We start from the raw sequence: 144,179 nt of genomic DNA, 5'->3' as shown, positions 1-144,179 counted from the left end.
ATCCCACCGGCCCGCCAGCGGCAACTTAAAATACGCGTATCCGAAAATTTTTCGGCTTACTTGACCTCATTTTCAAAATTCGGCTTGCTTGCCTATCGGCTTGCTTGATCGCCACCTTGGTATACACAGTGCATAACAAAGTTTGGACAAACGCTGCTTGATCTTGAGACTCCTGTTTCACTTGTTCAGTTTCCTCGGCTCAAAAACTGCTAGATGTGCAAAGACAAGTTTTACTTCTGTTCATTGTTACGTAGGTCATAACCGAGCAATTAATCTAGAAGTTTTTTTCAGGTGGTGTAAAAGCTCTCAGTTTGTCAGTCTCTGTTTTTGTCTCAAAACCAGGATACCTTGATATTAGTGTCTCAAGCAAGAAAAATTTCGTTGGCGCAAAACAAGTTACCCGGACCCGTCTCACAGACAACGTCAGTAATGAATCAGAATCTTTTCATTCTTTGCTTCTGCTCGAGCGGGGGTGCTTAATCTAGGAATAGCGGATTTTAACCAAGGAATTCTCTGGTTTTTGACTGTTCTCTTAAAGTAACGTGCCCTTAGGCATTTTATCTGGTTGTTTGCCTGACCGCTCGACATGTTAATCCAATTTTATGATTTTCGAAATTTTCAATTTATCTATGATTTTACTCTGATCAGAAAAACAATAAACTAAGAATACGCAATGACAATTTTACTTTTTTTTACTATTTTGTAAAGAGTCCCTACACGATTTTACTTGGTTTTTGCCTGATCGTGCGATACGTATACTAAAATTTGCGATTTTCGAAAATTTCATTTTTACTATGATTTTACTCTGATCGGTAAAAAAACACTAACTAAGAATGCTCAGTGACGCTTCATGAAAAAAATATTCTGGGTTTTGTCTTCACATAATGCGAGATAAATTTACCCTTGGGTCACTCTGATTCAGGACTGATTTAAAGTTTTACCATTAGATTCTAATGAATCAGTACTGAAAGGCTCTGACACGAGGCTCCGGGAGCCAACAAATTTCAATTTCCTTCAATTTAAAGTTTGGTGGCTGTCATTTGATCAGTCTGATGAGGTTCGTACACAAACTTTGCGAGGTCTTGACCAATAGTGGTCGGTAAGTGTTTATGTTGCCTTGTAGTCCTTGATGGAAAATCGTGATAAGTTAGAATCAGAGGTGGGTTGAGCTATATGTGTTCATCTCATCAGAAAGCAGTGTTTTATGTACATGACTCTTCGCCAGTCATAAGTCATTGAGCGAGCGTGAATATAGGATGGCTTTTGCGTGTACCAAACAAATAGGATGACGGAATTGGTTAAATTTTGGCTTCTCAGAACAAAAAGCAGACTTATTTGGCTAAATTAACAAGGTGATCCCAAAATCCGCCAACGTGGCTGCAGTGGAAACTTGATTGTCTAATAGAAACATTGCTTTCGATAGCTGAGAACAAATGTATTTTCGTTGTCTGGCTAGTAGTTTTTGAAATTTTTGTTGTATACCAGAGCCTCGTTTCAGAGCATTTCACTACAGATTCCTTAGAATCCAGTGGTATAACGTTAAATCAGTACTGAATCAGAGTGGCCTAAGGTTAAATTTACCTCGCAATATGTGAAGACAAAACTCAGAGCCACTTTTTTCATGAAGCGTCACTGAGCATTCTTAGTTATTGTTTTTTTCTGATCAGAGTAAAATCATAGTAAAAATGAAATATTCGAAAATCGCAAATTTTGGTATACGTGTCGCACGATCAGGCAAAAACCAAGTAAAATCTTGCAGGGACTCGTTACAAAAAAGTAATAAAAGTAAAATTGTCACTGCGTATTCTTAGTTTATTGTTTTTCTGATCAGAGTAAAATCATTGAAAAAATGAAATTTTTCGAAAATCATAAAATTGGTTTAACGTGTCGCGCGATCAGGCAAACGACCAGATAAATATGAGTCAGGTCACGATCAGGCAAAAACCAAGTAAAATCGTGTAGGGAATCGTTACAAAATAGTAAAAAAGGACTGATAGTATAGTAATTGTAAATTGTACCGATCGAATTGTCCTGAAAGCAGATTCAGACAGTTGGGCAATAGTCAAATTTGGTTTTAAAACTGTGGATGATAAATCGTTGGTTATCATGATTACCAGCACCCCCTCCCCTATATCTTGATTTGAACCGCAATCCTACTTATCCCACTCTAATAACGTCTTTTTGAGTGAAAACCTCGGAGTTATTTTCAACTGCAAAAATTGTAAACCTCGGAGTTAACTGCAAAAATTGTAAAACGTGCTTTTTTGATGTTGATAAATCTTATCAATTCCACAAAGAAGGCCATGGCTCCAGTCACTTGGCCGCAATGATCCTCTTCGTCTTTGAAGAGTTTGTGACTAGCTTGTGTTGTTGTTCTTCAACTTGCGTTACACTGCTGTGTCTTACTTTGTAAAATTATGTGATATTGTGTATATTAAAGTTTGCAAGTGTTTAAGTGTGTTCAATTGTGTTGAACTTTGTTACCATATCGTTTTGACATCTTAACCCCAATTGTGTTTCCAAATGTTGTTTCCCCTTCTTGGCTTTTTTCTGCTCCTTGGATTTGTTTCAGAGGTATGGTTACCACACTGAGCAATTTGACGAAGACCCGAGTGTCTTTGCTCGTTTTCAGGAGTGTTTGACGGCAGGTGAGGATGAATCTGGTCGCCACTGGTCAGCTTTCCAGCTGTACAAAAAGGACTCAGACACCTCAAAACTTCACGGAATGTCCTCATGAGTCAGAATGACTTCATTCGCACGGCAAGAGACTGAAACTGTTGAAACTGAAACAGCTGAAGTCTGAAACTGCTGAAGTCTGAAACTGCTGAAGTCTGAAGCTGCTGAAGTCTGAAGCTGCTGAAGTCTGAAACGGCTGAAGTCTGAAACTGTTGCCAGAGTCTAAAACTGCTGAACATGAAAGCTGAAACTCAGGCTGAAAACAAGATTTTCTTTTGTTGAAGTTATGTATAACCTTGAATTTTGCTAAATTTGAAATCTTTTTTCATTATTTTTTTCAAATAGGTAGGCATCAATAGGCATTGTTCTGCTGTTCCTTCAAAGTTGACTTTTAATCATAATGCTGAGTAAAAAATCAGTGAAATTTTCATACTGCTGAGAGAAAATTCAGCGTATGAGTCTCAAAAATTTCACTCTGCTCAGAGAAAATTCAGAAAGTTTTTTCAAACTGTGAAGAATAATTTCAGAAAGAATGCTCTGAATTTAGCAGGATCAGTCCAAAAAGTGACAAGATCAGAACACTTAGCAGACAAAAACACAGATTGAAAAAATTCTGAAACAAGGCTGAAGTTGTCTGCGAGTGACATCCGGGCTCCACAAGATTGCACACCAAAAGATATTAGACCAATTGATTCAGTGGTCATTGCGCCCAAAAGCAGATATTTAAAACTTCACCTATGTTTTTTCTTTTTTCCTGGCGTGTTAATGTATGTACTGTCCCCCCCCAAACTTCATTAGAAGACAATGCAGTTCCATTCTGCTTAGCTCAAGATTTTGTGTATTTTTGAACTTATAGTACCAAAATCTACATTTTTTCTTTTGAGTATAACCTCACCGGCCCAACTCAATTGCTCTCAATTTTGCGGGCTTATGTCTGAATTGTGTAAGCTGAATTTTGTGAACAATCTATGGGAAGTATAGAGTAACTCAAAATAAATCTCAAAACACAGTTGCCTCTCGAAATCTGGGCTGACAAACAAGAAAAAAATAGCAAATACTTGACCTTGGAAAACATGAAAAATCGGTAACATTATGGAAATTTCATGATGTCACAAGCTATATCTTTAAAATCTTCTTGTTGCGAACTTAATTCTAACCAGTTTTTGCTTTTTCTCTCTTTTTCGGCAGCAAACAAAATTTTAGTTTCGAGTTAGTTTAATTTTTGGTCTGTGAAGTAATATTGTCATAGATTGAGCAAACGGGCTAACCTTCCACTTGATCTCTAAACCACGGGTCCGAGATCCACCTGGTTTTTGTACCTCGGGTATCCAACATACTTAAGTCCCAATCAGGGGGTAGCCAGGCTCAGTGGGGGGGGGGGGGGTAACGGAACAGATCCATTTTTGTGTTACCAAGGAAAACAGACATTACAACTATCTGTTTTTTTCCAGAGTGCATAAAAACATAAACAAAACCGTAAATTTCAATACCAAGTTATAAAGTTTTGTCTCAATCGTTTTTTGAGCTCTCTAATCAGCAGAAAAAACCATAAAAAATTTACCAACCATTTCTGCGCAAGAAATTTCAAATTTCTTTACTTTACTTTTATGGTGCCGTACTTACCATAAAACGCCATAAAAAATTTTTAAGGACCGTTTTGTGGCTACCAATTTTCCATTAAATAGGCGGTCACACAAAACATCCAGTTTTTTTCAGTTATTTTCCAAATCAGTTCCAAGGCCAAATTTTGAGGTCTTTAAACGTTCCTCCAACGGTCATCCAACCTTAATTACATGGGAAACACACACTTTGCAAGTTTTAAAATGCTTTCAATTTCAAAATTTTTCTCATGAGCTGTTGAAGCTCAAGCTTCAATATTTCGCAAGTTTCTTAATTTGACTTTTGCATGATTTGATTTCTAACTTTAGCCCATATGTTTCCATGCTAATTTACCGCTGAAGCCAAAGTTTGTGAGTTCACTATTGTCAAATCGATCTTATCAGCAAGTTGGTCAACATGAGCGTTTCAACTCGTCATTGTCAGGTTATTCTGATCTGTTTGTTGGTCATATTATCATCCAGTTCGCTTAGGAATGGCCACAGGATTAGATTCTAAAATACCTTGTTTATATATAACTATACCAAATTATAGTTTTTAGGGCCAGCGATAGGGTAAAGTAAAGAGCAGTACTAAAATTTTTCGTAGAATTGAATTCCATTGCATTGTTTATTTTGGCATTGGGTATTTTGGTGGCCGTCGTATTGTCCGACAAACAAAAAATGAGAAATTTACACGACAAATTACGGAAATTGCTCTATTAAATTAACACTGAAGCTCTAATTGGCTAATTTAAAATATCTCGTAAACAAAAGTCTATCCCTGGTTAAATTTCTTATTTTTTCCCTGTCGGCTAAACGCGCTCTGTCGGCTGATTTTCCTAGCACCGGGTATGTTTTCCTAACAACGTGCAGTACGAAAAATCAAACTTTAAATTTTGGCGGCGAGCCATGTTAACATGTTTTAGAGAATAGAGAGCTTCTAAAGGAGAAATTGCGCGAAAAATGTCGACCAAGTTTAGATCAGGAGCAGAATCGGCGTTCCAAGCCACGGGAGAGGACGCGCTCTTGTTCAACTCAGGTGACCTCACAGGAGTTGAGTGGTTTCTGGATTACTTTGGCTTTTTCTTCCAGGCCCAGTATACAAAAAACTGGACTGGTCTTACACAAGACCAGCAGGATAAATCCGTGAATTTGTACTTCACTCAGAGAGCTCAAAGTGTGGAAACAATTCCAGTTCAGTTATCACAACTGTTGATTGTTAGTAATCAAAACCTCCCTTGAAATGTTGTCACAAAAATTAATCAAAATAAATATACCAATTGTGACCGTTAGTTTTTAGGGCGAAACGGTCGACGCCATTATTAATTAGCACTCAAACATAGTTGTAGCAATTATATACACTATGGTACCAAAAAGCTACGTACAGCATAATTTCTGCTTTTAAAGCATGATTCGTGCTTCATAAGCATGATTTGAACCAAGAAATTTTGTTCTCATTCTCTCCACATAAACAGAAAACATGCAAAATAGCTTTGTTCTTTCACTGATTGCTGCGTTTGCTTTGTTCTTCCAAAATGTTACGCCCCAGGTTCAGGTCGCGCTCGAAATCGCCTCTGATCAGACCGTCCCAGACAAGCTGGACCTCTGATCAGACCGTCCCAGACCGAAGTGACCTCTGATCAGACAAGAATGCGCTCGAAGATCATTGTGCATTCGAAGTGCGCTCGAAGCCGCCTCTGATCAGGCGAGTTCCAGACCGAAGTGACCCCTGATCAGACAAGTTCCAGACCATTGTCCAGACGAGTTCCAGACCATTGTCCAGACTAAAGTGCTTTCGAAATAGTCTGATCAGAGAGTGATTTTAAACATGAACAAATCTCTCAATATCGTTATAATATATTCATTTCATATAACATTTTATCAATCTTATATTCAACTAACAAAAAACCAATCCTGAAAGTATTGTTAAGGAAAGTAAATCGAAAAAAATGATCAAAAAAATTACTGGGTATGCCATTTTTTTATGCTTTTAACTGAAAAAATGAACTTAGACAGCTCTGCATAAAAACGTCTTGATCTACTTTAAGTCAAAATCTTTTCTTGAGGGGACCGGCAGTTGTTATCAGCTGGACCCCTTGGTTCTGATCAAACCCATCAGATTTTCAGATGAAATTCCGATCAGAATGCTGTTTTATTGTTGTCTCTTACCCGAGACAACAAAAGTCAGAAAGAAAACAAAAAAAAAACTTGAAAAAAATGTCGCTCGAATTGGTCTCTGATCAGACTAGTGTGCGCTCGAATCGGCCTCTGATCAGACTTGTGTGCGCTTGAAACTGCCTCTGATCAGACCGTCCCAGACCAAAGTGACCTCTGATCAGACCGTCCCAGAACAAAGTGGCCTCTGATCAGGCAAGTTCCAGACCATTTTCCAGACAAAAGTGCGCTCGAAGCCTTTTCCAGACCATGTAATTCGAGCGCACCGGGAACATGTGTGCGCTCGAAATTCGTCTGATCAGGGGTCACTTCGGTCTGGCCACCTCGACCTGGGGCGACGAGTTGTCGGTTGTTCACGGAAAAAAAGGAAAACAACTCAACTTGAAATCAAGATCCAGGGAAAAGTATGCCTAGAAACGTTGCCTGAAAAATAGCACTTTCGGTACTACAAAAATTGAGCTGAAGACCCTCAAAATCGTCAAACAGATTCGAAAAAATTAAACAACGTTAACAGAACCCGAAGCCTCACAGGATTGTAATAGAATTGCCCATATTGCTTTCTTTGCTACGATACATTTTCCAGACGTACAGTTGGACAAATTATTTAAAAAATGTGGTGTTATTTTACGAGATATGCTGCATAAAAAGATAGTTTGGCGAAAAGAAGCCAGTATTTTCGTTGAAAATGTATTGTTCGAGCTCTCTAAGAAAATTATACAGGATTTCTTTCAAAAACCACAAAGCGATCCCGTATTGTTTGGGGATGCAATACAATCAGATGGACAGAAAAAGCTTTTTACGAGTCCAAACAAGCTGAACGCTGTCTATTATGTGGCAATTTTGAATGATTACGAAGAGAAGAAGCATTTTCAGGACCCTATTTTTCCAACAAAATTACGCTATTGTACATAAATCAAAGATCATGGGCATTCTTTACATGAAAAAGGGTGGAAATTAATGGAATGGCCAGCATACAGTCCAGATTTGAATCATATATAGATTTTTGGGCAATTTTGATGCAGCAATTACCAAAACGGACTGTTTTTTTGGCAAAATTATCATGAAAAATTATACGAAATTGGGAACGAAATTAACGATTATGCCTTGAGAATTTTGTATGAAAACTAAACATACAAACCATCTGCTAGACGATTAAGCTAAAGATGTATTGAAACGTTATTAGTGAACATAACTGAACTTAAGAAATGAGTTATTTGATTTTTGCATTGTTTTTTGAAAATTCTTCTCGTGTACGGAGCTTCTTGTTACCATTGTGTATTAGTTCAGAGTTCTTTTTGCAGTTTTGGCGTTGACCAATTTAACTTAGAACAGACACCTATGGCCATGAGGATATTGAGTCGCCGAACAATTCTCTTGGAACATGTTACAAGTCTACAAGTGTACAGTTCAGAAAACCTGTTATGAGTAGAGCACCTTGATATGAAGGGTGATTTTTTGGCCCTTACTGCAGCAGATGAAAATCAATTGTGTGGGTTCTTCACCAATCAAGGGTTGAATAGACACTATTCTCTTTTACCTAGAGCATGACATTTACTTTTAGTCTCTCAGATTTTTACACTTTTTGCATGTTTGTGACTCTGTGCGGTCCACTATGTGCGGTGTTGTATATTCTTACCACCGTAATAATTGAAATTTATCTTCAGTGATTTACTGAGCTGGCTAGTCATTCGGAGTTACTTAACTCCAATTCACGAGCAGAAATAGGTTAATCTAACACAGTATACAATGTCAGCCTTACCTGGTGGAGTCAGTGAGTTAATCATTTCCAGCCATGAAAAGAACTGATTGGAAAAAGACTTTCATAATTTCTGCTCTGATTTTCTATACAAAATTACGTTTAGCTACAGGAAAACACAATCATATTTACTTAATTCCTAGTAAAGAAAAGGCTTAGAAAAAACCGCATACAAAAAATGGAAACAAACCTACACCGCATACATTGCGGAAATTTTCTCCCTATTCAACAGGCGACTCAATACTCAATAAAATACATAAAACCGTTTTATATAATACCAATAACAAACAATCAAGAGCGCCAATTTTTAGTGAACACAACCTCAGAATTAAGATCACACTTTTTCAACGCATGAGTACATTTTTCCCTCAACTGATTTTGAAACTTCACGAATTGCTGGAACAGCATTTACAAAATACCTCATAGCAATTTTGCGCTTTATATTTACACAAGGAACTAGAACATTTATGCGCGATAATATGACTCGACTCCATTCTATAATATAAGATGCAATTTTTTTGCCACCGCTCAGATAGTCTACTTGATTTCTTAAAGGAAATTCATAGAGAAAATCACACAGTTGAAAACAAAAACGAACGCAAACAGTCGTCATTTGATTTTATAGAGTGAACAAAACTGTCACTAAAGTCAGACAGAGTTACTTCGCTAGCAAAACGTGTGCAAAAGAAATTGTTTGACAGGAAACAGAAAAGTTTAATCGCCTAATCAAATAATCACGGATACCTACTACCTGAATCAGATACAGTACAAGTTTCAATCATTTTTTCTTATTTCGTACATCACTTCCGGCGTAGCCTTGTAAGCCATATTCATAAAGCAATGGAACAAATTGCCCATAAAATGGGCAACAGATAACAAAACTTCCAGAAGCTTTAAAATATACCTATAAATCCAACTGGTTTCCGGAATATTATTTAACTTTAACGGAAGTCCCTTAAAAATTAATACCAAAATTTTCCATTAACAGAGGTGGAATCACACTAATCCTAGGACAAAAATAATCTTTTTAGAAAAAAAAAACAAAACCTAGACTCAATATTCCACACAAAACCATTGAATACAAAACCTCAGGATTCTGAATCTCCCGAATTTAACTCTACACTTTAAATTGACAGAACTATGTTTTCATCTCACACAAGAAACCCCATATCTTTTGGTGAAACAACATATGGCTACGAGAATCAATTTCACCCAATTAATTGAACAGAACCTCCCCAATTTTCAAACCAAAGCCCAAATTCTAGCCGCATTCATAAAAGTCAAAAAAGCGCAACCGTGATTAAAAAACGGAACTCCGTTCATTTTTATGTTCCACCAATCGTACTAAAAATATCACAAGAACCGCAAGAATTGGAAAACAACCAGCAAAAGATACAATTAAGCAGCCATCAACTCTAACTCCAACCAGTCAAATAACTCAACAAAACAATCAGGCAGTCACAAGTGGCGCAAGACCATTTTCATTTAAAAGCTGGTTCAACACCGACACCTTCTCTTGTAGTGAGTAAATGTAATCAAATGATGTACCCAAATTTAGGAGGCTCAGTTCCTATGCAACAGTCTTTATGACCATTTGGTGGTTAAAGACTCCATATACACCACAGAACTTTTTCAAAATGCTGTTGCATCAAATAAGTCAAGATCGCAGGCGCAGAACATAATGGTTCACCATTTCACGCAGCTTGAATTCTAAAACGGATCGCAAGGATCCAAACCGCACAACAATAGGAGGTTCAGCAAAACGATAGAAGTCTAACTTCTATTAGAACTAAAATAAAGCTGGGATGTGCTTTGCCCGGAATTCCGACAAACTTTTGACAACAATGACAAACGCAAACACAATTAATTGTGGAAAGTGTTACACGCACCTCGGAAGAACAAACTGAAACACTAACAATAAAAATGGACAAAATGGCTCGAAAAGCCTTCGTTAGAAAGACATCAGTTATGGGAAATACACAAATGAACAACGCTCCTGTCAAAGCTATAGATCCACAGTTGGCATGAATAGTAAAAAAAAATGAAACTCTTATATCAACAGCACCGGAAGCACAGATTCCATTCGCACAACTATCGGTACAAATGACAATGAATACATATCATGAACACATTTTGACCGACACACACATAGCTTAACCAATCTCAACAATTTCAGACACCGGTTAAAAATATAAATGTCGAAATAGTTAATCTCAGAGCAGAATATAGTAAAGCAAGGGAAAAACACTTTGAATGCGGTTTAGACATTGTTAGACGTAAGTACTCAAATATCACTGGTTTTAAAAGAAAACACATTTTTCTCAAATTTGCAAAACATGCTCACGATAAGGCCGCATTATCTCAACTGGTATTGATGGCAGAGAAACTCGTGAAGAAGATAAACAACACATTTCAAAATAGACTTTTGAACAAGCTGTGGGAGGAAACCTAAGCTTACCAAAAAAAGATCAATGAAAATTACGGTCAAATCGTTGCCATTTGCATATCATTCTCGATGCAATAGTAGAGAAGACAGACCCCATTTTGCCATTGATGTCATAACAGCACTAAAAACCAAAATAGCACAAACAACAATGTCATTTGGCAACTAAGTTGATCGGGTTCACCATACCTAACACCACAAAGTTATCGAAAACTATAGATCCTTTAAAACATATAATAATAGTATTCAAAACTCTAGACCAAAATCACGGAATTATCTAAGAGACGGATTATAGGTAGACCAAGAACTCTCGGATGACAGCACGATATGAACCAAACCGAAATGACTGAAACACAAAAATGACGGGGAACTTTCATTAGAACAAGAATTCAGTTATCAGCTCTTGGAACCCAACAAAGACACACGAGGGGAATATTTTAATTTTCAAGAAGAAGGTGTTCCCCACTGAAGAAAAAATCTTTTGTGTACTCCCACTAGCCCTTTATACACCACAAGATAATCGATATGAAGAAAATTTACCAGCGCCACGAATAGAAATTGCGTTTCTCTTTGTATCAGGAGCTAAATAAATGTTCACAATATAGTGGCTGACTTGGTGTAAAATGTAAGTTTATCAGGAATGCGAACCAGCAGCATTTAAGTTTTTTTCTCTCAGCAGCAAACAAAAACCAATACGATAAGAAGGTACAATCAAACTCGACGTTTATTCTGATTTTAGCGAACAAAAATATATTTTTTAAAACATTCACAATAATTGTTCACGCATCCAACTCTAAATATAAAATCCTTGGAACACCATTCCTGTACAAACTTGTTGACTTAATAAAATGCAAAAAAACTAAATGTCAGTTAGGCATTCTTTTAACTTTCAAAACATCACATAATATGATTTCTCAATAAAATCACAACACTATTACTCTCAAGTTTTCCCAGGCACAAAGAAAAATAGACTTCTTTTTCATCCTCAGGAACTTTGCATATTGGCATGTCCACGCACATCATACAAATGTGAAAAAGCCACAACCTAACAGACCTCAACTGTACACAACTGTTCTTTCTTTCATTACAATATACAGAATATTTTTTTCCATATTAAATTCGTCGATGGTGTATTCTTACAAGAAGATGAAAAACAATTAAATTTTGAGCACTAAAAATTATTACCACATACTGGAAACAGAAGATCTACCAACTGCTCCAGATAAAACATTTTGTTTTTAAAATCATTAAAGTTTCTTGAGCTGGGCCATTAAATTAAAAAAGACCATATCTGACCTCTAAAATCTATAATAGAAATTTTTTAAAACTCCAACCACCAAAAAAATCAAGAATTACGTCGTTTTTCTCATATTCATCTCAATAAATATTTAATCTGCCATCATTCCATTGATGGTATAGGCGCAGCTCTACTACTCTCATTTTGTCTACTTTTCCGTAAACTCACGTCTGCTCTTCAATGCCGAAATCAGATTATCAACCATCCTCATATAATGATCAGCAATTATTTGCGCAATTTCAGAAAATGAATTTTGTATACTAGGGTCAAAAGACGCCTTTACTCTCTGCACAGATCACATACAGATGTTTTTTTTTTCACAAAATTTGAACAAATTCATGATGTTTATAAATCTCAGTTAATTATCAAGAAATTTACAAATATTTACATTGTTTGGACAATAGGAAAACACTTCTTCTTCCACAACTTCTTAAAAACATCTCACATCTACTACACAAAACCAACACCATCTTAAGACAGAAGTAATACCAGAAACGACTTAGTTTCATTTGACACACAGTTAACACACTTATTTTTTCACCATGACACTATTATACCAGAGAAGAATATATCAACACTTAAACTGTAGAACCTGAACACTAGTCTCCGCATTTTCTCACTTATTTTAGAGTAAACGACAACTCTGTCTAGGTAAAATTTGAAAAATATTAATTTTTACCAGTATCCTATCAAGATTATAGTACAAAAGCACGATGAATGGAAACTTTGCAGAATCAGATAGCTAAAAATTCAATAACTCAAAACTCATATCCTATAGCATATCCTGTTATACAACACACAGATGTTACACTAAACACAAACAAAAATTAACGTCTCTCGAAAAATATTCCTACACCAGACGATGCAGATACAAGAAATACTATTAAATTCTCGCTCGCAGCAGCAGCAGAAGATTTGATACCTCATACACCTCAATTTTACAATCAATTCTATCCTGAAACAACGGAGGTAAATTAACAATTTCAACTTGAAACACAACAACAAGATCCAGTAATACGCCAATCTTTACACTGGATAAATTAAAAAAAACTGTTGAATTGCATCAACTTAAATAAATCACTCAACTAAAACCATCGCCCAACAATTACATTTTTTTATTAAATACATTAACTTAAAGCCAATTTTCATCTTTATGTTCAGTACTCTTTATTTGTTATACCAACACAATTTGTCATATTTGCCTTACAGTTCTATACCCATTGTTACATTTTTTTTTGTTTTGATTTAAATATTATGCTATTCAAAATAGTGTATTTTGTGCTATACTTAGTGTCTCCTATCCTTCGGTGGTCCCAATGCAATCATATACACGTTACTGTAGAGACTGTAGATTTGCAAATCACAAATCAGTACTATTCACAATCGCCCTATATAACCTCTTGGAGAAAATTTTCATATTTCCATCTGAAGTAACCAATCGACATTTGATAAACCAATGTATAGGCTAATTGAAGCAGTTATTTCGAAAATTACTAGTTCCACTATTAAATCAAATATGTACTATTTGCGACGTAATGTACAATTGGAATGCAAATTTTACAGGTAGCGGCAGCTTTCGTGTCGTTGGCGCTGAACGTATATTTAGTGGGTTGTTTTGTGTTCTCGCCCGACATTCGAGAGCTGAAGAACTATCCAATCTTTCTCCTGACTGTGATCGACCTCGTGGTAACTGGTCCTGGTTTTTGCGGACGATTTGTTTCCGAACAATTTATTCGTTATCACTCCTCGAATAAAGATCAACATGGCAGAACTATCTTTACCTCTCAAGGTTTTGGTTTCTACAATAATCTGCGGTCTGTTCTGCAAGGAACCCTGCAACCTGCCATTCTGGGCAAAGTGGACCCTTTCTGGTTTAGCTGCTTGCCAGATTTGCTGCTGGTCAGGCTGAACGAATACGGAAATGGCCCGTGTGCTCTGATTTTAGCTTATGAGAGGTTTGTTTTGGTGTGCAAACCTTTAAAAAAGTCAACTCTGCTGAGCTCTTTCAGACGAAAGTTGATGTACACCTTCGCCACAGCAGTAATCATGATATCGTTTTTAACTGACGCTATCTGTCGCTATGTCTTTGGTTCGTGGTACTGTGCTATGTTCAGGTTCAATGACAACACGAAAATTACATATGGGATGCCTTTACTGACTGGCTTTATCTATTCACTCGTTCCTGCTGTTTTATGCATTGGATGTTACTTCTCAGGAATCTTTTCGGTTTTCATTCAGTTCTAGGGTAAAGCTGCCAATGACTAGGAAGAAAACCCCAAAAAAAGATCCCTAAAAGCCAAATATGTGAGCAAAAATAGCCGTTACAAAAATTGTGATTTAAAAAATGTTGATATTTTTGTTTAAAAATCAAAATTAAATGACGTTAAAAAGCTTAGTATATACTCTCAATCATTTAAACAATTATTTAAATCTAGACAAATTCATAATCAAGTTGGGCTGTTTTCTTGCAAAAATTTTATTTTTTTGCAGTGAATTGTTGCCAAAAAGCAAATGTTGAAATGCAAATTTGATTTTCTCCCATACTTTTTTTTCGTAAAAAAGAAAACTTGAAAACTTCATTATAATAAAAATAACAAAAGATTTAATGGTAGTAATTTTGATGATAAAAATATCAGAGGGGAGTTGTTAGTTATAAGTTTGATGACCATACAAATTTAAAATCAATATGAGCATCAAATCGTGTTGCATGTCATAAGAAATTCAGTTTTTGAAAAGCAGAAAGGTGAATTAAAATTTACGTAAAAACAAGTGAAAGATGACAATTTCTCTTTTTCCGGCTTTCTTTTTTGTGTTTGAATAAAACTGGCGTGACATTGTTCAATCATCATGTTTAGTTTTGGCAAAACATTCACTAAAAGATCAACGAAAGTTTTTTGTTTTTTCCCCTCTGTTTTATGTGCCCTCTGATCTCATTTTTTGACGGATTATTGATTTGATAATCAGAGCTTCAATTTTTCATCGGAGGAAGTGCAAGTGAGGGGAAAGATATAGAATTAGATTAGATAAATTAAAAAAGTTTTTGATTTTTTAAAAGAAGTTGATTTCAAAAAACTCCCCAAAAATAGAGAAAAATATAAACCTTTAAAAAAACACTGCACGATTGCTTCATTTCAAAACAGTACAAGCCAAATAGTGTGAGAATCACAATTTTGTTAAAACAGTTTTTTAAACCTTACAGAACATTGACTAATGGACCAGTAATACTTGGCGAGAAAATCCTGAAACTTCAATCCAGCTAGCCGGTTGTCAACGTCTTATGTTTATAGTTTTAGCTGTGTCAACGTCCCGGGTCGAATGTCTCTAAAATCCTCCCATTTTGTTGTAAGAGTGGGGGGGGGGGGTAATTTGTCTATGGGGGGTTAAATTGATGTAAGAGTGTGGGGGTAATTTGTTCAAATGGGGTAAAATGATGTATGAGTTGGGCTGCAATAGGAGGAATTTTGTGCAATTACCCCCTGACTGAAATTGCCATGTAAGAGTGGGCTGCAATGGGCTGCAATGGGAGGACTTTTCAGGAATTGACCCCCTGACTGAAACTGCCATGTAAGAGTGGGCTGCAATGGTCTGCAATGGGAGGAATTTTGACTAAAATTGCCATGTAAGATTAGGCTGCATTGGGCTGCATTGAGAGGACTTTTCAGGAATTACCCACCCCCCTGACAAAAATTGCCATGTAAGAGTGGGCTGCAATGGGCTGCAATGGGAAGATTTTTCAGGAATTACCTCCCTGACTAAAATTGCTATGTAAGAATGGGCTGCAATGGGTAAAATGGCGTAAGAGTGAGGGGGTAATTGTTCAAAGGGGTAAAATGATGTGAGAGTTGGGAGCCAAGTTGGGGGGGGGGGGGTAAAATGGTGTAAGAGTGAGGGGGTAAATTGTCCAGAGGGGGTAAAATGAGGTAAGAGTTGGGCTGCCAAGAGTATAAAATGGTGTAAAAGTGAGGGGGTAATTTGTTCAGAGGGGGTAAAAAGATGTAAGAGTTGGGCTGCCAACGGGGTTAAAACGGTGTAAGAGTGAGGGAGTAATTTGTTCAGAGGGGGTAAAGTGATGTAAGAGATGGGCTGCCAAGGGCGTAAAATAATGCAAGAGTGGGAGGATAATTTGTCCAGAGGAGTGAAATGAGGTAAGAGTTGGGCTGCAAAGGGGGGTTAAATTGTGTAAGAGTGAGGGGGTAATTTGTCCAGAGGGGGTAAAATTAGGTAAGTCTTGGGCTGCCAAGGGGGGTAAAATGGTGAAAGAGTGAGGGGATAAAATGTACAGAGGGGGTAAAATGATCTCAGAGTTGAGCTGCCAAGGTGGGGAGGTATAATGGTGTAAGAGTGAGGAGGTAATTTGTCCAGAGGTGGTAAAATGAGGTAAGAGTTGGGCTGCCAAGGGGGTTAAATTGATGTAAGGGTGAGGGGGTAATTTTTTCAGAGGGGGTAAAGTGATGTAAGAATTGGGCTGCCAAGGGCGGTAAAATGATTTAAAAGTGAGGGAGTATTTTGTCCAAAGGGGGGTAAAACGATCTAAAATTTGAGCTTCCAAGGGGGAAAAAAGCTGTAAGAGTGAGAGGGTAATTTGTTCAGGGGGGGGGGGGTTGGGGGGGTAAATGATGTAAGAGTTGGGCTGCCAGGGGGGGGGGGTAAATTGGTGTAATAATGACGGGGTGATTTGTTCAGAGCGGGTAAAAAGATGTAAGAGTTGGGCTGCCAACGGGGTTAAAATGGTGTAAGAGTGAGGGGGTAATTTGTTCAGAGGGGGTAAAGTGATGTAAGAGAGGGGCTGCCAAGGGCGTAAAATAATGCAAGAGTGGGAGGATAATTTGTCCAGAGGGAGTGACTTGAGGTAAGAGTTGGGTTGCAAAGGGGAGGTAAAATGGTGAAGGAGTGAGGGGATAGAATGTCCAGAAGGGGTAAAATGATCTCAGAGTTGAGCTGCCAAGGTGGGGGGGTATAATGGTGTAAGAGTGAGGAGGTAATTTGCCCAGAGGTAGTAAAATGAGGTATGAGTTGGACTGCCAAGGGTGGTAAATTGGTGTAAGGGTGAGGGGTTAATTTTTTCAGAGGGGGTAAAATGATGTAAGAATTGGGCTGCCAAGGGCGGTAAAATGATGTAAGAGTGAGAGAGTATTTTGTCCAAAGGGGGCTAAAACGAGCTAAAATTTGAGCTTCCAAGGGGGAAAAATGCTGTAAGAGTGAGGGGGTAATTTGTTCAGGGGGGTGGGGGGTAAATGATGTAAGAGTTGGGCTGCCAAGGGGGGTAGAATGTTGTAAGAGTGAGGGGATAATTTGTTGAGAGAGGGTAAAATGAGGTAAGAGTTTGGCTGCCAAGGGGTGTAAATTGGTGTAATAATGACGGGGTAATTTGTTCAGAGCGGGTAAAATGATGTAAGAGTTTGGCTGCCAAGGGGGTATAATGGTGTAAGAGTGAGGAGGTAATTTGTCCAGAGGTAGTAAAATGAGGTATGAGTTGGACTGCCAAGGGTGGTAAATTGGTGTAAGAATGAGGGGGTAATTCGTCCAGAGGGGGATAGAACGAGCTAAGAGTTGAGCTGCCAAGAAGATAAAATGGTGTAAGAGTAAGGGGGTTATTTGTTCCGAGGGGGTAAAATGAAGTAAGAGTTGGGCTGCCAAGGTGGGGGGGGGTTAAAATGATGTAATAGTGAGGGGGTAATTTGTTCAGAGGGGGTAAAATGATGTATGAGTTGGTCAAAAGGGTAAAGTGGTGCCAAAAGGGTAAAGTGTAAGAGTGAGGTGGTAGTTTGTTCAGAGGGGGTAAATGATGTAAGAGTTGGGCTGCCAATGGGGGTACATTGAAGTAGGAGTTGGGCTGCCAAGGGGGTAAAATTGTGTAAGAGTGAGGAGGTTATTTGTTCAGAGGAGGTAAAATGAGGTAAGAGTTGAGCTGCCAAGGGGGGGATACAATGGTGTAAGAGTGAGGAGGTAGTTTGTCCAGAGGTGGTAAAATGAGGTAAGAGTTGGGCTGCCAAGGGGGGTAAATTGGTGTAAGGGTGAGGGGGTAATTTTATCAGAGGGGGTAAAATGATGTAAGAATTGGGCTGCCAAGGGCGGTAAAATGATGTAAGAGTGAGGGAGTATTCTGTCCAAAGGGGGGTAAAACGAGCTAAAATTTGAGCTTCCAAGGGGAAAAAATGCTGTAAGAGTGAGGGGGTAATTTGTTCAGGGGGGTGGGGGGTAAATGATGTAAGAGTTGGGCTGCCAAGGGGGGTAGAATGTTGTAAGAGTGAGGGGATAATTTGTTGAGAGAGGGTAAAATGAGGTAAGAGTTTGGCTGCCAAGGGGTGTAAATTGGTGTAATAATGACGGGGTAATTTGTTCAGAGCGGGTAAAATGATGTAAGAGTTTGGCTGCCAAGGGGGTAAATTGGTGTAAGGGTGAGGGGGTAATTTTTTCAGAGGGGTAAACTGATGTAAGAATTGGGCTGCCAAGGGCGGTAAAATGATGTAAGAGTGAGGGGGTAATTTTTGCAAAGGGGGTAAAATGATGTAAGAGTTGGGCTGGCAAGGGGGGTAGAATGTTGTAAGAGTGAGGGGATAATTTGTTCGGAGAGGGTAAAATGAGGTAAGAGTTTGGCTGCCAAGGGGGGTAAATTGGTGTAAGGGTGAGGGGGTAATTTTTTCAGAGGGGTAAACTGATGTAAGAATTGGGCTGCCAAGGGCGGTAAAATGATGTAAGAGTGAGGGGGTATTTTGTCCAAAGGGGGGTAAAACGAGCTAAAATTTGAGCTGCCAAGGGGAAAAATGCTGTAAGAGTGAGGGGATAATTTGTTCAGAGGGGGTAAATGATGTAAGAGTTGGGCTATCAAGGGGGGTAAAGTCGTGTCAGGGTGAGGGGGTAATTCGTCCAGAGGTGGATAAAACGAGCTAAGAGTTGAGCTGCCAAGGGGATAAAATTGCGTAATAGTAAGGGGGTTATTTGTTCCGAGAGGGTAAAATGAAGTAAGAGTTGGGCTGCCAGGGGGGGTTAAAATGGTGTAATAATGACGGGGTAATTTGTTCAGAGAGGGTAAAATGATGTAAGAGTTTAGATGCCAAGGGGGTAAATTGGTGTAACAGTGAGGGGGTAATTTTTTTCAGAGGGGGTAAAATGATGTAAGAGTTGGGCTGCAAGGAGGGTAGAATATTTTAAGAGTGAGGGGATAATTTGTTCAGCGAGTGTAAAATGATGTAAGAGTTGGGCTATCAAGGGGGGTAAAGTGGTGTAAGAGTGAGGGGATAATTCGTCCAAAGGGGGATAGAACGAGCTAAGAGTTGAGCTGCCAAGAAGATAAAATGGTGTAATAGTAAGGGGGTTATTAGTTCCGAGGGGGTAAAATGAAGTAAGGGTTGGGCTGCCAAGAGGCGGGGGGGGGGGTTAAAATGGTGTAATAGTGAGGGGGTAATTTGTTCAGAGGGGGTAAAATGATGTATGAGTTGGTCAAAAGGGTAAAGTGGTGCCAAAAGGGTAAAGTGGTGTAAGAGTGAGGTGGTAGTTTGTTCAAAGGGAGTAAATGATGGAAGAGTTGGGCTGCCAGGGGGGGTACATTGAAGTAGGAGTTGGGCTGCCAAGGGGCTAAAATTGTGTAAGAGTGAGGAGTTAATTTGTTCAGAGGGGGTAAAATGAGGTAAGAGTTGGGCTGCCAAGGGGGGTAAAATGGTGTAAGGTTGAGGGGTAATTTTATTCAGAGGGGGTAATATTATGTAAGAATTGGGCTGCCAAGGGGGATAAAGTGGTGTAAGAGTGAGGGGTTAATTCGTCCAGAGGGGGTAAAATGATGTAAGAGTTGGGTTGCCAAGGGGGGTAAAATGGTGTTAGAGTGAGGGGGTATTTTGTTCAGAGGGGGTAAAATGATGTAAGAGTTGGTCTGCAAGGAGGGTAGAATATTGTAAGAGTGAGGGGATAATTTGTTCAGAGAGTGTAAAATGATGTAAGAGTTGGGCTATCAAGGAGGGTAAAGTGGTGTAAGAGTGAGGGGGTAATTCGTCCGAAGGGGGATAGAACGAGCTAAGAGTTGAGCTGCCAAGAAGATAAAATGGTGTAATAGTAAGGGGGTTATTAGTTCCGAGGGGGTAAAATGAAGTAAGAGTTGGGCTGCCAAGAGGCGGGGGGGGGGGGGTTAAAATGGTGTAATAGTGAGCTGGTAGTTTGTTCAGAGGGAGTAAATGATGTAAGAGTTGGGCTGCCAAGGGGGGTACATTGAAGTAGGAGTTGGGCTGCCAAGGGGCTAAAATTGTGTAAGAGTGAGGAGGTAATTTGTTCAGAGGGGGTAAAATGAGGTAAGAGTTGGGCTGCCAAGGGGGGTAAAATGGTGTAAGGCTGAGGGGGTAATTTTATTCAGAGGGTGTAAAAGTATGTAAGAATTGGGCTGCCAAGGGGGGTAAAGTGGTGTAAGAGTGAGGGGTTAATTCGTCCAGAGGGGGATAAAATATGCTAAGAGATGAGCTGCCAAGGGGGTAAATTGGTGTAAGAGTAAGGGGGTGATTTGTTCCGAGGGGGTAAAATGATGTAAGAGTTGGGTTGCCAAGGGGGGTAAAATGGTGTTAGAGTGAGGGGGTAATTTTTTCAGAGGGGGTAAAATGATGTAAGAGTTGGTCTGCCAAGGGTGTAAAATGGGGTAAGAGTGAGGGGGTAGTTTGTTCGGAGGGGGTTAATAATGTAAGACTTGGGCTGCCAAGGGGGGTAAAATGCTGTAAGAGTGATGGGGTAATTTGTTCAGGGGGGGTAAAATGACTTAAGAGTTGTGCTATCAAGGGGGGTAAAGTGGTGTAAGGGTGAGGGGGTAATTCGTCCAGAGGTGGATAAAACGAGCTAAGAGTTGAGCTGCCAAGAGGATAAAATGGTGTAAGAGTAAGGGGGTTCTTTGTTCCGAGGGGTTAAAATGAAGTAAGAGTTGGGCTGCCAAGGGGGGGGGGGGGTTAAAATGGTGTAATAATGACAGGGTAATTTGTTCAGAGGGGGTAAAATGATGTAAGAGTTTAGCTGCCAGGGGGTAAATTGGTGCAAGAGTGAGGGGGTAATTTTTTCAGAGGGGGTAAAATGACCTAAGAGTTGGGCTGCCAAGGGGGTAAAATGGTGTAAGAGTGAGGGGATAATTTGTTCAGAGGGGGTAAAACGATGTAAGAGTTTGGCTATCAAGGGAGGTAAAGTGGTGTAAGAATGAGGGGGTAATTCGTCCAGAGGGGGATAGAACGAGCTAAGAATTGAGCTGCCAAGAAGATAAAATGGTGTAAGAGTAAGGGGGTTATTTGTTCCGAGGGGGTAAATGATGTAAGAGTTGGGCTGCCAAGGGGGGTACATTGAAGTAGGAGTTGGGCTGCCAAGGGGGTAAAATTGTGTTTGAGTGAGGAGGTAATTTGTTCAGAGGAGGTAAAATGAGGTAAGAGTTGGGCTGCCAAGGGGGGTAAAATGGTGTAAGGTTGAGGGGGTAATTTTTTCAGAGGGGGTAAAATGATGTAAGATTTGGGATGCCAAGGGGGTAAAGTGGTGTAAGAGTGAGGGGTTAATTCGTCCAGAGGGGGATAAAATAAGCTAAGAGTTGAGCTGCCAAGGGGGTAAATTGGTGTAAAAGTGAGGGGGTAATTTTTTCAGAGGGGGTAAAATGATGTAAGCGTTGGGCTGCTAAGGAGGGTAGAATATTGTAAGAGTGAGGGGATAATTTGTTCAGAGAGGGTAAAATGAGGTAAGAGTTGGGCTTCCAAGGGGGTTTAATGGTGTAAGAGTGAGGGGATAATTTGTTCAGAGGGGGTAAAATGATGTAAGAGTTGGGCTATCAAGGGGGGTAAAGTGGTGTAAGAGTGAGGGGGTAATTCGTCCAAAGGGGGATAGAACGAGCTAAGAGTTGAGCTGCCAAGGGGGTAAATTGGTGTAAGAGTAAGGGGGTTCTTTGTTCCGAGGGGTTAAAATGAAGTAAGAGTTGGGCTGCCAAGGGGGGGGGGGGTTAAAATGGTGTAATAATGACGGGGTAATTTGTTCAGAGCGGGTAAAATGATGTAAGAGTTTAGCTGCCAAGGGGGTAAATTGGTGTAAGAGTGAGGGGGTAATTTTTTCAGAGGGGGTAAAATGACGTAAGAGTTGGGCTGCCAAGGAAGGTAGAATATTGTAAGAGTGAGGGGATAATTTGTTCAGAGAGGGTAAAATGAGGTAAGAGTTGGGCTGCCAAGGGGGTAAAATGGTGTAAGAGTGAGGGGATAATTTGTTCAGAGGGGGTAAAATGATGTAAGAGTTTGGCTATCAAGGGAGGTAAAGTGGTGTAAGAATGAGGGGGTAATTCGTCCAGAGGGGGATAGAACGAGCTAAGAGTTGAGCTGCCAAGAAGATAAAATGGTGTAAGAGTAAGGGGGTTATTTGTTCCGAGGGGGTAAAATGAAGTAAGAGTTGGGCTGCCAAGGTGGGGGGGGGGGGCTAAAATGGTGTAATAGTGAGGGGGTAATTTGTTCAGAGGGGGTAAAATGATGTATGAGTTGGTCAAAAGGGTAAAGTGGTGCCAAAAGGGTAAAGTGTAAGAGTGAGGTGGTAGTTTGTTCAGAGGGGGTAAATGATGTAAGAGTTGGGCTGCCAATGGGGGTACATTGAAGTAGGAGTTGGGCTGCCAAGGGGGTAAAATTGTGTAAGAGTGAGGAGGTTATTTGTTCAGAGGAGGTAAAATGAGGTAAGAGTTGGGCTGCCAAGGGGGGTAAAATGGTGTAAGGTTGAGGGGGTAATTTTTTCAGAGGGGGTAAAATGATGTAAGAGTTGGGCTATCAAGGGGGGTAAAGTGGTGTAAGAGTGAGGGGGTAATTCGTCCAAAGTGGGATAGAACGAGCTAAGAGTTGATCTGCCAAGGGGGTAAATTGGTGTAAGAGTGAGGGGTAATTTTTTCAGAGGGGGTAAAATGATGTAAGAGTTGGGCTGCTAAGGAGGGTAGAATATTGTAAGAGTGAGTGGATAATTTGTTCAGAGAGGGTAAAATGAGGTAAGAGTTGAGCTGCCAAGAAGATAAAATGGTGTAAGAGTAAGGGGGTTATTTGTTCCGAGGTGGTAAAATGAAGTAAGAGTTTGTTCGGAGGGGGTTAATAATGTAAGACTTGGGCTGCCAAGGAGGGTAAAATGGTGTAAGAGTGATGGGGTAATTTGTTCAGAGGGGGTAAAATGATTTAAGAGTTGTGCTGTTAAGGGGGGTAAAGTGGTGTAAGGGTGAGGGGGTAATTCGTCCAGAGGTGGATAAAACGAGCTAAGAGTTGAGCTGCCAAGAGGATAAAATGGTGTAACAGTAAGGGGGTTCTTTGTTCAGAGGGGTTAAAATGAAGTAAGAGTTGGGCTGCCAAGGGGGGGGGGGGTTAAAATGGTGTAATAATGACGGGTTAATTTGTTCAGAGGGGGTAAAATGATGTAAGAGTTTAGCTGCCAAGGGGGTAAATTGGTGTAAGAGTGAGGGGGTAATTTTTCAGAGGGGGTAAAATGATTTAAGAGTTGTGCTGTTAAGGGGGGTAAAGTGGTGTAAGGGTGAGGGGGTAATTCGTCCAGAGGTGGATAAAACGAGCTAAGAGTTGAGCTGCCAAGAGGATAAAATGGTGTAACAGTAAGGGGGTTCTTTGTTCAGAGGGGTTAAAATGAAGTAAGAGTTGGGCTGCCAAGGGGGGGGGGGGGGTTAAAATGGTGTAATAATGACGGGTTAATTTGTTCAGAGGGGGTAAAATGATGTAAGAGTTTAGCTGCCAAGAGGATAAAATGGTGTAACAGTAAGGGGGTTCTTTGTTCAGAGGGGTTAAAATGAAGTAAGAGTTGGGCTGCCAAGGGGGGGGGGGGGTTAAAATGGTGTAATAATGACGGGTTAATTTGTTCAGAGGGGGTAAAATGATGTAAGAGTTTAGCTGCCAAGGGGGTAAATTGGTGTAAGAGTGATGGGGTAATTTGTTCAGAGGGGGTAAAATGATTTAAGAGTTGTGCTGTTAAGGGGGGTAAAGTGGTGTAAGGGTGAGGGGGTAATTCGTCCAGAGGTGGATAAAACGAGCTAAGAGTTGAGCTGCCAAGAGGATAAAATGGTGTAACAGTAAGGGGGTTCTTTGTTCAGAGGGGTTAAAATGAAGTAAGAGTTGGGCTGCCAAGGGGGGGGGGGTTAAAATGGTGTAATAATGACGGGATAATTTGTTCAGAGAGGGTAAAATGAGGTAAGAGTTGGGCTGCCAAGGGGGTAAAGTGGTGTAAGAGTGAGGGGATAATTTGTTCAGAGGGGGTAAAATGATGTAAGAGTTTGGCTGCCAAGGGGGGTAAAATGGTGTAAGAGTGATGGGGTAATTTGTTCAGAGGGGGTAAAATGATTTAAGAGTTGTGCTGTTAAGGGGGGTAAAGTGCTGTAAGGGTGAGGGGGTAATTCGTCCAGAGGTGGATAAAACGAGCTAAGAGTTGAGCTGCCAAGAGGATAAAATGGGGTAACAGTAAGGGGGTTCTTTGTTCAGAGGGCTAAAATGAAGTAAGAGTTGGGCTGCCAAGGGGGGGGGGGTTAAAATGGTGTAATAAAGACGGGGTAATTTGTTCAGAGGGGGTAAAATGATGTAAGAGTTTAGCTGCCAAGGGGGTAAATTGGTGTAAGAGTGAGGGGGTAATTTTTCAGAGGGGGTAAAATGACGTAAGAGTTGGGCTGCCAAGGAAGGTAGAATATTGTAAGAGTGAGGGGATAATTTGTTCAGAGAGGGTAAAATGAGGTAAGAGTTGGGCTTCCAAGGGGGTAAAGTGGTGTAAGAGTGAGGGGATAATTTGTTCAGAGGGGGTAAAATGATGTAAGAGTTTGGCTATCAAGGGAGGTAAAGTGGTGTAAGAATGAGGGGGTAATTCGTCCAGAGGGGGATAGAACGAGCTAAGAGTTGAGCTGCCAAGAAGATAAAATGGTGTAAGAGTAAGGGGGTTAATTGTTCCGAGGGGGTAAAATGAAGTAAGAGTTGGGCTGCCAAGGTGGGGGGGGGGTTAAAATGATGTAATAGTGAGGGGGTAATTTGTTCAGAGGGGGTAAAATGATGTATGAGTTGGTCAAAAGGGTAAAGTGGTGCCAAAAGGGAAAAATGTAAGAGTGAGGTGGTAGTTTGTTCAGAGGGGGTAAATGATGTAAGAGTTGGGCTGCCAATGGGGGTACATTGAAGTAGGAGTTGGGCTGCCAAGGGGGTAAAATTGTGTAAGAGTGAGGAGGTAATATGTTCAGAGGAGGTAAAATGAGCTAAGAGTTGGGCTGCCAAGGGGGGTAAAATGGTGTAAGGTTGAGGGGGTAATTTTTTCAGAGGGGGTAAAATGATGTAAGAGTTGGGCTATCAAGGGGGGTAAAGTGGTGTAAGAGTGAGGGGGTAATTCGTCCAAAGTGGGATAGAACGAGCTAAGAGTTGATCTGCCAAGGGGGTAAATTGGTGTAAGAGTGAGGGGTAATTTTTTCAGAGGGGGTAAAATGATGTAAGAGTTGGGCTGCTAAGGAGGGTAGAATATTGTAAGAGTGAGCGGATAATTTGTTCAGAGAGGGTAAAATGAGGTAAGAGTTGAGCTGCCAAGAAGATAAAATGGTGTAAGAGTAAGGGGGTTATTTGTTCCGAGGTGGTAAAATGAAGTAAGAGTTGGGCTGCCAATGGGGGGGGGGGGTTAAAATGGTGTAATAGTGGGGGGGGGGGTAATTTGTTCAGAGGGGGTAAAACGATGTATGAGTTGGTCAAAAGCGTAAAGTGGTGCCAAAATGGTAAAGTGTGTAAGAGTGAGGTGGTAGTTTGTTCAGAGGGGGTAAATGATGTAAGAGTTGGGCTGCCAGGGGGGTACATTGAAGTAGGAGTTGGACTGCCAAGGGGGATGAAATGGTGTAAAAGTGGGGAGATGATTTGTTCAGAGGGGTTAAAATATTGTAAGAGTTGGGCTGCCAAGGGGGTAAAACGGTATAAGATTGAGGGGGTAATTTGATCCGAGGGGGTAAAATAATGTAAGAGTTGGGCTGCCAAGGGGGGTAAAATGGTGTTAGAGTGAGGGGGTAATTTGTTCAGAGTGGTAAAATGATGTAAGAGTTGGTCTGCCAAGGGTGTAAAATGGTGTAAGAGTGAGGGGGTAGTTTGTTCGGATGGGGTAAATAATGTAAGACTTGGGCTGCCAAGCGAGTAAAATGGTGTAAGAGTGAGGGGGTAATTTGCTCCGAGGGGGTAAAATGATGTAAGAGTTGGGCTGCCAAGGGGGGGGGGGGTAAAATGCTGTAAGAGTGATGGGGTAATTTGCTCAGAGGTGGTAAAATGATTTAAGAGTTGGTCTGCCAAGGGGGTAAAAGGGTGTAAGAGTGAGGGGATAATTTGTCCAAAAGGGGTAAAATGAGGTAAGAGTTGGCTGCCAAGGGGGGTACATTGAGGTAGGAGTTGGACTGCCCAGGGGGATGAAATGGTGTAAGAGTGGGGAGTTGATTTGTTCAGAGGGGTTAAAATATTGTAAGAGTTGGGCTGCCAAGGGGGTAAAACGGTATAAGAGTAAGGGGGTAATTTGTTCCGAGGGAGTAAAATGATGTAAGAGTTGGTCTGCCAAGGGGGGTAAAATGGTGTAAGAGTGAGGAGGTAATTGGTTCAGAGGGGGTAAAATGATGTAGGAGTTTAACTGCCAAGGGGGTAAATTGGTGTAAGAGTGAGGGGGTAATTTTTTCAGAGGGGATAAAATGATGTAAGAGTTGGGCTGCCAAGGGGGGTAAAATGGTGTAAGAGTGAGGAGGTAATTTGTTCAGAGGGGGTAAAATGGTGCAAGAGTTGGGCTGCCAAGGGGGCTAAAATGGTGTAAGAGTGAGGAGGTAATTTGTTCAGAGGGGGTAAAATGGTGCAAGAGTGAGGAGGTAATTTGTTCAGAGGGGGTAAAATGGTGCAAGAGTTGGGCTGCCAAGCGAGTAAAATGGTGTAAGAGTGAGGGGGTAATTTGCTCCGACGGGGTAAAATGATGTAAGAGTTGGGCTGCCAAGGGGGGGGGGGTAAAATGCTGTAAGAGTGATGGGGTAATTTGTTCAGAGGTGGTAAAATGATTTAAGAGTTGGTCTGCCAAGGGGGTAAAAGGGTGTAAGAGTGAGGGGATAATTTGTCCAAAAGGGGTAAAATGAGGTAAGAATTGGCTGCCAAGGGGGCTACATTGAGGTATGAGTTGGACTGCCCAGGGGGATGAAATGGTGTAAGAGTAGGGAGTTGATTTGTTCAGAGGGGTTAAAATATTGTAAGAGTTGGGCTGCCAAGGGGGTAAAACGGTATAAGAGTAAGGGGGTAATTTGTTCCGAGGGAGTAAAATGATGTAAGAATTGGTCTGCCAAGGGGGGTAAAATGGTGTAAGAGTGAGGAGGTAATTGGTTCAGAGGGGGTAAAATGATGTAGGAGTTTAGCTGCCAAGGGGGTAAATTGGTGTAAGAGTGAGGGGGTAATTTTTTCAGAGGGGATAAAATGATGTAAGAGTTGGGCTGCCAAGGGGGGCAAAATGGGTGTAAAAGTGGGGCGGTAATTTGCTCTGAGGGGGTTAATCGATATAAGAGTGAGGGGATTTTTTGTTGAGAGGGGGCAATTCTTACAAAAATGTTTCTTACATATAGACCGTCAAGAGTTGGACAAGCATTGATGGTCTGGAAGTTAAGGCGACGGAGCTGAGGGTACAGAGGTTGTGTGTTCAAGACTGGCAGTCTTCAGGTATGGGGGCTTAAAAAAATTAAGATTGAAGGGTAAAATGATGTAAGAGTTTGGCTGCCAAGGGCCAAGGGGGTAAATTGGTGTAGGAGTGAGGGGGTAAAATACCAATTAACCCCCCACTGTTACATCTTTTTGGTCTGTCGGGAATAATTTCTCCATTACCCCCGAACTTTTACCTTACATCGTTTTACCCCATTGACAGACCAAAAAGATGTAAGAGTGGGTGATTAATTTGTCTTTTACCCCCTCACTCTTACATTATTTTACCCCCCGTTGGAAGCCAATGCAGCTTAAAAAAACTTAAGAGTTTTGAGCTGCTTTTTCCTAAAAAATTCCCATTGCAGCCCCACTCTTACGTCATTTTGGGCGGAAAAATTCAAACCCGGTTAACGGTCTTTTACAGGAACAGTTCCAAGCAACTTTATGCTAACAAAATAAATACGGAGGCTTGGTAATGGTTCGACCCCGTTCATCCTCATTTTTGACCTAATTATCTGCCGAATGATTATATTAAAAGAGATATGCAAAAAAAGATGTTTGAGTAAAAAAATTGTCGCAGAGCCAAACTACTAACTGAATTATGTAATTCCATGCCGCATACGAAAACTAATGATTTCCGCCAATAATAAGCCTACAAGATTTTATGAACAGCAAATTGCACAAAAACAAATCTCTTTATGAGAAAAATTGAAAAACTTGAAAGCACATTTTAACTATAAAAATACCACCAGACAATACCTTAAATACACAAATTCAATTGTATTCAACTACAAAGCATATGCAACCTGTCCATAATAGGACTACATAACTAATCGACAAAAAGAGAAAAAAAAAGCGCAGTTCAAAAAAGTTTCGAAGTTTTTGAAAAAAAATTACGTTAAAGTTCATAAAAAACAATAGACTTCAAAGAAAACTTTCAAGATAATTTTACTTATAAATCCTCATAAAAGCAATGGGCACTTCCCCTGGTGAGACAAAGCCGTAGAACAGGACTAAAAAATAACTGCAAGTACAGAATTAGAGAAAAACTTGCAAAGAATTTACGAAAGCACAAACCATTGAAGCCATTAAAATCATCAGTTGCTATCTGAATATTATACGCTAATATTTCAATCAAAAATTGTGTTATTTCAGTCACTTTATAATTGAAAGAATATTTATGTTCGATCGGGTTCCATCTGAAAATCAGTCGGACTGGTTATTAACTCGCCTATTTTGAAGGACAGCAAATAAAAGCACAAAAATTGATCATTTACAAAATTTGTAACAAAACGCAGAGTGTTCAAGAAGGAAAAGATCCATTGTAACATGAAACCAAAAGAACAATTCAAACTTGAATCATAAGAAGTGCTTGAGACCTATCATTAAATACAATTCGTTTGATGTTTCCAAAAGAAGAATGAAATTTTAAAAATGAAAGCAATTAGCTATCAACTGGTGGCATTGAATAAAACTCAGTAACCCCTTAAAAACCAGCTATTACTCAAAAATCTAAGCCATATAGAATAAAATAAATACAGGCAAGCAGAGAAATTTAAGAAATTGCAAGAGGGAACTCCCGAAACTAATTAAAAAACAACAAAGGATAGTTAACTCAAATAATTAATTTTTGAAGACAACTCGTAGCGTTTTAAACTAATAGTTATCAATGGATCGCATTAAATAGGTCACTTTATAACTCAATTGGAAGCCAACAAGATCATTCATTAAGAAAATACAAGATCATTCATTACGAAAACAGGCAAAAATTGAGTCTTCATTAGAAAACTGCAAGAAGAAATTGTGGAAGCCATTAAAAACAAAAACATTTTGCTGATAATTTTTTTAACGTTCAACTTAGACTCCTGTCGAAATCTCTTTAACTGTTCTTCTTCAGTGGCAACTTTTGATATTTGAGAACGAGACTTCAATATAAGCACAAAATCTTTGAACATAAATCAAATTAAAATTTTTAAGAACACGTAGCGTCTAGGACACAAAACGTAAAATTGGATATAAATATAAAAGTAAAAAAAAACTAATTTATCATTCATTGGTAAGAATACGGACCTTTCTTTTTTTGGTACCGAACCGCAAGTTCATAAGGGAATTCGAAAAGCACTTAGCTTTCGTTTTTTTAAAGCAGTTTAGTTATATAGTAAAAATAGGTATACACTCAATGCTTTAGATAGATTCATTTATTCCTTTTTAGGAAATCAATTGCTATTTTTATTAACTAAACCAAGCTTTAGGTTTACAAAAAAATAACAACTACAGGCAAAACGAAAAAATTCATTAAACTTGTGAAAACGCTGTATCAAAGTTATAAATATTATGAGCGATGATTCCTCGGAGACAAAAGAAAATGTTCAGTGGGCCTCATTTGATGGTAAATAGAGTTTAATATCAAGGTAAACTTGATAGGATGAGTGACATTTCTCTGAATAACATGAGAAAAAAAAAACATAAAATTGTGGGAAGAATTGAAAAAAACATCCCCAATAGAATTCGAATTCTTTAGATTGTGAACGTTTTGAAGAGACCAAAATTATTTTTTTTTCGCTGCTAGTCTTTTAGGATCACCCACTCAGTACAAATTTCTTCGTCGAAAACAATTAACGTTTCGAATAAAAACTACTACAATAACGAGCAGAAATAACGATAAAAATGAATAAACCACACCCCAATATAAAGTGTTCAAAATTTTTTTTCCTCAATAACTTCCCGAATAAAACAAAATTTAAAAAGAAATGTTAATTCAAAATTAAAGGTCAAAAAACACTGGACTTCAACAAAAAAAGTTAAGATAATTTTACTTATAAGTCCTCGCAGAAGCAAGAGGCTTTTCCTCTGGTAAGACTAAGCCGTAGAACAGGCCTAAGAAATAACTGCAGTTACAGAATTAGAGAAAAATTTACAAAGAACATACGAAAAAAGAAACTATTGAAGCCATTAGAATCATAAGTTGTTATCTGAAAATTATACGTTATTTTTTCCATCATAAAAATTGTTATTCCAGTTACTTTATATGTGAAAGATTATTTATGTTCGTTCGGGTTTGATTTGGAAATCAATGCGACTGGTTATTAACTGGATTACTTTAAAGGACAACAAATAAATGCACAAAAATTTATCACTTACAAATTTTGTAAGAAAACGAAGAGTGTTCAAGATGTAAAAGATCGGTTGTAACAAAACCAATGGAAGAATTCACACTTAAATGACAAGAAGTGCGTGAGACCTCTCACTGATAAGAATTCGTATGATATTTTAAAAAGAACAAAATGAAAGTGTTCAAAAGAACAAAAATTGAAAGCAATTAGCTATCAACTGCTGGCATTGAAAAAATTTAATAATCCCGTAAAAGCAAGTTATTATTCAATAATTAGGAAAAATCTAAGCCACATAGAAAAAAAACTACAGGCGAAACACAGATGTTTAAGCAGCTGCAGAAGGGAATTGTCGAAACTAATTAAAAAACAACAATTGTAACTAACACAAATCACTCTTTTTGAAGATAACTCGTAGCTCTTAAAAAACTTTCGGTTTCGATGAATCGCATTCAAAATGTTGCTTTATAACTCAATTTCAAGCCAACGAGATCATTCATCAATCAAATACATCCTAAAACTACAAAAACGAAAACAAAAACAGGCAAAAATTGAGGTTTCAATAGAAAACTGCTAGAAAAAATTGCGGAAGCCATTAAAACCAAAAACTATTCGCTCATAATCTCCCCTATGTTCAGCTTATACTCCCGACAAATCTCTGGCACTGTTCTTCTTCAGTGGGAATTTTCAATATTTGAGAAAGCAACAAGACTTCAAAAAGCACGAAATTTTGAAAAAATTTCAAAAACGAACTATTGAAGCCATTAGAATCATCAATTGTTATCTGAAAACTATACGTTATTTTTTCCATCATAAAAATTGTTATTGCAGTTACTTTGTATTTGAAAGATTATTTATGTTCGTTCGGGTTTGATTTGAAAATCAATGCGACTGGTTATTAACTCTATTACTTTAAAGGACAATAAATATAAGCACAAAAATTTATCACCTAAAAATTTGTAAGAAAACGAGGAGTGTTCAAGATGAAAAACATCAGTTGTAAAATAAAACCAATAGAAGAGTTCACACCTAAATAACAAGAAGTTCGTGAGACCTCTCACTGATGAGAATTCGTTTGATGTTTTCATAAAAACAAAATAAAAGTGTTCAAAAAACTGAAAGCAATTAGCCATCAGCAGGTGGCATTGAAAAAATTTAATAATCCCGTAAAAGCAAGTTATTGTTCACCAATCAGGAAAAATCTAAGCCACATACCGAAAAACAACTACAGGCGAAACACAGATGTTTAAGCAGCTGCAGAAGGGAATTGTCGAAACTAATTAAAAAACAACAAATGTAACTAACACAAATCACTCTTTTTGAAGATAACTCGTAGCTTTTAAAAAACTTTCGGCTTCGATGAATCGCATTCAAAATGTTACTTTATAACTCAATTTCAAGCCAACGAGATCATTCACCAAGCAAATACATCCTAAAACTACAAAAACGACAACAAAAACAGGCAAAAATTGAGGTTTCAATAGAAAACTGCTAGAAAAAATTGCGGAAGCCATTAAAACCAAAAGCTATTCGCTCATAATCTCCCCTATTTTCAGCTTATACTCCCGACAAACCTCTGGCACTGTTCTTTTTCAGTGGGAATTTTCAATATTTGAGAAAGCAACAAGACTTCAAAAAGCACGAAATTTTGAAAAAATATCGAAAACGAACTATTGAAGCCATTAGAATCATCAATTGTTATCTGAAAACTATACGTTATTTTTTCCATCATAAAAATTGTTATTGCAGTTACTTTGTATTTGAAAGATTATTTATGTTCGTTCGGGTTTGATTTGAAAATCAATGCGACTGGTTATTAACTCTATTACTTTAAAGGACAATAAATAGAAGCATAAAAATTTATCACCTAAAAATTTGTAAGAAAACGAGGAGTGTTCAAGATGAAAAACATCAGTTGTACAATTAAAACCAATAGAAGAGTTCACACCTAAATAACAAGAAGTTTTGAGACCTCTCGCTGATGAGAATTCGTTTGATGTTTTCAAAAGAACAAAATGAAAATGATCAAAAAACTAAAAGCAATTAACTATCAACAGGTGGCATTGAAAAAAATAATAATCCCGTCAAAGCAAGTTATTATTCGATAATCAGGAAAAATCTGATCCACTTAGAGAAAAATAACTACAGGCGAAACACAGAAGTTTAAGGAAGTGCAGGAGGGAATTGTCGAAACTAATTAAAAACAAATGTTAACTTGCATAAATCACTGATTTTTGAAGATAAGTCGTAGCTTTTAAAAACAATAGTCATCGATTGATCGCTTTAAATACGTTATTTTATAACTCAATTGGAAGCCCGCAAGATCATTCATCAACAAAATACGTCCTAAAACTTCTTAAATGACAACAAAAACATGCAGAAAGCGAGGTTTCAATAGAAAACTGCTAGAAAAAATTTGTGGAAGCCATTAAAACAAAAACTCTTCGCTGATAACCTCCCCTATTTCAGCTTAGACTCCCGACAAAAATTCTTGAACTGTTCTTCTTCAGTGGCAATTTTCAAAATTTGAGAACGCGACAAGACTTCAAAAAGCAAGAAATTTTGAAAAAAAAATTGAGAACAAACTATTGAAGCCATTAGAATCATCAGTTGTTATCTGAAAATTATACGTTTTGTTGCATCATAAAAATTGTTATTCCAGTTAATTTAAAAATGACAGATTATTTATGTTTGTGCGGATTTGATTTGAAAATCAATGTGACTGGTTATTAACTCGATTAATTTAAAGTACAACAGACAGAAGCACAAATATTTATCACTTACAAATTTTGTAAGAAAAGGAAGAGTGTTCGAGATGTAAAAGATCAGTTATAACAAAAATCAACAGAAGAATTTAGACTTAAACCACAAGAAAAGCGTCAGACCTCTCACTGATGAGAATTCGTTTGATATTTTCAAAAGAACAAAATGAAAGTGTTCAAAAAACTGAAAGCAATTAGCCATCAGCAGGTGGCATTGAAAAAATTTAATAATCCCGTAAAAGCAAGTTATTGTTCACCAATCAGGAAAAATCTAAGCCACACACCGAAAAACAACTACAGGCGAAACACAGATGTTTAAGCAGCTGCAGAAGGGAATTGTCGAAACTAATTAAAAAACAACAAATATAAACTAACACAAATCACTCATTTTTTAAGATAACTCGTAGATTTTAGAAACTATAGTATTCGATTTATCGCATTAAATACGTTATTTTATAACTCAATTGGAAGCCAATGAGATCCTTTTTCAATAAAATAAATCCTAAGACTACTAAAACGATAACAAAAACAGGCAAAAAACAAGTTTCAAAAGAAAACTGCTAGAAAAAAATTGTGGAACCCATTAAAAACAGAAACTCTCCGCTGCTAACCTCCTTTATATTCAGCTTAGACTGCCGACAAAAATTTCTGAACTCTTCTCTTTCAGTCGCAACATTCAAAATTTGAGAACGCGACAAGACATCAAAAGGCACGAAAATTTTGAACAGTAATCAAAATAAAAATTTTGATAAGAATCTATTGAAGCCATTAGAATCATCAGTTGTTATCTGAATATTATACCTTAATTTTTCAATCATAAGATGTGTTTTTTTAGTTATTTTATAAAAGAAAGATTATTTATTTTCGTTCGGGTTGGATTTGAAAATCAATGCGACTAGTTTTTATCTCGATTACTTAAAGCACAATAAATAGAAGCACAAAAATTTATTACTAAAAAATTTGTAAGAAAACGAAGAGTGTTCAAGATATAAAACATCGGTTGTAACATAAAACCAATAGAAGAATTCAAACTTAAATCACAAGAAGGGCGTGAGACCTCTCATTGATGACAATTCGTTTGATGTTTTAAAAAGAACCAATTGAAAACTTTTAAAAAAATGAAAGCAATTAGCTATAAATTGGTGGCATTGAAAAAATTAATAACACCGTAAAAGTAAACCAATATTCGTTAATCAGAAAAAATCTAAGCCAGATAGAGAAAAATAATTACAGCCAAAGCAGAATTTTAAGAAAGTACAGGAGGCACTATACAAGTTAATTGAAAAACAACAAATGTCATCTAACACAAATCACTAATTTTTGAAGAAAACTTATTTAAAGCATTTAGAAACAATAATTTTTAGTGGATCGCATTAATTACGTTACTTTATAAATCAATTGGAAGCCAACAAGATCATTTTTTAATAAAATACGTCCTAAGAATACTAAATCGATAACAAAAACAGGCAAAAATCAAGTTTCAAAAGAAAACTGCTAGAAAAAAATTGTGGAACCCATTAAAACCAAAAACTCTTTGCTGATAACCTTCTTTATGTTCAGCTTAGACTGCCGACAAAAATTTCTGAACTCTTCTCTTTCAGTCGCAACATTCAAAATTTGAGAACGCGACAAGACATCAAAAGGCACGAAAATTTTGAACAGTAATCAAAATAAAAATTTTGATAAGAATCTATTGAAGCCATTAGAATCATCAGTTGTTATCTGAATATTATACCTTAATTTTTCAATCATAAGATGTGTTTTTTTAGTTATTTTATAAAAGAAAGATTATTTATTTTCGTTCGGGTTGGATTTGAAAATCAATGCGACTAGTTTTTATCTCGATTACTTAAAGCACAATAAATAGAAGCACAAAAATTTATTACTAAAAAATTTGTAAGAAAACGAAGAGTGTTCGAGATATAAAACATCGGTTGTAACATAAAACCAATAGAAGAATTCAAACTTAAATCACAAGAAGGGCGTGAGACCTCTCATTGATGACAATTCGTTTGATGTTTTAAAAAGAACCAATTGAAAACATTTAAAAAAATGAAAGCAATTAGCTATAAATTGGTGGCATTGAAAAAATTAATAACACCGTAAAAGTAAACCAATATTCGTTAATCAGAAAAAATCTAAGCCAGATAGAGAAAAATAATACAGCCAAAGCAGAATTTTAAGAAAGTACAGGAGGCACTATACAAGTTAATTGAAAAACAACAAATGTCATCTAACACAAATCACTAATTTTTGAAGAAAACTTATTTAAAGCATTTAGAAAAAATAATTTTTAGTGGATCGCATTAATTACGTTACTTTATAAATCAATTGGAAGCCAACAAGATCATTTTTTAATAAAATACGTCCTAAGAATACTAAATCGATAACAAAAACAGGCAAAAATCAAGTTTCAAAAGAAAATTGCTAGAAAAAAATTGTGGAACCCATTAAAACCAAAAACTCTTTGCTGATAACCTTCTTTATGTTCAGCTTAGACTGCCGACAAAAATTTATGAACTTTTCTTCTTCAGTGGCAACATTCAAAATTTGAGAACGCAGCAAGACTTCAAAAGGCACGAAAATTTTGAACAGAAATCAAAATAAAACTTTTGATAAGAATCTATTGAAGCCATTAGAATCATCAGTTGTTATCTGAATATTATATCTTAATTTTTCAATCATAGGTTGTGTTATTTTAGTTACTTTATAAAAGAAAGATTATTTATTTTCGTTCGGGTTTGCTTTGAAAATCAATGCGACTATTTTTTAACTCGATTATTTAAAGGACAATAAATAGAAGCACAAAAATTTATCACTCAAAAATTTGTACGAAAACGAACAGTGTTCAAGATGTAAAACATCGGTTGTAACATAAAACCAATAGAAGAATTCAAACTTAAATCACAAGAAGGGCGTGAGACCTCTCACTGATGACAATTCGTTTGATGTTTTAAAAAACCAAATGAAAATATTTTAAAAAATGAAAGCAATTAGCTATCTATTGGTGGCATTGAAAAAATTAATAAGACCGTAAGAGCAAACCAATATTCATTAATCAGGAGAAATCTAAGCCAGATGGAGAAAAGTAATTACAGGGAAAACAGAATTTCAAGAAAGTACAGGAGGCGCCATAGAAATTAATTGAAAAATAACAAATGTCATCTAACACAAATCACTAAGTTCTGAAGAACACTCACTTAAAGCATTGAGAAACAAAAATTTTTAGAAGATCGCATTAATTACGTTACTTTATAAATCAATTGGAAGACAAAGAGATTGGTTTTTAATAAAACATGTCCAAAGACTACTAAAACGACAACAAAAACAGGCAAAAATCGAGTTTCAATAGAAAACTGCTGGAAAAAAATTGTGGACGCCATTAAAACCAAAAACTCTTTGCTGATAACTTCCCCTTTGTTCAGTTTAGACTCCCGACAAAATTTCTTGAACTGTTTTTCTTCAGTAGCAACTTTCAACTTTTGAGAGCGCGGCAAGACTTCAAAATAAGCACAAAATTTTTGAACAGAAATCAAAACAAAATTTGGAAAACTCGTTGCGTCTAAATCTTAAACCCAAAATTGGAAAAAAGTCACTAACCAGACTAATTTTGTGGTTCAAAATTAAGAATATTGACCATTCCTTTACCGACACACAAGTACCTAAAGGAACTTAAAAAGCAGTTAGCATTCGTTTTTTCTTAGGTAGTTTAGGTATTCAGTGAAAATAGGCATGCACCCAACTCTTTAGATAGATTCCCTTACTCCTTTTCAAGAAACCAATTGCTATTTTTATCAACTAAACAAGGCCATTACAATTACAGGTGAAACACAAAAATTCATTGATTTTGTGAAAATGCAGTGTCAAAGTTATAAAAACTAAGAGCGATGATTCCTCGGAGACAAAAAAAAATGTTCAATGGGCCTCATTTGATTGTAAATAGAGTTTGTCATCAAGTTAAACTGGATAGGATTAGTGACATGTCTCTGAATGGCATGAGAAAAAAAACATGAAATTGTTAGAAGAATTGAAAAAAAGCGTCTCCAATACAGTTCGAGTTTTTTAGATTGTGAACGTCCCGAGGAGACCAAAATTTCTTTTTTATCCCTGCTAGTTTTTTAGGAGCACCCAATCGGTACAAACTTCTTCATCAAAAAACAAAAACCATTTTGAAAAAAAACTTGTAAAGTTGAGCAAAAATAACGATGAAAGTGAAAAAAAACCACAACCGAACAAGAAGTGTTCACAAATTTCAAACCTCAACAACTTCCCGAATAAAACAATATTTGAAAAAATTTAATTCCGAATTCTGAGCTCGAGGAGCTTTGCAATGATACCACTCACGATTTCTAAGATGACTCTTGATCGGCCAAAACTGAATGAACAAAAAAACAGTTTGAGTTTATACATTCTATCCCCACTAAGTGGTGTCGGAGCAAAAACGATTTGTCCGGCTACCTTCACTTTCGGCAAAGTTTACTTTTTGACCGTCAAATCTCTTTCCGTTGCAAATTTGAAAATGTTTTGAGTATTCTAGTCAACGCCAATTTATTAGAGAATTCTTTGTTTGTACACAGTCTTTATCTAGCCTGGTGTAGAGTTAATTGCGAACTCAATTGAGGAATAAATATTTTATTGCCGCCATTTTGTGAAAAGTTACTGTTTTTGTTTTGTTTTTGGTAAGTTAGTGTCTGGAATAACAATGGATGAGAACAAATGATAGACTGAGTGTTGCGGTATAAGCTTTTAGATATATCAAAATTAGTTGAGTATTCTATCACAAAAATAAAACTGTAAAGTAGTTTTCATCAGTTTTTTTGCTACGGTTCCGAATTGTTATCAACAATAATTGTTTTTAAGAAAGCCAACAAATGTTCCTTGCACACCTCAGAAGAATTATAAGATGTGCAGGCTTCCAACAGAAACTCTGATCAATTTTTCGATTAAGTTAATAAGAGTTTGGTAAAAAAAATTAGATCGATTCTTCTCTCTCAAAATGTAAACCCCATAAACGCGCTTATCTTTGCATACTAACTACTAATACTAATACAAACTGATGTACGAGTAGGGGGGTTATTGTCTGTGAGGTAAAATTATGAAATTTTAGGGGGAGGGGGTGTGATACCCAAGGATGTCATCCTTTTTTATATATTTGATGCAGTACATTTTAATACGATGCTTTTAATTTAGTTCAATTTATTGGCCCTTCACCATTCAGTTCATACTTTGTTCAATTCTTGTCTTATGATTATTTCAATACTTCCTTTCTTGGTTTCCGGCTTCGTGTTCAGACGTGTCTGATCACACCTTCTACGTTTGCTTATAAGCACTTCACTTCACTTTGAAGTTTTGCAATTCAATATCAGTTGACTAACTCTTCTTTCAAACCCTTTCCGCGAGAAAGCATAAAATACTCAAATCAGGATTTCGCCTCGCGAATCATAATTTCAATAATAGTAAGCACTCCCGCGTCGCGAGTAACTGCTCAATAATAATAAAGTACGACATGGCGCAGTCAGCAAAAAAGCGTACAACACTCGGGATAGACGCTTTCTGGGATATACCAACACCCGACCCTCCTCTTCGCTGTGAGAAATGGAGAGTGCAATACAAATTGGCACTACGGGCAAAGGAGAATATAATTCACGACAAGTTACTTGAACCCAAACCCGAGATGGGAACCTCCCACTCAAACCAATATACGAGGAAACGATAGTAGGCTCTTCTGCACAATCGGAGAGGGAAAGGAATGCTCGCAACGCACAACAAAAGATGAATTGGCAAAATAAATGCCCATTGCTAATCGAGATCGGCATAATGTGCGGTGACAAGCCGTGGTCACTTGCAGATCGCAAAACAGTGTTTCTCCTCTATCTGAGTATTGGAGTAGAAGGACGTCGCATTCTTAACTGCAAAAATCCGCAGATCATGATTGATACTCTACCTACTGCAGACTTTTGGAAAACCGTGGAAGAGGCATTCATCCGCCCCAGAAACATCTCTTTTGATCGTCACGTCTTTCTAATTACAAAACAACTCCGGGAATAAACAGTAGAACATTTCTACAGGAAACTAAAAAAATTGGCAGAAAACTGCAACTTTGAAAATAAAGAGGAAACTTTGATACGTGATGTATTCATCACTAACTTGATCGATCCGGTTATTCAAAAAGAACTTCTCAAATAAAGAGTGGAACCGCGTCAGGCTTTAGATTTAGCAATCAACATGGAGCTCGGGATGCGCAATCAACAGCAAATTCTGCAGCACAGCAAGATTCTCATTCCAGCCAGTTTTAACACAGTACAATTTCCAAATAGCTCTCAAACACCAAATTGGTCAAATCCGAACAATTTTCAGAGACAAAACAACAGCTCCACACTCTATTGCTCAAACTGTGGGGGAATTTGGCTTCCCAATCACCGCAATAAATGTATCGCAAAAGGTAAAACTTGCAACGATTGTGGACTCCTAAATTACTTTGCAAAAGTTTGTCGGAAACAAAAGAACGCCAAACAACAAAACCCTAAGAAACGGGCTGTAAACACTGTGAAAGAAGAACCACATCCGGAAGATTCAGTGAATTTCCTTCCACCAGCTAAACTATATGAATCAGACTGCAGTAGCGGGGAGGATACTATCGTTGCGGTAATCGAAAATGCTGTAGAGAAAGTTGAGCCCCTCAACATGCCCATCAAATTTGGTAATATCAATACTACACTGCTCGTGGACTCCGGAAGCGCAAGAAGTACTCTCACTCGCTAACTTGCTTCGCAAGTGGCACAAAGCAGTCCTCGTGCTTTCTGGATCAGCGAAAAGGTGTTACCACAATTTTGGACTTTCTCGAATGAGCCAATTCTAGTCGAAGGAAAGATACACTCTCCAATCACAAGCAACGGAAGGACTTTTGATTCAGCAAACTTCACCTTCGAAGCTGACGTCCTCAAATCTCAAATCGCCCGAGACTTGTTTGACCAACTAGGATTAGCAGTGACACAATCTACATCCCTTAAAGGTAATCTCGTCAACAACATTTCCTCTTCGTCCGAATTTAAAGAACAAATCTCAAAAATTTTTCCGGAATTAATATCTCGCATTGGAAGATCTAAAAATCATATTGCTAAATCTAAACTTCACAAAAACTTTCAACCTATTCATCAAAAGGCAGACGTAATCCGATTAATCTGCAAGATAAAGTTAACATCGAACCTAAGAAATTACTAGACGAAAAACATGTAACAAAACTTTCTAGTTGTTCCTGATAGATATTTCATGTCACCAAAAGGGGTCACAAAAGAAAGACCAAACGATCAAGCTTGCGCTGGATTCTAAAATATTAAATAAAGCCATTCACAAGAACAAACATCAAAAGCCGAATATTGACACACTTATCGAATCTATTTCTCAGCAAAATAGTGCCCCCGCGTCGCAAAACACAACATATTTTTCTACGCTAGATTTGAAGTACGTATACAGTCAATTGAATCTGGATACTAACACGCCAAGACACTGTAACTTTAACATAATTAGTGGTGATATGACCGGCACTTACAGATTTCAAACAGGATTTTACGGTTTAACAGATATGCCAGCAGAAATTCAAAAAGCAATGGATTATACCCTAATTGGTCTAAAGAATACCTATTGTTTCCCAGACGACATTTTGGTTGTGAGCATGGGGTCACTGGAAGAACATGAACGTTATGTTACGAGCTGCCTTAGACGTTTAGATGACGAAAACCTAAAAATAAATCTTCCAAAATGTCACTACGCAAAATTAGAAATTGATTGGCTTGGATACCATTTTTCTCAATCGGGTTTCTTGCCCATCGAGTGTAAAACGTCTGCCATCTTAGCTCTTGAAGCCCTGAAAACTCTAATGAAACTCCATTCTTTTCTTGGGTCGGTACTTTATATCGGTAAGTTTATTCCAAATCTTACTCAAATTAGTCACCCTCACCGTCCTTTGCTGAAAAACACATCTATATTTATCTGGACCGAAGCGTACGAGAATTGCTCTAATGAAATAAAGAATCGCATCGCAAACTCTACAGAACCCCCAACTCGAAACACGCGTAAACTATGATGCGTCCCTTTCTGGTCTTGGAGCAGCATTTGAACAATTGACAGTTGGTTTGTGGAAACCAATCGCATTTACGTCTGGATTTTTAAGCCCTTGCGATAAACGACATAGCGTTAACAAACTTGAACTTCTTGGAGTAGTCTGGTCTATTGAATATTTCAAAAGTTACATTTATGGTAAACATTTTACAGTTATTACCGATCACAGAGCTCTCCTGTCTATCCTGAAAGAAAATAGATCGAATAAATCCTACAATAGTCGATTAACTCGCTGGATTGATCGTTTACTTCCATTTGAATTTGACGTTGAACATTTACCAGGTGCAAAAATGGGTTTAGTTGACTATATTTCTAGACACCCGAATCAAAAAGCTAAAAAAGTCTCTGCCTATGATGAGGAATTTATTGTCGCCAAATAAAAGTCAACTTCTGCATCTATAAATTCACTTGACTTAAAAACTTCACAACCTGCACCTCAGTTGCACCAATTAATAAAAGCACACGATCTCGCATCGCAAACCACACCTCAAACTGAGGCCAACAATAAGGCGATAAACTTATTTAGCGCACACGCAGCGTGAGTACACAAACATAATTATTCAATCTCTCTCGCCCCCGCGAAAGCTAGTCTCAAATACTAATCGCAATTTAAGCAATTTAAAATATGTAGATCCTGCGTCGCAATTACCACTTAACACTTCCCTTGCTAGGCGAAATACAAGTAAGTGTAAACAATCATTCCAAATTCGGAATGGCAGATATCTCGCTAAGCGTGAAATTCACTTAAATAAGTTCAATTTCCCACCAATTAAACAACATTCCACAAATAATTCTAAATTTAGACACGACCCAAAATTAGCATCAGTGCTTTTTGCCTTAAATAAATGTACAAATCAGTCAACTAGTTCATCAAAATTAATTCATAAAGTCGATATAATTTATATCAACACAATAACACCTAAGATGCCTTCAAGAAACGAATCACCAGAGTCCATTTCAACAATGCTTCCCATAACGCAAATCCCAGTCCATCAACAGCGACATCCTCACGCGCCGCGAATCAGGCAACAAGCTCCGCGAATGCAACTCGCGCTCTGCATCAACCGGCAACTCCTCCAACCGCTACTCGTACTGGCAATCCGCGAACAGTTTTAAGCCCAACATCCCCAGCCCTATCCTCTAACCCCAGCACACCCCCACACCAAGCCCTCAATTTCACACATTTGACCACATTATTGGAAAAAATTCAGCAAATCTCTCATCGCCTCATTAACGAGTAAGGACGCGTTTTAAAAGAAGTCCGCGACTGTATCTTGAACAACAACGAAAATCATTTAAAAGCCCTCAATCCATATATCCACTCTTATTGGAGGGACCTACACGTGCGATCCAGCTGCGTTTGTTTTGATGAAAAGGTGGCGATACCAAAAGTACTGCGAAAGGCCATAGTCGAAGATATACACGCAAGCCACCCGGGTACATGGGGGATGATCTGTACATGGGGGATGATCACCTGGTTAAAGAAGCGAGGAGACCCTTCAGCCAGCCCCGCCACTGAGCCCCTCCAGATCCACGTGTCCTCTCCTCGTCCTCGGCTGTCGTCAGGTCCTGAAAAGAAAAGAAAACTGAACACATCAACAGAACAGAAGCAAAAAAAAGCATGCAAAAAAGTGCATGGTCACCCCCCACACCGAGCCAGAGCACACCAGGGCACAGGCAAAGCCCAAAAAAAACAAAACCTAATGCATATGCCGAGCACCTAAGGGCGCAGGGGGAACAAAAGGGGGCGAAAAACCCGGCACAGTCAAAACGAGCCCTCCCACTCATAACCTAAGCACCCAAAGCCAAGAGCAAAGCCAAGCAAAGCAACACCTAGGGCCTGCGCCAAAAACCTAGTGGAGGGGGATAGCGCAAAAAGCGCTGAAAGACCTATTCCTAAGAAGGCGCAGGCAAACACGTGGGCAAAGCAAAAGCCCAAACAAAACACCTAAGAAAAAAAGACACAAAAAAGGCGCTAAAACAGACCAACCTCACCGGGTTGAAGAAGCCAGGAGACCCTCCAGCCAGCCCCACCACTGAGCCGCTCCATATCCAGGTGTCGTCTCCTCGTCCTGGGCTGTCGTCAGATCCTGAAAAGAAAAGAAAACTGAACACAACAACAGAACAGAAGCAAAAAAACCATGCGCAAAAGTGCATGGTCACCCCCACACACCAAGCCAAAGCATACCAGGGCAAAAGCAAAGCCCAAAAAACCAGGACCTAATGCCTGTGCCGAACACCAAAGGGGGCAGGGGGAACAAAAGGGGGCAAAAAAACCGGCACAGGCAAAAAGAGCCCTCCCACCCATAACCTAAGCACCCAAAGGCAAGAGCAAAGCCAAGCAAAGCAACACTTAGGGCCTGCGTCAAAAACTTAGTGGGGGGATAGCGCAAAAAGCGCTCAAAGACCTAGTCCTAAGAAGGCGCAGGCAAACACGTGGGCAAATCAAAACACCTAAAAAAAGGCGCAAAAAAGGCGCCAAAACAGACCAACCTCACCGGGTTGAAGAAGCAAGGAGAGCCTCCACCCAGCCCCACCACTGAGCCGCTCCAGATCCAGGTGTCGTCTCCTCGTCCTCGGCTCTCGTCAGATCCTGAAAAGAAAAGAAAACTGAACACAACAACAGAACAGACGCGAAAAAACCATGCACAAAAGTGCATGGTCACCCCCCACACCGAGCCAAAGCACACCAGGGCACCAGCAAAGCCCAAAAAAACAAAACCTAATGCATGTGCCGAGCACCTAAGGGAGCAGGGGGAACAAAAGGGGGCGAAAATCCCGGCACAGGCAAAACGAGCCCTCCCACTCATAACCTAAGCACCCAAAGCCAAGAGCAAAGCCAAGCAAAGCAACACCTAGGGCCTGCGCCAAAAACCTAGTGGAGGGGGATAGCGCAAAAAGCGCTGAAAGACCTATTCCTAAGAAGGCGCAGGCAAACACGTGGGCAAAGCAAAAGCCCAAACAAAACACCTAAGAAAAAAAGACACAAAAAAGGCGCTAAAACAGACCAACCTCACCGGGTTGAAGAAGCCAGGAGACCCTCCAGCCAGCCCCACCAATGAGCCGCTCCATATCCAGGTGTCGTCTCCTCGTCCTGGGCTGTCGTCAGATCCTGAAAAGAAAAGAAAACTGAACACAACAACAGAACAGAAGCAAAAAAACCATGCGCAAAAGTGCATGGTCACCCCCACACACCAAGCCAAAGCATACCAGGGCAAAAGCAAAGCCCAAAAAACCAAGACCTAATGCCTGTGCCGAACACCTAAGGGGTCAGGGGGAACAAAAGGGGGCCAAAAATCCGGCACAGGCAAAAAGAGCCCTCCCACCCATAACCTAAGCACCCAAAGGCCAGAGCAAAGCCAAGCAAAGCAACACTTAGGGCCTGCGTCAAAAACTTAGAGGGGGGATAGCGCAAAAAGCGCTCAAAGACCTAGTCCTAAGAAGGCGCAGGCAAACACGTGGGCAAAACAAAACACCTAAAAAAGCGCAAAAAAGGCGCCAAAACAGACCAACCTCACCGGGTTGAAGAAGCCAGGAGACCCTCCAGCCAGCCCCACCACTGAGCCGCTCCATATCCAGGTGTCGTCTCCTCGTCCTCGGCTCTCGTCAGATCCTGAAAAGAAAAGAAAACTGAACACAACAACAGAACAGACGCGAAAAAACCATGCACAAAAGTGCATGGTCACCCCCCACACCAAGCCAAAGCACACCAGGGCAAAAGCAAAGCCCAAAAACTAAAACCTAATGCCTGTGCCGAACACATAAGTGGGCAGGGGGAACAAAAGGGGGCAAAAAACCGGCACAGGCAAAAAGAGCCCTCCCACCCATAACCTAAGCACCCAAAGCCAAGAGCAAAGCCAAGCAAAGCAACACCTAGGGCCTGTGCGAAAAGCCTAGTGGGGGGATAGCGCAAAAAGAGATCAAAGACCTAGTCCTAAGAAGGCGCAGGCAAACACGTGGGCAAAGCAAAAGCCAAAACAAAACACCTAATAAAAAAAGACACAAAAAAGGCGCCAAAACAGACCAACCTCACCGGGTTGAAGAAGCCAGGAGACCCTCCAGCCAGCCCCACCACAGAGCCGCTCCATATCCAGGTGTCGTCTCCTCGTCCTCGGCTGTCGTCAGATCCTGAAAAGAAAAGAAAACTGAACACAACAACAGAACAGAAGCAAAAAAACCATGCGCAAAAGCGCATGGTCAACCCCCACACACCAAGCCAAAGCATACCAGGGCAAAAGCAAAGCCCAAAAAAACCAAGACCTAATGCCTGTGCCGAACACCTAATGGGGCAGGGGGAACAAAAGGGGGCGAAAAACCCGGCACAGGCAAAAAGAGCCCTCCCACTCATAACCTAAGCACCCAAAGCCAAGAGCAAAGCCAAGCAAAGCAACACCTAGGGCCTGCGCCAAAAGCCTAGTGGAGGGGGAGAGCGCAAAAAGCGCTGAAAGACCTAGTCCTAAGAAGGAGCAGGCAAACACGTGGGCAAAGCAAAAGCTCAAACAAAACACCTAATAAAAAAGGCGCAAAAAAGTCGCCAAATCAGAACAAACTGACCGGGTTGAAGAAGCCAGGAGACCCTCCAGCTACCCATGTCAGTCGACCAGGGTCAGGTGTTGTCAGATCCTGGAGAAAACATGCAGCAGCACAAAGAAACTACCATCAAACGGTAACTTGTTTCACTGAAGTTGTTCTATACGTCCCTGACAGATCGCATAGAACTTATTTAAGCTGTTTTTTCTCACTATTTTTTTTTTGGTGTTTTTGTCGTTTTAGGTTTTTTTAAAGTTTTTCTAGTTTCCGAATGTTTTTGAAGTATTTTCCAAAAATTGTTATAGGAATTCAGACATTTGAAGCGAAAGTTCACGTAACAAGCAAGCAGATGAAAGGTCTTAATTTTTTTGTTTGTTTTGTCGTTTTCATTTTTTTTTCGTTTTTGTAGTTTTCAATTTATTTTTTTGTTTTGAAGTATTTTTCAAATTTTAATAGGGTATTTCGGATAGTTGAAGCAGCATTAACATAACAAGCAAGCATATGGAAGTTATTTTTTTGATTTTTTGTCGTTTTCATTTTTTTTTTATTTTTTGTAGTTTTCGAATTTTTTTGAAATTTTTTTCAAAAATTGTTATAGGAATTCAGACAGTTGAAGAGAAAGTTCACGTAATAAGCAAGCAGATGAAGGGTCTTAATTTTTTTTGTTTTTCTTGACGTTTTCAATTTTTTTTCGTTTTTGTAATTTTCAAATTATTTTTTCGTTTCGATTTGTTTTTCAAATTTTATTAGATTATTTAAGATAATTGAAGCAGCATTAACATAACAAGCAAGCAGATGGAAGTTTTTTTGGTGTTTTTGTTGTTTTCATTTTTTTTTGCAGTTTTCGAATTTTTTTGAAGTATTTTTCAAAAATGGTTATAGGAATTCAGACAGTTGAAGCAAAAGTTCACGTAACAAGCAAGCAGATGAAAGGTCTAATTTTTTTTGTCGTTTTCAATTTTTTTCGTTTTTGTAGTTTTCAATTTTTTTCGTTTTGAAGTATTTTTCAAATTTTATTGGGCTATTTCAGATAATTGAAGCAGCATTAACATAACAAGCAAGCAGATAGAAGTTCTTAGTTTTTTTGTGTTTTTGTCGTTCTAAATTTTTTTTTGTTTTTCTTGTTTTCAATTTATTTTATCGTTTTGAAGTATTTTTCAAATTCTATTAGGGTATTTCAGATAATTGAAGCAGCATTAAGATAACAAGCAATCAGATGAAGTGCCTCTGTTTTTTGTTTGTTTGAAGTATTTTTTAATTTTTTTGAAAATTTTTCACCTTTCAGTTTTTTTGCTTTTCTCAGAGACGTATTTTATCTGAACTAATTTTTTTCAAACTTTGATTATCTTTGCCTGTGACAGCAACCTAACCTAACTTATTCCGAAGGCTCGAACTTGAACCTGTCACGCACAACTCTTAGATAGAGTGATAGAACTCTTTTTTGTCCATCGTCATTTCGATGTGCCAGGTCATTTGGTCTTTTAGGAGTGAAAAAATGATTTTCCTGAATAAATCTCAGACCAACGTAGTCATCGCCAAGGTAACCAGAGAGATATTGATTTGTCTCAGATACCAACTTGATACGCACGTCAGGCCTTGGAAGCAAGCCAATCACTTTAACATAAACAATTTTGGATTTGAGTTGTTGAGCAAAACCACCTAATCTAGCCGCAGTTTTGAGTGGGGTTTCGGCAACTATCCATGATTTTGTGGGATGGTTAGAGATATCATTGTTCCCTAGGTTGATAATGCAATGCGTAAACGTAGCGCAGTATACAAGATCTTCTGAATCAATGTGCACTGCACACAAACCAGGTCTAAAATGAAGAGTGATGAGGTATGGAGCCAGTAAGTTATCAGCGAACCGTTGATCCTCCAACCTCACCAGATTGCTGTCGCCAATTTTACGATGGACCCACTAAACAAAAATCTAACTTAGTGATTATATAACTAATAATTTTCAGTACAAACCGGCCCTGTCAGCTCAGCCTGTTTTTTTCAGTTACTTCAGTTTTCAAACAATCACAAAAGCAGCCACAAAACAGTGAAGTTTTTCTGTCTAGTTATGTTCAAAACCCTCTTTGATAACGCTCACGAGAGTCAAGGAGCCTTCGCAAAGAACCACAATTTTATACTTTATATCATAAACCTTAACCTTTGCCCAAGAATCAAGTCCAAACAGTTCAAAGAAGAACCTAGAATTTTTTTGAATGTGTCATATCGACTTCATTCACATATTTTCTGTATCTTCCTACTGCAAAAATTCCCTCTGGGCCGGAGAAGAAAGTTCTAACAAAAAAGAAACGGCCGTCCGCCAGCTGAAAGATACATTCAATTAAATTTTTTCCCAATCTGGTGTAAGAAAGTGAGCCAAAACACTGACCACCCATTGATGTACGTCGAAAAAAAAAGAAATCTACATTAAATTCTTGACCAAATTGAACTGTTTCAGTATCCACCAAAGTCAACCCTTTTAAGCATTTATAAGTGTCTGATTTTTTTCCACGGCTGCTTGGTGTTTAATAAACTGCTCGACTATGGCTTCAGGTTCATTAACTGTGCCCTGTACAAGGCTTAATAAATGATGATTAGCTGACTCAAAACAGAACGCCAAAAAAACAGAAGAGGTCCCTTTCGTTTTACTTGTTCACAAAGATGTCGCATGGTGTGAAAGTTGAAAGACTGTGAATGTTCTGCGTAAAGCTCTACAAAGTTATCCAAACTAAAATTAAATTAATTCCTCAATTAAAGATCCTGCAGATTGAATTTCGTCTGATTTGGGTTTTACCTCTGACAAAATCCTGACCGCTAATGAAAGAAGGCAAAAGCTTTTGTAGTAATTTCTTGGAACGCTTTTTTTTCTATAGACAAGGGTCCAACATGACAGAAGAAAACTTTAAAATCAAATGCCTTCCAAAACTTAATATCAAACAACGATTTCAACCTATGTTGGATGTCAAAAGGTATCTTACACTCTTCAGCAAATTTTCAGCATCTCTCAGCAAAACACCTTCGGTCAAGGAAACCATTAATTTAGAAAGAATTTTACCTGTACCGAGAAAAACTTGATGCATGGGATCAACAGGGCATTCCCAAGGTAAACTTAAAATGCTGTTTAAGGGAGTAGAGGACTTGACGCCGCACTTAGTTGTTTTAGTTTTTTCAGCAATGTAACCTCAAGCTTGAAAGTCGGCGTTTTCACGCAGCCTAAAACTCTTATTAACAGGAAACAACATTCTATGATTTTGAGCGAAGCCTGTCATATAACAATGAGGACACGGTGAGTATCCGTTGAATTGAATCATGCAAAGAACACAAGCTTTAGCAGGCATATCGCTACAATTGACCTAATTCGAAACTTAAGCGCACCTAGATCATTCAAAATGATCTTTGCTTCATTCAAAGACTCCAACTCAAATCGAATGAGCGGTCGCATTTTTTTTTTCAAATTTTATTAGATTATTCGTTTTTCAAAATTTATTACAATGAGGACACGATGAGTATCCGTTGAATTGAATCATGCAAAGAACACAAGCTTTAGCAGGCATATCGGCTACAATTGACCTAATTCGAAACTTAAGCGCACCTAGATCATTCAAAATGATCTTTGCTTCATTCAAAGACTCCAACTCAAATCGAATGAGCGGTCGCATTTTAGAAAACTCAGGTTTACTTTTGCCATGCCAAAGACCTAAAAGCGCCATATTTGCAAAAGAACCTCTCAACTTAGGCGGTAAGTTGAAAGTTTGCACCCACACCGGCCATACAGAGATCTTAGAGGACATAAATAGAGGGGCTCCATCAATGTTTAAAACAAGCTGTATCTCAGGAGCTGAGCAGAAGTTCCAACTATTGTTCCATGTATATTCTAAACTCCAGGAACTATTAATTTAAGCCGCATTTTTACTTAAAATTAATTCCAATTGGGTCTTTATATCGACAGAACAGAATTTTGCAGATTCAAAACGTTCGGTAGAAATGGTCGGTAGAACAGGAATTGCTAATTTAGAAAACACATTATTTGGTACTGGCAAACTTTTAGCAAACAGCTTCAGAAAATCATCTCGCGAAACTTTTGACAACCTATGCTTATCTGAAAACAACTCAAACTCTTTCATGAAACTTTCTGTAGATGTTGGGCTGCCGTCAAAAAATGAAGTTCCTTCATCCTGAAACAAGTGAAGAAAAGAAGGCGACGGGGATTCTATCATTTCCTGAACTTCATCTTCTTCAACCACATCAAGCCTCAATTGCGTTGAGCAGACAACATTGTCTAATTTAACACTTGCACTCAAATCGGAGTTTTGGGCGCTTATTATTGATGAATTGGTGAGTATCGCAGGAGAATTATCATTATATTTAATCGGACTAGGGGTCAATTCTATTTCACCAAAAAAAATCGTAACTTAAGTGTTCCTCAATTTCTTCGCTAACGATAGGTGTTGGTTCAAAATTTGCGGACAGCATACGCCTAGGAAGGAGTTTTTCGATAAAAATTTTTCTTATTGATTTTTCATGCAGGCCATCTTGCTTAAGGTTAACAGGTGTAGAACTATCGGCAGCATCTGCAATCTTTATTCGTTTTCTAAGTGGCTCTAGATCACTTGGGCAAGGATCTCCATGCTCTTTTTTGAACGGACACAGGCAATATACACTAAACCGGCCGAAAAAATGTCGATTATAGAAAACAGAAAGTACTTCTCCAATAGCTATACCTTTAAAGCAACACAGTAAACAACTTTACCTTTCTGGTGGTTTTCAACATTTGGTCTGCATGACGCTTTAACAAAGGATATGTGTCCCAACAGCAACCACTGAACATTCCTTAGCTTACTGTACATCACAGAAACATCATTGAAACCGGCAATAATCTCACTTTCAACAAGTTCCGCCAACACACCAATAATTCTATAAACAAACGCACCTTTCTTTATCTCCGATTTCGCGAACAAACCTATCTGATCAAAAGAACCACTCGGTAGATAACTTACTTTTTTGTAGTCAACAGACATCATGCTTTTCCCATACTCACCATCTAGAAACCCATGCACAAAATTTTTGTCCTCGTTTCCAACCAAGCATCCCTCCACGTCTATCTTGTGTGATGACAAAGCAGATGAGTCAACCAATTTTGAAGTCAGTGAAGAAACAATTTTTGCCAGATCCTTCCATTTTAATGTTAAGTTTGATAAAGCCCGCCCAGATGAATGATAGAAATCGACAGATTTTTGAGACATATTTCTAAAAAAAATTTTAAATTTAACCAAACTTTTTCAAGAGGGATCTGATAAAAATTGGACTTTTAACTGTCTGTTTGGGAACGTTAGACAGAACATCAAGTTCAATAACAAAAACGTTACAAAATACAACAAAAAACGAGAGAAGATTTGACGTTGCGTCCCTGTCAGATCACAACAGAATATTTTATTTTAATGCTATTTTCTCGTTCCACTCAGGAAAACGTTACAAGAAAAACGTCTACAATCGTTTGTATTGAACATATGTGAAAACAAGTCAAAAACAATTATTTTCAAGATCGCACCTAATTAGGAACTTTGTCGACATCTCAGAAACCCAATCTAAGGTTAGGATTGACAAAGCGCGCCCAAATGAATGATAGAAATTGACAGCTTTTTGAGACAGTTCTAAAAAGAAATTCTAAGTTAAAAAATTCTATTGCTCAAAACAACTTTTTTGCAGAAGGATCAGATAAATTTAAGAGAAAAGTTTATGTTCAATAACAAAAGCGTTACAAAATACAAAACATATATCAGGAGAAGATTTGACGTCCCTGTCAGATCACAACAGAATACTTCATTTTAAGCCAATTTTCTCGTTCCGCTCATGAATGCCAAGAGAATTCGCAGCAGCTTTAACCCTTCGCAGAGCGTACAGGGTGTCTCCACAAAATTTTCTCACCGCCTCTAAAAAACGCACACTTGAATTACATTAACATTTTCAGAGACGTGATAAATCACGTATTATACCTCTGAGAACCTTCTGCTCATCTCCAGACGCTGGTGGACGCCCTTCCTGTGTCGCTCGCTGAGCAAACCAACACGATTTCTCTCTTTCCTCTCTTGTTAACATTGATCTCGCAAGAAATCTTTCGAAGCCCGCATAGTCATCTCGCGATCCCCTGAACGCGAGCAAGTTTTTGCCTTTGTAAATCAAACCAGAGCTACACTCCCTTCGTTTTCTTTACGTTTTTCTTGCATTTTAAAAAATAATTGCACAATTTTTAGCATTACTAACTCACGAAAACGTTAAAAACGCTGTCTACAATCTTTTAACAAACAAATTTGAAAGCAAGTCAAAAACTTTTACTTCTAATTTGGGAAACCAGACTTACAATTTTTCTCAAACATCTTGAAATCCGAAGCATTTGATTTCTCGCTTCAACTTGCACAACATTGTGCCTTCTAGGAGCTTCTGCAATCAACTTCAAGCAAAGAATTGTGGTCGCTGTAGGGCGCCAAGGATGTGACTTCGAGCTGGTAGAACTTTTAACTCTCGTTCTCACCATTTCTATCACAAATAAAAACAAGTGAAAAATGAAAAAAATCTGACGTGCTGAAAACTTTACGTATTTATATATTTACTTGCCCCAATCTTCTAACTTCTGTAGAAATGTCTCTGAAAAAACGGAACAAATTACATTTTGTTGACAATTTCCCAATTTGCAAACGACCAAGTTTGACTCTGAAAATGCATTTCCATATTGACAAAAACGTTATAAAAAATTATCCAATGTTTCCCACCAGAGGTAGGCATTTGATCAACGCAATAAATTTGCCTAAGAGAAAGAAGAGGAGTGAAAAATAAAGGTGTGTTACAAATTTAAAACAATTTTAGCAATTGAGACATTTACTCAATAGATCCTGATACACAAAACACATTAAAAAATGAGGGAAGTTTTGACGTTGCGTCCCTGTCAGATCACAACAAAATACTTATTGTTAATGCACCACAGGTAGGCATTTGACCAACACAATAAATATGCCTAAGAGAAAGAAGGGGAGTGAAAAACAAAGAGGAGTATTACAAATTAAAAACTATTTTAGCAATTGAGACTTTTACTCAATAGATCGTGATACACAAAATACATTAAAAAATGAGTGAAGTTTTGACATTGCGTCCCTGTCAGATCGCAACAAAAAACCTGATGTTAATGCACCACAGGTAAGCATTTGACCAACACATTAAATATGCCTAAGAGAAAGAAGGGAAGTGAAAAACAACGCGGAGTATTACAAATTAAAAACAATTTTAGCAATTGAGACATTTACTCAACAGATATTTATATAACTCAAAAGAAGGGCAACTGAATACGTGTAACGGAACTTTGAACAAATTAGGCACACAAAGTTAGCAAAAATTTTTTTATCAAAGATAAATTTGGAAGTTAGCTTATGTCCCTGTCAGATCACAAGCTCTTTATTAATTTTTATCTACAGGCGGTATAATCACCTGTTCGGCTTTCATCTTCTTCTTCTGGAGATCTACGCCCTGCTGGTTGACATATCTAAGGATATTGCGATGCCGCGCTTCCGAAAAATTCTTTTTCATGATCATTCCCATCGCCTTTCGCAAAATGTCGGCACGTTCGTCGTCAGCAGGCTTTCGATCACCAGAGAGAGCTTTTCTCGGTTCGATACAAAAGAGCATTCTTTCGTCTTCGCTCCAGATTTCGTTGGCAATGATTATTGCCCTCTTTCGATGTGTTGCCGCCCAGAGCAAGAAAATTTTTCTCATTAAATAATAGAACTTCAGTTTCATCAGGTAGTTTCTCGCCATTTTCGTCGTCGACGTCATCTCTATTTCGCAGGGCATTCTCATGCAGCCCGTTAATTTCCTCCATCGATTTTTTTGCAAAGTTCATGAACAGCCTGGCTACTTCCGTGCTCGCCTCAATCCTGGCCTTAATTCGCTCCATGAGAGGACGAAATTTTTCAGGTGAGAAATCCTTAAAAAATCTCAATAATCAAAAAATAGCCTAAACGTTTGTAGTCTAACAATGCATTTACTGTTCTAGTAGAAACTTGATTTTGAGGAAGTGTAAGGCAGAACGTCCCTGACAGATCGTCTACCTACATTTAGAATATTCATATTCTTTACTATTAAATATTAACATATCAACCTCAAGATTTTCATCTTTAATTTGAGAGTTCATCTCTGCTTCAACACCTTGCAAAACCTGACTTGATTTACCCTGTCCAGTCCTGTTTTCCTTAGATCGCACAAAATTTAGGTACTCATTATATTCATTTAGCTCCAATTCGAGTTCATCAGGGGCTTCGGCCTGATCATCTCCCTCCGGTACAACTTTCCGAACCTCACTACTGTACTCCGGACTCTGTTTACCGCACTCAGGGGCCGTTTCGGAATCACTGGCGCATTGCGGTTGTAGTTCTTGCGTGTTCGGCTAAAAATCTCTTCCTTTAATCTGACTCACATTAACACCAGCTCCTCTCATTTTGCACATTTCCCGAGGATTTCGCCTCGCGAATCATAATTTCAATAATAGAAAGCGTACAACACTCGGGATAGACGCTTTGTGGGATATACCAACATTCGACCCTCCTCTTCGCTGGGAGAAATGGAGAGTGCAATACAAATTGGCACTACGGGCAAAGGAGAATATAATTCACGACAAGTTACTTGAACCCAAACCCGAGATGGGAACCTCCCACTCAAACCAATATACGAGGAAACGATAGTAGGCTCTTCTGCACAATCGGAGAGGGAAAGGAATGCTCGCAACGCACAACAAAAGATGAATTGGCAAAATAAATGCCCACTGCTAATCGAGATCGGCATAATGTGCGGTGACAAGCCGTGGTCACTTGCAGATCGCAAAACAGTGTTTCTCCTCTATCTGAGTATTGGAGTAGAAGGACGTCGCATTCTTAACTGCAAAAACCCGCAGATCATGATTGATACTCTACCTACTGCAGACTTTTGGAAAACCGTGGAAGAGGCATTCATCCGCCCCAGAAACATCTCTTTTGATCGTCACGTCTTTCTAATTACAAAACAACTCCGGGAATAAACAGTCGAACATTTCTACAGGAAACTAAAAAAATTGGCAGAAAACTGCAACTTTGAAAATAAAGAGGAAACTTTGATACGTGATGTATTCATCACTAACTTGATCGATCCGGTTATTCAAAAAAAACTTCTCAAATAAAGAGTGGAACCGCGTCAGGCTTTAGATTTAGCAATCAACATGGAACTCGGGATGCGTAATCAACACCAAATTCAGCAGCACAGCAAGATTCTCATTCCAGCCAATGTTAACACAGTACGATTTCCAAATAGCTCTCAAACACCAATTTGGTCAAATCCGAACAATTTTCAGAGACAAAACAACAGCTCCACACTCTATTGCTCAAACTGTGGGGGAATTTGGCTTCCCAATCACCGCAATAAATGTATCGCAAAAGGTAAAACTTGCAATAATTGTGGACTCTTAAATCACTTTGCAAAAGTTTGTCGGAAACAAAAGAACGCAAAACCACAAAACCCTAAGAAACGGGCTGTAAACACTGTGGAAGAAGAACCACATCCGGAAGATTCAGTGATTTTCCTTCCACCAGCTAAACTATATGAATCAAACTACAATAGCGGGGAGGATACTATCGTTGCGGTAATCGAAAATGCTGTAGAGAAAGTTGAGCCCCTCAACATGCCCATCAAATTTGGTGATATCACTACTACACTGCTCGTGGACTCCGGAAGCGCATGCAGTATTCTCAATCGCTAACTCGCGTCGCAAGTGGCACAAAGCAGTTCTCGCGCTTCTGGATCAGCGAAAAGGTGTTCCCACAACTTCGGACTTTCTCGAATAAGCCAATTCGAATTGAAGGAAAAATACAATCTCCAATCACAAGCAGCGGAAGGACTTTTGATTCAGCAACATTCTTCTTCGAAGCTGACGGCCTCAAATCTCTAATTGGCCGAAACTTGTTTCACCAACTAGGATTAGCAGTGACACAATCTACATCCCTTAAAGGTAATCTCGTCAACAACATTTCCTCTTCGTCCGAATTTAAAGAACAAATCTCAAAAATTTTTCCGGAATTATTATCTCGCATTGGAAGATCTAAAAATCATATTGCTAAATCTAAATGTCACAAAAAATTGCAACCTAGTCATCAAAAAGTCAGACGTATTCCGATTAATCTGCAAGATAAAGTTAATATCGAACTTAAGAAATTAGTAGGTTTAACAGATATGCCAGCAGAAATTCGAAAAGCAATGGATTATACCCTAATTGGTCTAAAGAATACCTATTGTTTCTTAGACGACATTTTGGTCGTGAACAAGGGGTCACTGGAAGAACATGAACGTTATGTTATGAGCTGCCTTAGACGTTTAGATGACGAGAATCTTAGAATAAGTCTTCCAAAATGTCACTTCGCAAAATTAGAAATTGATTGGCTAGGATACCATATTCCTCTCCGTCCTTTGCTGAAAAAGACATCTAAATTTATCTGGACCGAAGCGTACGAGAATTGCTTTAAAGAAATAAAGAATCGCATCTCAAACGCTACAGAAAATAGTCACTATAACCCGCAACTCGAAACACGCGTAAACTATGATGCGTCCCGCTCTGGTCTTGGAGCAGCACTTGAACAATTGACAGTTGGTGGGTGAAAATTTACTTCTCGATTTCTAAAACCTTGCGAAAAACGATATAGCGTTAACAAACTTGAACTTCTTGGAGTATTCTGGTCTATTGAATATTTCAAAAATTACATTTATGGTAAACATTTTACAGTTATTACCGATCATAGAGCTCTCCTATCTATCCTGGAAGAAAATAGATCGAATAAATTCTACAATAGTCGATTAACTCGCTGGATTGATCGTTTACTTCCATTTGAATTTGACATTGAACATTTACCAGGTGCAAAAATGTGTTTAGTTGACTATATTTCTAGACACCCGAATCAATAAGCTAAAAAAGTCTCTGCCTATGATGAGGAATTTATTGTCGACAAATAAAAGTTAATTTCTGCATCTATAAATCCACTTGACTTAAAAACTTCAGAACCTGCATCTCAGTTACATCAATTAATAAAAGCTCACAATCTCGCATCGCAAATTACACCTCAAACTGAGGCCAACAATAAGGCGATAAACTTAATTAGATAAACTTAAAGCACGAGTACACAAACATAATTGATCAATCTCTCTCGCACCGCGAAAGCTAGTCTCAAATACTAATCGTAATTAGAGAAATTTAAAATATGTAGATCCCGCGTCGCAATTACCACTTAACACTTCCCTTGCTAGGCGAAATACAAGTAAGTGTAAACAATCATTCCAAATTCGGAATGGCAGATATCTCGCTAAGCGTGAAATTCACTTAAATAAGTTCAATTTCCCACCAATTAAACAACATTCCACAAAAATTTCTAAAATTAGTCACGACCCAAAATTAGCATCAGTGCTTTTTGCCTTAATTAAATCTACAAAGTAGTCGACTAGTTCATCAAAATTAATTCATAAAGTCGATATAAATTATATCAACACAATAACACATAAGATGCCTTCAAGAAACGAATCACCAGAGTCCGTTTCAACAATGCTTCTCATAACGCAAATCCCAGTCCATCAACAGCAACATCCTCACGCGCCGCGAATCAGGCAACAAGCTCCGCGAATGCAACTTGCGCTCTGAATCAACCGGCAACTCCATCAACCGCTACTCGTACTGCCAATCCGCGAATGGTTTTAAACCCAAGATCCCGAGCCCTATCCTCTAACCCCAGCACACCCCTACACCAAGCCCTCAATTTCCCACATTTGATCACATTATTGGAAAAGTATTCAGAAAATCTCTGATCGCCTCATTAACGAGTAAGGACGCGTTTTAAAAAAAGTCCGCGACTGCATTTTGAATAACAACGAAAATCGTTTAAAAGCCCTCATTCCATATATCCACTCTTATTGGAGGGACCTACACGTGCGATCCAGCTGCGTTTGTATTGATGAAAAGGTGGCAATACCAAAAGTACTGCGAAAGGCCTTAGTCGAAGATATACACGCAAGCCACCCGGGTACATGTGTGATGATCTGTATGGCCACGCACTGCTCGTTGCCATATATGAACCCCGAGATCATTGTCGAAGCGACAGAGGGCAAAACCTGTACTGATATCGGTAAGAACTTGAAATCCGTAATCCCTGCTAAACAATTTAAACCTCATATACCATGTGTTGAACCAGATCAAGAATTGCAAATTGACTTTGGAGGACATTTTTATGATGAAAAAAGTAATGAAATATACTTCTTAGCTTCTATAGGCCAATTTTCTAAATATCCAACTGCATGTATATATGAAAAGGTCAATGGGCCAAATGTTATCAAATTTTTGGACATGTGTATAGAAAATCATGGAGTTCTGCTCTCTATCAGATTGGATCAAGCAAATTTTTTTGGAAATCAAGTAAAGACTTTCTGCAATAAGAACAATATCCAAATTATTGAAGCTCCCGTTAATGATCATCGTGCTATTGGTTTGGTGGAAAGATTGATTCAAACAATTAAGAATAGATTGACATGTATTAAAGAAGAAAGATCCGCAGGTAACACATTTCATGTAAGACATGCATTAAAAACAATCATTCATCAATTGCGAATCTGCAAACAGAAAACAACAGAGATCTCGCCATTCGAAGCACATTTTGTTCGAAAACCTAATACCTCGCTTAGCGTAATTGCTACAAAACCTAAGTTGTCTAATCTGTCTTACGAAAATTTTGTCAATCATTGATTAGATGAGGACACCGTTACACCTGAGGCAATTCTTCCCGACGACAAATGGGTAAACGGATACCGCAGCGATATAGAAGTGTAAATCGAGATGACTCGCGCAGCAAGAGAAGCAAATCAACGTGAACAAGCGAGCACGGATGGCGGATCACGCTTTCTACACACAAACACGGGCCTTTATGAAGTGTTGGCGCCAGGATCCAACATACTGAAGGTCAGCCCAACGACCTCCACTATCAAAGAGCCAGGCAAACCTACGGTAACCGTCCGCAATAGAGATATTGCGAAATTTGGCACGGCACAGGAAAGACAGACCCCACTAAAAGTTTACGCGGATAGAAGAAGCCCCCGAACGTGTGAGAAATTAGTAGAAGAACAAATACAATCACACATAAAACAATTCACGCGCAAACCTAAAGGCGATAGGAAAATGAAGCATCGAAAACGAGATGCGGGCAGCGGCGTATCGTCGTCACGCTCAAACATCTCACGCGCAATGCGATGGCAAATTCCGAAAACTCCAAACTTTTTTGCTCTCCGAAGTCAAACTGATTTACCCCAACATGATTCGCCAAGCGAATTAGTTATTCCAGGACAATCGGCTTCTTCATCCGCACTCCAACAAGTGGATCCCACTCCAAAACACGGCGAACGTTCCTCCGATAGAAATATACGACGCCCGTCATATTGCGGCTTTGAATCCTCATTAGATTAGGCAATTACAGCCCCTCCCAAACGTCCACGCAGAGTGGGAGATGTTGAAAATTATCAGCCTCCAACTGAATCGATCGTTGAAATTGTCCAGCACATTGCGGACCAACAACCGGATGAAACCAACCTATCACCGATAATGGGAGACGTCTCGCCACCCGCCCCGCAAAATCCATCACTTCGGGATACCGATATTCCGACGTTGGTACGCCCTATGACGTTATTCGAGGCCGAAAGTCAAGAAATGATTGATGAGAAAAGTGCGCATAAACACTGAATTCTAATTCAATATGACTCCATTCTAAACTTGTAAAATAATATTACCTATTTTTTAGCTATGATAACCAATACATATATTGTTATCTATTTAACCGGGGACCAAGTATTAATTTGTAAATATTGTTATTATTTTATACATACGAATATTGCTATTGTCACAATTTTCTTGGTCGAACCAAGGGGTATGTGATGCCCCAGGATTTCATCCTTTGTTATTTATTTGATGCAGTACATTTTAATACAATACTTTCAATTTAGTAAAATTTATTCGCCCTCCATCATTCAGTTCATACTTTGTTCAATTCTTGTCTTATGATTATTTCAATACTTCCTTTCCTGGTTTCCGGCTTCGTGTTCAGACATATCTGATCACACCTTCTAGGTTTGCTTATAAGCACTTCAGTTCACTTTTGAAGTTTTGCAATTCAATATCAGTTGACTAACTCTTCTTTCAAACCCGCTCCGCGAGTAAGCATAAATTACTCAAGTCAGGATTTCGCCCCGCGAATCATAATTTCAATAATGGTAAGCACACCCGCGTCGTGACTAACTACTCAATAATAATAAAGTACGACAGGGGGAATGGGGTTAGTGGGTCGAATTTTTAGATTTTACCCCCCAAAAGTTACCCCTCCCCTCTTAAAAAAGATTATGGGGTAAATTTAAGGTGGTGGGGTAAAAGCGATTTAAGGTTAGGGGTAATGGGGAGTAAGGGGGACTGTTAGATTTTAGACCCCCAACATTCACCCCTCAAAAAAATGTAAGATTATGGGGTAATTTTAAGGGGTAAACGATGTAAGAAAAGGGGGGTATTGAGGAGTAAGCGGGGAATTGCTAGATTTTACCCCCTCAAATTACCCCAATTACCCCTCAGTCTGGTATCGAATTGTCCCCATTATCCCCTAAAATGGTCTAAAAGTTTGGGATTTGGCTGAAAAATTCCCCCGATTACACCCTAATCTTAACTCTTTTTAGGATAAAATTTTGACACGTGCATAACTACAACTAACTAGTAATACAAACCACTTATTAGCTACTAATACTACATAATTTGAAATTTTGGTCATATATGGCACAGGTGAGCGCAGGTGAACAGTGTAAATAGGGCCTGTTTTGTACCAGGGTTCTATATGTCATTACAATTTTTAAAGTCGCTTGGTCTTATATTGGCAATGCCAAAAAATGCTTACAAACGCGTGAGACTCTTAAGGGCTTGTGAGATCAATATAACATTTTTGAAAATTTGTCAAGGAAATGTTTTCTCAGATATAAGAGTACTGCATATAAGTGATAGAACCTGAGTACTGCACTCCGGGTTGAGGTTTTTGCTGAAAATTATGTTAGAAATTCGCTGATAGGCGCTGAAACAAATGGTCTTCAGTGCCTAAACCTTACAAATTCATTGACTTAATCTCTTGAACTTTCAACAGAATTCTTACAAAATTTCAGCACTTTTCAACACATCAAGTGAATATCTATATAAAATTTACGCCATGATTTTTTTTTAGCGGCTTCTAGCGCACTTCCTACATAATTTTTTAGCGCTTTCAGCACTTATCTTACACAAGTTCAGCACTTTTTCTAAACTATTTCAGCTCTGTCAGCACTCACCTTAAACGTTTTCAACTAATTTGAGCAATTAATTTTTAAATAACTTTTGAATTACCTGCTGCCAGCGTTTCTAATGAGACGATTTAAATTGACGTTTTTAAATTAGCTAAAGTCCCTTGACAAGACTCTGTTTTTAGAACAAATTTTTTTAATATCCAGAATATTAAAATCATGAAACATCATATTGGCGCATTTCTTAGATCCGATAAAAAAGATAATGCTACAACAAAAAGTAGTAATAATAATAAAGGGAAACACTAAATTACCTGAATATTTACTGCCTTGTGCAAAGGTCCAGGCAGTCTATTTTACAGGTATTAATTTAGATGAGTCATTGTTCTAATATTGAAAGATTATTATTTCAAAAGTGACATTTTACGTTCACAATCACTAGGGATAGAGAGACATTACTTTAAATATTACAACTGGTAACAAAACCCTTATTATTTATTGCTTTAATTGAATCACAACAAATTTAGGTCACGCCATCAAGCTTTACCAAAACTACGATTTTTGCAGTTCGCAACAATCTGTTTAAAGAAAATTTTTTTTCGATTTCTTTTAAAAGTCGCGTAATTACATAGGTAGGATAAAAGATTATGAAGTAACTTGTTCAAAATGTCAAGACCTCTTCGGATTCAGCTTTTGTCGTAGTGTTTACTAACTTTTTGATGAAAAACTTTTCACTTTTTTGATGTTTATAGCAGTTAAAAGTAGGTAGCCAGATTGCGTTTGGTCTATTGAATGCTGATTTTCGATTAGTAATTAAGAAAAAGAGGTTCATTAGGTCAGTTTAATCGAGTCCATTTAAAACAACTCTCAGTTGTAAAGCTAATAAGCCTCTGTGGAAACTGGTTGAACTAAGTGGATTTAGTTCAAAATTTCTACAAGTTTGGTTATATCTGAAACTAGTTTCTACGATGAGTAACTCATTTCCACATGCAGTATCTTGTAACTAAAAGGCCTAATTGATATCACTCCTAGCCTAATTATCCTTATCACTCTTCACAAGAGCAACTAAGTCGTTGAATCTGGTCGCAAGTAATTACTAATAAATTTGGACAAAAAACTTTTCGGCTAATTACATGCTCAAAGTTGTGGATAATAGGTTACTTAGTTCAACTTTGAAAAAGCTTACGCAAAATGAAAATTTGGCTACAAAGTATTCCCACTTGATTTCACAAAAGGCCAAAAGTTTTTTGAAATTTGCCGTTTGGGAAAAAAATGAAAAATTGACTGTTAAATGGTGTGTGTGACTTTAGATTTTTGAGGAATAAAATCCAAAAAGATTCCACCATTCCACCTTCTGTTAGTGGGAAGAAAACTGTACAGACGACAGAGAAAAGTTGGCCGAAATCTGAATCTTCTTGTTTGCTTCGGATCAATCTGTGTCATATGGATCATGAGCTTACTTATTAAAAGCTCTTTCAGTTTATACTTTCTTATTTTGTTTTCTAAAGTGAATATTTTCCAGTTCTACGAGTACCCATTGGTAAAAAATGCGCAAGAGAAGAACATAGTCTTGTCCCTCGCTGGCATTTCGTCTATATTTAATCCTTATCTTATTCTGATCAGCCAAAAAGACTACCGCAAGCCTTTTCTTAACGTCATCAAAAAGCTCCAACGCAAACAACTGAAAACAAACAACTGAAAACAAACGACTAACAAACTAAAATTAAACAAATAATATGAACAGACAGAACGTCAAGAATCGTTTACATTTCTTGAGTTTATTTTTATGCTTTGAAGGCATAAAACGAAATTGGCGCCCTCATTTCTCCCTCAGGTGTTCACATTTTATTCCTTTTTTATTTATTTTTATTTTAGTCGTTAACTTCTGGCTTTCTTCGTTTTGCCCTCCTATAGTTGTTTTATATGTGGCTCATAGTTTGTAAATTCAATTAAAGTTTTGTGATTCATTATTTGTACACTCGGCCGTAAATGCAGAAAAATTCACATTGATTATGAGACGCATTAGACGTATGAGACGGGATCATTGTCCTAATTAAAATAACTACTAAAATGCAAAAAGTAGAAAAGTCTTAAACTCACATTTCAATGAATTTCAATAGTTAAATCATTCCCGGGCCGAGGATTTTCCCAAAAATAACGGGGAAAAGAATGTAAAGAGTGTATAAATAAAATAATTACACTCCTATTTCTTCGCTTAATTAAGGGTGGAAGAGTGTAATTATAAGAGTGTAATTTTAAAAAATAAAGGTGGAAGGAGGTAATGAGGATCGATCCCCCTTCTTCCCCCTGTCGAACATGTCACTTTCATTGTCTGCATTAACCATTTCGCCAACTGAAACTAGGATTTGACGGGTCGATTTGATTATATTGGTAATTGTGTAATAGTGTACTTTTTTATCAGTCCGCCCTAAATTACACTCTTTGCTAAGAGTTTAAAAAAGTGGAGAACAGAGTGTAAATACAGTGTTATTTTTAAAATTACACCCTTACCCTCTTTTCCCCTAAAAATAGGAGTGGAATACGCATTACTTCCTAATCCCCGCTAATTAGAGGCGGATTAGGGGTGAAACCTCGGCCCGGGTTCATCATACTTTGAATTTCCTTTTTCAGACACATACATTTAATAGGCCAATTGAGGTTAATTTTTCGCTCGCTAAATTTGTTCAAGTTATACCTTGACCGAAATTAATATCAATCCGAGTAGAAGCAAAAAAAATGTACGGCTAAAAACTTACGCTAAAAAAACTAAATAGAAAACCTAAATTGAAAACATAAAAGAATGAAGTTTGCTTAAAAATACAAAACAAAAAAAAAACAAAAATTGACTGTATAGTTAAAAATTTCTGTGTTGAAAAAAATTTGAAATTTAATAGCTCTTGGAGATATGTTGCCTTTCCCTGGCCTAGCTAAAAACCTAATAAAGTTCATTTTTTCTAAAGTCGTTAATGAGGTCATAAACTGGGTCAGGTAGCAACTGGGGTCAGAAATTGAATCGCGTTTGAATTCAATTTACCAATTTGGCCCACTCCAAAAACGAAAACATTAAGCAGCATTAAACAAATCCTTAAAACAATCATAAACTAATGAACTGTATTGTTACATGCGAGCAGATCAAAAAATCAGAAGGTTATCGAAAAAACTGAAGCGCCAAAAAAGCGAATTTAGAAAATCTAACAAAATTTATTGACGTGCTTTACCGCAAACTTATAACTTTGTGGTGAAGCACGTCAATAAATTTTGTTAATTTGGAGCACCTTTGTTTGCATTCTGTGAAGAAAACTAAGTTTTTTGCTAGTTGTGTGTTGTTGCTTGATATCAGAAATTGTGTGATTTTGATTGGCGGTTTTTCATTGAAAATAACATTTTCCTTTCATTTTATTTATTTTAGTTTTCTTGCAATCAGTAATTTTCTTGGAGCTTAAGTTAGCAAAGATTTTTTACACTTATTTGCTGGACGAAAGTTTTGTTCGAGTTTATAAATTAATCCAAAATTTCATAAATGTTTTGTAAATTAATCCAAAAAATTACTAATAGTTTATAGAATAATCCAAAGATTTAGAAATAATTTATAAATTAATGCAAAAATTGCAAAAAAAGTGATAAGTATTTATAAAAAAATGTACATCGTTTTTGCAAATATTTATAAACTAGTTTATAAACTTTCATAAGTTGTCCATTATTTTGGACTGGGAAGCAACATGTCGTTTCCCGCATACTTTTAAATGAAAACAGTTTCAACGGTTGTCAAAACTTTCACCTGTTTGCGCTGAAAACCAAGCTGAGATAACTAACTTTAAAAAAAAAATTGCTGTTGAAAATTGTCTTAAGAAGATCTACCTGCGGCGGAGAAAGAAAGCGCAACCGGAATCTAGAGCTCTAGAGGTCAGCCACTTTAAAGGTTAAGATCTTTGAAATGGCAGCGATTTTTCAAGCAAAAAACTAAGTTGCAATTATATTGAGAAAAATACAAGAACAGGTATGAATGTGTTTTTCCGGGGCCACCCTGGCGAAGGTAAATAATTTGATAGTCTCGCTGCCGTAGACAATTAAAAGCTACACTAAAAGAGCGCTACAAGTTTTTATCCAAAATTAATTCTTACCTTCTAGCGTGAGCTTTTTTTCGCTGTTAATTTGCAACAAAAAGTTTCAATTGAGTGATGTGAAACTGTTAGCCCTGTATTATTGCTTATTGGATAATTGCCGCCCCAATTACCGATACTACAGAGTGATTATAATTATTTAACCGTCAACTTTGTGAGCACTTTAGACTTAGTCTAAACTGACGGAATAATAAGAGAGAGCTATGCTGCGTGAAATGCGCTGAGTGAAAGAATACAATATTCATGGCCAAATACTGCTGTGTATTATTTAATACACTATAGCACAAGCTATGCCGGCTGATTCACTGCCGCTATTGATGCCCGTACCAAGTGAAGTATAAGGAAATCAGTTCTCAACTCAACCAGTGCAACTTAAGCCGCTTCAAGTTTCACAAAAAATTTCTCTCTCTCTCTCTCTCTCTCTCTTTCTCTCTCTGCTCTATCTTAGAGCGAAAACACAACTCCTCTGCTAAGCGGGAATAACTGCAGCAATTGTAAGTCTACCGATTTTAGAGCAAAACTAACTACTTAGAGTAATATTCACATCAAGCAGTATGAAGGTATTATTACTCGAATAAGATTAGATTCCCCACCATATTTTCGAGTAGGATTTACCCCCAATTGTGCTCTATCCTTTTCTATCTGTTTCGTAATTAATCTTTGTATTTTATCAATTTTATTCCTAGCAAATAACACATAGGTTTGGAGATTAAAAAAGAACATTGTGATCATTTAGTGAGAGTTATTCTAGCATTTAATTGAGGTCGCCAAAATAGTATTAGTTTAGCTCTAGTGTGGTAATTAAGATCAAGCGAAAAAAAATCCCTACCACATCAGAGTTCAAAACTGGTGCAACAAGGAATAAAAAACGTCGGTTGTTCACACATTTAGGAACCTTTTTGTGGCTAGTTTTCCAAACAAAAAACCCAGAGTTCACACAGGTTCCATGGTAGGGCCACCTACCGCGCTATCCCAGTACCTGTGCGAGATGTTCTAAGATTCTGAACTTTTCAATTACGACCGACCAAAAGAGACGGGTTTTCCCCACAAAAGAACAGTTCACTGTTTTAGTAACTTGAGCACTGGTTCTTTGTTTCTCAGACCCAATTTTTGACACTGTAGTTTGGTTTTTTTAAGCGCAAACGTAAGTAACTTATTGTATATCATAAAAAGACGTCTTTGTACTTCCCCACCGCACATAAAAAGACAAGACGGGACACATTATTGTGACTTCTAGACTAAATAATTGTGTTCAAATTAATCAAATCTTTAATACTGTTAGCATAAAGAACTGTAATATCCCCCCTAGTCCTATATACGAAATCATACACCCATATTCATTAATCTAGCTCTCATATATTGTCCGTAACTTAACTTTAGTGTGCCTTAAACATCCTAACTTTGGAATTATCGTCTAAATTATCAAACTTATCATCCTCCAAACCCATAGTACTGCAACAACAAATTGACCCAAAAGCAAATAAGCCTAGTTTAACGTTGGTCTGCTTCATTATACAGGTATAGTGCATCTAATAGTGTCTCTAAAAGCCAATAACTCACTCCGATAGCTATAAATAACGTTGTATTGTTATCCAAACGGCTCAGCAATCAATCAAACGCCTCAATTTAACCCCTGAATTTCTAAAATTTTGCGGTTTTGAGTTAAACAAAATTGATTTTATCAAGTCTTTAGCCCGATTTTGTCTATTTTTTGCCTAAATTAACAGGAATTAGTGCAAATTTATCAAAAATCAACCAATTATACATGATTTTTCACTGGAATTGTCCAAAAGAAAATAAAAACTCTCAAAATTTATTAGATACTTCAAGAATTTAGCCCCTGTTCGGTTTAGAAATTGTGTGTTTTTTGGCTAAATTTCAACCCAGTTTTGAGTAAATAATTGAATTTTGGTGCCAAATTTATATAATGTAGACCAAAATAAGCCTAAACTGTCCCCTAAAGTTGCCAATTTAGGCTCAAAGAACCCTAACATTCACTTATTTAGACCAGAATTTTTCAATTTTTACCTCAAAAATTGCCCAATTTTAGACCTTTGGTCCTAAATCTGCCCTTTTTTGACCAGAATATATCAGTTTTCAACCAAATATCATGCAAATTAATCGATTTTATTCCAAAAATTGCCTGAAATTAAGCAGTCGTTGACTAAATTTAGTATATTTTAACAACAATTTGTGCTTTTAAACACAAAATCGGAATAATTTCAGCCAGAATTGTTAGATTTGACCTAAATCATTGACAAATGAGCCCCAAATTATCAAAAATTGCCCAAATTGAGCCAAAGTTTGCCCAGTTTGAGGCAAATTTTTCCCACTTTTGCCCTGTTTCATCGAAAAAACACCCGGTTTTGGTAAAAAAAATTGCCAAGGTTTGCCTAAATTAACCCTGTAATTGATGAAAATTGAAACAAAATTTTCACTTTTTCCCAAAATTAAATAAGATTAGCCCAGATAATACAAAAATTGCCCGAAACTTGTGAACAATTACCCAAATTGAACACCACAAAAGCTGAAAAACATCTCAATTCGGATACGAATTGTCAATACAAATCCAAAGATCCATCTCAAAATTACAAAAATTTCCTGAAATTCGCCGACAATCATCAAGTTTGAGTAAATTTTCGAACAAATCGACAAACAATAGTCGTTAAAAGCCAATCAGCGCTCCTTTTAAGTTAATATACTAATAAATATATAGCGTTTTGTCCAAAATTATTCACCAAAACGGCAAACTTAACAGAAATATCACGATCATTTCGTGCAACCATCCTAAATAAACGTTCCTTTTATTGTTATTTTGTGATATTTAAATTTTCGTTTGCTTTTCAGAGCCATATTTTCCATTGTACTTATTAGGTTACGTATAATTTTGCATAAGATCTTCACTTCACCAAATTAATAGCTCAAAGACTTAGCAAAAAGTATATGGAATATCTCATAGGAGACAAACAAATAGGTATTAAGGATAACTCAGCAGACTGTCGAGTGCTCAAATACGTCACCGACGTTGAACAATCATACGTGACAACAGTCTACCTCATTAAAAGAACAAAAACTGTTGGACAGTTAACCATATTTAAAGCTGAAATTACATCATTCGATTTTTTGTTTAATAGACTTAATAAACGTGGCGGCGCAATCATTGATTTACAATGTATGTACACTCAACCACAAGCTTTCAATAAATGAGTGAAAGCAACCAAAACCTGAAATTAGTTCCCTTACCAGATAATAAGCTCTATAAATTTGAAAAAGTTTCCATCTTTTCACCCACATTACCTAACTTTATTAGAGAAATAATCCAAAAAGAAAACATTTATTGTGTCCTAATAAAAAAATCTGATAGCAATAACCAAATCATTTCCTATAGAGTCAGAGTATTTAAACCAATTTTAACAACAGCATGCTCTGAAGGTAATCAAAAACCAAAGTTCTGTCAGGCAGGAAAATTTTCCTGGATAGAATATCGACTAACCGAAAATGGTTGCTATCATCGAATGAACGAATTTTCATAATTATTTAATCCCAAGTACTTTTATATAAAACAAAGTGGAAAAAAAAGAAAAATTCTTCTCTTTTTATTGTCTTATAACTTAGCTATGGATATTAGTACAAAGCACCTAAATGTAACCATTTTGCACGATAATAAAGTTGCAAAAGTTAAAAAGTACACATTAAATGACGACAAACAATCTCTGATTACTTATTACAAGTTTATTAACGATCCACGTTTGCACTGTTTTATAACATATGCAAGTTCTAACCCTGATTTTTACAAGATTTTCGAAGCTTTGCACCCGCCCAATAGTTATTTTGAACTCTGGTTCATTAAAATTTTACTTAATTTTGTAACTGATACCTTCTAAAATTAAACCTTTAATTAAACAAAAGTTGAATTCAATGAAAATTGACGCCAACTTTTTGAACATTACTATCACACATGGTCATAATATAGGTAAAGTTACTAGTTATAAAATAGATAAGCAAAAGCAATATATGTACGTTTTCATTAATTTTAATAACATTCCAAGACTAGCTGGCTACATAACAAATACAAAAAACAACCCTAATTTCAACAAAATATTAGAAAGTCTTCGCACTCCGAAAAGTGTTTTTGAAATAGGACCAATTGTTCAAACAAATTGTCTAAATTGTTCTTAAATATCATATTAGATTCTGATCTTTTCATAGCTTCAGTTTCTTTTGACTATACTTTTGCATTGTTTCTTTTCGTTTATCTTTTCATATAAAAGTTTAATAATCCTTAAACAAAAACCTTAAATAAAAATGGCAGACATTGTAGCATACCCAGACATTTCTTTTGAAAAATTTACAGGCTTAGACCCGAGTGAGGACGTAGCAGATTTTCTAAGTTTAAAGAACGAAAAATCGAATTTGCATCAGCAGTTAGACCAGGAGCAGGAGGCGCTCAAAATGCACATGACGCACGCAGGAAAGCACTGTTTGGCTTAGTCCTGAGAAGACCAGCAGCCCAATGCTTCGGTTCTTTGCCACCAGCAGAGCCACGGGATGATGTTAGAACAGGTTTCTTAAATAGATTCACAGACGAGAAAGACAAGTACAGAAAACGAATTGAGGTAGAAAACATTCGTAGACAACCAGACAAATTAATCAAAAGCTATGCACACAGACTAACAAAAGCAGTGGAAAAAGGATGGCCAGACCCATTTACAGATGCTCAAAGGCAAACTAAGTGTATGCGAATTTTTTAAGAGGACTAACTCCTCCAGAACTTAAAGAAAAAGAGCATCAATTTTTGATAGAAACACCTCACGCAATATGGGAACAACTTAGAAATCATGTTAGCACTAAACATTTAAGTTTTGCAGAAAGTAGTGATTTCACAGGCACAGCTTCGAGCAGTATAGATAACAAAATGGAGATAGATGGTATAAAAGACCAGCTCCAAGAACTAGCAAGTTTAATGAAAAATAACATAATTAGCGCAGCCTACAACCCAAATGAGCCTAGAAATAAACAAAATCACACACGATTCTGCAAATTTTGTAGAAAGTCAGGTCACACAATAGCATATTGCTATGCAAACAATGACTTTAAAGAACAAAACATACAACAACCACAGCAAAGAGATAAGTTCAGAGATAACTATCAAAGCTAGTGGACGTCGTCCAAGAGAATATAGTTACGATGGAAATCAAAGCAGATGCAGAAAAGAATACAGACCAAGAAACAGTTATTACAACCAAGACAACCGCAGACAATACTCTCCTTTTCCTAGATCTGAGAACAATAACTTCAGAAATCGCTCACAAAGCTTTGAGAATCGAGATAGGCCCTATAGTAGCAGATCCGACGATTGTAGACGCCAGGACTATAGGAACTATTCAAGGGAACTACAAAATGATCGAAACTTTTCCCGAACAAGGTATCGTGAGTCAAACAATCAAAGACATGATTATAGAAGAAGTAACAGTTCTAATCAAAATTCCAGAGATAACAGTAGAGACCGCAATTCAAACAGAGTTCAATTAAGAGAAAATAAGGTTAATGCATTCTTTGTGGACAATCAACAAGATGAAATTAATTTAAACTAGACGGGTCTCTGTACAAAAATAAAAAGACAAAAATTTTTATTAACTTGTACATTCACGCCATCGGAGAGAGAATTAAACATAGCGGTTTCGAATCACAGTTTCTATTTGACGCAGGAGCAACGTGTTTCTTAATAATCTTTGATTTTCTAAAAGAAATTAGGACACTGATCGATGTTGAACTAATTTTAATCTGAAAAAAATTGCAGTTAACGGTGAACGATTAAAATTGTTAGGCTACATTCATTTCCCCATCTCATTTGTCATTGAAAGTAAATATTACACAGTCTCAAAACATGGGTTTCAAAGAAAAACGGTTGCGAATTAAACATTCTTGGAATAGATTTTTTGAATTTGGCAACAAAATTGGTCGAGTTCACAACGCCAAAAATGAACTTGAAAACTTATTCAAACGTCTCGACCACACTTTCAAAATATCAAACAAAAATTTATCCTTTTGTCAGTAAATTTGAAAGAGTTATGCTAAACAGACCTTTCGAGCTAGCAGCAAAATCTAGTATGGTTCTAACAATTACACCATCAAACCAATTTTTCAAACAAGGAAAATCATTCATAGTTGACAATTGCCTTCAAGACAAAAGTATTTACACATACAATGTCTATTGTGTAAGAAAAGAAAAAGAGTCGCCAATAATGCTTAATAACCCTGGTGACAGTAAAGTAACAATAGATAAAGGTTCAATAGGATACACTTTGGAAGAAAATTGTCAAAGGTCACAAAAATACACACTGATTGATAATGTCGCGTTCTTAGTTGTCTTAACCGAAACTGAAACAGATTTCAATCACATCTGAAAAGTTTGAAAACCCAATTCAGACATTAGAAAATCCGAAATTAGACAAAACAGATATTAAACAAAAGTTAAAAAAAGTAGAAAGCAGAAAAAAGTACAAGAAAAGGAGTTTGATGACCACCTTGAGTTGGAAACAGACTTCAGTCAGGATCTAAAGTACTTAAAACCAAAAGCAACAATAGAAGGCGAAACTCGACCTAAACAAATACCAATAGAAAAACTAGAAATGTTTAGCAAATCAGACCGTGAGTTTCTCAAAAAGTTTGACTTCAGTCAATCAGACATTAGCGATGCACAATTAATAGATCTAATGATACTTCTCGCCAGAAACAAGGACGTCTATTCTCAGGACAAGTATGACGTTGGCAAAATAAAGCGAAAATTTCACGTAAAACTACTTCCAAATTCAAACTTGACTAAGCAAAGACCATCACCAGTACCATTGCACCACCAAAAAAATTTGAAATTTTGCTAGAACAGCTTTGTAAAGCTGGTATCGTTCGAGAAATGAGAGACGACACCGAGATGGGATCGTCATTTATGAATTCAGTGATCATTCTTCCTGAGGGAAACATAGTGAAACTAGTAATAGACGACATATATCTAAACTCAATAACAGACCTAACTAAATACTCATAGCCTCTAGAGCCAATAGGTTCTTTATTGACTAGATTGAACGGAAATTACTTCACTACTTCGCTCTGCATATAATCAAGTCCCTCTAATGGAGGAAACATAACAATTGACAAGTTTAGTGATAGGTTCAAAACAATACACGTTTCAACGTGGTTTTTACGGACTTTGTGGACTACAAAACTCTTTCAGTAGGATAATGACAATCCATTTTGCACCATTAATAAAATCTAGACAAGCCGTAACTTGTATTGACTACACAATCATGCAAGCTCAGACAGCTGAAGAAATGTTCTCAATAAAAAAGTACCATCTTTTGCTACGTAAAGCTGGACTGAAAGCTCAACCTGAGAAAACGAAAATTCTTCATGCGCAAAGTACATTTCTTAGGACATGTAGTAGGCAAAAACGGAATTCAGCCAGAAAAGAAAAGGGTTGAAGATTTGAAAGCCCTAAAGACACCTGAGAATAAACGAGATGTAATGCAAGTCCTAGGTTCTAGGTTGTTCAGAATTTTACAGCATATACATAAAAAATCTGCATGTAGACAGTGAGCCATTTTACGATCTCATGAAAACTCAAACTACATTTCAAAGGACAGATGAACACGAAAAGTTGTTCGGAGAAATTAAGGATCGTATAAGTGAAGATACAGTCTTAGCAATTCCAGACACAAGATACCCCTTCCATGTTCATGTAGATACATCAACAATTGGTTTTGGTTCAGTTTTAGTCCAGGAATTTTTTACCGGAAAACGGATAGTTTCATATAATTTTCGAGTTTACACAAAAGATGAACAAAAAATGAGTACAACAGCTAGAGATTTTTGTGGTGTAATTTCTGCTCTAAAAACATGTGAGCATCACATAATAGGTTCCCCACATCCAGTGTATCTCTACACAGACCACAAGCCCGTACTGTATCTTTGGGGACGTAGAGGAAAATTATCTGACCAATTTTTCCGCTATCAACTTGTTGTTTCACAATTTCAAAACTTGAAAATAATCTGGACAGAAGGCGAAAACCTAGCTTTCCAAGAAATTCTAAGTAGAAACGTCTCGTTAAAATACTTAGACAAATATCAACTGAAACACAAAAAAATTCCGAAAGACATTCAATTTTACGACGAGTCAGACAACGAAGAAAAATATTGCGTGCTGCATGACATTGAAAAGGGACAGAAAAACGGATGCTACCTCATTCTAAAACAGACTCTTCAGGAAGTTAAAAAACTGAATTTTGCAAACGAAAAATTTTTTCAATCAAACTATAAACCCAGTGATCGAATTTGTTCAATTTCGGACATCTCAGAAACAAGTGCCCACTAAAAGAACCAATTTTGAGCGAACAACAGGACAGTGAAAATTAATACTCTGATTTTTCTTTAGAATTTGATGAAAAATTAGACAAAGAAAAAGAGCAGTTTGAAAAAGTTTGTATAACAGAAGACTACCCTTTACTAAATTCCGTTGAAATGTCACATTTAGAAATAGGTGAGATGAGTCTTGAGCAAAAGTTTGAAGCAAGCAAAGCTAATTTTGATAGAATAGCAAGTGTCCGCCTAGCTAAACCAATTTTTGAGAATAACGGAATCTCTGATGAGAAAAAACTCATTGAGAAATTATCTAGTTTTGCTAAAGATATTGATCTAAATATAACAGTAATCAGCCAGGAACAATTCAAAGACCCAGTTATTCAGACTGTCAGACAACTTTTTGAGACAGGAAACAAAGATGAGAAAAACGTAATCAAAAGCAATGAAACCATACTTGAAAAATTTTGAAAATCTTTGCTTAATCGGAAACATTTTATGTATTAAACAACCAACTGAAGGTCCCAATATTCAAAACTTTTGGCCAGGTTAATACAAATGGGTTTCTCACCTAATAGCAAATTGTTTAGACTGTCAAAAAATAAACTAAAACGCAAAGACCTAAACGAAGCACCGCTTGAAAAATGGACAGAAACTGTATCTTTTTCCTTCCACACGGTACATATAGATCACAAAGGTCCAAAAAATCCACCTTCAAACGGAAATAAACATTGCTTAGTAGTAACTGATTCTTTTTCCCGTTACATTCAAGTTTACCCAGTTCCATCAACATCAACAAGTGAAACAATTTCAGCACTCGAGAAATTTTTTCTTACCTTTGGTATCCCACAAAAGCTTGTGTATGATAAAGGATCAGCTTTCATGAACGAAGAGTTCACAAATTGGACTGATGAACTTGGAATTACGCGTGCGCTTAGAACAGCGTATTCTCCTTGGACCAACGGAAAAGTTGATATCCAAAACAAGCACCTTGGCACGCACTTTCGAACATTTTTTGAACAAGCCAATCGTATTTGGAGTAACTTAGCACCAAGGTTTGCGGTTGCTCATAACACAACAGCAAACACTAGTACAGGTTTAACTCCCTACGAGATTGTTTTTGTTCAAAAGTCACAAATTCCGCTTTCTCTAAAATTAGGATTATTAAGGTCTTCCGACTTAACCTGTAATTCACAGTTTTGTAATGATTTACCACTCCACAAACATTCAGATTAAAGTAGCAAAAACTATCAAATAGATAAGCTCCTAAAGCCAAAACTAAATAGTTCATTGTTTTCTCGTGAGAATCAATTCAAACAAAATTACAAAACTGCATACAGCAGAAGTCTTCAATTTAATTCGAAAGCACATCAAAATAAAAACAAACATAAATAAGGTAAGCCTTTAGACATAGGACAGCTCGTTTTAATGTAAAATCTTTTACTCGAACACGGAAAATCAAAAAAACTACATGAACTGAGGTCAGGACCGTACGAAGTAACGCAAAAATTAACAAACGTAAATTACGAAATTGAACTTGTTTCAGATAAAAACGTCAGAAAGGTTGTCCACAGAAATCATCTAATTGAGTACTTCCGATTTGAAAACGCAATTTCAGAATTAGCTGTAGATTATGGTCTAAGGAATGAAAACTTTCAACAATTCTACAAAAGTTTAATGAATAAACAAGTTGACAAACTTAATGAGCCAGTGGATAAATTTTCCTTTCAACAACCTTTCACTGAAATTGATTTTTTTTCCAGTAGACAATTTTACGAGTAGATCGGATAATACAAAAAATGAAAATGAACATGAGAAAATGCTTGAAGATAATAATACCACAATAACAAAACCAGATTCCGGATTTCAAGAAGGTTATTCGACTACTTTTGTAGATATTACACAAACACCTGATAATCGTACTCGTAGTAGAACTAGAAATTCTACCCCATACCACGAAACACGTATTCGTTTTGCAGATCCACCTGATATTAGAGTCAGCCCCGTGAGAACCCAACCCCGTGTGCAGTCAACCGAAACAAACCCAACCTCTTCATCAAATAGTTCATCTCGAATAGCTCGTCGAATTTCAGGACGATTGAAAAAGCTTACTACTCGCTATCAAGCAGGATATACTTAAATCTTACCTTATATCTTTAATTTAAAGGTTCAAATCATCGGAAAATTATATTTCCGAGACCTTTTCGCTTACTTTCTTCCACATTTACTCTCAGCTTTCTGACACTAAAAAAACCAAAAACTCAGTCAATCACTAACAAAATAGTTATTATGAAAAACAACAACTTCTTTTCTAAATCTTTAACTATTTCGTTTGCCTTTATTATTGTATCTTTTTGTAGACCCTCAGTTAGGAACGAGTTGGATGACATTTCACCTACATTAAAAAGTTATCATTATGGCTGTTCAAAATTGAAAGAAAGCAAAATGTATGCTTTAAATCAAGTAGCCCAATGCAACATTAAACCTGAAAATATTACAAATGCACCTGCAACGGTGACACTGTATCAAAGATCATACAGAACAAAAGTAGAGGCAGTAATGTGTTGAGTAAAATCGCAATCTTTAAGATGGCACTGTGGTTTTTTATCGCACTCTTTCTTAGCATATGATGAAGTTTCTCTTACAACTGACGTAATAGTAACGCCAGAGAGCTGCAGAATTGCTAACAAAATAGGAAAAAATTCAATAACAGAGTATGATAGGACTTATAAAATAGACATTTCAAACAAAATTTCAAAACACCAATACACACATGGTGGTCTGAACGAGGACGATCACTTAGAAGATAACACAGATTTCTCTTCCTCAGGAGAAGTAAAACATTTTTCTTTTGAAACACAAATGCAGAGTTGAACTTGAAGTTGATCAGGAAACAAAATCAGTTTTTACCCTGTTAGGGTTAAAACTTCCCTGCGAACTAAAAGAAGGAGGTTGTGAAACTACATCACTAGACCCCTTCGCTTACTCATGGAAAGTGCCACAAAATTGCATTGTTACAAAACTTTTAACACAAGTAGCAGAAATGATAAAATTCACAAACGAACCAGATCCACCACAACACATCATAAGCATGCACGACATGCAGAATGACATTTATGGTTTGCAAAACAACATGAAAAAAGACCACACGCGAGACATAAAACTGAGGATAAATAATGAACGAAATTGTATTTGCGAAAAGCCTAGTCCTTTGTTTATTACAAACTTTGATGATTTATTTGTTTCTTTAATTGGCGGATTTGATATGAATACGGGAAAAACCGTTATTTTTAAAAATAATGTTAATTATTACAAAATGCAGGTCGGCACTGACAACAAAATAAGGGTAAACGGTTTTTACGAGACACCTAAATACGAGCTATTCGGTAACCAACATTTTGGAAATCATAGACAAGTTTTTGAAAACGTTGGAAAAGATACTATCGATTATGATGCTCATATGCGTATGAAAATCATCTTCATGATGTATAAAGTCTATCGTGATTTAGAGCAGTCTAAATTCCTTATTTTATAAAATATGGGTGAGTTCAGACTCACTCAAATCCAAATGATTAATTAATTGTTTTCCGAAAACAACAGATTGGCCGGATACATGTTAACCGGAAATCGTTCAATGTTTTTAGAAATTGAAGGTGTTATAGGTTTTCTATATCCGTGTTCAAAGAAAATTTCACGGCTTAAAGTACTTGATCGCTGTTACGGCCGTATTCCGTTCTTTTATGACGTGACGGAAAAACTATGTTTGTTAACCCTATTACGCGCCAAACATTTCAATTTGCTAATGAAATAGACTGTACAGTTACTTCCAAAAATTTGTTTCAACTTGATTTAGATAATAGTAATTCTTGGTATCAGTTGATGCCGGCGCCAGTTCCTTTTAAACCGGATGCTGATTTTGCTCAACAACAAATTGGTTATATTCAAAAAATCTCAGATTATGATTCTCGTCGTGCAGGAATTTACACATTGGACCAGTTGAAAGATTTTTGGAGAACAATTTTGCATAAATTTGCTTCAAATTCAGTTTTGAAAAAGATCTCTCGAACAGCGCTTCAAAATGCACACATATATAATAGTCAGCGCGATCTCTATGGCGCCGCAGGTCTTAATAACAAGTTATATCTGGATTCAATGTTGTCACCATTTTTTTTTCTTGACCAATTACAAAAGTAATTTGGAGAATTTGGGTATTACGTAGAACGAGCCCGAATTTTGTTTGCAAGTTTCATGTTAATCAAGTTTTTGATAGATGTTGTAATTTTTATTCTAAGAGCTTTCGAGATACAAAAACTGTCGAAAACAATATTGGATTTTGGAAAACATTACTACGAGCCTCGTACAATTTGTTTCTACTGTCTATTGTAACATCGAATTAACAGACACCTAAAAATGATGAAAATTCTAATACCAATACGAACAATGAACCAAACAGAAGTCGATATCTCAAGCATACACCAGATAATAACATCTATCATGACAACAGTCAAATGGAACTGTCACCACTGACAGCCCCTGAAGTACCAGCACCTGTGCTTGAATCACCACACATTTACCCTAAAATTCCTACTGAGCAAGAAGTAAATGCAATTGCTCCCCCATAACTCAGTCATCCAAATTGTTTTTTATACCTAATTAATCTAACTTAATATATTCTTATTAGCCTAAGCTAACTCTTTCAGCATTATGGTCTGAGATGCAAAACTTTAATGATCTTTTCGTATCTGAGTATCTGATTACCATAAAGGTTTATTTATTAAATTTCACGAATTTTATGGACAAATATATTACTCTTCCAAACCTGCTTATGAAAACTTAGTGCACTTGAAAGTTTGCGCACCTAAATTTTCTGAATTAGTAGACATATTAACTAATTCAGACCACGAAAAATTTTATACTTTTAAGGAATTTTTACTTGATTGTGAATATGGCCTGCTCGATTTAGGAAGCAACATCCACTTCCTCTAATAAAAAGATGCACCTCGACCTTCAAAAGTCTCTTCGGGAACTGATTACCTTATTTGCTATTTTGTACATCTTAACTAATTTTGCCCTATTTCATAAACATTTCAGAGAACCAAACGCATTCACTGTACATTGCAAACATTTCGAGCTCCACCAACAGTAGAATAACGTTTTGGACTGTACTTTTATTACCTAGGCAGTTTAGTAGGACCTTACCAAATAAACCGATCATTCTTAGTTCACTTCCTTATCAAATAACCTCCATTTTCGAAGTTCCATTTGATTTTGTTGACTCTTGCGACGAAGGTTCCATCACCACACCAGCTTTTTCACCTTTTTATGATGCTTTCAGAACAAAATTTGGATCAAATCCCCATCGATATATCCAATTCGTGATGATTAATTTACACAACAGATCCCTTACCATTATACTGAACAGTACTATGTATAATATCTTTGGATCATCCAACCCTTCATAATTTATAATCGTCAACCCCACAGCATTTTAAACCACTATATAAATTTGAAAATTAGCCACCTCCAAATACATGAAATTTGCCTTGTTCCTATCCTTTTATTCTAACGCCGAACCAACAAATAAGTACCTTGTTCTATTATTTTGATGATGTTTTTTCTTATTAAATAAAGAATTAGTTGAAATTTATAGCTTCGAAAAACCATTTGAAACAGAACCTTCCCTCCACGCTTTCATTTTTGTACACCTGAAGAAGGTCGAAACCTACGAACAATCAACCCTCTAAGTAAACCCCACTTCTGGTTATCGGAACTATTTCTTTTATCTCCTCGAAAATCACGCCAAATGTGCCAAAAATATCTGCACAGAAAATAGTAAATTAATGTAATTTGATATTCCATTTAAACCAGCATCTGATCAGAATAACTGACATTAAACCTTCCTTCGTAGAAACAGATAACTGCACCTCCACTTCACTAGAAATTTATCTAATAAATATCGTCACCCAAGAAAATTTAATTAAAACACTTACTCCTCTATCACCCCACTGGAACTTCTTTTCTAAAAATTGAAAAGTCCCTTAAGTTAAAATTGAGTCAAATAAACCCCCCAGCCAACATCGACAACGAAACAATTTATCCTACCCGTGACTTTTAAAATGGGAAGTTTTCTATCATTTAGAATGGTTTTTCCCCTAAAGAATTCATCACGCCCCCCTGTTGTTGAATATCGTGATGAATGTCCCATTTGTTTAAAAATTACTTCCTGTTGGAAAAACTGCACCCTTCCGAAGGAGACCAACCCCCCATTTAGTTTGCCTCAACTGTAGAACTAACTTTTTCATCCATTCTCCCCAACACAATTGCCCACTTTGCCTTTGCCACATTTATACAATATCCCTTAGGTTTTATTTCGGATGTTTTTGCTGTAACCAATTAAAGAAGTGTGTCCCCTCCTCCAGTCACCTTCACATAAAATGTCACCAGAACCTTGGAAATTTTGTGTGCAATCCCTGTGCCCAAGACAAATGCACCCTATTCATGTCCCAATCCTTATTCTTCTCTCCTTTATCATCACTCTTTCTGCTGGACTCCCCATAGAAGTCCTCCTCCTTCTCCTCCTCTGACGACTTTTAGCACAAACAGGTATATACTGCAACAAAAAGTTCCCAGCTGCACGGTGGTCGCGCGGAGGGGAGCAACGAGGTCCGATACCCGATTTAGTAGTTAAATCTGACACAATCTGATCTAAAACTCTTAAACCAACAGTTTTTTTGATTGATAGAATACTCCGATTTTAAAATGGAGATTGTTTTCCACATTTCAATTCCTTCGATTTTTTCTTTTGTTTCTTTCAACCCCGGTGGGAGCTTCACAAAGTTGATTCTGCACATAATGTGTGATTGTGTTCCTATACTCTAAAAGTATGATTTTGTTGGTACGGCAAAAAGTACGGTTGTTTTCTATTTAGCACAGTTAGATCTATTTCAAAATCTTTATTTGTAAATGTATTCATGTTTATGTTTGAACAGATGTCGAAAAGAGCTTACAATAACACAAACCCCACACTGCCAGAGGAGCAATACGACCCCATCACAAATTGGATGAGTGATCTTCCACAACTCACCAAAAAGCCGAGAGCGATACACTCACATCAACGTGGCCATACCCATAAACATCAAAAGCAACATCAACCACAACAACACCAAAGACAACCAAACGCAAAGTATTCCCAGCCACTTCCCAAAAACTTTACCAAAAGTCTCATTGATGATGGACTTCCAAATGGACGTGACTTTCCAGAGAAACCACAGCGCCTAGAGGAACAATGTGGTCGAGAGCAGTTCCCCTTGAACGACAACCCACAATTTGTCAAGTCGCTTGACTACTCCCTCAGGCCAGAATACAACAAGTGGTGCCTCTCTGAACAGTCCATCATTCAGAATAAGGTCACAGGCGAGAAAATCTTGGTCCCCTCGTCTGTGCTTCCTGTGATACCAGACTTCTCTCTGGTCCGATTGCTGAACTTGTGGAGACTCAGAAACCGTGATGTGAGTCAAAGAAATATGAGATAGAGAATAAAGAATGCCGAAGTTGCATCAGCGTTCTTTTTGAGATGATTACGGCTTTTCCTCCACAAGATGAGCCGGTAGAAATGATCTCTTCGGAGCAACTTCTAATGGAAAACCATGAGTTCAGACGACTGCTCTGGAACTTAGAGTCCTCTGTTAGTGAGCTCCAAATCAAGCTGGATCGCCTCACAATAAATGCAAATGAAGAGAAGGAGCGGTACCAAAAGCAAAACAGCCTGTCCACTCAAATGCTCAAAATTCGGGATAACCAACGGAAGGAGCTAATAAAGAAAGCTGAGACCCTAAATGAAGCAAATAAGCAGATGGCCTCACAACTTAAGAGACCGAGACAGGAGAACAAAGAACTTAATAAACATTCTGCCATCTAACTCTAATTATGAACCAAATTTTCTTAATATGTTCTATCCTTGAATGTTTGAATAGTATCCCCCATTTATTATACATAAGTTTTGATCTTATGTTTCTTCCCTACATTTGGTGAAATTGTATTTAATCGTTTTATTACCGCTATCCTGCTGATAAACTTTGTCTATCTGTCGATTGAAAACTACAATTTTGTAAGGCAAAATATTTATCTCAAATTAGCTCCATAACCGGTGTATTAATCAGCCTCTTTCTGTAAACTAATGTTGTAATCTTTCCAACCGAGTAATTACTGTCTTGTTCAGCAATCAACCTTTTAATTCTTTTGTAAAGAGGTGATCACTGTTTCACTTGTTACTTGAAATGTAAACTTTATACGATAGAGCACAATTGTTCTCTTCTTCAAACCGGGGTGAGTTGTAGTTTTGCTAATTGGATTATTGCCGCCGCAATTACCGATACTACAGAGTGTTTATAATTATTTAACCTTCGACTTTGTGAACACTTTAGGCTTAGTCTAAACTGACGGAATAATAAGAAAGAGCTATGCTGCGTGGAATGCGCTGAGTGAAAGAATACATTATTCATGGCCAAATACTGCGGTGTATTATTTAATACACTATAGCACAAGCTATGTCGGCTGATTCACTGCCGCTATTGATACGCGTACTAAGTGAAGGATACTGAAGCTATCCAGGCTGCTCTTCACAGCAGCAAGTCTGAAACTAATATAAGACTAAAGACGAATAATAGTCGGCTCCACGAATGACCTAGGAATTGAGTCGGAGCTAGTCATAAGTCTTGTGATTTTTAGTCGTGTTGACTCAAGTATAAACACGCACGACCCTAAAGCTTGCTGCTGAAGGAAATCAGTTCTCAACTCAACCAGCGCAACTTAAGCCGCTTCAATTTTCACTAAAAATGTCTCTCTCTCTCTCTCACTTTCTCTCTCTGCTCTAAGAGCGAAAACACCACTCCTCCGCTAAGCGGGAATAATTGCAGCAATTGTAAGTCTGCCGATTTTAGAGCAAAACTAACTTAGTAATATTCACTTCCAGCAGTAAGATGGATTTAATTACTTGATTAAGATTAGATTCCCCACCAATTTTTCGAGTAGGATTTACCCAAATTGTGCTCTATCCTTTTCTATCTGTTTCGTAATTAATCTTTGTATTTAATCAATTTTATTCCTAGCAAATAACACATATGTTTGGAGATTAAAAGCCCCAACCAACTTACTACAGCAGGGACTTCAAAAATGTCCCAGAGGTTTTATTATGATTGGCTCAATGCACAGCAATTGACCAATACTATTTTGAGCTAAAAATTATAACAAAGTTATAAATTTGGGAAGTCGGGGATCTTCTCTGTTTCGTCTCAGAAGCTTTATGTAGAGCATCACTCACTCCTTTATCGGAACCGAAAATTTGTGAGCCCACCATTGCAGTTAGTGAAAAACTGAGGCGGATCAGATCTAAATGTCTAAAAACAAACTACAAGTAATACCAAAGATTAATTTAAAACGTTCGAAATGGGAATTGGAGAGGCACAAGAGAAATTATTCAATTGGCTAAACTTACCAATGGAAATTTATTGAACTTCGATTGAAGTGACAGAGCACCGCTATTTGATTCCCAGAGCTTATTTAATTATGTTATACATTCCCAACAGTTGACAGCCGCTTAAAAAAATATCCCGGATATTGCCGTCACAAGCAAAAAACTAGCTATTCCAAAAGGCAGTTATTCTAAAGTTTTTGCTTTAGGTTCAGCAAAAATAGCTATTCTGTTCAGCAAAAAAAATGTGTTCAGTAAGTTATTCAAAGGGGGCCATTGTTTTTCTGATTTGCGCTATGGTTTAATGTTTATAAAATCCAAGAATTGGTTCTAGGTACAAAATTGGGTTTTAGACATGGATTGGCTTCCTTTTGCAATAATGAAACCAATTGTTCCAGAACTCTCACTATACATGGTATCAATATGACGTTCTCATTGCATGACGAGATAGATTATCAAAACTCTTACCTGAAAGCTTACATGGATGAGAGAAAATATTTGCTAGCTTCGGTCAGCCTCAGAAAAAAACAAACTGATACCGACCATAGGTTAACTATTGATCAACAAGTTACTTAGAAACTTTAGGCACAGAGTCCAAAAACGTTTAGGCGAAAGTCAATGAGATACAGCTTTTGATTTTGTATCAATATCTTGGTTCCCTCGTCGGCAACCTTGCTTGGACTCAAGCTTGATAGCCAGTTAGTTTTCCTTGCATAGGCGTCAAGATACCCTATGATATAAGTAAGCCCGCCGTTATTGGTTAAGTAAAACCATTCGGCGATTGGATCAAAAATGTCACAAATCACAGCCTTGTGGAGACCTCTGTCACGCCCTTGCACAATGTCATTAATCGGAATGCAATAAGAGCAAAATTCAAGAAGGGTTGGTGGAAGGGAAAACTCATTCAACTGAAACAGACTCAAACCTCACACCACTTCGCTAAAAGAAAGAGCGAGGATCCGAAAGAGCGAGAGCGTCATTGAGTCTGCTGCAATAGTGTGCCGATTCCAGCTTCGAGTGCCCTTTATCCCACTGAACGAATTCCAAGTCAGGAATGCCAAAAACACGCTTCGTATTGGGGAGCCCAGGTCGAGGTGGCCAGACTATTTCGTACGCACTTTAGTCTGGACAATGGTCTGGAACTCGTCTGGACAATGGTCTGGAACTTGTCTGATCAGGGGTCACTTCGGTCTGGAACTCGCCTGATCAGAGGCGGCTTCGAGCGCACTTCGAGCGCACAATGATCTTCGAGCGCATTCTCGTCTGATCAGAGGTCACTACCGTCTGGGACGGTCTGATCAGAGGCGATTTTGAGCGCGACCTCAACCTGGGAGTATGAAGAAGAGAGAGAAATTGCATATTATAAATATAGCCGGCTAGAATTTCACGATGACAACGCTGTAGACTGTCATGTGTAATGGGAAGACATATCAAGACACGACAAATACCGTGACTGAATAGTAACGTCCGTTGAGAAGAGAAGTTTAAAAAAAGATAACAAGGAAAATGATATTTATCTCTACAAATGGAAATCTGGTTGTTTAGTTGGTCTATATATAGCTGCCATTTCTCCTCTTCAGCCAAGATAATGTACGACGGAGGTACACATTTAGCAAATCTGTTGTGAACAAGTATTTCTTTCTGCTTAGAGCTGAGAAGATGAGCGGTTTATCCCTTCTTTCGAAAAAGCCTCGCAACGCATGGCAATGTTAGATGACCCCGGAAAAAAACAACCTACTAACGTCGGAAGAATTGCTCTCGAACGACTGGTGGGAATTGTAATCAAATGCAGCCTGCTTCAGTCGGTGTTGGGGGGGGGGGGGGGGGGGAGGAGGTTAGCCTTAATGGGACCGCGGGCTTCAAATAACGTCATTAGAGGTTATTATATACGACTAATATTATGTTGCTTCAAAAGGTGTAAAAACCGGACTTATTTTGCAGCTCCAAGAGAACTGAAAAACCTTCGCTAGTAACTACAACGTGATAAAAAATATTTTATTCCAGCAAAGTCTTGGGTAAGCGTCCCCTCTACGGGGATGTTGTCTGTAAGTTCTCCCAAGGCTCTGCAAGCAGACTTATAGCCATATAGGAATTTTTTCTAAATGCCAATAGTATGACATCATCAGTTCTATCTGTTGTAAAAGACGTGTTTCAACTTTTATTTCATATAAATTTTGTGCTATATTTTATGTTTAAACTGAACTTTGTCATTAATTCTGCTTCTATTTCTTCTTCTTTCCCTGAAACAAGAAACTGTGTTGAATTAAAAACTGTTTGATTATTAATATCCTAACCATTGTTTCAATAAGTCTATTCATTTGCCGAAAAAAGGATGTTTTCAGATCTCGTTTCTGGCTATGATCCATGACAAAAATGGAAAATGGGACATGCGTGCTGCCATGAGGGGGAGGGGGTGTAATTTGTATTTAGACCATTATTGGTCGAAATCTTTCTGCTCAAAAAAAGTTACAGACTGAGCAGATTTTTAGATTTTTTTATAGCTTTCACCACTTTCATCTCCATTTCTCATGTTTTTACAAACGGAGCCGCAACTTGCGTAGGTGCAATATAGTGAGCGTCACCTTTTTCTTTCCCTTTCCGGACCCCTTTCTGGCTCTTTTCTGTGCCCCTCCTCCGGACACTTTGTAGATTGCTGCGAAGATGTCCTTGTCCACTCTGCATGTCATGCTAAGTCGCAACTTGGAGAGCTTCTCTAAAAAATTTCACAAAAATCTGCTTAACTTGTTCATAGCCTTACTTTAATTAAATTGTTCACCTGAGGCTGATCAGCCAGTCCGTGGTCAAAGCGACCACAGTTCAGACCATTTTTCAGCGCCGGACATGGGGGTGGCGATTTACACTCAAAACGTATCTGAGTTGCACTCAACTTCTCTGATTGGTCAAAAAATTTCTTGCTTAAATTCTGTTCAACAATCCCCCCATTCAAGGCGGGGGGTTGTTGATGAATCTTCTGGGTTTTAGTCTGTGCTCGCAAAAAAATGTGGAGGATCTATTCTGTTTCCCCCCAGTGTGTTTTACGTTACAAATTATATGTTGTTATATAGCACGTTACTGTGTAATAAAATAGCACGTGCGCCTGGGGGCGTAAAAAATATAACCCCACTAAGCTGGGGGGGGGGGGAGGAACAGAATAGATCCAATGTGGACATTTATCTGGCTAAAGTCTGATCATAGGCTACTTGAAGCGCATTAAAAAAACATTGTATTATAAGCAGGAGTTTTGTTGATTAGACAATTGCGCTTTTCCAATCAATGAATTTTAGGTTAATTCATGCCGTATTTGGCGCGTAAAGCGCAAAAAAGTGTCGTCATTCAGTGGTACTCTCCACAACACAGCATCAATGAGACTAGAGTTTGATAAATCGAAACGTAGTGTCATCTAATCAGGTTCAAATTCCTGTTAAATTAGCAAAGTCCCCGCAGAATGAGCCACAAATCCAATCAAAAATAATTATCCAGGCTTCTGTAATTAAGACGGTTGCAAAATTGAATGTGTAAACTGCACAAACATTCCCCTCACCTCAATGAGAAATAAGAGGGAGAGCAGGGGAGGGGGGGGGGGTTTAATTTAATATGATGAAAGGAATAGTGACAAATGATATTAGTTGATTGCACTTATCGGGCCAAGTTATATTTAAAGCAATTATAACAATTTATTATTGGTTTTTATTCAAAATTTTCAGTTTTAAAGAATTGATTAATGACATTTACCCTCTTTCCTGAACTCTAATGCCTCTTGGATGATTCGTGCAGCTGAGTTGCCAACTTCGTTGTAACTCAAGTCAAGCTCTACAAAACCATCAGAGCCTCTCATAAGTCTAAACAAAAAGCCATTCTATCTTCAATTTTGCGACAAATTTTTAGTAGTTATTGTTTCAACCCATTTCAGTGGGCGGAGGAACTATATACTCAAATAGGTTTTTTTGTTCAGTTAATTTTGGCCGATTGATATAAACATGGCACAGGAATGTGAGTGGTATCATTAAAAAGCTCGTCCTGCGTAGAATTTGAAATAAAAAAAACACTTTTGAATTTCGCTTTTTTCGAAGAGTGATCAAGGTTTAAAATTTTGAGTGAACACGTGATATTTGGCATGCTTTTGTTCACTTTTAGCATAATTTCTGTTATGATTTTTTTCTATCAAATAAAAATCAGATTTTACGCTAAAAAACGAAAAACTTTTGCGTTACTATTGATGAAAGGCAAAAAAGGCTAATTTTGGTCTCATAAAAAAAGTCGAATTCTGTTGGGGAGCTGTTTTTTTTCAAATCTGTTCATATTTTTTTGTTTTTTAATGTAACTTAAAGATTAATCACTTTTCATACAAAAATCCGTTAATGACAAACGTCATTTATAGTCAAATGAGGCCAAAAAACAAATAATTCTCTTTCTAGGAATCGCTCATGTTTTTTATGGCTTCGAATTTTTAATGGTTTTCGTAATTTTTAATGGAATCTTAATTTTTTTTGAGTTTTTGCTAAAATTTTGGAGTCCTATGGCATAGACTCAATGACCAAAAGTGCGAGTTTAAAAGAAGCCTCCAAATGAGCTCTAAGTGAAGCTATCGAGTGCTTTGAGTGGAGGTAATGGCTGTTAAGACTTAGGTAGGTCAATCCCACTAATGACAGGCGACAGGCACCCTATTTTTTCCACTGACTAATTAATCTGATTAGCAGTTTTATATTCCATCTATTGGTTTCATGACTTAGATGACACGAGTTTCTTAATTTTTGTTTTCATTTTTGGTTATCAGTTCATAATTTTTGTACCTTTGGAAATTTGAAAATCCTATAAAATTGTTCAATATCGACAGTTCCATTGACACCAAGAAGACGTTCATTTGATCACAGTAAAAGTTTCAGAGAAATGTTTTTGGTTTTAATGGCTCCGACACTTTCTTCTTGCAATTTAATACCGAATTCTTGGTTTTTGCCTGTTTTTATCGTTTTCATTGTCATAAGGCTTATTGCAATGACTTCTTGGAGACCTATGAATGACAGATATCATTTTTTCATCACCCATAATTTAGTATATATATATTGATTTCCGTTGAAAGCTGTTGTATTTAATGGCTTTGAGACTACGGGTTTTCCTAAAAATTTCGTGGTTTTGATATATTTTCTCATTTTGTTGATTTTTCGAAGTCACATAATTACAATAATAAGAAACCCGTTTCTGTTGAAAAATTTATTTGCAAATATAAACGATTTCACTGAAAGATTATTTTTTAATGGCTTCGACGCTTTTCTCTCTCAATTTTTTTGAATTTTCTGCTTTGCCTGTTTTTTATTGTTCTTTATGTGGTCGTAAAAACTGTTTCAAATGATGAGAGGTCTCATTAGGTTCCAGTTCAGGATGAAATGAAGTGAATACAGTCAGTTTATAATATATGTAGCATATACCATTAACTATATTATATGACAGAGAGGAATAAACCTGGACAAACAGGAGGCTACGGCGAAGAGATCACAGGTTTCAGTTGCACTGCTCATGTCTATCCCGTTATCAGCCAAGTGTAGTTTTGCTAAATATGGTCCAGGGTTCTCTGGGATAGCAGGCTCTTTGCTCTTTCTCTTTCCTGAAATACTTTTAATTTTCTGAGCTGTGCTTTACACATTCTGTCCAGCAAAGCGATCACATACAATTTGTGAAGTCAATGTTTATCTGCTCGTCATGGCCCTAGTCTAAAATAGATATGGTTATCTTGTAATAATATGGCAGATTCTCGCCGAATGCATCTTGTGGCGGATTTCTACATGATAGCCATTTTTCTGACAGATTCGGTCAGATAATTATTTTTCTGGCAGAAATTTGCAAGATTAATATTTTGCAGCCACAATTTGGAAGTTAAGCATGTTTGGGCCATAATCTGACAGATTCTTGCAAGATAACAACCCGGTCTCGACTAGGATGGCTTCAAGTGCATCATTTTCTGTCCACTACAAAAAGAAAAAATAAATAGAGGATACACTATGGTACCAAAAAGCTACGTACACCTAAAGATTTTTTAAAAGCAAAACAAACTACAAATAATACTGAAAGATACTTTTTGAGTTCAAATTTGTTTTCTAATAACGCGTCATTACACCTTTAGCTTTTTTAACGTCTAGTAGACGGTTTGTATAGTTTTCATACAGGTTTCTCACGACGTCTGCGTCAATTTCATTCCAAATTTCATACACTTTTTCTTCTAAATTTTCCCAAAAAACTGTCTGTTTTCGTAATTGTTACTTCAAAATCGCCCAAAAATTTTCAATAGGGTTCAGATCTGGACTGTATGCTGGCCATTCCAGTACCTTCCAGTCGTTTTCTTGGAAGAAATTGCCGATAATCTTCGATTTATGCACAGGAGCATTATCTTGTTGAAAAATAATGTCCCGGAAATGCATTTTTTCTTCGTAAATTTTCAAAATTTCCAAATAACTGACAGCGTTTAGCTTGTTTGGACACTTAACAAGCAATTTGCGTCCATTTGATTGTATTGCACCCCAAAACATAAGTGACCGTTTGTCCGAACTCAAACTTTTTATGTTTTTTTTTAAGAAATCTCGTTCCATTTCTTCGAAAAACTCTAACAGTTCCATCGCTCGAGATGTGCACCCTTGTTTCATCAGTAAAAACGACATTCTGCCAGAGCGAGAACGGCTTCTTGAGCATATTGATATACCATTTTGAACGAAAACACTTGCTTTTCCTCTTCAAACTGATCTTTTTTGCAGCATTTCTTGAAAAAACGCCATATTTTTTAAAAATTCGTCTAATTGTACCTCAGAAAATTGTCTCATAGCAAGAGAAAGCGTTATGAGCCACTCGAATGCGTTCCAGTGAGGTTTTGGGATCTTTCAACACATCGGCAACTAACTTTTTTTCTGATTTTTTTGACAATTTGGTGGGTCTTCCGCTCGATTTTTGGGCCTCGAAACTGTTGTTTTTCAGGTAACGTTTTTATGCATACTATGCATTGGATGTCGATTTCAAGTTGAGTTGCTTTTGTATTTTAGACCATGAAATTCCGACATCTCGTAGCGTAACAACTTTGCAAACGGTAAAAGAACAAAGCGATTTAACCATCTTTTGTGTTTAAGCGGAAAAAGTGAGAAAGAAATTTCTCTTAAAACTTCTAAATTTCACACTTTTTTTCACGCCTTAGCGCAAATCATGCTTATGAAGCACGAATCATGCTTCGAAAGCAGAAATCATGCTGTACGTAGCTTTTTGGTACCATAGTGTATCTTTTATTTACATATAACTATCCTCAACAATCAACGTTACTGAAAATTTAGCTAATGACATTTAATTTTTTTTTTAAATTTGATGCTAAGCAAAAAAAATCTCTACTTCCTAGATCTGTTAGAAAAAAGATTTTCATGCCTCAGATTTTTCATAAGGTTGCATAATTTTTCTAACTCTGCTCTGGCTGTAAAAGACTAAAAGAATTGTCTATAACTGATTATAATTGGTTATTGATGATAATTGATTATTGTTAATCATGATTTTCTGCATTCGGGCAAAAACAGTGCTAGGAAAAACTTCATAAATTGTATGCCGATATCTTATAATATCCTTGTATGATTAACGAGAAACGTCATCCCGGTTCAGTTGAAAAAAATGCACAAAAGTAAAAAAAGGTAATATTATGGAACAAAATTGAAAATAAATAAAATGCAAAATCTGGATGTGTGAAAAACCAACGCATAATCAAATTGGCGTGTGAAAAGTACAATAAATTGGCCCACGAAAAGAGCTTTTTGACTTCTTGGTCGCTGTGATGATCTTCGGGTCAACATCTTTCCTTTCCTCGACTTTTCGTCCTTTCATTTCAGTTCTCGAAAAAAAGTTTTCACGCCTGTTCTATCTAACCTTTCCTGCCGCCTTTCTTCTTTTTTCCTTTGGTGCCTTTCTTTCCCGTTGTTGATTTGTTTGCATCCGATTTAGAAATGCCACCTTGGTTGTCATCAGCGACAGCTTCCGCTTTCAAGCCTAAAATCGCACAACTATCTCGACTATTGAAACATTTTTTCTCAACCTATGAAAAGACTATAATCGAGTCAAAATGACTAACAAAAAACCATGCTTGACCCAGAATGCCAATGAAAAGATTAATGCTCTACAAATTAAAAGATTTTTCCTCGAGTTTACGTAGGAAGCTCGACTGTGTAATTTTAGCCAATAAATGTATGCCCACTAGAATTTTTAAGTCTTTTCATAAGTCGAGGCATAAACCAGGGATACGATTTCCTGGTTTTTTTTACAGCGAAGTCAACGTGTCAACGCACATGTACTAAATTGCAAGATGAAAAAGGAGGAGATTTCGAAGAAAAAGAAAGAAATTTACAATAAATAAGGTAAAATTACGAGATCTATTCTCTCCCCCCAGTTTTCACAATCCCCCCCCCCCCAGTGTTCACGTTGATTTGCAGACAGGGTTGATAAAAAAAGTTTTTTTAAAACAATGCACGATAGCTATGGGGGACCCGCATTCTGAATTCGGCTGTTGTTCTGCAAAATACGGCAACATTCTTGCCTATGACAGTTATCTTGATCTAGATGATTGTGTATAATCGTGCAAGAGTCTTGCAAATTTCGTACAAGATCTTGCAAAATACCTGTCGGGTTACGATTATTAATAATGTGAAACAACAATCAATACGGTGACAAAAAACTAGCAAAAAGATGAAAGCCAAAACCTACGAACACAAAAACAGAAGGAGAACAAAGCTGTTCAATGATTGCTAACATTTCAGTGTACATATAGACAAAAAACTCATGGTCGCTAATTGAGCTAATTGAGAAGTCACTAACACCAGTCATATTACAGATTCATATCACCTTTGGGTTTCATTGTTCCGACCCCACTTGTGGGGGGAAGAACTATATACTCAAATGTTTTTTTTGTTCAGGCAATTTTGGCCGATCAATATATTCATCGTAGAGAAATGTGAGTGGCATCATTTAAAAGCCGGTCCAGCGTAAAATTCAAAAAAAAAAATTCGAATTCCTTTTTTTTCGATGAGTTATCGAGGATTGAAGTTTTGTGTGAACACGGGATATTTGACATTATTTTGTTCACTTTTACCGTAATTTTCTTCGAATTAGGATATTTGCTATAAAAATAGTATTTCAAAATATTATTTCACGCCACGAAATGAACCCATTTTGTGTTCCTAATAGACTAAAGGCGATAAAAGACTAGTTCTGGTCTCATAGAGAAGTTCACGATAAAAAAATCGAACTCTAGTCACTTTTCATATCGAGGTTCCTTTAATGAAAAACCTCATTTACAGTCAAATCAGGCCCAATGAAAAAAAAATGTTTTCAAGGAATTGCTCATGTTTTTTTTGGCTTCGACTCTGAGCTTTCGTAATTTTAAATGGAATTTTGATTTTCTTTTTGAGAAATTACTAATTTTTTGGGCTCCTATGGCATGAACTCATTGACTAAAATTGCAAAATGTTCCGTAATGAGCATTAAGTGCTTTGAGTGGACAGCTAATGGCTGATAAGACTTTAAAAATAGATTTTTGAAATTTTTTTTTGAACATTAGCGAATCATTAAGTTTTTTTCGTGAACGGTAAGTCTGTCTCAGTGATGACAGGACCCCTCATCTTCCTGCTGCTACCAAATTTATTCTGGTTAGCGGTTTTATCTTCTAACTATTGGTTATATAACTTCAATGACACAAGATTTCAAAAATTTTTTAAAATTTTTTTTGGACATTTCGTATTATTGATTCCTATTGAAATCTTATCACGTTATCCGAATAATGATGGCTCCCATTGGCTTAAAACAGACGTTCAGTGGATCACAAATAAAGTTTTCAGAGAAAAGCGTATGGTTTAAATGACTTTGACACTTTCTTCTCGCACTTTTCTACTGAAATCTTGGTTTTTGCCTGTTTTTGTTGTTGTTTTTATAGTCATATGACTTATGGTGATGTCTTATTATTTACTAAAGCATAACAATCATTTGTGTCTTCTCATCGGGGCTTATCTAGCATATCTGAGCATATTTATTGACTTCCGTTAAAAACTATTCATTTTAATGGCTGGTAAGAATTTGAATTTAATTTTTCGAAAATTGTTTTTGAACACTAACCGACCTTAAACTCATTTTCGTGAATTATTAATCAGTCTCAGTAGTGGGAAGAACCCGCTCTCTTCTACTGAAACCAAAACTATTCGGTTTAGAGATTTTAACTTTTAACTATTGAATTTATGACTTCGACTCTGCTTTTTGAAATCTTATCACATTACCCAAGAAATGATACTTCCATTTGGCTTAGAGAAGACGTTCAATGGATCCTAGATACAGTTTTCTGAGAAAAGCATATGATTCAAATGGCTTTGAAAATTTCTTCTCGCACTTTTCTTCTAAAATTTTGGTGTTTGCCTGCTTTTGTTGTTGTTTTTCTAAGTCATATGACTTATTCGGATGTATTATTTATTATCAAAGCATGACAATTATTTTTATCCTCCCATCGGTGCACATTTGAGCGTGTTTACTGACCTCCGTTGGAAACTATTGATTTTAATGGCTGTTAAGACCTTAAAAATATTTTTTAAAAAATTTTTTTGAACATTAACCCATCTCATTTTTGTTGGTGAATTGTTAGCCAGTCTTAATATCGACAGGAGCGCCTTCCTTTCCACCTACTTAAAATTAACCTGGTAAGCGGTTTTATCTTCTAACTAATGGTTATATGACTTAAATGACGCAAGGTTTAAAAAAAATTTAAAATTGTTGGATATTTCCGTAAAATTGGTTACTTTTGAACTAATTATCCAAATTTCAAAAACTCCCATTTGCTTAGAGATGACGTTAAATAGATCAAAGCTAATTTTTTCACGGAAAAGATTATGGTTTAAATGGCTTCGACACATTCTTATCGCTCTTCTCTAATGAATTTTTTGTTTTTGCCTGTTTTTGTTGTTGTTTTCATATTCATATAACTTAGAGAAGACGTTCATTGGATCCTTAATACAGTTTTTAGAGAAAAGCGTATGGTTTAAATGGCTTCGAAATCTTCCTCTTGCACTTTTGTAATGAAATTTTGGTTTTTGCTTGTTTTTGTTGTTTGTTTTCATATAGTCATATTACTTATTGTGATGTGTTATCGAATACTTTTGCAGGACAAACTTCCTTGTCCTCCTATCGGGGCATGCTTGAGCGTATTTTTGACTTCCGTTGAAAGCTATTGAACTTAATGGGTGTTAAGACTTTCAAAATAATTTTTCGAAAAACTATTTCTGAAAATTAACCAATCTTAAACTTTTTTCGCTAACTGTTAGTTAGTCGCAGTATTGACAAGAACCCCTTCCTTTCTACTGCAACTGAAAAAAATTTGATTAGCGGTTTTTCTTCTACTTAATTATTTTAAGACTTGAATGCTACGCGTTTTCATATTTTTTTTTATTTTTTGGATATTTTTGCTTATTTTTGGTTCCTTTTAAATATTTATCACATTATCTTAGTGCTGATAGTTCCCCTTGGTTTAAGGAAGACGTTCAACGGATCTTAGATAAAGTTTTCAGAGAAGTGACTATAATTTGGATTACTTCGACACTTTCTTCTGGCAATTTTCTACTGAATTTTTGGTTTTTGCCTGTATTTGTTGTTCTTTTCATTGTCAATTACTTGTTGTAATGGCTTATTCAAAAATTATGAGTGACAAAGAACCTGGTTGTCCCATAGAGGCATAATTTAGCGCATTTACTGGCTTCCGCTGAAAGCTATTGATTTTTATGGCGTTGATTCTACAAATTCTCTCAAAAGTTTCGTGGTTCTAATGAATTTGTTCATATGGGGTTATTTGAAGTTATATTGTTAAAAAAGGAATCTTATTGCTGTTAAAAAAATTGAAAAAAAAGCGTTTTTACTTTAAAACTCATTTTTTAATGCCTCCGACACTTTTCTCGCTCAATTATTTTGAAATTGCTGTTTTTGACTGTTTTTTTGTTCTTTAGGTAGCCGTAAATTGCTGACCGGTCTCATAAGCTTGTAATTGTGTATTGAATGAATGATGTTTATAGCGAATAGTCTAAAAGTTTATGATATACATTTTCAATTTTTTTTTTCAAAATTTTCAGTCTTGTCTTTTTTCGTAAATTTGTAACTTATTTCCATCATTGAGAAGTCCCATCCAGTTTTTTGTTTATCAAAAAAAGATATCTTATGATAATTTTTGCGCACTTACGTTTTGTTTGCTGGGCAATATGCGTTCTAATAAACGTTTTTTTAGTTGTCAGTTTTTGTTTTTCTTTTTCTCTTCTTTCAGCACAATCACATAATAACAGATCCCAATGGTTTTTAAATGTGGCCCAAGTAACCTTATTTAATCTCTCATTATAAATTGGTTAGCTGAATCAGTAGAAGAAACGATTGAATTAAAATTGCATAATATTCAGATAATAGCTAATAATTTTAGTGGTATCAATAATTAGTGATCCGCAAATCATTTGTAATTTTTTGAGTTTTTCTGCATCTTTAGTCCGTTTCAATGGCTTAGTCTAACCAAAGTCAGGTTCTTTTGGTTTTGTATTGACTTTTTAATATTTTATCAGGGACTATTTAGTTTAAAGCCAGTGATTTTTAAGACTTCTGATATTTCTTGGTTTAGAAAATGTTTATTAATTTTTGAATTTCGCCGTATTATTCGTTGTCTATGTCGACTTGTTACCTAGTCTCGTTAAGAAAACATACCATCTGCTGTATAGTTAGGCAAAATTAAATTTGTGTAGTTAAGGTTTTATCTGGCTGCGTTTTGACGTTGTTACTAGGTGATTTCAAATTTAATTAGTGAGTTTTTGCCGTGAAACTTTTTTTAGCTACTTTTGTTGTTTCTTTTTTTCTCGTAGTCTTTTTAATGGCAGATCTCGTTGGTGCTGTGACGAGGCATGGCATTATGTATTTCAATTAGTAGTTAGGTTGTGTAACGATTATTTTAAACTCAAACATCTGTTCTTTTTTTCTCATTTGGTTGACGATTAAGTCAAAAATGTAGATGAGCTCGGGTCGGAACATCATGTGCGAACGCACATTAACGAGCCTCCTTGTTTTCATCAGTATTCAGTTTCAGCCAAAGGGACGTCTGCAGGTCCTAATCAAGAATCTATATTTATGCACTTCAAAGTGTATGACTGATCATCACTGAGTTAAAACAGCGATGGAAGAGTTTACATTCGTGCCATTTGTTTACAAACTACCTTGGAAAGGAGGGGATACATTAGTTTTTCAAGGCATCTTGCACTGACATACTATCGAAAAGCTGAAAGAGATGTTCTTTTGTTTTTATTGTTTCACAAGTTTGCAAACTAGCCCTTTTGGCTGACTGTTTCGTTATCTTTAACTAATATTGCTAGCATTTTGATTTGATTTATGTATTTCTTCGGTTAGACAGTATTTGGAAAAGCAATAATTTGTTCTGATTATGACTAATATTTATGAAATTAGTCTTAACTTGTGAGGTTCCTGCAAAACTGGTAGCAATTTTTGAACCATCTTGCACAAATCTTGCAAAATATGAACCTGATGAAGAAGAATATCAAACTTGTTTTCTTTGAAAAGAGTAAATTATCAGAATTAATAATTCAAAAAACATTTTAATATTTCCATATCGAAAAAAAGAAAGCTCGCTTGTTCTGTGCGTGGCAGAGAATGTTCCTACATTCTATTTGAAAGAGTAATGTATATCAATATATCGAAAAAGATATTTCTGAAACAATTGTAATATCACCAAACAACGTTTTTATCAAGTCATTGTGAAAAAAGGTCTAAGTTATTCAGCTGAAATTTTAAACAGAAACAACAAGGATAATTATTTGAGATTTTGCTGGAACCAAATAACCTGAATAAACTTAATTTACGAAATACCTAGGTGCACATTATTTACGATGTAAATTATTAAAAGTTTTTTCCTCAAAAGTGTTCTTACTAAACACGGAAACTTTTAATTTCATTTCGTTTGCTTTTTTGACGTTTTTGATTGACCTTTATCAGTCTTTTTCAGCTGTTCTTTGAAAAATTAATGATTTTTAAAAAGTTTCAAATCAAAACGATAAATTCTGATTCCAAGTTAACTCTTTTCATATTCTCTGTTTTTCTGAGAGAGAACGCGTTAGTCAAAAACATTGGTATTTGCGGCTGTAAAATATACAATAAAGAAAATGTTCTCGTGTTTTATCTAGATAATCGAAAAGGAACTCAAAAATCATTAAACAAACAGCACCTCCGTTTCAACAGTATTAAATGGAACCCTTATCGTTTCAGGTTTTCCATATTCATCACACCGCTTCAGAAAATAAAATACTAGATACCGAAATAACTTTTTTAATGATTGGTCCACATAATTGTTTCCATTATGTGGCTTACATTATCAGCGGGACAAAATTGTCCCAATTCTGCGCAAACATTTTCTTGCAACGTCCCTTTAACCCTGTATGGGTAAACACGAAAGAACTTTTGAGCATTTAGAAGTCAGTCTTTCGTGAATTATAAACTTCACTTCTTCTTATTTTCTAAAGTTTAGTTGTAAAAGTGTTTTCTGAAGAAACCACGTTAGGTTTTTTAAAAAAACTCCCATTAAATTCATCCGGAGACTGAACCTTTCAAATCTGAAATAGTTTGAATGATTTTATTTTAAAATTAAAAAACTGTTAACAATACGAACAGAAAATGAGCAAAATAGAGAGGAGAAATGTAAGAACAAAATTCAAAAAATAAAATGTCCTCTTTTGGAGATACGGTCGATTCTAAGCAGGTAATCTCCATGAATGTAAATCAATCTGAATGAAAACAAACTTCACGATATTTTCATTACAAACTGTTATCAGTAATGATAATCGGGCAAAACACGAAAAAGGATTACGAAAAGGAGAACTGGAAAAAATATATCGAAAAGTTTTTCAAAGTAGTTATCTTCAAAACTCAAAAGTGATTCACATAGTTAAAACTCAGCACTAATTGAATTACATTCTTATTTTTTAAGGTGGTTAACAAATGTGATATTGAAAAGGGTATGAAAAAAAGCAGCAGCCAAACCATGCAAATCAACAAAGACTAGAGAAAAAGTGCTTTCTCTGTTATTACAGATATTGCCGTTCGACCGCTTAAACTTAATTTTTTTCAGTTACCTGAGCTGTCTCAAGGTGATTAACCATTCTCCTACTTCTTGTGCCCCCTAAACTTTCACCACAGATTTTCCTCAGAAACTCCAAGTATTATGAAATGTTCTTTAAAAAAGACTGCACCCCAAAAAAACTAAATTAAACCAAAACGGAAATCAACAGTGGCTGGTTGATTTCGTGGAAAAGCTTTCAGAAACTCAATTTTTTTGTTTTTTATTAATAACATAAATATGAGAAAAAATTTCATTAGTGGTGTTACAGGTGATTAAAATTTAAATTATCTAATGTCTGATCCATATTCGAATCTCAGTGTAGACCAAAAGGTACAAATTGAATAAAGAGTCATTGTCTGAGTTATTCTGTCAATTGTGCATGCAGAAAAAATTCTTGCTATTACTGAAACTTAAAATTTCTCTTAGTTTTTCAGTATCGAAAGAAATGAAAAATATTTATCTTTTGTATTTTCTTAAAATTTTTTAAACATTAGCTATTAACAGACATATCTCGAAAAAATCCCCCCCTTCTTATCAAGACTTAAGCAAATAGTTAAAAAAACTGAACACTGGGTGAAAAATTAGGTTAACACAGGTGGGTGACGGGTTGAAATTTTGTAAAAATATCTAAAAATTAGATGAAAATTTGTCGCACTTTTGGTTTTCGAAAATCGTTATTTTATGTTTTTCTGTTTTATATGGAGACGTTCACAAAACCATACCTTCAAAAATCCGCTGGTTGTCAAAGATGAATGCCTTTTGACCAAAGCCTCAGCTAATTTTGATAGAAACATTAGTAAAAACTATACGGATTTAGGACTCAATAAAAGCTGACTGTGTAGTTTGAGCTGCAAAACGTCTAAAAAGTATCCGACTTCTTTTTCGAATCTCAGCACAGTTCACAAAGTGCGTAATGCAGATTGAGACTGTGTTGGTCATCAAACAATCATACACATATCAAAAAGTGGATGTTTTAACTAAAATTTCAAACTTCTCTTAGATCTTCAGTTTCGAAATGAAAAATCTTTTTTCATCTTTCAAAAACCTTTTTAAAAATTAACCATTAATGGACGGGTCTCAAAACTCCAAGTATTATGAAATGTTCTTTAAAAAAGACTGCAGCCCAAAAAAACTAAATTAAACTGATTTTCTCCCGTTCTTCCGACACTCATATAACGATTTAAAACGAACTGAAAATTGCATAAAAAGTTAGGTTAATGCAGGTGAGGGAGGGGTCAAATATTCATAAAATTGTCTAAAAGTTAGATGAAAGTTTGTCGCAATTTTTTTCTGAAATTTTTTGTGTTTTTGTACTATATGGAGAGATTCACAAAAAGGTAAGATACTTGCTTTTTAACGATACCTTCAAAAGATTCGCTAGTTCTCTGAACTGAATGACTTTTCACCAAAATGTTTGCTAAATTTGATCAAAAGTTAGGCCAAATTGCCTGAAATTGTGTACCGAAAGCGATGAAAAATTTGTCTTTTTAGTGAAATTCTAGACGCAGAGGGATTCAAATTAATACCAGGTATGCTAACCTGGGATGCCTTCAAAAAAAGTCAAAATTGTCTGAACAAAGTGGGGCTGGCATAAAGTTCTCCCATTTTTTTTCAAAAAAAATGTGAGAACAAAAAACTTCTGGAGTAATTAACATTTCGTTCTATTAACTGCGCAACCTTGTTCGTTTTTTGTACACCATGTGAAGAAGCAATTCCAGATCCTGAATTTAATTTTACCATATGATAAAAAAAGTATATTCTACACCCAGCCACCCCCCCCCCCCCCCCTAGCTTATTGACCATATATAATTTTTACGCCCCCAGGCTCCCGCGCTATTTTTTCACTTAACAACGTGCTACATAATGACACATAATTTGTAAGTGGGCGCAATAATGACGCCAATAGGTAGGAGGTGCAGAATAGATCCGATAAAAGTTATGGAAAAAGCTAATGAAGTTAGGGATGATAGAGTCTACGGGTAATACATATAAATGATGCTTTAAAGGGACGAAAAGAGAATCTGTTCTTCTGATGATACTTTGGCCAATTCAAACCTGTGTTTATGGCTGGAGTGGCAGGAACAGGTGTTGTGGGTGAAGGAGGGGGTATGGAGGTGGTGCTCTTCTTGAAGTAGGACTCCATAAAATGACCAAAGTCATTCTTCAGCAACTCTGTCAGTCATCAAATCAACCAAGTTAGTATCCGTTAGTTATCATCAATCACAATCGAATCCGAAGTTAAATAGCTGTGTGATTATTCTTTGGTTTCAGAAAAAAAAAACAATTTTAGTGCTTTGAAGTCATCAATAAGAGATACAATATAACAGAAAATTTGTTCATGAATTAAAGATTATTTTGTAGATCATTTTAAGATTATTTTGAATCCATGGAAATTGTAACCACATACTATGAATACAAATTCGGATCAAACGGAATCGGCTATTTATTATTGGTATTATAATGTACATAGACCATTATAAAACTTAAAATCTAACAGTGGATGGGTTTACTAATTACGTGAAAAATTTTTGTTGACTTGATGCATGATTAACAACCAGTGTTTATACGAGTTAAGGGGGTACCTCTTCAGTTCCACAAAACTTTTCAATTTACTGTTATTGTTCCTGTTGCATTTAAAAGCATTGAAATAAATCAGCGCCTGCCAAGAGGTCACCAAGTCTTGGTTGTACTCTGCACAGAGTGACCCAAGACTTGGACCTTCTCTTGGCAGAGAGACCCAAGACTTGGGATTTCTCTGGGCAGAGACCCCCAAGTCTTGATTTTTCTCTGTCAATAGAAAGCTCAGAGATAGACTCTGGAGAGTTCTCTTTGCAGCCTTGTATTTGACATGATCAGACTCTGAATCAGGCCTGGGACCTTGCCTGATTTTTTTCTGAATCAGGCCTGATGGTCTCTGGGGGTTCGGTACGGGCGTGTTAAAGTAATTGCGTCACTAAAGTTTTGTATTTTTTGATCACCCTACTTACAGCAGGGGGGTATGAGCTAACAGCTCGTAGCGATATTATTTTAATACCTATGTGTTATGATAATTTGTGTTATGATAACTTCGAGGGCGATATCAACCATATGGTAATTTTTTTAATCAACACCTGTTGCAATCATGTTTGTTTTTTGTTAGACTACAAGTTTATCAAACTGCTTCCATCATTAGACCACGAAATTATCACCACTCTTTTATCGCCACTGTTTACTTAGTAACAGTGGCGATAAGAGAGTGTGATAAACTCGTAGTCTAATCTTGAAATGTTTTTCCAGTGTCGATCGGGCATTAAAATTTATTACACTGGCAGTTTATTTAACTGCTATTATCGCAACAGGTGTTGATTAAAGTCAATTCAATTCAAAAACGCATCCTAATATATGTAAAAAGGCCCTTACAGTGTGGAATATGGCGCCGAAGTAGCGTTTATACTAACTGGTAATTATGCAATATCTTTATCGCCAATTTCCTCAAAATAGAGCAATATTAAATAATGTCAAGGGCGCTGGCTCGCAAGGTGGAACTAGGTGTGTCTTACGTTCCTCTGCCACTTTTGCCTCTTTTTCTGCCACCAACTCAGCCAGTTTCCTCTCCTTCTCAGCCTGTCTGTAGAATGCATCTTCATCAGCCTGTAGACAAAGAGACTCCACCATTGACACGAAACCCTCACACCCCAAGTCATTCCCATCCACACACAACTCACTGCATTAATAATAATAAATTGTTTACTGGTGTCTTTACGGAATAAATAGAGCACTTACACACTTGATCAATACATATAGAAAAAGAGCACCAGAAAGATTGCCATTAGACCATAGGGTCCGTTTTCAGGCGTCTCATAGTCGGAAGAGAAATTTCATGATATTTATTCCAAAAGTTATTCAGTGGAGATCAAAATTAAAGTTATAGCGAGAAAAAACTCACTGCAAACAGTAGAATCACTTTGTTATGGGGGGGGGGGGTGTTCCAAGCAGGCGTTATAACAGAAAATGCGCCACTGCTGGATTCGAACAAGCATCTCTTACTTGCAAGCCCAGTGTGCTAACCATCAGACCAACTGGTCTTGAGCTCTCGAACCTGGGGCATATTTTATAACCCGTTCTCGTGTTATTTCTTATTCCTCAAGCAGAGCTTCTTGAACAAGGAGAGCTTGTCAAGCTTATATTATGCACAATATGCATTAGGTTCTTCTCGACCTTTTAACACACTTAAACTTCAAGAAATTAACAAATCTGATAGTTTTTGGCAACAGGATTAAGCAGTTGGAGAAATTGCGTGTTCTATATTTGAAGGCTAGACGCAAAGTCGATCAAATTGTGAAATTGAATCTGCACACTAAAAAAGTTCAGGTAAATTTAACTGAACTGTGTTCAGGTAATCGGATGTTCAGGTGAAATTCAAGTAAAAAGACGCCTGAAACACACCTAAACTGTAGTTCAGGTAAATTTTTACCTGAACAAGTTCAGGTGTAGTTACCTAAAAAGTGAAAAATTTTCACCGCATTCAGCAACGAAACAAAAAAATTCTGCAAATAAAGGTAAGAAAATTTCTAGGTGAGACAACACCTAGAATGTTTCCCAAAGTTACGGTTAAGTTTAATATAAAACTTCCCACTCTTAAGCCCTACTCTTTTGGTCCTGTATAAGGTGAATACTCTGTGCATACTGAGCTGAGATTCACTTTAAAAACACAACATACTGAAATACATATTCTCAATAGTCGGTTGATAAATTGACTTGAGAAAACTTTTCGACAGTTAACAATTGTTTTATTACACTTGTTTTGTCTTGTCAGCCAGTTTGTCTACCTCAATAAAGCTCAAGGCCGCTGAATTTTTGTCTGAACCAATACCTGAACTCATAAAAATTTCCGGTAATTCTACCTGAGAAAAACATCTGAACTTACCTGAACAGTTCTGGTAGATTTCCCTCGCCTGAACTATACCTGAACACCTGAAAAATACCTAAAATTTACGTGAAAAACTCAGGTATCACTGCCTGATGCCTGAACTGTCCTGACATTTACCTGAAAAAAATACCTGAAATGTTCAGGTAATTTGTACAGTTCAGGTAACTTTACCTGAACCTTCAGAAAAAAATTTCCTGAAAATTCAGTTAAATTTCAGGTAAAGTTACCTGAACTGTACAAATTATCTGAATAGCACAGATATTTTTTTTCAGGTAAATTTCAGGTAAGTTCAGGTAAAAGTTCCGGCAGTCATACCTGATTTTCAGGTAAATTTCAGGTATTTTTCAGGTGTGTTCAGTTATGGTTCAAGTGAGACAAATCCACCTGAACTTTTCATGTAAGTTCAGATGTTTTTTTTCAGTTAAATTTACTTGGATTTTTTAAGAGTGTATCCCCCCCCCAGTGATTTTATGCCTCCACTTGAAAATTCTGTGTTGTAATACATCGCGTTATTATGTAAAAATAGCACGTGATGCGTGCTTGGGGGTGTAAAAAGTTATGTGCTCACTAAGCTTGTTTGGGGGGCACAAACGGAAAAGGTCTGGAACTCAATCTGGGTAAAATCAGACACGAGCAGCCTATTTTACCATACAATAACTTGCTCACATGATATTGGTGGTGCTTATAGTGGTTCCCAGGAGTTGTCCACTCTTTGAAGTGATTCCACAGTAGTTAAGACTCAGTCTTTTCATGACCTTGTTGCCCTTTAGACCTCTGCAAATTGCCATGGCACCTTCGTCCTCTATTCTGAACACAAATATACCATTTACTCACAGTATCAGCATCAATTGATGCCTCACCTAAAAGGTATAAAACACATAAAAAAGAAAGCAGAACTTGTTTGAGCCAGCGTTGCAATTTTAGAGTCTTTCCCATTATAGCCCCCCCCATGAAATTATAGCCCCCCATTATGGTATAATTACCATGATTGGGGGGAGGATACTATAGGTTATCTGACCACTAAGCTGGGGGGGTATAATTTTACAGCCAGCGTTGAGGTTGCAGATATGAAAAACGTCAGACTTGACTAAAAACTAATTGAAAAATGAAATCTTGGAGTTTTGTTGGTCTAATATTTGTAACATTTGGTTATCACGAATATAATTTGGAGCGAATGCTGCAAATATTTTCCTTTCTAGAGTGTGGGTTCATTTTTAAATTTTTCTTCAATTTGGTTTTTTTTCTGTTCATGTTGTCATGTGCCTCTTCGAACTCTTTCCCGCTGGTTTGTTGTTTTTCTGCTCATTACATCATTTCTTTGTTTCTCCTTACAGTTAGCACAGCTGTGATTTTTGATTACCTCACCTTGGCTGAACTCAGAAACTAAATTTGCGTTTGGAGGAAACCAATGCGGCACTATACTGGTATTAAATTAAAGCAGCTTCGCCGTGGTGTAAAAAGTAAAACTTATCTGTGATTATGTGCACTGGAACCAATTTGAGACAATAAATGGGATATTAAGCAATTAGTTAATACAGTTATTGTAAACTTAACAAAATTGACCCTGTTGTCTGGGACTGTTTTGTCTGTTTTCTTGGGACTATTTTGTCTGGGACTGTTTTGTCTGGGAATATTTTGCAATCTTGGACTATTTTGTTTGGGACTGTTTTGTCCGGACACGGTTTGATTTATTTCTGTCAATAAAAAGCAGACCAATAGACTTTATTCAATATGTTCACGACGATTGATCCTGTTTGTTATCAGAAATTTTTGTAGCGCTTTCGGGAATCCAGTTTGCAATCGACTGCTGGCGATATCTCTTGTTGACTGAATTTTGTCAAAGACCAGTGGTTCACTTCATCTGTCTAAGACTCATTTTTCTGCACCAATGAAAAACTTTTTCATGATTCACAGAACAAAAGTTCTGACCCGGAATTTTTTGAAGTTATCTTATTTAAAAGGGAAAAATTAAAGGCTTTACTTTTCTAAAATAGTTCAGTAAAATATTTTCGAAGGTCTTGTTCACAGTGATTGGAGATAAATTTGAAAGTTTTAGTTGCATTTTTTATTTGCGAAGAATTAAAAATTATTCCAAACCTTCATTTTTTTGAGTTATGAAGTCAACACTCCCTTAAATAAATAATCTATTATTGTTCCGAACCCCTTTTTAGTGGGGAGGGAGGAACTATATACTCAACTGGGTTTTTTTGTTGTTCAGACAATTTTGGCCGATCGATACATTCATCGTAGAGAATTCTAATGAGTGGTACTATTGAAAAGCATGGAGATCCTAGAATATTGAACTAAAAAGTTTTTTTTTTCAATTTGAGTTTTTTACAGGGAGTTATTGAGGTTTAAAGTTCTGTGAACATCCGACTGATCTTGTTCACATTTCGCTACTATAATTTAAAATAAGTTAAAATTTTTAACGGTAGAGTTTTTTTGTTACCGTTAGAGACAGAAAGGCGTTGCTGAATTGTTTGATTTAATATTTGGTTGGCTAAAATTTTTGATAAAATTTTCAAAATTTGAACTTTTTTCATCAAAAATGGCACAAAATATACATTTTGGTCCACTTTGTTCAAGTTTGTCAGACTTAGTGACCTAGAAACCTTAACACAGACCTCCTAATCTCAAGAAAAGCGCTAGTTGAAATTAGGTGCCCTATGAAAGTCTTCCGGAATCAAAATTCTGCCGTTTTTTGCAGATTTAACTCAATAATTATACGAAACGCATCGTTGTTTTTTTAATATTTGCAGAATTAGGAATTCCGCTCAAAAAATGGTCTAATTCGCAAACACTTGGAACACTTGGGCGGTTTGTTGAGCACGCGGCAAAATTAGGTATAGTTTTGATGTTATTATGGATACTTAGATTCTGATACTTTTTAGTTTTCATTTTGGTGCTGCCTTTTTTCGAAATATTTAGTTTTTTTCTGACATTAAATACTGACATAGTTTTTTTTCACGGCTACTTTAATGACAGCTCCCAACTAGGTAAACATGAGGCCGAATGTACATAATGCTTGTTTTAAGAGAGCCAAAGGGTTTTTATGGCTTTGAGGAAGAGTTTTATTAAAATTTAAATGAAATCTAGCGTTCTGCCTTCAATTGTTATTCTTGTTGCAGTCTAAATTTTTCAAGTCTAACCTTTCAAAGATCCAAATGGCTTCTTCAAGAGGTGTAAGTGAAAAGTTACCATGCTATTGGTTGTTACCTAATGTCTCTTATGTTATTGAATGTATTCGTTTTAGGGAAATTTCAAGTACTTTTGAACTGTCATTTTTTTATATTATTTGATTCAACTTTTTGCCTGTTCTCAGCAAATACAAGTCAAACTTTTTTCCTTATAGAGTAAAAACTACTTTGTGGCGGATGTTTTAACAGAAGGATTCTTGCTTTTGGTACTACGAGTTTTCAAACCAAATTTTAATATTTTTGTGCTTAATTTCCCATTTTTGCTGCTGTTTTTGTTTTTTTGATGAACTGTCACATTACTTAACAATCCTGCTGAAAAAAAATTAACAAAAATTGGACCTCAACATGATTATTCTTTTCGTAACAAATAGTTTTAAGGGCTGCGACACGTTGTCTTGCAGAATTTGGTAGAGTTTTTTTGCCCTCCATTTGTTAATTTTCATTGTCTTATGACAAATGTTGTTTAATTAAACGCCTCAATTGTCAACTAATCATTAGAAGATGAACTTAATAACTGATACTGGTAAATAGCTAAGGGTTTTTTTTGGCTTTCAAATTAAATTTCAAAAAATAGAGTTCTAGTAATCTTCAACTTACCCATTTTGCATTTTGTTCTAGTTTGCGTTTTTTTTCGTATTTTACAATGTTGTGTCGTTTTTGTAACTTACCCTTATTAGTTAGAGCTCTTGTTGATGTTTTGTTGAACCAAATAACAAATTTTCTGTGGTTTAAACATTTTGACTGATGTTCAGGGCTTAGACAATTTGTTTCAGAATTTTTTTAAATTTAGACAGTCTTCAATTTTTGTGTTTCTTTTTGCCGTCACTTTGTGTTTCTCGTTTCATAAAAAGACTTTAAATTGATCAAAGGAGACGCCAATGAAGATTTAATTTCCCGCGGCTAATATTTCACGAATTAAATGGCTTCAACACTGTGGTTTCGTAAAGTTGTTTGTGAATTTTTTTTAGTTCAGCTTGTATTTAATGTTGTTTTATAGTGTTATGATTTAGTCTCAATAATAACAAGCTTAATTAGTTTTCCAAGTAATTGCAAGACAAACTGTCTACTCTTTTAGTCGAAGGCTTTTTTGGCTATGATTTTCGAACATACTTGTTTTTTAAAAAACAACAATTGATTTCTGAGATTTGCCAATCTTATTTCTGTTAACTAGTAGCTTAAGATCTCTATAGACAAGTCAAATCAATTATCTATTAGCATACAGTTCAATCTTAATAGCAGTTTTTTTCCTCAAACAGTCTCTGTTCTTGGTACAACCAGTTTTCAAAAAAAATATTTGTGATTTTTGCATATTCGCCTTCTTTGTAGGTTTTTGTTTCTTTTTTCGCAGTATCACATTATGGGCGTCATTTGATTCACAAAGTTTGTCAATAATTGCAATCGAAGATTGTAAATGCTTTTGGCAAACAACTTAATGTTTAATTGGCTAGGACATCGTTTTCGTGCGAATTTTTTGTGCATTTTTTCCTTTTTGCCTGTGTTTGTCGTTCTTTTGGTAGACGTCTGACTTATCCTGGATAATGAAAGGTCTCAATCGCTCTCTATGGATTTTAAAAAAATCTCTCAATGCTTTCATTTGATGCATAATGTTTTCAATCAGTTCCAGATTGTTCTTTCATAAAAGGCAATGTTTTATTAAACTGTTCCCTTTTTCTCATTTCTTGTCGACTTGTTACCAAGTCACATTGAAGAAAAGTCCCATATTTTGTTCTAATAAAGAATAGGTTATTCTTCCGCCTATAAGTTTTTTCTGACGCCATTTTGATTTGGTTATTAATGATTTTCATAAACTGGACAATGAGTTTTGGTCGCAATTAATTTCTGTAACTATTTGATTTTAATCACCGCGTTTTCTGGCAGTCATATTATGGTAGTCACAGGTCTCATAAGTCCTTTATGGCAGATTATTCTGTTCATTTAGTAGTTTGTTGAACGATATGTTGATATGTTATTTTTTTATCTCTTCCTCATTTTTATCTCTTCCTCATTCACAATATAATGCGCGAACGCACACTACCGAGCCGCCTTGTTAAAAATTGTTGACCACCTAGGAACCTTACCCCTTTTAAATTTAGTCAAATTAATACGAAGAAAGATGCTATTCCAATCATTTTTGGCGGCACTATTGCGTCATGTCAAATTTTTTAAACAATTGAATTTTCTAATGAGTAGTTAATGTTAATTGTGGACTAGTAACTAAAGTAATCGATATTAGCAATTAATCGAATTGAGCAATTTACTGCGGCGGTATAGCTTCTTTTCACTCCAATTGATTTAACACCCATCTATGTTATCAACAAATGGATGAACCCCTCAGTCAACTAACACCGCGATTCATTCAACCCAAACCAAATCGGTTTAACACAAAACACTTTTCATCTATTTTTTTTGGCCTCCAAATGGACAACTAGCTAAAATGTAAAGACCTTAAAACAAACAATTGAAAAATTCAGGTGTGTGTGTGCGGCACTAAAAAAAACTTGTGTGGCGTAAGATTGATGCAACGCGTCTTTTGCATTACCCGTTTTAATCGAAAAAAAAAACATTTGACAAATATGGCTTTTTGTATGTTAACGATGATAAGAACTGTAAAAATGGAAGGCTTTTCTAAGTCTACAAGAAGGACAAACAACTTGTAAATTCAGAACGAAATAATCCAAGCAAAATATACAACCTAATTTCAGTTCAATCATATATGAGGGAATTTAAAAAAATAACCTATTTTTCTAATGAGGGGTATCATCATAGGGTTTGTAGGGCCCTTCCAGACTAAAAGTAAATATCTTATCCTAAAATATCTAAAACTGGTCATGTTGGCTCAAGTGTCAATCTACGATCACTTTGTGTAGCTGAGTTTCTCTGAATAAATTAATTTGCACGTTTGCCAACACTACGACAAATAAAATTTCGTGGCTTTTCGATATTGGATCTAATTTCAGACTGATTTCAGACTGAAAGAATCTCGTGATCAAATTTTATGGTACTGTGGATCCAATGCTAGTACGCTAGAGTGATTCCATAGGGTTATCTCGTAAGAATGTTGCAAGAGTCCTACAACATAACCGTCTACTCGCAAGGTCTTAAAAGATCACCCTCATAGACAAGAATCTAACAAGTTTTTGCAAAACGCAAAATAGATTTCGGAGTTGGACCAGTGTAGCAAAGTTTTTAGCTTCGAAGAATTCCCGCCAATTGCCGGTAATTTATCAATTCAGCATAGGCTTCAACTTGGTTACCCAAATACAATTTTGCCTCAAATGTGACGAAAGGACGCTTTCATGATTCATAACAAAAGGGCACTTTCATAATTAAACGCATTTCTTTTCCAAATTAGTTCAGTTTAAAATTTTCAAAACTCCTATCCAAAGCGATTGGAGATCAATTTTAAAATTTAATAATTTTTTTGAGTTATGGAGTCAATACTCCCTAAAATAAAATATCCAAGTTTACAAATTGTTGTCGACTTAGGAACCTTGCACTTTTAAATTTTGTCAAATTATTACGAAGAAAGATGCCATTGAAATCATTTTGTGTGGCACCTTTGAGTCTTGTCAAACTCATTTAACAATTTTAATTTCTAATGAGTAGTTAATTATGTCCTAGTAAATAAAGTAGCCGATATTAGCCATTAACCGATTTTAGCAATTTACTGAGGCGGTTTAACTACTTTCCACTCCGATTTATATAGCCCCTATACATTATCAACAAATGGATGAACCCCTCAGTCAACTAACACCGCGATTCATTCAACCCAAACCAAATCGGTTTAACACAAAACACTTTTCATCTATTTTTTTTGGCCTCCAAATTGACAACTAGCTAAAATGTAAAGACCTCAAAACAAACAATTGAAAAATTCAGGTGTGTGTGTGCGGCACTAAAAAAAACTTGTGTGACGTAAGATTGATGCAACGCGTCTTTTGCCTTACCCGTTTTAATCGAAAAAAAAAACATTTGACAAATATGGCTTTTTGTATGTTAACGATGATAAGAACTGTAAAAATGGAAGGCTTTTCTTAGTCTACAAGAAGGACAAACAACTTGTAATTTCAGAACGAAATAATCCAAGCAAAATATACAACCTAATTTCAGTTCAATCATATATGAGGGAATTTAAAAAAATAACCTATTTTTCTAATGAGGGGTATCATCATAGGGGTTGTAGGGCCCTTCCAGACTAAAAGTAAATATCTTATCCTAAAATATCTAAAACTGGTCATGTTGGCTCAAGTGTCAATCTACGATCACTTTGTGTAGCTGAGTTTCTCTGAATAAATTAATTTGCACGTTTGCCAACACTACGACAAATAAAATTTCGTGGCTTTTCGATATTGGATCTAATTTCAGACTGATTTTAGACTGAAAGAATCTCGTGATCAAATTTTATGGTACTGTGGATCCAATGCTAGTACGCTAGAGTGATTCCATAGGGTTATCTCGTAAGAATGTTGCAAGAGTCCTACAACATAACCGTCTACTCGCAAGGTCTTAAAAGATCACCCTCATAGACAAGAATCTAACAAGTTTTTGCAAAACGCAAAATAGATTTCGGAGTTGGACCAGTGTAGCAAAGTTTTTAGCTTTGAAGAATTCCCGCCAATTGCCGGTAATTTATCAATTCAGCATAGGCTTCAACTTGGTTACCCAGATACAATTTTGCCTCAAATGTGACGAAAGGACGCTTTCATGATTCATAACAAAAGGGCACTTTCATAATTAAACGCATTTCTTTTCCAAATTAGTTCAGTTTAAAATTTTCAAAACTCCTATCCAAAGCGATTGGAGATCAATTTTAAAATTTAATAATTTTTTTGAGTTATGGAGTCAATACTCCCTAAAATAAAATATCCAAGTTTACAAATTGTTGTCGACTTAGGAACCTTGCACTTTTAAATTTTGTCAAATTATTACGAAGAAAGATGCCATTGAAATCATTTTGTGTGGCACCTTTGAGTCTTGTCAAACTCATTTAACAATTTTAATTTCTAATGAGTAGTTAATTATGTCCTAGTAAATAAAGTAGCCGATATTAGCCATTAACCGATTTTAGCAATTTACTGAGGCGGTTTAACTACTTTCCACTCCGATTTATATAACCCCTATACATTATCAACAAATGGATGAACCCCTCAGTCAACTAACACCGCGATTCATTCAACCCAAACCAAATCGGTTTAACACAAAACACTTTTCATCTATTTTTTTTGGCCTCCAAATTGACAACTAGCTAAAATGTAAAGACCTCAAAACAAACAATTGAAAAATTCAGGTGTGTGTGTGCGGCACTAAAAAAAACTTGTGTGGCGTAAGATTGATGCAACGCGTCTTTTGCCTTACCCGTTTTAATCGAAAAAAAAACATTTGACAAATATGGCTTTTTGTATGTTAACGATGATAAGAACTGTAAAAATGGAAGGCTTTTCTTAGTCTACAAGAAGGACAAACAACTTGTAATTTCAGAACGAAATAATCCAAGCAAAATATACAACCTAATTTCAGTTCAATCATATATGAGGGAATTTAAAAAAATAACCTATTTTTCTAATGAGGGGTATCATCATAGGGGTTGTAGGGCCCTTCCAGACTAAAAGTAAATATCTTATCCTAAAATATCTAAAACTGGTCATGTTGGCTCAAGTGTCAATCTACGATCACTTTGTGTAGCTGAGTTTCTCTGAATAAATTAATTTGCACGTTTGCCAACACTACGACAAATAAAATTTCGTGGCTTTTCGATATTGGATCTAATTTCAGACTGATTTTAGACTGAAAGAATCTCGTGATCAAATTTTATGGTACTGTGGATCCAATGCTAGTACGCTAGAGTGATTCCATAGGGTTATCTCGTAAGAATGTTGCAAGAGTCCTACAACATAACCGTCTACTCGCAAGGTCTTAAAAGATCACCCTCATAGACAAGAATCTAACAAGTTTTTGCAAAACGCAAAATAGATTTCGGAGTTGGACCAGTGTAGCAAAGTTTTTAGCTTCGAAGAATTCCCGCCAATTGCCGGTAATTTATCAATTCAGCATAGGCTTCAACTTGCTTACCCAAATACAATTTTGCCTCAAATGTGACGAAAGGACGCTTTCATGATTCATAACAAAAGGGCACTTTCATAATTAAACGCATTTCTTTTCCAAATTAGTTCAGTTTAAAATTTTCAAAACTCCTATCCAAAGCGATTGGAGATCAATTTTAAAATTTAATAATTTTTTTGAGTTATGGAGTCAATACTCCCTAAAATAAAATATCCAAGGTTACAAATTGTTGTCGACTTAGGAACCTTGCACTTTTAAATTTTGTCAAATTATTACGAAGAAAGATGCCATTGAAATCTTTTTGTGTGGCACCTTTGAGTCTTGTCAAACTCATTTAACAATTTTAATTTCTAATGAGTAGTTAATTATGTCCTAGTAAATAAAGTAGCCGATATTAGCCATTAACCGATTTTAGCAATTTACTGAGGCGGTTTAACTACTTTCCACTCCGATTTATATAACCCCCTATACATTATCAACAAATGGATGAACCCCTCAGGCAACTAACACCGCGATTCATTCAACTCAAACCAAATTGGTTTAACACAAAACACTTTTCATCCATTTCGCATCCAAATGAACAACTAGCTAAAATATTAACACCTAAAAACAAACAATTGAAAATTTTAGATGTGTGTGTGTGGCACTAAAGAAACTTGTGTGGTGTAAAATTGATACGACGCGTCTTTTGCATTACCTTTTTCAATCGAAAAAACAGTTGACAAATCTGGCCACTGGTATGTTAACAATAATACGAACTGTTAAATTGGAAGGCCGTTCTAAGTCTACAAGAAGGACAAACAACTTTTACTTTCAAAACGAAACAATCCAAGCTAAACATACAACCTAATTTCAGTCCAGTCATATATGAGGGATTATTAAAAAAAACCTATTTTTCTAATAAGGGGTCTTATCATAGGGTTGTAGGGCCCTTGCAGACTAAAAGTAAATATCTTATCGTAAAATATCTAAAACTGGTCATGTTGGCTCACGTGTCGATCTACGATCACTTTGTGTACTTGAATTTCTCAGAATAATTTAATTTACACGTTTGCCAACACTACCACAAATAAAATTTCATGGCCTTTTAACTAATGTTATTGGGTCTAAGTTCAGACTAGACCGATTTGAGACTAAAAAGAATCTCTTGTTCAAATTTTTTGCTACTGTTGATCCAAAGCTACTGGGATGGAACGGTTCCAGAGGGTTACCTCGTAAGAATCTTGCAAGAGTCTTATAAGAAAATCGTCTTCTTGCAAGGTCTTGCAAAATCACGGTCTTAAGCAAGATCTTGCATGATAACAGTCTTCTTGCAAGGTCTTACAAGATCACTGTCATAGGCAAGAATCTAACAAAATGTTGCAAAACGTAAAATAACCTGCGGAGTTGGACTAGTGTGGTGTTAGAATATCGATCAAACTATAGTCTTAAACTTAGTGAGAATTAGAAAGAAAGTCTAACTTACCAGATTAGAAAGACAAAAGCAATTGATTTTAATCAGAGAATTTATATAAAAGAATCTTCAAGAAATGGTGCTTAGAATCAATATTCGGTTCAAATTGGTGAATCTAGATAACTATTATTAGAGTGAAATTATTTGATGTAAAATCTTCCCAGCATGTATTGAATGATTATGATAACACCGGAATTGTGAACGAATTCTTAGAAAAGTGTAAATGCATACCATCTATGGTACCCTCTGCGACTGATTTCTGGGAAATTTGCAGACGCAAACCATATTGGGTAACCCTTGCGAACCCCACTATAAATCATGGTGCTAAGATTAGATTTGTATCTTGACTTTCTCGCACTGATAATGGGTATATATACAGCTGATTTTTGAGCTTTTTTTCATCCCCAAAATCAAATAACCATCTTGATCTAATAATCAGATATCTCCTGTAGATCTCTAAAGTCTACTGTAAAATATCATTCTTGTTATTTTCTCATTTTGAGAAGTTAATTTTTCTTCTTAGTTAAAAACGCTTTTATTTCGCATGCGAAAACCCATAATCCAACAGGTTATGGGCCCAGCAATTTTCTAAGTCTTAAAACTAATTTCTAAAACAAAACTAATTTGTTTGACAATCATAATCCTTTTCTGCTTAGTACCTTTTCTTTTCACAACTGTTTTGCCTGCTCAAACTACGATGGATCAATAGACAGTGAAGCCGCTGACACGCACAGAAAAGGCACAAGACTTTCCAATCTGGAGCACAAGATTTGTGACAATGATGCAGACGAAGGGACTCTACAAATCACTACTTGGAACAGAGGAGCAAATCAACGAGCCTGCATCACTAGCTAATGGGGCAAGCAATGATGAAAAGAAGAACCACAAGGTGCTGAAGGATGCATATGAGAAGGAAGTTGCAGACATCAAGGAGAAACGGAACAATGTGTGGTGCCATCTGGCACCGACTCTAGATGCAACAACCCTCATGCCAATGAGACATGACTGTGTGGGAGATGACGGCATCGAGGATGGAGCAAAGGCTTGTAGGCTTTTGCAAGAGAGATTTCAGAGTGTGGAGACGCCGACAGTGGTGACTTTGGTGGCACAGCTTGCTCGACTGCAGCTCGAGGATGCTGAGGATTTGGATAGCTTCTTCATCTGAGGACAGGAGTTGCTCACAAGGCTACAAGAAACAGGGGAAGCAGTCTCAGATACCCTCTTCAACGCCTTGGTCCTCAATGGTCTGCCAATGAGGTATGAAAGTTTTGTTATACAGGAAAGTTTTAACCCGGCAACGAACTTCACAAAGTTGAGGAAGAGGCTGCAGAATTTCCATAAGAGCACAGCACAGGGGCACTAGGGACAAAGTGGTTCAGTGGCACTGGCTGTGAAGCGTGACTTCAAAAAGGGACCCAAGAAAGGAAACTGCTCTGTGTGTGGGATCCCTGGACACTTTGCAAAGGACTGCAGGAGGAAGGAGACAGCACAATGCAGCAAGTGTGGTGAGAAAGGTCACCTAGACAAGGCATGCAAGAGACAAAGAGATGGAGGCAAACAGGTGTCAGTGGCAATGGGTCCAACATTGGCTTCACCAGACGAGGAATACTGGGCAGCTCTTACCCAGTGGAAGACAGCAGGCACCAAGTTGACAGTGCTTGTACGGATCACATAGTGACGAACATCGATGCGTTCCTGGACTTTTTGCTCATTCAATCAGTGGTCAAAAATCCCAACGAAGAGGCTTCCAGAGTGAGAGTGGTGGGCAGAGGCTGTGTGAGGATCAGCATACCCTCAAACAAAGGGGAATTCCAATGCGAAATAAAGATGTTTTGTGTGTGCCGGACTATTCTTCAAACCTCCTATCAGTCTCAGGATGCACAGAGTGGGGACATAGCTTCACTTGCGAGTATCGAGTAAGGCAATAGCTGCATGAAACTCCAGAAGGGAACTCGAGTAAAACTAACGCAAGAAAATAACTTGTTTTACTTACCCTGCATCGTTCTAGAATTCAAGATGAGTTCCAACAGCGTGAAACTTGACAGTACAAGGAAGTGGCACAGACAATTGGGTCATTCGAATCAAGCGGATGTGTTGAGGAATAAACCAGAGACAGTGGGGGAACTCGATGATGTATGCAATGTGTACGTATTGGCCATGATCACAAAGACTCCAGTACCAAGAGTAGCAGAGACCCAAGCAGAAGAGAAGCTGGAGAGGGTGTTCACAGAGGTGAAGGGACCTTTCAGAGTAGAGTCACTGTCAGGGTTTCGGTTCCGCATTGTGTTTGCAGACCAGTACACGAAGTTTGTGTTTGTGGACTTGCTTAAGGCAAAAAGTGAAGCACTGGCCAGCCTGAAGAAGTTTGTTCTCAGTGTGGCGACGCCCAAGAAGCTGAGACAAGACAATGCGAAGGAGTTTCTCTCAGAGCAGTTCAACACATACTGCTTAGATGCAGGAATTCTACAGGAGAAGACCATACCAGAGACGCCACAAAAAAATGGGTTAGCTGAGAGGTGCAACAGGACACTGCTGGAGATGGCAAGATGTTTGCTCATTGACTCAGGACTTCCCAAGATGATGTGGGGAGCAGCAATTCTTCACGCAACAAGGATCAAGAACTTGGTTGTGAGACGAGGAGAAGAAAAATGCCCAGCAAAGCTGATGCGAGGTATAAAACCTAAGCTTTCAATTAGTAAACTATCTATTTTTGGTTGCACAGTCTTTATGAGGAGATGTCAGCAAACTTGCGGGACAGAGATGTCAGCAAACTTGAACCCAAGGCACTGGAAGGAAAGTTTGAGGGTTACACTGAAGGAGATAACAGATACTTGTTGTACGTACCCAACACACGCAAGGTTGTGACAGTTCGAGATTTGATCAATAAGGAGTCCGAAGTGGGCTCAATCCCTAACAATACAGAGATTCCCGACCTACTAGATGAGGGGTCACAGCAACTGGGAATCTGGCACCCAGATGATTGTCATCAAGACGATGGCAACAAAGAGGAGCACGGCACATCTACTGCAATAAAGGAAGAGTGGCATGACGCAGAGAGCGTGAACTTTCAAGAAACGATGTTGAGGAAGCAGCACTGGATGAAGAATCTACTGCAACAAGAGGGAGTCTCAGAGACTCTGAGTCACTAGAAGACGAAGAAACGGAGGACTTCTCACAGACAGTTGGCTTCTTTGAAGAGGCACTGGAGCAACCGGACAGGGCAGAGCCCAGACGAGGGACTCGAGCAAGGAATGCTCCGCAGCTTCAAAGAATGAATGAACTGGCAAACTTCCTACTGAGACAAGGGTTCACCAGAAGCACGAACGATCACTGCTTGTTCGCAAGATCAGAGGCAGAGGATCATATCTTCATCTTGGTCTGGGTTGACGACATCATAGTAGCGTCAAAAAGTATGACAGTGATGTCAAGAAGGCACTAGAGGCAACATTTCACATGGAAGACAGAGGGAGACTACACTGGTTTCTGGATCAATGCAGAGCCTCAAGAATTCCAGCTGATTTGAATTTGAAACTTCAGACTGCACAGAACGGAGACGAAGAAGTGGACCAGAGGATCTACAGAAGCTTGGTTGGATCACTTCTTTATCTGGCCAAACAGACGAGGCCAGACATCATGTTCACAGTCAACATTCTGTACAGGCACATGAACGCACCTACCAATCAACACTGGCTATGCGGAAAACGACTTCTGCGATATCTTCAAAGTTCAAAAGGTTTAAAACTCACTTACACAAAAGATGCTAGTTATGATTTAGTGAGGGAAAGTGATGCAGACTGGTCTGGAGATGTGAACGACAGAAAATCAACAACAGGCTATTACTTCAAGCTCAACGGATGTGGCGCAGCACTCAGCTGGGGTGTCTAGAAGCAGGCCACAGTTGCTCTTTCTTCATCAGAAGCAGAATATCAGGGCATGGCAGCAGCAGTTCATGAAGCACTGTACCTGGAACAACTTCTAGAGGATTTCGGCATCCAACAGAAACGTCCAATAGAAATTGGAGAAGACAACCAAAGTTGTATCAGACTTTGCCAAAACCCATTCATGCACAAGAAGAGCAAGCACATCGAGCCAAAGTTTCACTTCATTCGGGACAAGACGGATGATGGGACTATTTCAATTCATTACGTTCCTACAGACAAAATGGCAGCGGATATCTTCACAAAGTCCTTACCCGTTCCGAAAATGGAAACATTCAGAGCAGTTTTGATGGGAACAGACTCTACGCAATCAGCTCAAATCTGAGTGGGGGTGTTAGAATACCGATCAAACTATAGTCTTAAACTTAGTGAGAATTAGAAAGAAAGTTTAACTTACCAGATTAGAAAGACAAAAGCAAATTGATTTTAATCAGAGAAATTATATGAATGAATCGTCAAGAAATGGTGATTAGAATCAATATTCGGTTAAAATTGGTGAATCTAGATAACTAATATTAGAGTGAGATTATTTGATGTAAAATCTTCCCAGCATGTATTGAATGATTATGATACCACCGGAAATGTGAACGAATTCTTAGAAAAGTGTAAATGTATACCATCTAAGGTACCCCCTGCGACTGATTTCTGGGAAATTTGCAGAAGCAAACCATATTGGGTAACCCTTGCGACCCCCACTGTAAATCATGGTGCTAAGATTAGATTTGTATCTTGACTTTCTTGCACTGATAATGAGTATATATACAGCTGATTTTTGAGCCTTTTTTCATCCACAAAATCAAATCACCATCTTGATCTAATAATTAGATCTCTCCTGTAAATCACTAAATTCTACTGTAAAATATCATTCTTGTTATTCTCTCATTTTGAGAAATTAATTTTTCTACTTAGTTAAAAACGCTTTTATTCTGCATGCGAAAACCTATAGCCCAACATGTGGCAAAGTTTTTAGCTTTGAAGAATTGCCGGCTGCTTTTAATTTATCATTTCAACTTGGACTTCAATTTGGGTACCCGGATACAATTTTGCGTCAAATGTGACAAAAGGGCTCTTGACTAACTCATTGTCATCCAGTGTAAGCCATGTTAGTTGAGTTGTAGGCAGACACTCTGAGAACCTGACAGCACTCTTTGGTGAGAGTGAACAATTCCACAGCTCTATCTGTCTCAGGTAGCGGTACTTCTTCTGTCTCTCCAGCATCAGACACTGAAGCAACATCACCCGCATACTCGAGTCAAGGTGTCAACGCTAAATATTGCTGAAAAGTGTAAGAATTAGGGTAAATGCGGTGAATGGTTGCAAGAACTACGATTTTTAACGCAGAAATTTTGTAAGATTAGCGGTTTTTATTGGTGAACTTTTTTGCTAAAGCCCGCAAATAATGCAAAAATTTACAAAAATGCAATATTTTTCTGCAAAACTTCGACCCGGGTAATAACTGAAGCAATAGCGTGGATTGAATATAGAGTGTAATAGGGCTGAAAGATCTGATTAAACAGGTTGGCATAGAAAAAAATTTGACATTAAAAGTTGGAATTCAGTTCGATTGAGAAAGGTTAAAATCAAAAAGTTAATCTGAAAAATGAAGCTTAGAATTTCAGGTTTTCGCTTCTTTGATATTGAAGTAGAAATAATTATAATTAATGCCGAAAAATTAACACAAAAGTGATGTAGAAACGGAAAGATAGCTCCCTCCTATTTAGCGGTTATGGGCAGAATTGGAGTGGAAAAAACGTGAAAAAGAAGTGGACTTGAAATTGAATTCCGTTGTGTTCACACCTGAATCAAATTTTTAACAGAAGAAAAATTGTGCCCCCCCCTTATTTAATTTTAACTAAATCTAATGGCAGTTAGGTTTAATTCGGTTTTTTAAACAATGCATTTAGAAGTTGGGCGTGGGTTCATATATAGTTTGAAAGCATTTCTAAGAACTTTTCAAGAAATTAATAACCTGATCTTGCCTGCTTACGAGAGATCAGTTTTGTTTCATCATTAGTTTTGTTTCAATTGTGACCAAACTAATGATTAGTATTGACCATGTAATCTTATTATATAAAACCAAGTCTGACTCACAGACTGGCTTTATTAAGTAATTTGAATAGACTCTTTTCATCAAGTAACCTTGATCTGTGACTTAGCGCGAATTATATTATTGTACACGTACAAGAATGAACCCTGAGGACAAAGAGATAGATTTAATTCTGCGTACTAGCTTGGTAAATTCCAAGTAATCTAAGTTCAGATCCCAGCAGATGAGGTCTTTGAAGTAGACGTAGGAGGAGTCGTTGAGAGCCTTGAGGAATATCTGCAGGTTGACTTGTTCTGGAACCACGAAGCTTTCCGTCATTTGCTTCTTCGGAATCTTCACAGTCACCGGATGCAAAATCATCTGCAATACACATAAAGCAACACTTCAACTAGATTATATTGAGCGCCAGAGTTTTCTAACATTTTGTAACAAATTAACTGAAAAAAAACCACTCACTTATTTGACAGAAATTTTGAGTGCTCACAATAATCATTAACTGTCCCACAGAGACACCACCCACCCGGCCCTTCTATCATTCAGTACCGACCACTATGAGTTTGCATAAAGTATATTACGCCGCAAAACGTACAATTGGCCTTTTCGGCGGATTTGATCCGACCGTCAAAAGTCGCTGGACAATAGCTCAAAAACACAAATCGCGCACAAACAACACACTTTCTCAAATTTGAACTAAATTAGCTTTACTATCTTTGCATTTACTTTTTCACACTCGCTTATAACACTAATCTTAAGACATATGGGCCGTGGAAAACTCCAACAAAATCAAGCAAAATTGCTGGTTTTTGTATATGTTTTGCGGCGTCATAAAACAATCCAAACCCGGGTTAAAAGTTGCTCGTGATCAATTGCGTGTTGCATTGCCCTCTTCAAGTCAGTGCAGACTCTTCTGTTTTCATCTTTGTTCAGTCTGTCGTATGTCTTCATCAATCTTCTTACTGCATCCTCTGGTGGCTCCCTGATCTCTATCTGGACCCCTCCCCCGGCTGCCCCCTTCTTTTTGCCACCCTTCTTCCCTTTCTTCCCACCCTTCTTTCCACCCTTTTTGGGCATTGGGAAATTTTGTTAATTGAATCTGGAAGATAAGCTTTAACTTCAGTCGGTTGTGGAGCTTTCGGGGGTAAAGTGGGATCGGGAATTTGGGAAAAGGAAAATTTTGGACAAGTTTTTGTTAATCTTTAATAACTATTAATTCGTTTAAAAGTGATAAACTACGTCACGATAATATTGAAAACCTTAAAAGAAAGAACAATTTAAATGTTTAGTAACGACCCTTATAAACATTTATTTGGAAGGTTTAGAAAATGGCGATATTTTGTCTGACTATGACTTAGATTAAAAAATAAGGAAAACAGAGTTAAATTCAGTTTTCAGAAATTCTTTAGGATGCGAATTTTATTGACTGTTCAAAATTTCTCATAATGATAAGAAGATAAACGTGTAAAGCTTTCAAATCAACGTTAAGATTTTTGTTCATCAAATTGTAGCGTTTTAAAATTTGGTAATCACAATGTTTATCTTATGCGTTTCAAAGGTATAGTACGATTGTGCTTATTTGTTCACTTATTCGCTGTTCACGTGCGCAAGCTAACCTGTTATTACGTTTTTTCATTCACCCGAGATTATATGAATACATAAGCACTTGTTTTATAACCAGTTAGCGAAAGCTAAGCTAACCAGTTCGATATTACCAGCTACAACTAAAATTTAATGCGTTTTTGCGTATAAGACATCTTTTTTTGTAAAATAGACCTTTGATTAGGAAAATATCCCGGCAGACCAAAATCACGTTTGATCCAGACTTAATAATAAATACATAATCATTCATTTTATAACCAGTTAGGAAACCTAAGCTAACCAGTTCCAGGCATTAGCAGCTACAATTACAATTAAATTTTTCGTTTTATAACAATATTAGACGTCTTTCTAAAACGAAGCTCTCAAACCTTTGATTAGGCAGGTATCCAGGTAGGTATCCAGGCAGACCTAAATCACTTATTGTCCAGACTTTGGCTCGTTCAAAATTCTGGTGCGCCCATGTGCTCCCTGGACTTGAGACTCAGAGCATTTCAGCGCTTAACCAGCACATTTCAAGAGCAAAAAATTTTATTCAGTTCTGAAACATTGCATCTCCATAAAATTTTAAGTTCCTTTATGTGCAGGATATTTTCATTATGATTATATTGAAGCCATAGAATTCGCCAAGGCTAAACTTATCGTGTGGTGACGACAACTATGCCCACGTATTACTCTGCCGATTATAAGAGTGCCGAAAATTTATTCAATGTTTATCTTGATAAATTTCTTAACCAATCACGCCATTTTACGGAGATGACGACGCAAAAAATTATCGGCCAATCTTAATCGGGAACCAATTTCGGCATTCTTATAAAATTTATTGTTTATTAGTAAAAGAATACTGCAGAAAGACAAACATTAAGTAAACAATAGTAACTGCGGGCAATGGCCATGCCTCAGCGGCCGGTGGGACTTGATATGAATCTATCACAACCGAACATCTGATCAAAGTACCCTGAAAGTTTTTTAATTTACTTAAGATGCTCTTGCTTGAATTCACAGAAAAACTGTTTTCATGTTTTCGACACTCTTAAACGTCAGCATAGTATTACGTCAGCATAGTTGTACGTAATCTTATCTCTTATAGTCTGAAAGTTACTGCAAAATTAAGTCTGAGCAGAATAATTACATGCTTTTGTAGCTTATAAATGTAATTACTATAGTAGTATGCACTCTATTTATACCTAAGCTAGTCTGTAGGCAACTACTACAAAGCTCAATAAGCTTCGTGGTTATGACTTGCTATGCAAATTAAATTTTACAAATGCCCATGCGGAAGTTTGAATCTCATAAAAAGCCAACGTTGTTGGCGGGCGTAAAGCTGAACATATTATTTTCATGCAGTAAAAATTAATCAATAATCAAGACTGGCCAGTGAAAATTGTGACATGAACAGAGTACTGGCAATCCTAAAAAAACAGAACGTCTGTAGACTGATTCAGCGCTGATTTGCTCTGCCACGAACCTCCAGGTCGTTCAAACGTCCCTATGAAAAGACCCATCCAGGTCGAAATGGAATATGCTCCAGACTTTAGCTTGTTCACGTTTTGAAGAGAGCCCAGAAGAGCGAAACGTTGTATGATAAAGACTCAAGCTCAATCAGAATAATAAAAAGACCATACTTGAAAAATCGCCAATAATCAGGACTTTGAAAAAAGAGTGTCGTTTGAAGCGAGCCTCTGATTTTTTTGGGCTACACAGAAAAATTTCAGAGAAATAGAAAAAAAGAGAACCCATCAAATACATTAGACACTCTACTAAACGAATTTATATGTTGCACCCGATTATTTGATTAACACCACTGGTTTGTCCTATTTAAACCTTCTTGTTTGCCTCGTCTGTGCGACAAAATTTATCCATAAGCAGTCGGTGAGTTTATATTGGTTATTAAACAAACCCATCTGTTCGTTATTTAGAATTAAAAGAATTAAATAGCCATCACTCGAAAAAAAATCAATTAAAAACTGCTACGACATTCAGCCGCGTTGAAAATAGAAAATCGATTCCAAATTGCTGTCCGTGACACGCTGCCTGAAATTTTGGAATTGAAGCCCACAGCACATGAAAAGCATTGAGTTGAGCAGTCCGGTATTCCAATTATAGTAATTTTAATTGATCTGGACTGCGTATTAATTATATCTGCTGACCCTAGCGATACTGGATGGTTATCTTGTAAGATCTTACAATATTCTTGCAAAAATAATTATCTTGTAAGATCTTGTAAGATTGATGTTTATCTTCTAAGATTCTTATAAGACAGATGGTTATCTTGTAAGATTCTTTCAAATGTAAAAGACTGGAAAAATATTATTTTTTAAGCATATACAAAGGGCAGCAATAGCCTAAGAGTAGCACGGCACGCAAGCACAAAAAGTGAAGGAAATCAAAATCAAAAGTCGCTGAACTTATGGACGGTCATAAAACAGTCGGTTTGCTTAAAAAAATCGAATTTCCAATACCGTTAATTTTTGCCCATGCAAGAGTCTTTCTCATTGAAATAGAAAATACACATTAAAAAGATTCAGATAAATTTACCTGAAAAAAAAACAACTGAACTTATCTGAACAGTTCAGGCCAATTTGACTCACCTGAACTTCACCTTAACGTACCTGACTAATACGTGAACTTTACCTGAAAGTTTCAGGTATCACTGCTTGAACTTTTACCTGAATTATAAATTTTATATACACTATATATACTATAATTAACGTGCCTGTTTACCTAAAATTCACCTGATTTTCCGACTATGTGAACACGGTTCAGGTAATGTTAACTGACCGTTTTTTGGTGAGTAGCGAGAACAATTGAGTTCTTTGAGGAAAAATTGGATATATAATAAACTTCTCTGCATTACAAGAAAAGTAACGTTAGAAATTCTCGAGACGTTAGAATTTCCCGAGACTGCGTTACATTAGAATTTTTCGAGAGTTTAGCTCAGATAGGGATGGAGATTTGTCGATAGGTGACATAGGCAAGCTCACGATTGTTGAAAGGGTCATTTCTTTAAAGTATTAATGTTTCCAGAATTTCCTATCACTTAAAAACAATTATTGTAACATATTAAACCAATTGAATTTTTCCTGAAGGTACTTGCTTGAAATCCAAAAATAATCCACAAATTAGCTTAGTTTTCTAGAACCAGGTTGTAAAACGCGTATACTATGTGGCAGCACAAACCCAAATTGAGCAGGAGTTAACACTTGATAAAATAATAAAAATTATAAAATAATGCCATCAACTGTTACCAGAAGTCCATAATTAAACTAGTTTTTTACCTAGGCAAAATAAAGTCGAGTTGCTCCGTTAGTTAGAATATGATCATATCTTTTATCAATAAAAATTACATTATAGTGATCCGCGAGTAAATATGTACAATTTCTCATTCGAAAATATATCTGTTTAAAAATTAACGCTTCCAACTCCGGCCGCTTAAAAAACATAACGTCAGAACTATTGAAATACGACAAGGGTGAAACAAATCAGACTACAAGTTTAAAAAAAACTGGAGACGTTGAATAACAACGAATACATAATTTCTAGCTCTTTGGAAATTTAAGGAAATATGGAGATATCAAAAATCATTCTTCGGTTTTCAATATTGTCACAAAATGAGAATAAAAAATCGGAATGAAATTGTCTTTTGGAAAGGCTTTTGCCAAAAGAAGCAGTATGTTTATTTTATGTTTGACCCAACAATCGTCTTAAAAACACTTTGTATTTGTCTTTAAGAAAATATACTGTTGAAAGAAAAGAAAATTTGGCAAAATACTGATCAACTGAAAGGAAAATTCGGCATTTCTGTTCTCATGTTTGGTTTCGAAATAACAAGAGCTGATAACACTCTAGAGCAAAAAGGTATAACTCATTGGGTCATTTTCTAAAGTCATGTGCGTATTTTTGGAATTTTTGGCATATTGTAAATGACCAAGCGCAAGTGAAAGATTACAAAATGGACATTACAATTAGAGAGTAAAATTACAAATAAATTTTAATTTGTTTAATTTTTTTTGAGAAATAGCTGAGTCAAATCGCAAAACATCATGTCAGTGTTTGAGAACATCCCTAAGATAGCTGGTCACTGTTCGTGACCACTTTTGATGGTTGAAAACCTTCATCACTTTGTGAAGCAGTTGAAAAACAAAACTAACCAAAAAACTTCAAAGACCTTTCTTCAGCTCCGTTAATATCCATTTTATTTCACCTGTTTGAAAAAATTTTATAACTCTTTTTTAGGGGAAAAACTAGTGAGCATAAAACAAAAAAAGTATTGCTCTGGTCTATACTCAAACATAGGTAGCAGTGAGACCCATTAAAAAAAACATAATTTCTATGTGTCTCTTTAATTCATCAACAACATTTTAATTTGACTTTAGGCAATAAAATGCTTTTTTTGTATCAACTTAACAAGGATTTATAAATAAAATTGTGATTTGCGTAACGTATGTTTCTGTTGTTTCCACAAAAACAAATCGGGTCGGGTTTTCAAATTATATCCAAATCATTTAGTCAGATAAAGATCTTATTCCATTTACTGATTGGATTTGGCTTTCAGTTTGCTGCAACAGAATACATTGTTAGAACTGAACAAACTGTTTTGCAAGAATCTAAGTTGTATGTTTCAATTTTGCTAGTTAAGGAGAATAAAAAGCACTTGTGTGCTCTATTAAACTTACATAATTTGACCCAGTCTACCGATGTTTTTTGTCAACACCTTTCAGTATTAAAAATTGAAGACTACAAAGAAATCGACAACAAATTCTCAAATGCTATATCTTTTTAAAAGCAATAAAAACACTGTATATATCTAACAATTGGTCTTATTTAAACAGTTTTTATGCAACGTAAAATGACAAGTTCAAAATCATTTGCAAACTTTGCCAACAAATTATCAGTCATATTAAGTTCATTTATTGGTGTCAAAAGCATTTTATTTTTGTCGACAGCTTCATAATATCAGAGTGACCAACAACGATGGATCTCTATTTTAAACCAAATATACTCTTTTCAAATTTTTCAAGCGGATTCCTCCTAAGCTATTCCTGTTTTTGCCGCCAAAAACTAGAAGCCAGAATAAATGAAAGAATAAATCAAAACACATAAGATTTTGGGAAACATTTGTTGCTCAGCATCAAAAACCTTAATGTAACAATAGATTTTACAGAATTTGTTCTCGTGTAAAAAGATTAAGCGCATTTAAATTTTCCTTTTGCAGCAATAATTTTTTCACATCTTATCAGTGAAAATAAATTTATTAAAAATACCCAATTTATTGGATTTAAAGTGAAATATTTATTTTTTACTTTTTCATCTATTCCAGCGATTAAAAATTGTCCTCTGTTTACTCTAAAACAAAAAAATTCGAACAATTTCCATTTATTTGCTGTATGATTTATCTTTCTTCAGTTTTCTGCAAAAATAACATCCTCAATCAATGAGAAGATATTGAAATGTAAGTTGAAACGCTAGTTTTTGAAACTAGAGTACCGAATCTAGAAAATTTTGCCATTGTTTTATCGCCACTGTTTCTATAAGAAGTGTAGCGAGAACAGATTGAAGAAAATTTGTCTTTTCAACTGCACAGTGGTTTAAGTTATGCATCTACTGATATTGAAACGACGGCTGATTATAAACAGTGAAACAAGTTCATTATCACCTGATTGAAGTTGTTCAACACAATGATTTCAGATAGAATTTTGAAAACATTTTGATGTCGACAACAATCGTCTGGCAAATTTTTCACGCATACAATTGCTATGAAATAATAAATGTAATCTGATAATCTACTGTTGCAGACATATTTCTTAGCAGCTGCGGGAAAATCAATTTTGATTTGAGATACAATGGAAACAAGTTAGCTAGACAAAGCATTAATATAGAAAGAGCCCCAGTCAACGGTTCATAATTTTACTTCACGTTTCATAAATGAGTTTGAGTTAGATGGATTTTTCGGTTTGTGAACCCCCCTCCCCCCCCCCTCCAGTACGTTTTGAACCCCCAGTTACAGAGCACATTCAACTACATAGTAAATCATTATAGAAAAATATTGCATGTGATTCTGGGGTGTGCAAATAATATGCGCCCACTAATGTGGGGGGGGGGATCATAACCGGAAAAGATCCAGTTTACTATATGTAAAATTTTTAGTTTGCAACAATTCCGCGTCAACTAAGGATTGTCGTGGTTTCTTTTTTTTTACCAAAGTGAAATTTTCATCAATCGTTCCTTTCGTTTGAGGGACATGCAAAGAACCAGTCGCATACGGCGTAATGTCTCTGGATTCCATCACATTCGAAGTCGTCCAGACCAAGAAATTTTGCCGGCTCTCCTGGTTTCTTCTGAGCTGTGCACCACTCGTCCCTCTCATCGTCAGTATTCCCTGGTTGAGTCTCATCTCTCCACAATTCCTCTGGCATCGTGAATGACTGGTTCGCAATGTGGAACAGCAACCGATTCCTCCGAATCAATGCATGACGTGTTTCCAGTTCGAATTCCTCATTCAGGGGAGCTTTCACATCTCGCATGTAATTGGTCCAGAACCCTGCCATGCTATCGGTGGGCAACCCTTTCTTCAGAGCCCAGTGGAGGATAACCTTCAGTTCAGATCGAGAGTACGGGGTTGTAACCTTCGCATCTCTGCCGAAGAATTTGATGCACTTCTGACTGGCCGTGTAGTATGTCATTTTGCCCATCCAGGGGGGTATCAGTCCAAAACAGATTCCGTTTGATATCTCAGGAATCGGTTCCATCCCGTAACGACCGCAGTTACTACTCTCGCACACCGTCACTTCCAGGTAAAACACCACGACTGATAATATTAAGGGTCTCATATTAGCCAAAATTTTATCCAGCAAAAAAATTAAGGTCAAAAGGATCCTGGGCTGAACAATTGTTTGTTTAGTTAAACGCTTCCAAGTTGATGCGTTTTGACCATTTGACAGAATTTATGCCCCTAAAATAATGAAATGATTTATTAACGGTTGGTAACTCGGCTTCTGTTTTTCTGCTGAGTTTTCCCACTGTGGTCGTTCCAAATGTTGCATTGAAGCAAAGTGGCTCTAAATTGGCACTTTGGAAGTAAGTTATTATAAAACTGGCGATCGGTTAATGCAAACAAATGGAATCAGTTTTTCCAGCAGATTTATGTCTCTTTTTGAGGCATGCTGCTTCTTCATAGGAGCCAGAGATTGGCATGCATTCAAATTTATTTCATATCTTTCTAAAGCTAATGCTATCTTTGCTTAAAGTGGATCTGTCCCCTATCCCCCTCGGGTGTTGCTCATGACCCCCGGGACGAGGATTTTACCAAAAAATAACGGGGAAAAGAGTGTAAATACTGTACATTGTTGCACATTGATATGTTATATAGCACGTTACTATGTAAAAATAGAATGCACAAGCTCGCGGGGGCGTAAATAAAGCATTATGTGGGTGTGTGTGTGTGTGTGTGTGTGTGTGTGGGGGGGGGGGGGCTAGGTTCTTCAACCCCTTAAATTAAGAGCGTGATTTAATGAGCCGAGCGCGCTCAACAGAACACTTGAGACACTTGGGACGAGCTTTGACCAACGTACCAGGACTTGTGTTCCGGGAGTCAATCAGGTTGAAGTTAAACTCATGGACCCAATTAAAGAAGACGTTGCAACATTTTTCGATAGGCTCGCTGGAGGAATATGTTCCCAAGATGAACCAGATCGGGTGATGTGTGGTTTCTGAAATTGTGGACTTCTCGAGGAATCCAGCCACTAGGACGTGTCACCAAGAATTTCAGCAGACCCCAGAAACCCCACAAGACTACTAGGTCTTGTGAATTGACAACAATTAAAGTCTCTTTAAACAGATCGCCCATTAAGTTGCAACAAGAAGTGTGCCCCCAACGCCCGACAAGTTAGGGCTAAGTGCAAGTAACCTGAGAGTGCTCACAGTTACCTTCATCAATGAAGTATGTAAATTAACGTTTCAAATGATTTTACTCACTCCAGAAAAAGTAGAGATAAAAATGAGATGTTAATTTTCGTAAAATGATACCATAACATGAGAAACCAATAAATGCATGACCTCATGTAAGAAATGGCGATTATGGCTGTCGAAACCAATACTAATTTTGCATTAAACAGTTATTTCATTTATGGCACTACACTTACTGGATCGGCCTCGCGAAAAGAGGTTTGAAAGTGTGTTGCACACTCAATTTCACAGTTTTAACAATTTCTTATATAACTTCACACTGAGCTCACTTTGCCGAACGCACAATTTTGTGAAAAAAAAAATGCTGAAAGCAGATAATTGCTTTAAATTATTGTTGGCCAAATTTTTTTGCAATATTTTCTGCTCTGACGAAGTCAATACAAACTTCGGGTATTGATTAAGCGCTGCATAGCGATTAAAGAATATAGCAATAGGTAGTTTTCCGCTGAGTCATTGAAGGTTACTCAAAACACGCATTTCTCTAAAATTTAAAGTTTCAAAAATTTTGTAAAGCTCAAATTTATAATCCGAGAAGTTCCTCTCTACATAAAAATAGAAGGAATCCTTCTTAAGAAATTCTTAGGAAATTTACAAGCAATATATAGCTCTGTAGATGACTTTCCAAAACTTTGTTCACATCTCGAGCAACTCAAAAAATGTCAGAAGTTCCTAGTGACTCCCATCATAATGAGGTATCCTGTGAACAAAACACGCAATTTGCAAATTTCGAAAAACTCAGGGGTCGTTCGGAAAGGAAAACTTAACAGGAACTTCTGCAGAGTCAAGTTCTAGTAGTGCTGACTTTTGGCCAACAGAATTTGTTCAAGTGTTTTGATGGCAGCTTCATTTGCAAAACTTAATTCTTCTGAAAAATCTTTTTCGTCAAGTTTAATTCATCTGGGGGGTTAAACGGTCTTACTTATTTCTTAAACAACAGTTTCTACTGAAAAGAAGTTAAAATGCATTATACATGAATTGCAAGATCATGAATTCAGTAAAAAGTCTGAAAATTTTGTGCATGTTGAAATCAAATAATTGGATGCAAAAATACTGTTACAAAAACGGAGGACTGAAAACAAAGAAAAACAAGTATCGATGATTTCTTTTTTAGCTGTTTTTACGTCAAGTATATAATGTTTCACTCAGATTGCATCCGAAAACTTTTTGCTTAAAGAATTAAACTGCTTGAAAAAAATTAGAACTAAAGCTTGACTTTTGCTATTATTTCTCAGCTTTTAATTAGAGTTCATCAGGTGAGCTGCTCCTGTATTTTATGATACTTTAAGAAAATTTCTCGACCAAGAAAAGTGTTCGACGTTTCTTGGAAACCATATGCTTTTTGTTTTGATTTCATCAGAAATTGATTTTATTCCTTAACAAAAGGCATAGTTTTCGTCTGCAAAATTGTTCTCTTGAAAGTAGTTACTGAATCCTTTTCTACATACAAAGTATACTTCTGAGGCAAGTTGTCTTTGGCATAATTTTCCATCTGCTAACAGAAGAAATGTTTAAGTATCGTTTCACAACGCCTTTTAGCAACAAGCGTTAGTAACTAGCAGCACACTAAATGTCTATAACATTTATATTGTGCGCTTTACTAAGTATTTGCGTTTACATCAGTTACAGCAGCGACGAACCAGAATCTGATGATGGAAAAGAAGAGGACGTTGGAGAACGTCTCCAGGTCTGAATTGGCTTCAATTAGGGTTTATATACAAACTACTGTGACTGAAATTCACGCATTAGTTTGTTCAAACCGACTAATGGAAACAAAAACTTTGTTCACGAAAAGGAAAGAGATTCACGTCTAGTCATCTTCAAGAACTCAGTTAGCCAAACCCATTTTTCTGATTGAATCAATAGATGAGAGACGAGCGTTTTGATTAGGATTTATCGTTTTATCTGTTTAACTTTTGCCCAACTGGTCTAAGGATGGAACATTTTCACAACAGAAAACAAAATTCGCAAACTCCCCCCTCCCCCCTTCAGCAATGCAAAACCTATTTATCTAAAACCACGTATTACTCAAACATACTATAAAAAAGACGTTGGCGGGGGGGGGGGGGCTCGTTCCAAGAGTGATATGATTTTCAATTTTTTTTACTATTGCTGTTATGTCTCAATTTTTCGATGTTATGGAGTGGGAATTAAAGGAATTAAGAGCTACTTTCGTATAAATGCCAATTTAACCCTGCAGACGCTCCCTATTGGAATTGTAGATGGAGAATACAGACTGGGTTAAGTTCGATCCCCCCAAGATGATCTGTTTGTCGGTGTTGGATGATCTGAAAGACGATATTCGGTCTCAATTAAGCGCCAGATTTCCTTCAACTGCAAATTTGCACCGTTTTCAAATGACGTCATGCTACACGAGGCAGACATCCAATGCGGGAGATGTACAATTCAAGTTTGATGTTTGTTCTGCTTTTACATATACATCATAAACATCATATTCCTTACACCCGATGTTTCAAATATGCGCACTATTTTTACCCCCAAAATCCACCCTCCTTCACAACACCCCCCCCCCAAAAAAAAAGAGAGACCATGTAGGAGTAGAGGCATGATGGGAGTTACAAAGTTACTTTCTAAGAATTTGTCATGGGGAGACAATTTAAACTTTGCCCGGAGGCTTATGATAACTTTACTTTTTTAAGGGCAAGGTATGGCAAATCGGGCACTGGAAAGAAATCAAAGTTCCCTCCTAATAGTTCCGACCCACTTTAGCGGGGGAGGATCTATATGCTGAACTAACGGGGTATTTTTTGTTCAGTCAAAATGCGCCGATTGATATATACAACGTAGAGGGTTGTGAGAGTTATCATAAGAAAACGTGTCCGGCGTAGAATATCGAAACAAAAACAGATTTTATTTAATTTTGTTTTTTTCCAAGGAATTGCGGATGTTTAAAAAAAATGTGAAAGCTAGGCTTACTTCCGTTGTTTTGTTCATATTTTTTGTAAGTTTTGCCGAAAATTTGATCCATTTTGCTAAAATAATGATAAAATTCCTAGCAAGTCTCACTGGTTTTACCATTGAAGATAAAAGATTACTAACTATATTAGGTAAAATTTGGGCTCAATTGAAAAAAAAAACATTTTTTCATTTGTTAAAGAAAAACGCAACAAATATTGACCGTTACTTCTATTAGAGCTAGTTTTAGCCCCAGTTTCTTGGCTAGTGTTCTGGAACTAACAATTTGGCAACCTTTCGCTGATTTAAATTGTTATTTATCCAAAATGCACCATCTGTTTCGCACCTTAAAATTTTTCTCTGTAACGCAATTATTTGTAGCAATGACTTTTCGTAACAGCCGCGCAGCGAGAACCAAACTTGTTTTTGTATCGTCGTTGAATTTTTCTATAAAAAGGACTCGAATTGTCTTAGGCTGTTCTTTTTCAAAGTAATTGCTGCAGTTTTTTGGTCCACATTATAATATGTCAATTTTCACTTAAAAATTGTTTAAATGAGGGGACCGATGAAAGTTAAAAAGATATCCGATATAAAAAGGATTTTTCAAAAGATAAAGCTCATGATTTTTTACGGCAAAACGTTTTCGCGACTTCACGAACTTTGTGGTTTTGACACCATTTGCTGTTCATTTTGTAATCCTATGACTGAGTCTAATTAATCAAAGTTTTTATTCTCTATCTGGAGAGCTATTGAGGAAACTTTCTAATGCTTTCAATTGATATCTGATTCTTTTCCGCTAAAAAAATTCGATAAATATACAACATTCAACATGTATTTTTGTTGCATCGCCTTTCGATTAATTTGGTTATTTCGGAAACATATAGAACAATTACTTGTTTGATTGACAAGCAGCAAAATCACGACTTATTGTGGTCTGATAGTCACATTTTACATTCTAATTTCATTGAATTTTTCCTGTGGGATGTTTTAAAAAACATTTCTGCCTTTTTTGTCACCCTTAAAAGATTTGAAGTCAAAACATTGTTTTCGATTAAAAAAAAAATGAATATACGTGCAATAGAAGGTGAATGAACACATACCCTATAATTTCGCACTAATGGTCTCTATGGATTCATCACTGTGTTTGCATATAATGGATTGTGAAATTTTTAAATCTGCCTGTTTTCGTTGTTATTTTGTAGTCTTTTGACTCATTCGCATCATTTGAATGTCCAATTGGCTTTCATGACAGTAATAGGTTATTGTCTTTGCTATTTGTTGAAAGCTGGTGGTTACTTTGACTTAATCTTTAAAATTTTTTGGTCTTGCCACCTTGTAGCGTTGTCTCAGCAATAAGACAGATCACATCTGTTCAACTGAATTTTTAAATAATGTTCATTGCTTTAATCCTTTAGTTTTAGTAAATGGCTTTGATTTTTACACGTCTTTCCAATTTTTGTAGTTGTATAAAAATCTGGATGACGACAGGTCTCAATGGCTTTCTATGAAGGAATAAATGAAGCCAATTAATTATTTTAGAGGATAGCTAATGGTTTTGACGTCTTTCAAATAAATTATTTTCAAAAGGCATAAAGGTTTCTTTTAACTTTGCCCTTTTCTTTTTTCTACCTGTTACTTGTACTCAATGTAGACGGTTCCCATGACTTTTCTGATGAAATGCAAGTAACTTTGTTTAGTTTAGTTTGTTTGCCTTTTTGATGTTAATATGTTTTTTTAAAAGGTCCACCATCGAATTTCGGTCGTAATTAATGTTTGCTGTTGTTATTCGATTTTGCTATTTGTCTTGTCTCTTAGTCTCCCTAATGGGTGGTATCATTGGCCCTCTAATGAATCTTTACTTAGTTTTTCAGTGGTTAGAGCTTAAAGCGGTTTTTTAAAAAGAGATACCAATTGTTAATCTTTGGGTTTTAGTAAAAAGGCTTCGACATTGTTTTCTGACAAGAATTTATGGCTTTGATTTTTACATGTGTTTCCATTTTTTGTAGTTGTATAACAATCTGGATGATGACAGGTCTCAATGGCTTTCTATGAAAGTATAAATGAAGCCAATTAATTATTTCAGGTGATAGCTAATGGTTTTGACGTCTTTCAAATTAATTATTTTCAAAAGGCATAAAGGTTTTTTTTAACTTTGCCCTTTTCTTTTTTCTACCTGTTACTTGTACTCAATGTAGACGGTTCCCATGACTTTTCTGATGAAATGCAAGTAACTTTGTTTAGTTTAGTTTGTATGCCATTTTGATATTAATATGTTTTTTAAAGGTCCCCCATCGAATTTCGGTCGCAATTAATGCTTGCTGTTGTTATTCGATTTTGCTATTTGTCTTGTCTCTTAGTGTCCCTAATGGGTGGTCTCATTGGCCCTCTAATGAAGCATTACTTAATTTTTTCGTGGTTTGAGCTTAAAGCGGTTTTTTAAATGGATACCAATAATTATTCGAACAGTATATGAGTTTCTCAAAGTTCAATCTCCTTCTCCTTTGAAAGACATTTAAGTCAAATATGTGGTTGAGAGGGATCGAAACATTATGTCCAAAAGCACATTTCCGAGCCTCCGTGTTCAATCTATTGAAAATGATTTACAGATAAGTATTGGCCAGCAGAAGCACATGACAATCCTGGCATCGAGGACGTCTCCAGAATTAGGAAGCTATAAGAGACTGGAGAACATTGACATCAACCCTGCCGATGTCTTAGGAGCAGAAGCCACTGCAGACTCGGAAGATTTTGAGACTCCAGCAATCAGGTCTGCAAATTCTTCAACCAACGCATCAGTCATACCTCCAGTTATAACTATAAGCGCAAACGACAGATCCAGTGATACAACTAACGTCATGAATGTCCGGACAGATAAATACAGTAGTCGTTCTGTTGCTGAAACAATTTCACCGACCCTTGAAGTCACAACTGAGACCACTGCATCGAAAAGAAATGCAGCTACAATAGGCGAACGGAACGCAACAGCCTCAACAACAACAACAACAACAACAACAACAACAATAACAACAACAAATACTAGTACAGTGAACACATAACAGCTATCCAAATATATGATTTATGTGGATACTTTAATTTGGACCACGGAAATTCAACTCATCTATTTTTCGTAAATTCTGAGAAGGCCTATAATTGTTTTCATATAATAACTATAGCAAATAAGCCCCAATTAAAATAAAAATCCCACTTTAAATTTTCGGCTCACAGGGTAAATAGACATTTTGGTATAGAATCTAGGTTGTGAAAACATTCCAATTGCGGTTAGCAAGTGCAAGTGAACAGATTTATAATATCATTTGAAAGATCATTGGAAATGGCCATCAAAATTTTTTTTAGGGAAACTGAGGATTTTTTTCTACTAATTCTTTGCTTTTTCAAAAAAAAATTGAAGATAACTTCAATGTTGCATTTCGATATCTCTACTTTGTGTAATGCCGTTCTTTTTGTTGATATTTTGAGAAACTTAAAGCCTACATATCAGGTTCGTGTGTCAATATTCGTTGTTTGGGCGTCCAAGAACCAATAAAGAGAAAAATACAATCATGGAGCAACAATAGCTTAAGACTTTTCGTACAAGATAATACGCCAAAAACAATTAGAGAAATAGAGAACATGTCATTTCTAAAAATTTACTTTTCAACAATTGTCATTGTTGGGTAAACAATTTCTCAACGGTAGATTAAGACACGTTAAAATTGACCTTTTAACACCTTGGTACGGGCATCTGAAGATGTAATGAAGTGATCCATCTAATATCTGGATACCCTAACCAGAACCGAGCTTAAATAAACATTGACCAGCTCAAACATTGCAATGAAGACAAAACAAAATTTTCTTCGAAATTTTATTGTTTTTCCTATTTTTGTTCGAATTGCTTTTGTCGTGTTTCCATAAAAAATATAGTAAATTATTGCGGCAAAAACTCCTTTCTAACTTGCTCTCAATATTGTCGTAAAAAAACAATTACATTTTGAAACAACTGATTAAAAATTTTGGCCAATTTGTGATCATAATCAAATGAAAGAACAAAAATATTCAGCTTCGTCTATTTAATGCAAAAAATTTCCCTCGATTTGCTTATAATTTAAATAAAAAACTGATCTAACCTAGTATTACCTTACTCTTCTATAGATATCTAGCAAAAGTTTCCTTCTACTTTTCTTATTCGAAAATCTGTGTCCTATGAAATGTGTTTCACTCTTTTTTCTTTAGAAAAAAACTACGGCCTTACAGTTTCTGAAGAATAATTGCGAATTTGATAGCTAATAAAAACTTTTATCTAAAACATAGCTAATAAACATTTTATACTCAGATCTTAAGAAGCCTCCAAATTTCATGGAAAGTTTACTCCTCCAATTTAAAATTCCTGAAAGGCCTCACATAAATAATACAAGTCTTTTGTTCCGATCAACCATCTACTCAAAAAATATGTAACTTTTCAAACAACAATTAAAAACAAAATAATCTGCGAATCAAAAGTTAAACATTTCAAAACAAAAAAAAACAGAAAACACAGGACAGTCTATACAAAGACACTTGAAAAAACCAGGACACAAATTCTAAAAATGATCCTTTGCTATGAAGTTGTCATCAAACAAAAATTCTGCGACTAAAAATTGCAGTAAAAATTACTGTGGAATTTGAATAAAATTAACAAAACATCAGCTCTAGAAGAGGACAGCTTAAAAAAAGTTTGAGGAAAACAAAAGAATTTGGTCAACACCGGTCTAATAATGTTCCCAATACCAACAGAAAAAGTAAGCAGTTGAACTCAATTTTTTCAATTGGCTTCAGGTTTTATTGAAACCAAAAACCTATAAATATTGGCCAAAACTAGCAAACGTTTATTTCTTGAACAATTGACAATATTGCGAAAATTCAAAAAAAAATTAACAGAACAACTACAACTTTATACAACAGCTTGACGTTATAGATGCCCTAGCCCTTCTGCAATATTTTTTTTCTTACAGCACCAGAAACACTTGCCAAACGGCATCACGAAAAGACAAAGTTGCTTTACTGAGCTTTTTTGTGTAAAAAAGAAAAAGGAAAGATTGTGGCGCAATAGGATAACATTTCTGCAATATAGCGTTACCAAAAAAATATATTGTTGCCGAAAAGATAATTTATTTTAGCTGAAGATGTTCCAGCTCAAACACAAATTTTCTGTAAAACCTATTTTGATCAAATTTTTTCTAACAACGGCTTTTTTCGCATTACTCGCATTGTTTTCTCGCGGAAGAACGTATGAGCGAAAACCCTTTTCTCAACCTCCAACTGCTCCTCAATTTTAAGTTTAATTAGAGCCTTTTTTGAAATATTCGGCAGTTATCCCCATTCTAAAACTACGAGACAACCATTTCTTTAAAAAATTACGTTCTAGCATTGCGTTATCGTAGCGTAATATTGTTTGGGCACACTTAGTTGAACATAGTAACCTTAATGTAGAATTAAGATTGACTAGATATTGGATTGAGATTAATGCAGATTCAAATCTAACATTGTCTCGAGCTGGGGCTTCTTGAGTTATCTTTAAGAGTACTGTTCAGAACATATTCGAATTGGCTCAAACAGCAGCGCATTTAAAAAATAAAAAACTTCAAAATTTGAGATAAAGGACAAGAATTAGCTTTTCAGAGCAAAATGAAAAGTTGAAGTTTCTTCTAACTTTTAAAATTGCTGTAGTTTTCAATTAATGACGCTTTGTACATTGTTTGCAGCCATGAACGTGACACAACCAACGATATGCGAAGTAGAACAGAGATTTCTTTGTGAACTGAGACAATGAATATCGACCTATTTAGGGAATCATAAAAAACTGGCGAGTTTACGAATGATTTTAAAGCTCCAAGATCAATTATTTGCCTTGATACTACAATTATTATCCTAGTAAAAAAGGATAAATATCTGTCAGTGTTGTGGTAGAAATTTAGCTGAAAGATGAATCTATTCTCAAAACAAAAAATTGTTTGCCATGCTTGGGAGGTATGTTGGAACATTCCGTGCCACACCTTCTCGCACGAACCCTTCTGTTTAATATTTAAATCAATTAGTATCAATTAATTGTTCCAACCCCCACTTTAGTGGGGAGGAGGAACTATATACTCAACTGGGTGAATTGTGAGTGGTATCATTGAAAAGCCCGTCCAGCGTAGATTACGGAATTAAAACGAATTTTCCAATTTTTGTTTGAAGGGAGTTATCGAGGTTTAAAGTTTTGTGAACATTCGACTGTTTTTGTTCACATTTTCAGTAATTTTGGCTAAAATTTGGCACAATTTCGCTAATATAGTTCAAAGTAAGTTAAATTTTTTAACGGCAGAGTGTTGTTGTTACCGTTAGAGATAGACGAGCGTTGCTTAATTGTCTGATTGAAGTTTTTTTGACTAAAATTTTTGATAACATTTTCAAAATTCAAACTTTCATTCAAAAATGGCACAAAATATGCTTTTTTGGTCCACTTTGTTAAAGTTTGCCAGACTTAGTGACCTAGAAACCTTAAAAAAGACTCCCTAATCTCAAAAAGAGCGCTAGTTGCAATTAGGCGCCGTATGAAAATCTTCTGGAATTAAAACTTTGGCGTTTATTGCAGATTTAACTCGATAATTATACAAAATGCATCGTTCTTTTTTTTAGTATTTGAAGAAATCCACGCAACAATTTGTCTATTTCGCAAACACTTGGTCGGTTTTCTGGGTGTGCGACAAAATCAGGGAGAGGGTCGACAAAATCATGGATTCTTAGAATCAGAGACTTCTTGATTTTTATTTTCATGCTGCCTTTTCAAAATATTTTGCTTTTGTATTTTTAATGTTAATTACTGACAACAACATTTTTTATTTACGGCTCCGTTATTGACAACTCCAGTTTACGTAAATTTGAAGCCGAATGTAGATAGTTTGTTTTCAGAGAACCAAAGGGTTTTTATGGCTTTGATGAAGAGTTTTAGTAAAAGTTAACTGAATTTTTGTCTTTTGCCATCAATTGTTGTTCTTTTGGCAGTCTGATTTTTAAGTTTAACCACTGAAAGAATTAAATTTCTTCTTCAAGAAAAGCCTTTTCTATTCATTCCATTGTTACCTAATGTCTTATATTTTTGAATGTATTTGTTTTAAAGAAACTTCTGTGATTTTTTAATTTGTCAATTTTTTATATTATTTTATTCAACATTTTGTTTATTCTCAGTAGGTACAGGTCAATCTTTCCTCTGTATAAAATACAAACTAATTCTGTGGCCGATTGTTTTAACAGAAGGTTTTCTTGCTTTTGGTACTACGAGTTTTTATACAAACTGATTTTTGTGCAAAATTTCCCATTTTTGCTGTTGTTTTTATTTCTTTTGTAAATTGTAACATTATTTAACAATCTAACCGAAAAAAAATTTTACATTTGAAAATGAACTTTTTTTTGTTTTCATAACATATGGTTTGAAGGGCTGCAACACAGTTCTCTTGCAGAAATTGGTAGAGTTTTTGCCCTCTATTTGTCATTAGTTTTTGTTGTCATATGCCAAATATTGTGTAATTAAAGGTCTCAGTGGCCAACTATAGATAAACAAATGAACTTAATAACTGATATCGGTAAACAGAGTAATGAAAAAAGAGTTTGTTCTGGTTTGCTTTCCGTATTATACATTGTTGTATCATTTTCGTAAATTAGCTTCATTATTTAGAGCTTTTTTAAAGCTTTTGTTGAATCAAACAATAATTTTTCTGTTTTTTAAACGTTTTAAAAGATGCCTTCAGGGCTTGGCCAATTTGTTTCAGAAGAATTTTGTGAAGTTTAGATACTTTTCGGATTTTGTGGGTCTTTTTGTTGTCATTTTCTGATAGTCGTTTTTACAAAAAAGACATTATGATGGTCAGAGGAGACGCAAATAGAAATGTTATATTCTCGCGGTTAATATCATACAAATTTAATGGCTTCAAAACTGGTTTCGTGAAGTTGTTTGTGAAACTTTTTAAATCAGTGTGTATTGAAAGTTATTTTATAGTCTTATGATTTAGTCTCATTAAAAACAGTTGCAATTATTTTCAGAGTAGTTGCAAGACAAACTGTCTACTCTTTTAGTCGAAAGATATTGTTGGCTATGAATTCTGAAAATATTTATTTTCAAAAAAAAGAGATAGATTTTTGAGATCTGCTAGTTTTATTTCTGTTAAATTGTAGCTAAGCAGCTCTATATACAATTCACATCATTTATCAATTGAAATACAATTTGCTCATCATAACGTTTTTGTTTTCCTCAAATGGTCTTTCTTCTTGGAACAACCAGTTTTCATAAAAACAATTTTCGTGATTTTTGCCTATTTGCCCCCTTTTTTGTAGTTTTTTGTTCTCTTTTCACAGTATCACAATAATAGGCGACATTTGATTTACAAATTTTTGTTACCTTCAAAAAATGCAAACGAAGATTTTCATTGTTATTAGTGATCAGCTTAATATTTAATTGATTGGGAGGCCATCGTTTTCGTGCGTAATTTTTCGTGCAAATTTTTAGTTTTTGCCTGTATCTGTCGTTTTTTTGTAGTCGGATGAAATATCCTGGATAATGAAAGGCCTCAGTCGTTCTTTATTGAGGTATACAAGACTCTCTCAATGAGTTCATTTGATGCGTAATGTTTCTAATCAGTTCGAATTTATTTTTTTAAAAGAGCAATGTTTTAATAAACTTTCCCCCTTTTGCTCATTTCTCGTCGACTCGTTGTTAAGTCGCATTGAGGAAAAGTCCCATATTTTATTCCAAAAACGTGCCGGTTAATCTTCTGAGTATAAATTTTATCTGATGCCATTTTGATTTGGTTATTAGTGGTTTTCAAAAAATGGACAAGGAGTTTTGGTCGTATTTAATATTTGTAACTATTTGACTTTTATTGCCGTCTTTTCTGGTAGTCATATTATGGTAGCCACAGGTCTCAGAGGCCCTCTAGAGTAGATTGTTGTATTCTTTTAGTAGTTTGTTGAACGATATGTTGATATGTTATCTCTTCCTCATTTGGTAGACAATTAAGTGAAAAATGTAGATGAGCGGGGTCGGAACTTAATGTGCAAACGCACATTACCGCGCCTCCCTGTCTTTTATGCTACAACTAATTGTTATTTCAGCTTTTCTCGTATCTCAACAGTTACTCTTAACTTAATTTTCGTTTCCTTACTTATACCGAATGATATTCGTTTAGCATTACGACCGATGCCGTTGAAAACTTTCAGTTAAATGGCGCAAAATTATTTCTACAAATGCATATAATACGTTCCTTTTGTAGAATCTGTTTCACACCGCTCCCATAAACTTTTGATAAAGTTGAAAAAACAATTTTTATTATCACAGCCGTTTATATTTGTCGACAAGTAAAAAAAAAAAGCTAAATTCAGTTCGTTTATTTTTGCTTGATCAAAGCTACAATTAACGCTTGCACGCATCAATAGGGCACCGATTTACAAGCCAAGTAGCTCTTTAAAAATGATAAAATTAACTTTCTGAAGCAACAAAAAACAAATTGATCGACAGTAGTAAGTAATAATAACGAGTGCTTGATTTATTTCTGGTAATTTATGCTTGGTTTGCGTCCATCTCAACTAAGTCCCATTCTTGTGAAATTAATTGATCAGTTCCTATCAGCCGTGCGTTTTCATTCAACGCCTTAATTCGACTCATTGCTTCGTGCACCCGCTGTTTCATCTCTGCTATTTTCTGCTTATGCTCACTTCGCTTCTTCATAAAATCATACCCAATTCCTTGATTATTATTGCCACTTTCACCCTCCTGCAGGTCAGCAACATTGACCAATTCCACTTTGCGCTTGCTTGTGATCTCTCGAACATTTTCTCTCATTTTGGCAATTCTGCTCTTCATTTCGTACAGCTTCTTTTCGTTTTCAGCTTGAATTTCATTCATTTTTGCATGGAACGCACCGAACGTTTGGGTTAAATCAGAATTATGTTTATCCTCGTTTGATTGGTTTTTAGAATCCCTCAACAATCTTTCTGTCACGCTCGTTAATCTTGCATGTCTTTCTCGTTGCCTCTCCTCCATTCGCTCAGTGAGTGCATCAATTTTACTTAATCGCATTTGAGTTCCTGAATGTTCAGAATTGAATTCAAACTTGGGTTCATTTCGGCACCCTGATTCTCTCTCTAGCATGTCCTCTTCGTTAGCTACCATCACCCTTTCCAGTTCTGAGTTGCTTTCCTCAACTTCAATAGGCGCCCTTGATATTTTTACCTTTTGCAACTCATCAACCGATTTCTGGACGCGTTCGAGATGCTCTTCAAATTTTGCCGAATCAGTTCCAGAAACTTGGCTGCCTTGCGACCAGCTTCTACCGATATTCAAATTGCCATTTTTGCCCATTTCAGTGGTGTTGTCATTTCTCTGAGAACTGAGATCAATTTGACTGAAGCCTTCTAGCTCTGCTTTGTCAGCTTTCTGTGATGCTAACATCATGTCCTCAAAGCCATTCCCCAACGACCCAATTGATGACTGAGAGCATTGTTGAACGTCATCACCCAGAATCACGTTTTCGTTATCGCCGATCTGTCGCGAAGTCATGATTCTCTCAACCGCTTCGACGGTTTGGTCAAGAAACTTAACAATATCGTTATCTTCAGCATGGCAATCAATTACAGTCCTTTGAGAGCAGTCAAAAGTTTGGGACTGAGAGTTGCAGAAATAATTCTGATTCAAATTGTTTTCATCATCGTCAACCGAATTGCGATTATCAAATCCAATATCAGCTTGCTCAGGTATCTGGTCCAACTCAGTCTCAACTTTGCCTTCATCAGCATTTGACTTTAGTTTGAACAGTTTTCCATCGGAGGTGTATTTGAAGAGGAGATTCTGGCAATGGTAGTGTCTCTCCCAGTCCATGGCAGATTCTTGGAAGTAACACATCACGTGGAAATCAGAATAGACTTCTTTTCGGATCACATCGGCAGCACGTTTCACCGCTTTTACATCAAAACAATCAGCAGTGTAAATAAACACCAACTGGGTATGATTCGAAGCAGCTTCGTCTTCAGACACATTCGATGTTTTAGTTCGTTTAGCATAGCAGAACTCGCCAATCGTCACCTTCGTTTCCACAACTTCCCAGACTCTATTCGCCGTGTTCTGACTATCGGCGTCATTGATACAGAGAACCCATTTGCCCAAATTCAGTTTCTCCTCCTCGTTAAGATAAAGTAAGGAACCACATTCCATCCACGTTGAAAGTTTACAGGTTTGGCCATTGGGTTCTATCCAACTGTCAACAGAGCTTGCAGTGATATCGCCATTATTCAGAGTTGACGAACTTTCTTGACTCGAGGTCATTCTAGACTTCTTACTTTTATTGTCTTGATTAATTCTGCTTACAAACCTTTTCTATGAATGAAGCTACTGAAATCGAGCACCGTTTTACTTATTGCACATTTACGATACAAAGGTCATTTTGTAAGCCAGCGCAGCAGTCGAATATAGTGCCTATTGCCCGGTCAAAAATCCAAAGTTCCGTTATTTTATCTTTTCTGTTAATGCCCCCGAAAAAATCTTTGAGACCAGTTACAAAATTTGTGCAACTTCACGCCAAATGAGTTTGCGCTAACAATTCAC

General features: G+C 36.6%; 4 protein-coding genes across 5 annotated transcripts; 2 read left to right on the top strand and 2 right to left on the bottom strand.

Annotated features, from left to right (window-relative positions):
* Positions 1 to 4,676: 4,676 nt before the first annotated feature.
* Positions 4,677 to 14,068, top strand: LOC142335007 (uncharacterized). Its single transcript, XM_075383336.1, has 4 exons — positions 4,677 to 4,719; positions 5,201 to 5,492; positions 13,509 to 13,844; positions 14,060 to 14,068. Exons 2-4 carry the CDS (start codon positions 5,238 to 5,240, stop codon positions 14,066 to 14,068), a joined length of 600 nt encoding a protein of 199 aa, XP_075239451.1. The 5' UTR covers positions 4,677 to 4,719; positions 5,201 to 5,237.
* A 71,436-nt stretch (positions 14,069 to 85,504) lies between these two features.
* Positions 85,505 to 121,674, bottom strand: LOC142335483 (uncharacterized). 2 transcript variants are annotated; one of them, XM_075384008.1, is made up of 11 exons: positions 120,941 to 121,674; positions 120,281 to 120,460; positions 119,132 to 119,277; positions 104,072 to 104,212; positions 102,036 to 102,199; positions 100,552 to 100,668; positions 91,242 to 91,361; positions 88,818 to 88,959; positions 87,093 to 87,199; positions 85,943 to 86,073; positions 85,505 to 85,600 (listed from the first exon to the last, which is right to left on the bottom strand). In XM_075384008.1, the coding sequence occupies exons 1-11, from the start codon at positions 121,169 to 121,171 to the stop codon at positions 85,583 to 85,585; spliced, it is 1,497 nt and encodes a 498-aa protein (XP_075240123.1). In that variant the 5' UTR covers positions 121,172 to 121,674; the 3' UTR covers positions 85,505 to 85,582. The 2 variants fall into 2 exon arrangements, with proteins under 2 accessions (XP_075240123.1, XP_075240124.1); XM_075384009.1 differs by lacking the exon at positions 100,552 to 100,668 and having other exon boundaries at positions 120,941 to 121,670.
* Positions 121,675 to 127,768: 6,094 nt separating this feature from the next.
* Positions 127,769 to 128,633, bottom strand: LOC142335482 (uncharacterized). Its single transcript, XM_075384007.1, has one exon. It carries the CDS (start codon positions 128,521 to 128,523, stop codon positions 127,909 to 127,911), a length of 615 nt encoding a protein of 204 aa, XP_075240122.1. The 5' UTR covers positions 128,524 to 128,633; the 3' UTR covers positions 127,769 to 127,908.
* Positions 128,634 to 129,473: 840 nt separating this feature from the next.
* On the top strand, positions 129,474 to 135,697 carry LOC142335481 (uncharacterized). Its single transcript, XM_075384006.1, has 4 exons — positions 129,474 to 129,491; positions 131,202 to 131,342; positions 131,878 to 132,072; positions 135,178 to 135,697. The coding sequence occupies exons 2-4, from the start codon at positions 131,226 to 131,228 to the stop codon at positions 135,625 to 135,627; spliced, it is 762 nt and encodes a 253-aa protein (XP_075240121.1). The 5' UTR covers positions 129,474 to 129,491; positions 131,202 to 131,225; the 3' UTR covers positions 135,628 to 135,697.
* The last annotated feature ends 8,482 nt before the right edge of the window (positions 135,698 to 144,179 follow it).

The sequence above is a fragment of the Convolutriloba macropyga genome, chromosome 2 (assembly GCF_964194025.1).
Source record: "Convolutriloba macropyga chromosome 2, txConMacr16.3, whole genome shotgun sequence".
In the NCBI taxonomy this organism is placed as follows: domain Eukaryota; kingdom Metazoa; phylum Xenacoelomorpha; order Acoela; family Convolutidae; genus Convolutriloba; species Convolutriloba macropyga.
Note: the sequence above shows the minus strand (reverse complement) of the source record. Positions and strands in the feature narration are given on the sequence as shown.

Excerpts from the sequence above, each read along its gene's own strand:
- LOC142335007 (XM_075383336.1), top strand. The coding sequence starts at position 5,238 with ATGTCGACCAAGTTTAGATCAGGAGCAGAATCGGCGTTCCAAGCCACG. Across the intron at positions 5,493-13,508 it reads AGTTATCACAACTGTTGATT|GTAGCGGCAGCTTTCGTGTC; the intron begins GTTAGTAATCAA and ends CAAATTTTACAG.
- LOC142335483 (XM_075384008.1), bottom strand. The coding sequence starts at position 121,171 with ATGCCCAAAAAGGGTGGAAAGAAGGGTGGGAAGAAAGGGAAGAAGGGT. Across the intron at positions 119,278-120,280 it reads ACTTGGAATTTACCAAGCTA|TGTCTGATGCTGGAGAGACA; the intron begins GTACGCAGAATT and ends ATGTTGCTTCAG. Across the intron at positions 100,669-102,035 it reads GGCAAAAGTGGCAGAGGAAC|AGTTGCTGAAGAATGACTTT; the intron begins GTAAGACACACC and ends GATGACTGACAG.
- LOC142335482 (XM_075384007.1), bottom strand. The coding sequence starts at position 128,523 with ATGAGACCCTTAATATTATCAGTCGTGGTGTTTTACCTGGAAGTGACG.
- LOC142335481 (XM_075384006.1), top strand. The coding sequence starts at position 131,226 with ATGTCTATAACATTTATATTGTGCGCTTTACTAAGTATTTGCGTTTAC. Across the intron at positions 131,343-131,877 it reads ACGTTGGAGAACGTCTCCAG|ATGGAGAATACAGACTGGGT; the intron begins GTCTGAATTGGC and ends TTGGAATTGTAG. Across the intron at positions 132,073-135,177 it reads ATGTACAATTCAAGTTTGAT|ATAAGTATTGGCCAGCAGAA; the intron begins GTTTGTTCTGCT and ends AATGATTTACAG.